Below are 126,244 nucleotides of genomic sequence, written 5' to 3' on the forward strand. Positions count from 1 at the left end.
ACTCCATTCTGTGTGCGTGTTTAAATATGAGACAGACAAGGCGCTGTGTCCGCCACGACTAGTGTGCGCTGCAATATTTGACTGCGTTGTATTTTCGATGATTCATTGCGTGACTTGCAAAATTTGCAGGCGCGCCCCGCCACGCTGCTTTGTGTGTAGCTTATCCCTTACAGTGAAATAATTTATATTATTTCAACAACAATCCATAATTAATTAGCTCAAACAATGGTCTGATGAAAAATGGTGAATATTATTTTAAAAGGATAAATTATTAGGTAATATTACTATTTAAGAACAAAAGTATTTCTCATTATCGTATAGTTAATTTATTAATATAGTCTTCCCAGTGAATGTACATAAATCACATTTGCCCAAAATATAATATAAAATCGCAGCCGCACTTCATAACTTGATGTACAGTAGTCACACGTCAATGTGATAAAAATGTTCCATGGTTCATCTGTGTTGTAAGTATAAAATTTATATGCATGAATAGAGAAACATTGTTATTCTCCACCCTGTTTTGTGATTTTAGTGATAAGTATAGCAAAAAGAAATAATATTTCAATAGTTATAACAGAGTGATAGCCTCAAAACATTGGTTGGCGAGACTATAGGTGCGTAATTTTATTCATTTGACATTTAATGTCAGTTACTATTTTAAAAAAATACAAAATCAATAGGTTATTATTTTAACTACTAATGTCAATGTTTATTTCAATAACTTCCCAAATTCCTGTAGTCTCTGGAATTATAATTATCAAGTAAATATAAGAAAATATTTTCAGTTTAAGTTCAATAATCCAATATTTATTATACTATCGCAAAATGAATACAAAAATATATTAAACGAATGCAAATAACTGCATCAAACAAATTTAAATGTTTGTATTAGAAATCTTTTGTTTCGAATCAGAGATAATTTTTAAAAAATCTATAGAAATAAAATGTATGTATCATTTATTATATTGTACGAAGTGAAATAACACATTTTACGTCACATCTACGAATTATGTACCTACATTTATTTAATTAGAAATGGTGCCCGCACCTTAAGCCCCTTATGTACTATCGACTGGTCTCCGACAACCATGAGGCAGAAGAAAGGGTAAGTAACTAATTATTAGTGTTTATGCACGTGGTTGAGACTGAGGAAACAAGAGCAACTCACTCAGCGACCAGAGTGGAGGATAACTAATGGGATAGCTTGTTTCTTATCACGTGTTCCGCACTGCACGAGCAACCATCAATGAACTTACCTCAAAGTAAGCAATAATTTTTTTTCTGGCTTATGCACAGTCTCATATTCGTACCCCTGACCTGTGATTAACTGCCTCAATGCATTCAAAATCTCTCATCTTACTGCCATTCTAACGTAATTAAAAAATTTATCTTCATACTTTCTCAAATAATTGAAAAATACATTGAACATCCTTTTATTACGACGTTCTTGCAGTAAAAGATGCACCCAATATTTCTTTTTCTTTATTCCTTTTCCTCTGCTTCTTGAGGAACAAAGCTATTGCAACAATAATATTGTTAAGATATTATCTTCCACATCCATCTCGAGACTCAGCCGGCGTATTACTGACAAGACAACCACTATATGGTTGCCGGAGACTTGTCGACAGTGCGTAAAGGGCCTTAGAATTTTAAAAAATGCATAAATTTTAGTTACAAATGAAAATAGCGATTTATAATAACGTGACACATTTCGAAATACTTCATTTTATATCATAAAATATATTATGAGGTATAAGAAAATAAATATTATTAATTTTATTTCACATTCTTAATTAAATTTGTAATAAGTATATAAAAAAGAAATAATAATAGGTATTTCACCTCACATTTGTGAATAATAGTGGCAAATTGCCTGATAAGTACCTAATTTTATAGCAGTTAATAGACAAAAGATTATATGAATTTTACCATACATTCACAAATAATAGTGGCATATTTACAATAATTACTGAATAATTTAAAGAAAAGAAATATTATCATATATTTTTATCTCACATCTTCGAATAATACACATTTAAAAATACTTGATTATCATAATATGTCGTAGTTATCATATATCAATATTTTAAATAAATATAGCATTTAAACCACTTCGCGACATATATATTTAACTTGGATGAATAATGTCTATTTAATTGTCAATTGTTGAAACTGTACCAACGACAGAAAAGTACAGGAGATATAGATAGCTATGTCTTTTACAAATACCATCTTATAATGCATTGACACATAGTTCACCCGTATTGCAAAGGCTACAAAATTTAATTTCCTAACATGGTATAGTGCGACAAACAAAATTCATGTGAGAGCGAACAAAGAAAGTTGTCACGAGCATAGCCTACAATAAGTTAAAGAAAGATAAAAGATTGATTCATAGAATAGGGCATACTGGTGCAATATTACGAGGCCGTATTCGAGATAAATATAAATAGAACGCATATTGAGTCAAGTGTGCTGACATTAAAACGGTTAGTGTCGCCACTGGGCTGAGTTACTGAAAATCAGTGGTCATTTTAAGCTCCATAAAATTCATCTAAGTTACATATTATATCAATCTTTGGGGATATTAGAAATCCACATTACATTAACTATTAACTATTGAAAATTATCTCATTTTACTTTTACATAAAGATTATGAAACCAATTCATCATTGAAAAACAGGTAGTAAACAGTAAAGATACAATAAATAACATCACTATTTAATTTAATGTAAATAAATAATTATTATATAATTTTAAAATGTTGAATTGTGTTAATTATATCAACTGGCACACGGAATTAAATATATAGGTAACATTAATAGGTTTAAAAAGAAAAAAAGATTTTGTTAGACTGCTAAAAGAATAAAGATGGTAAGTATATCAAAAAACGTAACTGAAATGAGTTGGAGCATATTGGTTTTAATTAATGTTCCATATGCATTGATAACATAGCATATTATTTATTTAATTTTAACCATAAATAACTATTTCTTTTATTCAACGAATAATTCACAAGATTTAAGAATATATCATTCCTTGATTTTTCATTCCTTGACTTTGATTTAAGAAACAAAAATCGATTGCCAAAGTAGCTTGATTTGGAAGAGCACTGATGAGTAAGTATTAAAATTGACCAATAGTTAATATTTGTCGCAATTAGTATGTCACCTCGTAGCATAGTGGTAATGCAACGGATCAGGGCGTAAACCTGGGAGATACGGAGTTCGATTCCCCGTCGGGTTGGCTTACTTTTTTTCAAAAAAGATTTTTTCTATTGGTTATAATATAATATACTCTCAGAAAGTGTTTTTCTAAATTATATATGTTTAATTTTAACCAGTTGGAATATTATTTAGTATACAATAATCTAGATATTGGGCTCAATAGGATTTTATAGGAAAATCATTATCATTCTCTTTGACAATTAAATACTTATAATAATTACTCTCATTTATAAAAATAAAATATACATTCTAAAAATACCAAAAAACAGTACTCATAAAACAATTTTTATAATATTGTATAAATATAATAATTATTCTCTTGCTATTGGCACATAAGTTAATATTTTAAATAATTGTTACACATACCACGTTTTCACATTAAAAAATACCTTGGTAATCCGTTGAATTTTACATCATGATGCGTTGAGACTAGGATTTGCAATCTCGGGATTGAAAAGACTGGAATACCTGGTTTTCAAAATTAGGTGCCATACAATACTTGTTTGTTTATTGTCTTTATAAAAAAAAAAATATTAAAAACTATGAAAAATATCATATAATATCACAAAATTTTCGTAGATTTCTTGGATTAACAAAAATTTAGTTAGGTACATATTATTTTACATAGAATCTTAAAAATAATGTGCTACAATTAGTGAATGTTAGTATTTTTTTATATTCGGCACTAGATGATTGATGCTGGGAAAAATTTCACTTAGTTTTGTTTAATTATGAGATCCTGCGATCCAAGAATTGAAAAACATTACAAATCACTCATTGCCCGGATTGGGACTTCCGTCCAGGATTGCAGTCCCTAGTCAACATCACCAGCATTGGTTTGACACAGATTCTGATATTCAATTAAATATAATATTCACAAAATATAATTTACTCAGATAGTTTACTAATGATTCGGTCAGAATAAATTTCAAGTAAGTGACATTTTTGCTGAGTTAAAGGTTTATACATATTTAATTAGTACCGTTATAATTATAAATTTAGGTTTGATACCTTAGCCTTTTCTATGCCTTACGATATTACTATGGCAGTATCTGACAGGCCTCAGATTTTTAACAACTAACGTTGAATGTAAGAGCAAAGCTCTTACTAAAATTGCTGTAATACCAATAATTTGTGGCTTAGTATTTCATAATTATTCAAATAGATGTCACTGTGTGTTTAAATTTTTAGATTATGCAAGTCAGTCGACAGTGACTAGTAATTTAAGTTTAAAGTCGGATGAGATAACTAGCGAAATTTGTATGTGCTATCTGTCGATCACGGCCTCATAGAATGAGAAAACTCGCTGAAGGCATAGAACCGTTTAAGAAAAGAAGTGAATAAATTGTATATAAAACATGTCACTATGGCGGTCTTTTTGTTTTTTTTCTTGTAAAAACAAAATCTGTCAATACAAACCTCCACTCTGTGGAGGCCCATATGATCTTATTAGGATCAGACATGGTCGGAAGAATGGTGGTCTTTTGGACACCTTTCTGCCTCATCACATTTATCGAGCAAATCTAATTGCGACCCAAACATCGCTTCAATATTCTAATACAAATACAAATAATACAATCGACAAATCAATTCATTCTCATCTTCAAATTAGTTTTATTTTACTTGTGCCGTATTTCGCGTTGATTTTTAACAATTATTTACTGCCCTATACACTTATTTTTTATCATTTTTACAAAAAAATGAATTTACTTATTATGGTAACTAAAAAATGATTTTTTTATAAATAAGTAATGCCATTTTATCTTCAATTTTAATGCACTTTATGACCTTACCTGATTTTTATTCCAACTCATTCAAACCAAATTAAATAACGCCCAACAGAAGCAAAGAAGGCTCTTGGTATTGGTAATCATTTACAATAGTTTTATAAAACTCATTCAAATGAGTTAAAATCATTATTTTCATTCATATATTTATGAACAATTTTCCTTAACAAAGATGTAGTTGCCTTGTTTGTATCACAATAACGGATGACAAAATAATTCAAATTGGCACATTTAATACATAATACTTAACAATATGTCTAAGGCTTAGACATCATGTTTGTTTGAAGGAACTGTTCTATTGAATGGTAGAGATGGTGTTTCACTCCATTTAATCCATGGTCTTCGTCTGGATAACTCTGAAAATTTAAATCAGTGTTCGATAAATACAATTTTCGATTGAATATTAAGAGTGACTTAGGAGCTATATAGAAGGGGTGCCTAAGTAAAATTTGTGGCGAATGTATATCATGTCAACAAAAATCATTTCAATTTGACGACTACGTATGCTGCTGAATCTAGACTTTTGATCTAGGACGTCAGCAAGTCTAGATTAGACGTGAAAATGCAATGTGTGTGCCTTATATAAAATGCTCAAATGCATCTCTCTCAAAACTATAATTAAGTAGGCACTTATATTCCTCTTTAATTTAATCTTCGATTCATTTAAAATTAAATATAATATAGAGAAAATTAAGTTAGAATACTAAGTTTGTTGTTACATAACAACAACACTCACAGGATTAAAACCATTGATTTATCATATATTATGTAGAATAGGCCAATAGATTCACATATATTATTTGATGCGCACACAACTTTTCATAGTTCGTAAAGCATTCATTGGTCAGCGTATTGGTATTAAACAGTATGCAGCCAATGAGGTATCGACTGATTAGTACGGAGTGGTTTTTGGTAATGCACGATGTTCGTTTGTAGAGGCGTCTACATTGAGCACAGCGAAAAAATAAAACTGCATTCATTAAAATCTACTGATATTATTATACATAACTTAAAGTTATCACGGTAATATTATGTGAGAAGGTTTTAGAAAATATCCTAGACCAAGTGGAATTATTCTAACTTACATCTTTCACTGTCTGGGTGAGTGCTCTTATCCTTTAAACTACTGATTCACCGATTCATGACTCCCATTTGATTTATTTTGTTTTGTTTACTGTCAATTCATGGTGGAACTGCATTGTATTGCTGTTTTTATTTAATAAAACGCAATTTTTTTTGTAGTACTTATTCCACTTTTAATCAATAGATTAGGACCGGTTTCGTCCGCCTCAGAGGGACATTTTCAACTGAATTTCTTGAGAACTCCCATTTGACACAACCTTTATCTCTCAACGACTTTTGCTTATAAGTATGTTTTCTGAAGCCTAGTCCAGACCAATAACATTTATACGTGAACATGTTTTCGATCTGCGGTGGAATACAAAAATGCATGGAGATTTGTATCAGGATATTATATTATTACGTACTCGTAAATGTATGTAAATGTTCGTAAACGTTAAAACAATTTGTATACAATGTTCACTTGTTCACGAACTGATAATTTTAGCCTGGACAGGTATCAGGTTATTCAAAATGATGTATTTTCGATAATAACAATCTACCATTCTTAAATTTTTTGTATATTCAGTACCTACAAAATTAAAAATAAATACCTAATCAAGGTTTTTTACTTACCAATTGTGTGAAAGGTACATCATTGAGTTGCAACACCCGAGAAAGCATCATGGATTGTTGAAAGTGTACATTATCATCCAATGTGCCATGAATAAGCATGAATTTCTTTTTACTGAGTGCCATAGCCTGGTAAAAGAAAATGGATAATTAAAAATAATATTAAATTAGCGGCATGTCCAACTTCAAGTAGGCTGTGGTCTATCTACCATTCAATATCAAAACCGGCAGTTATCTATAACACTATCTCATTATCATTCTTCAACTTGAATAAACGTATTATATTTACGTTAGGACACTAAGGCGTTACAAATTAAACAACAACACCAATTGCCATTCACCATCGCACTCATTTCATCAGTCATCATGAAAACGATAAGTTTTGGTCTACTTTTGGGCACTTGTTGCACTCATCAAAAAATTATTCCCCCTTTGTGCAATGAACCTACTGCGTTACAGTAAGGAGAAACTACCTATCTCATCCTAACTGGTTTTTGACTGACTGTTCTGAACTTCCAGGAAGATAATTTGGAGATATTCTCATGTTCTGAGAGAAATTAGGGTAATTGCAGCGATGTCCCAACTGGCTAGGAGGTCATGACGTGTTCCTTGGGGGTGACAAATTAAGGAAGGAAATGTAAAAAAATACAACTTTTGAGAATAGATTCTGTCAATTTTACAAAATTTTGCCTGCGGTGCTACTAATTTGCACATAATGTATAATCTTTAAAAAATCTAATTCCATTTTGAGATTTCAAGAGAATAACAAGGCTCATCCGTCTCACTTATAAGTGTTTTTTAAGACGCAATGGAAGAATCTTTAGACATGAAGGGCGCCACGAGACGAAAAAGTTTGAAAACCACTGGCTCAATCAATTAAAAATTATTTTCATATTTTTTTAAGAATGTTCGATCCTAAGAAGATCATAATACGGGGCTCAACAGAGTTGAGGTTTTATTATCAGATTTTTCTTTACGAGAAATGGATGTCAACCACTGGCTCAACCTATTAGGTCCACACTCTTGACTCCTAACACACACTGAAACACGACATTATAAGCCGATGCGTTACCCACTCAGACATCGTGGGTGTTTTTCCTCTCCTGTAAAATAATGTTCAAGTCAGTTCATTTGCCATCATGGTACCGAGTTCTTATAGTGTCATCATCATTAGTACCGCAACCAAATGCAAGTATGAACCGCCTCCAGTAAACATTTCTGGTCCCTTCTGTCTGCAGAAAAGAAGACTCTTGGATGGGTGTCTTCGATCCATAATACTTGGCCTACCCAATAAAATTGTTTTTATATATTTCAAATTTAATATATTTCCTGTTTGTACATTATTCACACACCACACGCCTTACTTATATATAATGGCTCCAAAGATCTGTCTCAATATATTCCTTTTAAATATGTTATAATAGATAAGTAGTTGGCATTCGTAAACTTACAGTTTCTGGAGTATTAAGTTGAGATGCTACATATCCTTTTTTGTTGTCAAGACTACTAGGGAGCCCCATGTACCTTTCAGTGTAAATTGAATCTGAAATTGTAATATATTATTGAAATAAATAAACATTTAATATTGCATGAATGTTTTACTTTTATTCGACCATGTACAGGTGACATTAATAAAAAATCAGAGTTTCCAACCTTAAACCTAACTGCTAAACCAGAGCTGTGTTCAAAACATTACTGAAATTATATCACAATTTTATAAGCTTTCCTATTAGATGTTAAAGGAAAACTTCCATGCAGATGGAGCTGTTATATATTAACTTATGACAGTTATGTTTATTTTATTGCGAGTCATTGCCCTTCTTTTTTCATGCAAGGTGGTAAGGGCACAGTGATGTTGATAAATGGGTATTAACAGTGACATCCCGTGGGGCTAGGCAGATTGACCGTCGCTTGGGGGTGGCAGTTGCTCGAAGGGCGGCAAATCGAAGAGAATCATTAGGTATATATAGAAATAGGTACATTAACTTAGATTTGCGAATTAAATTTTAATTATAGGTAGGTACATAATAACCTAATAAATTTATCCAAATATTTTTGGCAGTCACTCGCAAGTTTTGAAAGTTGTCAGATGTATTTTTCAATGTATTTGAAACCGTGGACCCGCAATAATATATACTGAAGTAGAGACGGCATTTAAATTAAATTTAGAGGTATATATTTTGTTACTACAATGTATCCATACAACACATTTCTTAGATATTGGAGTCATGAAAGGATGATAAAAAATACTGTATAAAAAAATGGGGCAGCATATTGGCGCTGCTTAGGGGCGGCATTTTGTCTAGGGACGTCACTGGGTATTAATGATTCCGAATTATGTACTTATATTCAATAAAAAATATTAAATTCTTAAATCTTGTGAAATAGGAAATAATAAAAATATTTGTATAGCAATACAAACATTTTGTACACATGATACCAATTCCTGCAGGCCTATTCTAACATATCACTTAACATAAAAAAAAAGCTAATTGTGATAAATATATCACATTTATCACTTACATTATGTAAAAATTTTAACCGTCTGAACTGTCAAAAGATGATATCCTTTAACAGCCCCTCTCTTGGTCACGCTCACTTTGAGAACGAGACAGAGTACGTCAATTTAACATATTGAGAATTGAGATACAAGACTGACTGTTTTGCTGTAATCGCAATGAGATGACTAATAAAATTGTAGGTTATGTTGACGTGTCTGACGTCAATACAAAATGTTTGTGTTCGTCTCATTACCAACTAGGTGGCGCTGGTTCGGCTTAATCCGCTAGTGTTCAGTCTTATCCGCTTGGGTTTGGCAGCACGAACATATCCGAATTTGACCAACATGTCTACCAACCTAAATTTTCGCCGTATTACGAATTAGAGATAGCAGCCGATACCCGTTTAGTGTATAGAATACCTTCCATGTTAATTTGAAACAATGATAATAAAGGAAATGTGTTAATCTGATAACCGTTAAGAATAGACTGTTAATCGAATATTTTTTTTTATGAATAAATTGAAAACAATCATAATTATTAATATTTTCTGCTTTGATAGCATCGGATACATTTCGTCGCTATAGGATTGGTTTCCCGAATATCCGTTTTTGTCGAAATCGACCTTTTAATGCAGAATGTTTTTTTGTATCTAATTGGACTAGAACCATCCCTTTCTTGAATGAATATATCCTTCATATGCTGTAAAAATATATCCATGTATTTAAATATAGGATTATGAAATTTGTTTTTCGTCTCCTGAACATTTGGTCTATTCGGTAAACCAATCCTACAACGACGATTTGTTTCTGAATTAAAAAAAATATGGTCGCCTAATATTAAAATTCCTTTAATTACGTACTTGAAATTGTACATGATTGGTTATCTAAATAAAGGTGGTTCAGTGTATAAAAAACTTCTATTAGGTTTGTAATACATGTAAATAATTAGTCACAAAACTCAAGTAGTGTGAAAACCTACTACAACTATTTCTACAATGCCAAATGTCTTGTCACCAATTAAATCATTAATCTTAGAAGTCTTTTTTCAACTTCAGTTTCATATATTAGGCTTCTAGAGTAGAGAGAGTAGTCAACCCTGCATCTATTACTACACAATCATACATAATATAAATTATACTACCATAATAAAGCCAATCTGTGACAGGTGCTACCGAAACAGCGCACCGGAAGGTGCTTCCTCCGCGAGACAGAGCGAGGGCCGATGCATAGCCTCCGTATGACCAGCCCCAAATGCATGTTCGTTCAGGGTCAATGTAGCCTAATGACTTCTGAAGGTGTCTGGAAAAAGAAAGTTTCAACTTAAGAGCGTACATAAGTGAAACGGCAAATAATTTTCAACTCTATGAGGAACGAAATTACACCCGCAATCCGCGCATCGCCTAGTCACGATCTTTTTAGACCATGCCTCAGCTGAGGTATAGCCTTAACCACAAATATAAAGTTGACGCCAACATAATATGTATTTAATACCTATACGGACAGTATTCGACAAATTTCACTAAAACATCGTTTATCCATAAATAATGTATAAAGTGATTCAATCATTGATGAAAATTATTTCATACCTGGTGACATTTATCTGATCGTTGATTTCCACTGTTCCCAAGTTCCGGTATCCCGCAAAAAGGTTGTTGTTCCCTTTCAAACCGGAACCTCTTCCGTCGATTAACGCAAGGGTGATGTTCCACCGAGCTACCAACGATGACCCCCAGTCAACATTCCATTTTTCCAGAACTTGGTATGAGTCTGGTCCTCCATATCTAGGAATAAATTAAATGTTATGAACTAGAGTGAATTTTGTAATATTTTTTATAAACCAGAAGCAACAATACCTATTTAGATAACATGGTATTAAAATACCACATATTGTATGTCATGCGTATTGCTAAGTATACACGCGCGTTTTTGCTTGATGATTTTACGCCCATTCGAACATGTCTCAATGTGTGTACCATCTCACTCGATATTTTTTTGTTCGATATCGAGCAAACGGCTCGATGCGAAAAAGATTCAAGGGCCGTAATTCTTGTTCGATGTTCGACAGAAATTCCATGGCTCGCTTTGGCTCAGCGTGTGGCTTGTGTTGAGCCGCTCGAGCATGTGGACGCAACGACAAGCATGCTTCCAAGTCAACATGTTCGATCGAACAAAACCGTCAAGCAAGAATGTACGTGTGTACTTAGGATATAAATCTGAACTGGGGCATTATTTATTTTTTTTCAATCAGTGTAATGTTATGTTTTTCTTACATTGTTTAACTAGAATTTTTTTTTTTACATAGATATTAATAATAAATACCGAATACATATAAACAAAAATGATTTTAAGTTAAACTTTTTTAAACTTTTCTAGAAAAATCAATCCACTTTTAAATAAAATAAAAAATAAGAAATAACCAATATTTTTTATTCAATTTAAAAAAATATTATTTTTTTCTTTCATAATTCTGCCACCAGATGTCTTTCATGTTGAATTTTAAATATTAAAATGGAATATGTAAAGATAATCTTACACATTAACGAGAAGTGGATATTTCACTGCTCCAGATAAGTCAGCATTGGGCGGAGTCAGCAGCATAACCTGAGCGGGTGGCAGCGAAGGGTCAGCAACTTGAACGGCGAGTCGCCTCACAACTGGTACCTCCTTGGATTCCAAGAGCTCCGCAATCTTCGCGTTAGTTTCCCAATCCTTCAATTTTGCCCCTGTCTAGATTTGAGATAAATAAAGAATGTTTTTAAATGTCTCAAGATGGTCGAGCTCCGTCAACTTGACTAAATAAATCTTACTGGTGCTTATGTGGTGAATCGCAGGCTAGGTCATTTGGTAGTGTCCCCATACATGGGTTGAAATAGTGAAGATAATTAAGTCGCCTAAGGAAGTTTTTCCTAGGGCGGTCTCTTGGCTAAAAACTTTATATGGAAATAGGCAGAACACAGCTAAGAAAAGATATACTTAATGTTATCCAAAAGAGATGTCGGATCAACAAGTACTGTGGAAGTACATGGCAAAATATAAGTAAGTAATTAGCATATGGGACCCTATTGAGTGGAGTTTATATTAACGTGTAGACTTTTATAGGAACTGGGTCCTTGCACAGGATTAAACACGGATTGACAAAACTATGTTTTTTGCTAGAGTTGTGTTATCAAACTCACGGTTTCAGAGACGGGCACTTTTCCAAGTATGAATGATTAAGAAATAAGTTCTTACCTTGCTGTGCAGATAAACTTCAGGAACTTGTGGCCCTAGGCAAGAAATTGCTATGTAGGATCCCATTTTGCTCATCACTACTTCGTTGTACAGGCACTGACTGCCCGACGTATGAGTTAGATTGCATGTAAAGCAATTATGTTTTCCATCCAGCGAAATCGAGAACAGATGCTGAACTGCTGAATCATCTTCGCTTGTTGCTGTATACCACCTGTAAAAAAATGACAAAATAAATGCGAATAAAAGCCGCTCATACAAAAATGACGTCTTTGGACGTACCGCTTTAAATAAGATTTATCAATTATTTTAAACATACAACGACATAATATATTGAACACACAACGACATATATTGGGAATATCGTCACATACTCAGAAATGAAACATAATTCTTTTTTACCACTTGAAACGTAAATTAATTTTTATTTTTGCAACAAAATTCGCAGCGTGCAAGGTACCGCCATACATACACTCACCGGCAGTAAAAAGGTTAATATTAGTTGACGCACTTACAAAGTTTTTGAATTCTCATTCCAGTGTACTATTTCTGTGACTGTATTTTTTACGCTCGTAAGGAATGTTGGTGTCCAAAGATCCGTACCATCAATAGAGCCTCTTTTAATTTGAGCGAGCTGTCTCCATGAATCACTGCCAATTTCCTAAAACAAAAGGAAGTATTTTTTAAATTTATTTATTGGCCATCTCTGAATAATATTTGTAACATCTAATATAATGGTGAAATAGTATACAATTCAAAATAAGAGATGGCAGTAGTACACTTATTACATTTGACATAATTATTAAATAATATTTCTGCCATGCCCTCTTTTTCATATTCACTACAGTATTTACCTACATTGTTGGAATTTTAAACTGTAATTTAATAATAAATATATGAAGATTAAACTGACTGCATGTTTCATAATATAATACTAAAATACATAGCTTAGTTGATAATTCATAGATGGTATTGTACGTTATAAAATAATCAATTTTATTATCTATTTGGTTTACCTTGGGTAGTATCGTGAAAAATGAGGAACCATCGGCTGTAAAAATCAGTGGCCTAAGCATATCCACCCAACCATTTGATTCATCATACAGGAAGATCTAAAAAATCCAAAAATATGTAATAATTAATTATGGCTTATAATTTTACAGGTTTATTTTTAGTATTTTATTTAGACATTGAGTTTTGAAAATTCCAACCTGTTTACAATTTAACGATGAGCATATCATAGTGACAGATTCATTTTGTACTCGATTTGTCCATACTACAGCGACGGAAGTATTTGTGGCGAATGACACTGATGCCAATATGGGTCTGAAAAAAGTAAAACATTAATTATACTAGGTCAGTTACGATAATATATATAGCTAACGGACATATCTAAAAATTATACATTATGAATGATGACTGCCTATCAAACTTTTAAAATAATAAATGAAAACTCTAATAGTCAAAAATATACATGCTGCGGCAATATATATTTAACCATTTAACCGTTAACCGTCTTAAGATGCTCTATATGTTCACGACCATACAAACATAGCGTGTTTGCGCTCTCGACTTTAAACTCGAACTACTAGTCAAAGTCGAGTTTTTGAATGATCTAAAATATTGAACACACACAAACATCTTTTGGAATGATGACAAAATATTAAGCCTTGACAAATTATGAAAATTATCGGAATTCAGTAATTTAAATAATAAGAACATGGTTACACGTTTAACATGTTCTGTTAGCGCATGGAAAAAGTCATAAAAAAGTCATAGCCTGTTAGGTATGGCCATAATAACCTTGCAGCAAAAATTTTTGACGTCTTAATGATTATTTCAATTTTTATAAATTGATACGAGAGTCTTGCTACAATGTTTATACTAATTAATTGATATTTTCTTATTGACTGTTATTTTACAAGTACCTTATAACTACAAGTAACTAATTATCAATTCTGCTGAAAGATGGAGCATATTTTACATATTTCTTTAGCAGAATTTCTATGAGAATTGGACATTAGCTATTCGCCCTAGGTCTGTTGATCTTGAACTGTACCTACACTCACATTATTATTATTAATTGGCTCTATGAAGAGGTTTTGTAACATAATTTTTTACAACCTATAAGGTCCATGCTCTGGATTCAAACACATATTGAAAAATAATATGTAAATGCTGCCAGGCTCGAGATTTGAACCCTCGACTTAGCAAGTGGATACGTTCCCACTCAGTCATCGCATAACTCACATTATACTAATTTTAAAAAACTTTATGTGGTTCGACCCAGTCATGTACATATTTCACACCATATTCACCCCCACTTTCAAGATTCACGGCCACCACTGCGTAATATGTTGATAAAAACAGTACTGAGAATTAGTTATTGATGTTTTTTTATATAATAGTTTTTTTTCCTCTTGCATATAAAATTGTTGTAAATATTATGTAGAATAAAAATCATATTTTTCCTTATTCATTCATTTTAATCTATTTTTAATAGCTCTCTATTCATAAATATAAAATAATATTTATTACGCTAGAAAATTTATAAATATTATTACTTGTTTTAATAAAATCATTATTGTAAGATGATTAAAATAACTCACTCGCTCAACGATTCAGGGACTGGTAATGAAGCTTTCTTCTCCGGTTCTAGGAGATTGACCAACGTCAGTCCAGCAGTAGGGTTTCTGGTACCTACCTGAGACAAATATTAAATGTATATAGCGGGAACAATAACCATTAGTTTGTGTATACATTGAAAAAATAATACGTGATATTGAATGTTATTTAGTTTCTTCAGCGTTCATAATGCACCGTGAGTGTAAAACCAAGGCATCTGCAAAAGACATATTTTGGATATATTAGGGTTGGAAGTCTTCGTTTTGTTAGGACAAATGTGTCGCTGAGTTTCAAAACCCGCTATAACACTTTTTTGAAATAATTAAGATATATATATCGTTGGATTCGTTATTAACTCTAAATGAAAATTTTATCGCCTCTTTCAAAAGCTGCTACGATTAACTGTCATTTATGAAACAAAATCAATGTGTCTATCAAATACCGCTATAACACTACTGAAACATTCAAAAACCTTTTTAGTTCAAAAAGTTTTTATTGATTTTCTCAACATAATGAAAAAGTGTTATAGGGGGTTTTAAAACTCAGCGACACAAATAGAGTTTCTAAAAAAAACATAATATTTGGTTTATACCTACATTATATTGCATGTTCTTTCAGTTACTTCATTTTTACATTAAGGCCATGCATTAGTTGAGGCACGGTCTAAAAAGATTGTTGCTAGGCAATGTGCGGATTGCGGGTCGCGGGTGCAAAAGACGCCTGTCAAACGAAATATTATTTCTCATATAAATCCAACATACGTCCATTTTATGTTCTGTTTATTATTCTATTAGTAACAATAATAATATATTCATTGACATGTTTTCTTTTTAAAGTAAATGGGTAACGTTTTTAGTCATCTTTACACGATTTTAGAATTAATTGGCCCGTCGCCATCACGCAGCAAAGTGACGTACGTCTGACTCGCCGTTCTCTCAATGAATGCGAAGCGAGTACAAAATTTCGTCGCACGTACAGTTGAAAATTATTTGGCGTTTCACTGATGCGTCACCTTAACAAGTTCACGACTTTTACAGTTGTTTTCAATGACATTATTAATGGACAACGCACTCAATACAGTAGCTAACAAGTAAATTCGTACATAGCGACATTCGCACATGTATAGGTAGACGTCACGCAATTTCCATTATGCAATATCACGCATCGGGAATTTATAGCAATATCACCTTTATTGTAATGGCATTAGAACAGTGTTTCTAGTGTCAATGTTCATTTGAGCGAACCCGTTCGAACCGAACCATTTGGCAGACCCGACAAAAAGCATCGGGAATTTATAGCAACATCACCTTTATTGTAATGGCGTTAGACCAGATTATGCCATTCGGCAGACCCGACAAATGTCATTGAGTTGTTTTGCATTTAATCTTGAAATTGAAAAATTTGTAGATGCCTTGGTTTTACACTCACGGTGCGATATATACTTACTACATATTATATACACCAGGGATTCTCAATATTTTCCATACTTCGCATCCCTAAGGATGTAGATTATTGATTTTAAAACTGTTCCTCAATGAATCAAATGGGTATAAAACATTGGTCCAACTACGTACCTTGGGATATCTTACGAAGATTCCTCTTGGATATTGAGATTCAGGTTCATTGGGTTGTCCATAAAACGGGATAGGCATGATCTGCGTGGCAGTGTCATTGTATGTCCCGTACGCCAAATGCAAGCCGTCTTCAGAAAACCACATTGCTTTATTGGAACCCAGGACTTCCTCTAAAATATAAATACACATTAACTTAAATTATTTTCCAACTCGTACCAATAGCCAGTTCATTATGCTGTCATGAAGTAGTTGTCTTTATTTATTTCCTAGCTATATTATTTTTTTTTGATAATAAATAATTACCAAAAGGTGTTTAAAAATGGTAGTCCGTTTAATAAATAAGTCATTGTCATAGACGTTGAATTTTTTTCCAGATGGAAACTTCTGTGTTAGGTTTACCTACCTACCTTTAAAAATCACTAAAGCAAGTTCGACATATTAAGAGTCATATTTGTATTCAACAAACAAACAACAAAGGATAAGTACTAGTGTCGAACAAGAACTTTTTGTCCACGTGTTAAAACTGTGAACTAACAATCCCCTCCAATGCAGCTAATCACACTTCCGTTTTCAAATGAGGAATTCCCCCAAATTTATCATTTCAATTTACGCTCCCATGGTGTACGGATCTGTCAATTTATGTAATTTTATAATAAAAATATGTCTAAAATGATCAGGAGTGATGTTAGAATTATTATTTGTAAACTTTTAATATATTGGGAAGAAGAAAAGGAGTCGCATCTAAAATGAGGGCCGATACATTATTTAAACACACCTCTAGCACGTGTTGCCACCATGTCAGGTACGTCACTGAGAAGTCTTCTACATGCGACTACAGCGACTTCATGTTATTACCGATTTTATTGTTGTCGGATAATATTTGAAAATTGGTGATTCTAGTGTTTCACATTATGTTTAGGCTCATAGTGGTATATTTTTTGTCTCCTTCTTTTGTTGTACAATGATGACACGAGGCTGATATGAAATATTTTTACTGCCGTTGCTACCTCTAAAAACAGAGCTTGAATTTAAAATTTCCTGAATCTGTCTAGTTTGATAATACCTTAAAAACGTGCTGGTGGTATGCTGTTTGGAAAAGATAATAATTCCATAGATTTGATAGATTTCTATGCTTTGGTAAATATTTTCTTCGGTGATAACCGAATTTAAACTTTTTTTCATTATCGCAGAAGGAGTAAAAGTCGGATATAACTCCACTTCTTTACGACCAATCACCGATCGACACCTTTCAAAAACTCTAAAAACAGTCTCGAAACTGAGTTAGAAGGAAAAAGATCAGAATTGTTTTGGGCACTGTAAAAGAATGTTTATACAGTTTGAAAACTACAGTCTTATGTTGTGTTTTTTTATGAATGTGTGTAAAATAGTAATAACCCAGCGTGATTATGATAGCATACTCAAAAAACCAGTTCGAATGACCTACCGTAACTTCTTGGCACCTCGATCACTAATCGATGAAAAATGTGGCAAGTTGCCAAATAGGTTCGTAATATGTATATCGTAAAATATTTTTTTTGTCTACATGACTAATATTATATATATATACTATAATAGTCTACTGCTAACAGTTCATTTTCCAGAGTGTAAAATAGATATACTTCATAAATGAATAACCATAGAGAACGAGTGGGACTATTTTGTTCTCTTGCCTCCTAACGAGTTGCTCTGAAGCTGTAAACTATATATCAAAACTGAATAATTAACAATCAGTTTCCTTTAATAATTATTCTTTAAGATACTACAGGTGGTCCTCGTTAACCGAGGGTATAGGGACTGAAAAAATACCTGTTAAAGTGAATCCACTTAAAACAGAGAGCAAAATTACTTAGTTAACGGGTTTAATTGGGACATGTTTAGAAAATAAAAAGACATGTGAGCACAACAGAAATAGCGTAGGAATGTGGAATTGAAGGATTGAAAGTGACAGCTGAGACTTAACTTGAGTTGATTTGTGTTTTTTATGTGTTTGTGTAGTTTTTTTGCATTCTCTCGTAAATTCGTAACAGATAGGTACTCGGATAATGAGGACCTCCTGTATATAGAAGACGATCTGCATTGATTTTATGCAATCATAGACTTTTAAGACAATCGACACCATTCATTGGTAGGTAGGATCATTAGGTTTTATATAACTATTTCGCAACTACTTTCAAAACTGTCACTGGACTCTGTACGATTTTTGTGAATATGGACAACTCCGTAATATTAAACATCCTTAAGACAATCACTTAATTTAATTTGAGTACTACACCGGACATGAATTTTACACTCTAACACCTAATATCAGCTCTGTCTATGGTCGATTGGATGACCTTTAATAAAAACAAAAAAAAACCTGTTGACCATCATAATGAGAAGTATTGTGATATATTATTTAGGTTTGTTTTTCATTTGTTAAAAATGTTTGAAACCTTGATAAGTATAATTGGTAATGTTCTTTTTCGTAAGTTATTTTCTTATCATGACAAGGTAAGTATTTTAAAAGCCTTCAGTAAAAATAATTAACCATGTGTTTGCATTTACTGACTCAATAATTTACTGTCAAATACAGTGGCATTAGAATTACAGGCCACTGATAAAAATACCATTGCGCTGTCAGTCAAAATACAATATCCTGTTAAGAGTTAACTATGATTCCATTCAACAGATGGCGGAGTAGTTTGTAATACACAAAGTGGCACTAATCATGTATTGAAGAGCTATTGAAATAAATTCAAGTGGCTATTGTTGAGTTTAGTCAGAAGAATCAATTGGTAATGTATATAGAAAGCAATGGACTAAGTGACATCATAGACAGCGATTGTTTGTTACTTGATTTATGACATTTCGTGGGATCTTTTATATCTGGTGGAATGAGAAGTGAGAACCATTTATTATCTACTTCTACGCTAATATTATATTCTCCGTAGCATTCTAATTAGCTTGCACTAACTATGACACATTGGTAAATTAGTATTAATTTAAGTAAAGTCACAATTTTATTACATTGAAAATCCCAATTATAAAATGGTAAGTTGAAAAACATTGAAAAATACTAATGAAACTTTTTATATTTCTGACAGAACATTTTTTTATATCGACCTACTGCTGCCATAGGCCTCAAAGTTGTAAAGGTTTCTATAATAATTGTATTTTTCAGTTATTAAATATATTTATAATAAAACATAATATAAAATATATTATGTTTTGTTGTAAAATACTTAATTTAATAACTTCAGAAACAGAATATCAAATAATTAGGTAGTTAAAAAGTTACCATATTTTTTACAAGTAACATCGATTAGCAGTTAGATAGCGAATACTTTAGATAAGTGATAAGCAACTTTTCTTTTTACAGGGAGCCAATTCAATAGCAATAACTTGTTGGGGGCCGCATTTATATACTTATATAAATATGTATATATACATATATTATGTAAATACCTTATTCATTCTTCGATGTATTTTTTAATCTTGCTTGACCACAGAAAATCATCAGACGCAAGGCCTGAACAAAACGAACCATAAATGCGAATGAGTAAACATTCGGCACGCTTATATCTCCGTACTATGCGTAAGATTAAGATAGAATTTCTACGGCTGAATTAAATATTTTTTGTAAGCGTCGCCGGTAAAAATGGATTTGACTGATTACATTCATTTAAAAACTGCGAGCATGCATTGCTGAAATTTATTGTTTTTGTGTTAAATATAAAGTTAATAGTAATTATTTTTATTAATTTTAGTAGAACATATTGTTAACCATGTTGTGTTAAAATGTGGCAGCCATACTGAGAAGCAACACGATGGTATAACGTTTCATAGTTAAGTTGATAATAATAAAATTGAGGTTCTACTGTGCGTGATACGCAAGAAACACGGCTTCATTTTGCCGAAAAATAGGCGCTCTCTATATATCATTACTCTGAGATCACACGGTTATCTTGCAGCCCGTGGGCCGCGGGTTGCTCATCACTGCTTTACATTATTACGCAATTCTAACTAAATAAGTGTTAAATTATTTTGGATTTTAAATAAATTTTATATACTCGTACCATGAACATGAATTTAAAGAACTAACAATATTGGTTGCCTCAGGCCTCGCATTTTATTTGAAAAGCCATGTACAATCGTATAGATGATTTTAGTTTTAAAACAAAATAATTCTTTGTCGCTGTCATCACGTAAGAGTATGAAACCCCAAAAGAGACCTCACATAGCGTCATTTATCCCAAAAACAAAATGAGGAAACATGGAGGATATTTTAACATATTCACCTTCGTAGACCCAATCAGGAGCTCCATTATAAATTCCTCCAGGGGTGCCATTGTCGGTTATTTGAACAGTCGGAGCAGAGATGGAGCTTCTGTAGAATATGTTGCCGTTCTGGACAAAGGCAATCGCGTTACCGACTGGGGCCCAAACCGCCAGTTCCAAAAATGACTCATTGTTGTTCAGAATAATCGGAATCTGCTCTTTGCTCTGGAGACCTAGCGCTATGTACTGAGCTGAATAGCTGTGCCGGTATAACTGAAACAGAATATTGCATTTTAAGTATTTATACATAAATATATATCTTTATTGGTTTCAACCACTGCCTCCTTGACAGAGGTAATCTCTATATCCAGTACTTCAACGCATGCGATCTATTGGTAGGTACGTACATTAAATTTAGTGCAGCTTTATAAAAATATGTTCAATCCCATACGAAACACAGCTGGATTTTATATACGAGGATTGATAATTATAATTAACTATTTCTTTTATTCAACGAATAATTCACAATTCACAAGACTATATCAGAAAGTGTTTTTTTCAAAATAATATATTGATAATTATAAATTTTGGAAGGCTTTAAATATAATGTTCAAATCAATGACCAATACTTTTTGGATTATTTTACATAATATGTAGGTACCTATATAAAAAAAAGAAAGATAGTATATATTATTATAAAATTGGATCGTGAATGAATATTGGGCAATATTTTCAATGAGAAACGTGTATAAAGAGTTTGAGATTCTAAAAATTGTAAGCTTATCTACCTAATTACAATCCTGTGGGTCTATTCTATACACAAGGCGGCTATCGACGGTAGTTTATCATATTATGTATGTATTGAGGTATGTATTATAATTGTTACAATGTCCCGTGGGGGTTCAGCCCTGGTTGAGTATCTCTGATTTTTGTATAGCCTCCGGCTGTTTTTAGATCTGCTTTCACATTTCTATCTATATGCCTTATGGTCAACACATGTTATACTGAAAATAGCTAAATGAATACAAATAAATGTTGAGGACTTCATCGAAGACAACATTTTTTTGAAATAAATCAATAGGTACACCTACCTAGCAGTAGCGAAGGGTGGAGGTAGGCTGTTAAGATCCGCCATAAAAAGTGCAAATTAAACTTTGTTAGTCATACGTATTTGTTTATATTGAACTAAAACTTCCATTTACAGATGGTATTGGTTAGTTTTTAAAAATAGTTTTGGTATATAATAGGCGATACGACAAAATTGTGCACAATTTTTCATTCATACTTTGTTTTCGTTGGATTGAATATACATTATTATTACATAATATATTGTTCATTTTTTTTTTTTAATTCTAAAAGAAACTTTTTAGATAAAAAAATATTATTGTGTTCTTTTGACCATGTTCGATCGTATTTGGACCATATGGGCCTCCACAAAGTGGAGGTTTGTATTAACAGATTTTTTCTTTTACGAGAAATGGATGTTAGCCACTTGCTCAACCTATTACGTCCATACTCTGACTCATACACAAATTGAAAAAACAATATGTGTACATGCCAGACCAAGGATTCGAACCTGGGACCCACGACGCTATAGGCCGACGCTTAAGCCGCGCGACCATCGTGGGTGTATATATTAATATTAATGGTTGGTGTGGTGGGTAAAATATTCATTCACATTCATATGTATGATTTAATTGCATAATTTTAGATATTTTATAGATAGACGAGTATTTTTTGACTATTATCTATTATGTTATGGATTTCGCAGGGTTTAATTGAATTTTTAAAACTAACCAACTCCATCTATAAATTGTAGTCTTTCAATAAAAAAAAATGGTACTGTTCGGTTATCAGGAATACAGAGGAAAACACATTTTGAAAATACCCGATACACTGGATTATTTGTTAGTTTGGGTTAGTTTAGGTTGGGTTAGGTTAGGTTAGGTTAGGTTTGGTTAGGTTAACCTAACAAATAATCCAGTTTATCGGCTATTTTCAAAATGTGTTTTCCGCTGTATTCCTGATAACCGAACAGTACCAAAAAAATACGTATGACTGACAAAGTTTAGTGTGCACTATTTATGGCGGAACTTAACCCTTCGTGACTGCTACCTAGTTCCTATTTTTAGGTAGCATTTTGTCTAGGGACGTCATTTGCAGCTTAGACTGTTTATTTATTGTTACAGTTAACCGCTCAATACATAAATATATTAAACTACCGTCGATAGCTACCGATAGCACCCTTGTGTATAGAATAGACCCACTGGTAGGTATGGAGTCTTCTTATTAGAAGCTTATCATAATATTATAATATTATGTTTCCCATTAAACATAATAATATTATAAAATTTTCACTATCTTCTTTCGGAATGAAATAGTTATAGTTGATGTCAGCTTGCTAGATCTTCAGTTTTTCAATCTAATTGAACTTTTTTTAAATAAATATTTGTGGTTTTCGTGCGGTTAAATTCAAAAATTGTCGCTAAATATAATATTGTAAAAATAGATTAAGATTATTTTTTACTTAGAAATAAAATTAGTGTATAAATTAAGGAATATTTATATTGTTCTAGAAGTATTCTTCCCCATTTTACAACTATACAAAATCATTATTTTTTAAATTTTAATTAAAATTAAAATCGCATTAAATTTTCGTAGATATTGTGAAAGTGTAAAATCTTACATTTTTTCGCATACTATAAAGATGATTTTTTAATGTAAATGAATATTAATTAGGTGTGCTTAAATTTAAAAATTACCATTCATTACTTTTAAAAAACTATCATTAAAGCAAAAGAAATCTATTTACATCTAGTATTTTTTGCGCTCACCTACTTCTCTAGCAAATAAATATTAGTTACAAAGTCAGTAACCTCCGATTTTTTACATTCATTTTTTGATTATATTATAAATAGGTACTTAAATGCTACCTAAATTAATTTATTTCATGAATTATCAATACCGCTTCTTCTGTTTGTAAAAATAGATTAAATTCAACAGTTCATTACAAAGTAGGTAAAATTCATTAGACATTATTCATATGATAATTTATACTTACCTATACTTGTGGTTTTCTATTTTTCGGTGATGGTATAATAAACCAAATCTTTCATTCAACGAATAATTCACAAAATTTGATAATGTACAGAGCATACCGTCAGCTGAATGCAGATCTATTCTAATTTATATTTGGAATATTTGAGGAGAGAGTTTTTTGAAACAACATACTGAAATTATTTAAGTATTATCTTTATGGATAAATGGATGCATCATATTATTTTAGTAGGATTATTGATGAAAAAAATGGTTCATACACTTGTCCGATATAAATAATAAATAACTGAAGTAGGCTGTTTCAAAAAACTCTTCTGCAAAATATTTCAAATGTGAGTTAGAATAGTTCTGCATTCAGCTGACGATGCATAACTTGAAAACACCTCAGATAATAAATACTTGGCAGAAAAAATCTCTTTTGAAAAAAATACGACACCCAACGGGTTTGAACCTGTATAACCATATTCACCTGCCATATTCACGGTACTTACCTATCTATAATTGTTTATATATTATTAATTGTCTATGTGATAAACTACTATTTATTGTAAAAATATACCAATAGTCATGTTTTTTTTGTTGTATAGAGATACGTATGAAAGCAAGCTGGGACCTCTAATTTTCATAAAAACTCTTAGTATTACAATGACTGTTTTTTCTTTCTTCCATAGAAAATGGCTCTGACGTCAAACTGGAACTTACTTACTTACTTACTTTAAAGATTAACATAGGACAGTGCTCGAAATGGAAAAGTTTACGAACCGGAGCGCTCGCCAATTTTCTGAAGATACTAACATAGTTATCAAATTCTATGTGTATTTTATAAAAATAAGTTTGTTAGATTTTTGTTATATGACCTATCTCGCTCAGACGGTAAAATTATTTTTTCCACGAGACGGAGCGATAATTTTATCAATTTTACGTACCGGAACGGCGCTCCGGTCCATTTCGAGCCCTGAGTCCAGAGAAGCTTCTATTTGAAAAAAATTTCAACATCTTTGTGTTACTGAGATTTTGAATATTTTAATTGATTTTTTACACTAATTTTGTGAAAAATACGCATTTTTCATATATTCATTCTTGCAGTCCTATGGTAGTCGGGTATAAATGAAGAATATTAATGTGGATAATTGACTAAGCAACTAATACCCACAAAATTATTAATTAGCCGCAAAAAATCTAAAAAATATTACTTTGAAGACCATGATAATACTCACAAATTTTGTGTTTGCTGACTATTGCGACACCCTTTCTATATATATTTTGATTGATTGGCATATATGACAGAATGAATTACCTATATGAGATAACAACTTTCGAAAAATGCAGTGTCCCTGTAGGTATGTCATAATATTGTTATAAGATTGATGAAATACTATTTTTTGTTAGTAATAACGTCATAATTTTTCTAGCGCATCTAACACCACCGTAAAACGCAGTTGAAATCGATGAATGTACGAGTATGTATAAATTTCTAAGTGTGAAGTAGTCTTTTATTATATAATCGCAAAATACCATAATATACCCGAGTGTACAACCCTTATGTGACCCTGTATGATTTTCATTGACCCAGAAAAGATTTTTTTATGATAATGTTGTCGGAAAATGAATAAAATGTTATTTTTTGTAAAATAATCGACTTGGATAAGTATGCTAAAAATATATAATATAAATATAAATGTGGCCCCCTAAATTTTTTTGGAAACCTACAATTAAACCTTCGTGAAAATAAAGGTTGCTCATCACTGAATAGCCGGATATTGATGAAGGGAAATAAATTATGTTACGGATAAATTTTGCGTATTTATTATTTTGTCATACTGGACAAGCGCAGTATTTTTGAAGGTTCATAAACAAAACACCAATTTGCACAATTTCATTGTATGGAACAGAGGCGTGTAAGAAAATCTAACTTCTTATGAGATATTACACCAGGGCTTCGAACCGTTATTTTTTCAATTCGGTTTTTTTCCGGTTCAAGTAAAAAAAATATATATCGGTTCGGTTCCGGTTTTCGTTCCGAAAATATAACGGTTTTTCCGGTTTTCGGTTCAACTCCGAGTTGATAGTAGTGAGTGACCCAATAGTGTAAGAGTACATGGGCCAAAACCAAAGACATAAGTCGTGTTACGCCTACGACAACTTAATTGGAGAGCAGTGTTGCCATCTTTTTCTATGCTGATTAGAGTACAAAGGCATAAAAATTATAGTATTTCTGTAAAAAATATAGTACAGGAACATTTTTCGGCTTATATCCATTAAAATTATAGTATTTTACATTTTTTGGAGAATCAAAATTATAGTATTGTACTATAATTAATAATTATAGTACGGTTGGCAACACTGGTGGAGAGTAAGATCATGTTAACGCATGTGTTTGAAAAAAATCGTCCTTGATTTTCATTCGTACAAAAATAACGGTTTTCCCAGTATTCGGTTTTCGGTTCTGTTCCGGGTCGAAGCCCTGTATTACATAATCCATATGAGATGCAACTGTAGTTTTCATATTATGCAATCAAATTTATCACTTGTATTGAACGGACTAAATGATAAATAATATGACTTAAACATACCTTTCTGTAACTGTAGGCCAGCAGCAAATACTTCTTGTCTAATGATAATTGCTGGTCAAATGAACTTGCAAGGATCTGGAAATAATATGACAATATATTATTATTAGTAAAATTGGTAGCAAAGATAATTAAAGTTATACAGAAAATTGTTTCTATAATATTTATTTTGAGTATTATTATAGAACATAACAGTAAGCATGATAGACAATTATTATTATCGTGTATGGTTTAATATGAATAGGGATAGACAACTTTAACTTGAGGCGCGGTTGAAGCGACGTGAGGTGAGAACTAGAAGAACTTAGAACGCCAATGGCACGACTCAAGTGATAGTTGTCAGTCTATATATACCTACCATATTGTACCAAACATAATGTTTTCGTTAATTACTGACAGCATGGCCCCCACAAGAGGGAGTCTGACAGGGCTCTAGCCTAGGGGCCTGGCGTGGCGGGTTAATCAGATATGTGAGATAAACACACATAACAAATGTGATCATCACACACTCAAATAGTAAAAAAAGTCGTCTGCGGTTACATTTAAAAAATGAGGTTGTAAAATGCAATTTTTGATTATTTTGTACACCACTCGACAACTCCATAATTCAAGTAGATTTATTAAAACTCCACTAAATCGCTAAAAATAAACTGAAAGCCCTTACTTTTATCTCTAACACAATTTTGAAATCGCTTATGTTGTGCATCACACATGCCATTAAACTTAGCGATAGGTAGGGGGCCTGCCAAAGATCCTGGCCGGGGGGCCCGCTTTAGGATGTAGGGGCCATGACTGACAGTATTAAAAAACACTTTGAAAATAGCCAATTTTTACGAAATACCGACAAAATGCATATGAACACACATTATATTCCCCCAGGAGCAGGGCTCGAAATGGACCGGAACGCACCGGAGCGCCGTTCCTGTTCGTAAAATCGGTAAAATTATCGCTCCGTCTCGTGGAAAAAATAATTTGACCGTCTGCGCTAGATAGGCCATATAATAGAAAATCTAACACACTTATTTTTATGAAATACACATAAAATTTGATAACTATGTCTTCTAACTATAATAACTATATATTCTTCAGAAAACTGTCGAGCGCTCCGGTTCGTAAACTTTTCCATTTCGAGCGCTGCCCAGGAGAAAAATATTTTTCATTTTGTTAATAAATAGATTACTTTAAATTATTACTCACAATTCAATATTTCACTGTAGAAATTGTGTATATGCGTGTGATCATTAATCGATTAAAAAATCCTAATTCGCCCTACTTCATACGCAGGTATATTATTCTTAGGTTGTGTTGTGTCAGAGTTAGGGTTTGTTTTATTTTTAACATGTTTAAAGTAAATGCTTTTCATGACGTTAGATATAATAGTTTATTGAGTTGGTAATTATTTCTACGTTTGAGAAACCAATTTAAGTGATGGAAATGAGTGAATTGTTATCTTATTTGTATTATAGTAGAAAGATTATGATTGGTATTCAGGGAACTCAGAAATAATGGGAACTGAAATACATAACGAGTAAGGCGATAGCAGGTAACCGACTCGAGTAAGGAAGAATCCGTGTTAAACTTACACAGTGTCTAGAATACGTTTTACGTCAAATACTGATAACTGCTCTCAGTTTATGCATTTACGCTCATTTAATGTTGGTGTATTACACACACTATTGCACGTGCATAATGCGTGCTTCATTTTCGTAGGACACTCACACATTCAAAATCCTGCATCAAGATGCGGCGTATTGAATATAGCCTATCGGTATTCTATTTATTATCTGTTCTGTGTTGGTATTATAAGCATAATATCACTGTAAAGAATAAATATAATATATGTGTGAAAAAATCACTCACCGATTAAGATAAATACCTAGGTAACTTCTATTAAATTATTCAAAACATACTGAACGGTGAGTTTTTTTTTAAAATTTAGTTGATCTTACTTACTTGGTTATCCTTCGGGAGAAGATTAATGTTTTCATCTGTTTGTACATTGTATAACATGAGATTTCCTTCCATGTCCGTAAAAAGAAGTTCAGTATCTGTAAATTAAAAAAAAATATATAATGTATAATGAATAAATTATTATTTTTTTATATCTACGACTTCACTCTGTTGTTCGATCACTTCACTTATCTGGGTTCTATTGTTACCGCTAACATTGATATGAAAACATAATTCAAAAGACAAATACAGATAGCCAACAAGTGTTACTTTGGAATATGTAAACATCTGAAATGCAAAAAGCTCTCTCGGAACACAAAAATCCAGATATATCTACTTACAAAAAACAGCTGTCTTCACATATGGATCAAAATATTGGGGCCACAGGAGTAAGTCTGAAAACGGAAGGTATTCTAATTTTCGAACGAAATATGCTGAGAGCGATATTTGAAGCAAATAATGAAGATGGAGTGTGGAGCATACGTCACAACCGTGAAGTCTGCTAGCAATTGGACGAACCCAAATATTCCAAACCATTACGATTTCCCGACTCCAATAGACTGGTCATGATCAACAAAATGGACCTAGGCCGATAAGTCCGGAAAGTTTTTGGTGCGTAGCTGGGCGAAGGATTTTAGGGAGATCCAAATTGCGGTGGTTACATGCCGTGGCCTGGAATACACGAGCTATCGGAATTCTAGATGCGAGGATTGCGTAAGATAGACCGGACTGGTAAAGACGACTTGTGGATGCCTGGACCCACTCCGGGCTGTTGCGCCATGAAATGATGACGCTATCTACCACCAGTATTCACCATCTGAAATAGACACTCCGGGAAATCTGAAATAGAGACTCCTGGGGAGGCACGGACTGTTGCAAAGGGAGACGCGAAAAGTTTAACACAATAATGTAGCCACAGATTTGCAGTTTGCAAGTGCATAGTTCATAAAACGGCAGCTAGTTATAAACTAGGTACATAAAAAACAGTCCTAAAAAGTTAGGTTTTTTGCAAACCTGTATGAAGATATGGAAACTAATTTTAATATACCTCATTTCTATACTATTGTGCATGGCCTCTACAAAAGGGGGCTGACAGAGGTCCAGCCTGAGGGCCCGGCGTTACGGATCGACCAGTTAAGTGAGATAAACACACACCACAAATTCGTTCTATTCATAAAAAAAAGTCTATAAATATATGTGTCTTGATGTGATTGTGTGATGTGTGTGATTGGTGATAATTCACGTGTAGAATTTTATTTTATAATTATTATTATTATATGTATATGAAAACAAAAACCTTTGTTCAATTTTGGTTGAATCGAACTGAAGAATAATAGTATAATACTTTGTCAAGAAAAGCAATGCAAGTAGGTACTGATACCGTTCGTAACATCATATTTATGCGAAATGGGATTTTCTGCATTAGATGCAATGAAATCCATATAATCGAGCCCGTTTCTTATAAAAAGCACTTTGTGTAAAAATGTATTTAATGAAATAAAGGATGGGCAGGCGCCAAAATTCGATTTTTTAAAAAGGGAGGCGTAGTAACGTAAAGTTTGGAAACCACTGCTCTACGGTAGACCACTGAATTTTACAGCGCATTTCAACCAAATAATATTGGGAGACTGCGCTGTCTGGGTTATGTTTACCGTATGAACGATAATGAGAGTAATAACGAGAGTCATGAAGTAAGCAAGTGACTTTTTTACTAAATCCAATTTATGGTGTGTGTTTATCTCACTTATCTGGTTAACCCGCCACGCCGGGCCCCCAGGCTGGAGCCCTGTCACCCCCCTCCCCTTTGTGGGGCCATGGAGCTACTATTTAAAGCCATATGCATATCGTAGCGAATTGAATGCGGACAGAATCAGTAACAAGTACATGTAAAAATAATATTATTGGAAATTATAGTTACCTGATATCCACGTTGCATTGAATCTGTTCGCTGATAGTTTTCCTAGCATCACATCTTCGAGACTGACGGGCAGCGGCTGCGGACAGCCATCTCCTCCGTCCGCCTTCCCTCCCGTCAGGAGAAGGATCGCGACTACAATCAGCACCAGTACAATCACCAACACTCCGATCACCGATATCCAGATTTTCCATTTCCGCCGGCCATGCTTTTCCATAAGTTCCTGAATAATATTCTGCTTTAAATAACACAATGTTACAATGAGTAAAAATAATAATTTAAAATATAACAATTTTATTTTTACAATACTTTTTTTTTTGGGAAACTCTGACTTTGTAATTAATGACAGATCGCGATCTATTATTGGCTACCAATAAGCAATTTCACAAGGATTACTATTGAGTTAAAATATTATTATATTACGGACAAGCATAGATATTATTATAAACCAAACAATATGAAAGCATCCTAGCACTTTTTAAAGAGCATTAGTTGTTATTAGTTTTTAAGACGGTACTTCAGTGAAACGGCAAATAATTTTCAACTATAGGTGCGACGAAATTTTGGAGTCGTTGGAATCGGAGAGCGAACGTCGAGCTGTGAACACGTCAATTGTTTCATGACGGTGACGGGGGTATTAATTCTTAAATCCTATAAAGATGACTAAAAAACGTTACCCATTTACTTGAAAAAGAAAACATGTCAATGAATATATTATTATTGTTACTAATATAACAATAAACAGAACATTAAATGGACGCATGTTGGATTTATATGACAAATTATATTTCGTTCGGCACACGTCATTTTCACAATCCGCGCATCGCCTAGCCACGATCTTTTTAGACCATGCCTCAACTGAGGTATAGCCTTAAATTCATCGAATTGATATTTTTGCTTTAAAAATATATTTTTTAATATTTTATAGACAGATATATTATTTTGTATACAAGATTTTCTAAATATCAACAGCTATCTGACTAAAATATAATAGTACACGATTTTTGCTAAATAGTAGTTGTTTTCTGAAAATATACCACAATAATTTTGAATTTATAATGGTGGTCTATGGAAGCAAACCGAAAAAAAATACCAACAAGATAGGTAACATGTAGTAATACATGAACTGAAAAAAAACAGAAGTACCTAATATCCTTTTTGAGGCAATGTTTTCATAAGATGTTTTCAGTATCTACTTGCTTTGGTCTAATGATGATTCATGATAATAATTTATACTCATTCTTGATAAAGCTAACCACGTGAGCTTTACATGTGTCATAAAGCAATTTTATGGTAAATATCAAGTGATAAACTCATTGTATAAATCAGAAATATTCATTTATAAACAATATAAGACGACAACAACGAAAGAAAAACAGCGGGAAGAATTCTTTGGTTTAAAAATGGTTAGTTCTGCGAGTAGATACGGCATGACACCAGCCCTGGATTTATGGATCCTGTGATGGATCAATTATGCGAAATAAGTAATCTTATTTCTAGATTTTTTTAAATTGGGTATGAGAATCTTTTTTGTATTAGAGGATAGATAATTTTTTTTCGACCATGTCCGATCCTAATAGGATCATATGGGCCTCCACAGAGTAGAGGTTTGTATTAACAGATTTTGTTTTTTACGAGAAATGGGTGTCAGCCACTTGCTCAAGTAGATTAGTCAAGTAGCTCAAGTAGTCAACAGACAAGTAGACTCATGTAGTAGAGTAGTCTCTAGATAATAATAGGTCGAGTTAAAACCTGAATTAATCTGAAAATTAATAATTACTAGATAAAAAGAACTTTTTTATATACCACGTTTTTAAATTTTCTGTTAAATCATATAAACTTGACAATTCTATGTATTAATAAAAACGTTTTTATTGTACTTGATAGAAATACTGAATAAATATTATAGAATACAGAAATGTCATTTTGACATTTCATATTGATTTCCATAGTAACGCACGTATATATTAATAATTTAGTTACTAGGACCCACTTAGCAACCAATACTAGTGAGTAGTAAATATTACCTTTAACGATTTTTTTTCCGAAACATAGAAAAACATAATTAACTGAAAATGAATTCAATTCTGCTTAAGTATTAAAAGAATGCATTGTTGTCGTGTTCTGATATATTCAAAAAGTTTCAAATGTCTAGCTAGTCGGGAAGTTAGTTAAAAATCTTGGACAAACAAGAAAAAATCTGTACCGGACAAACAAGAATACGAGCTGTTTGTTTCGAGCGATTGTTTGTTTGTGATAGTATGATTTGATAGTTTGTTGATACTTGTTAGCTAACCTCAAAATGGACATTCAGTTGAACTCAGAATTACAAAACCTAACCTAACCTAACTTAATAATAATAATATAATATTATGTCCAATTATGACTAATAAAACCATCCGTATTAAATTTACTTTTTCTACTGTCATGTTAACAGTTTAAGAATTCCATACCCTGGCGAATTCACGCACTCGGCAGATAATTTACCTAATTCATGAATAAGGCAACGGGCGTGACTATTACGTGAATCAGGCAAAATTTTGCCCATTTCATGTAATAGGCAATTTCGCACATTCGGCGTAACATATATAAGTACTGGAATCCCCGCTTTGGAACGGAAACATACATAGGTAAAAAGTGATTTTCCAGTCATGGTCAGTGAAACAAACTCAGTTCAAAGACGTGTGCAAATTCTAAACGTATACCGACTTTCATTGTTTTTTTGTATGTCACACGACAATGTAATAACTATTTATCTATTGTGTATTTTATTTTATAATAATAATGCGTGTGCCTACAATTATTATATATGTCACAGACGTTTGTATGCTGATTCTAAAATAAAAAATAGACACATAGGACTCACAGAAGAAGAATACAATTATGCAATACAATATGAAAGGAAAATTGTGTAATTTTTTTTATACAATATAACATTATTCTTGTATTAGAGTATTAAACCATGACTTTGTATACAATACAATATAATATTATACGTATACCTATCTATTAGAGTTATTAGACCATGAGTTTAAATATTATGACGTAATATATTAACTTTCTTTACCTTCATAATAAGAATGAAACAAAATATATAAATAATAATTTCATGAAAACTAAACACATGTAAAACATTTACTGGGTATAACTAAATATGTGTAATATAGGTAAGTATAAATATATATAACTCAGATGGGGTGGGTGGCTATTGACACAATTTTGGGGCTTAAAACATTAAATATATAGGTTTACAAATAAGTTTAGTGAAAAGCGTTGATTTAATCACATACCATTTCATGATAGGTATCTATATATTTAAATATTTCGTTATTTGTTATGTTAAAAACATAGTTCTTATTACTAACTGACTAAATTGTGGTGGGATGTTTTTGATGCATCGACTCAAAACAACTACCAAAGTAAGAACATCAAACCGATATAGTATCTAAGATATATATATGTGTCGCTAGATTTCAAAATCGGCCAAGTCCACCTTTAGGTATTTTTGACTTTTTGTGAATTGTCGAAGAACTACTGCTTTCTAACATTTCTCCATTATCGAAATGTGGAACTTATTAATTTTAAATATTCTATAATCGAAATAATATAAACTTTCACCATTGTGACTATGTACTTGCGAAAACAAAAAGCTGTTTTTCTCCTATTCATCCATTATGGACTTGGCTGATTTTGAAATCTAGCGACACATATAATATATTGTCAAAAACGAATAAAGATAACAAAAAAATATACTTCATATCTATATTACCTAAGTATACTAGATCAGCAGCAAAAATGGCGAAGAATATCACATTGAAAATAATGGTTTAAATATTTCTAATATTATAATATTACACATAATCGTAAATTAAGTAGAGAAAAAGTATCGAAAGAACCGATATTAACAAAAAAAGTATTGATGCGGAATCATATCAGAAGAAAAGAGTATCAAACAAAACCACAGACCGATTAGCCTGCTCCCCTCTATGAGCAAGATACTGGAAAGAGCTATAAATTCAAGACTTAAAAGCATTATCTTAGAGAAAGAACTCATCCCCGACATACAACACGGCTTCAGACAGGGACACTCTACCAACCATCAACTACTACGCACTTCAGAATTCATCATAGACGCCCTCAACCAGCATACATTCACAGTAGGATTATTTTTAGACATAGTCAAGGCCTTCAACAAAGTCTGGATCGAAGGCCTCATAGTCAAACTAGCCAGAGCAGAAATTGACCTCCCCATGATTAAAATTCTAAACTCATTCCTCACAGATAGACAATTTTCGGTCAAATACAACGGCATCAGATCAACAACACGTACTCCCACCGCCGGAGTTCCACAAGGCTCAGTACTAGCCCCTACTCTCTACAACCTATTCACCAGGGACATTCCCATCCCCCCTAACTCCACTTCAAAGTCATGTATAGTAGCTCAGTACGCCGATGATACTGCAATCCTAGCCAAATCCATCAACAGAAACCAAGCCACAATGATAGTACAACAAGCTACAGATAACATCTCGCTATGGTGTAAGAAATGGCGCATCAAAGTCAACGCTGAAAAAAGTGCGGCAATAGTATTCTCACACCGCTTCAACGTTCACAGCCCACACGCCAAACCCCTCCATATGAACAACACGGCCATCCCCTGGACTGACACAGTAAAATATCTAGGCCTCCACTTGGACAAACATCTAACCTTTTTTAAACATATTAACATCAAAGTCAGACAAGCTAGAATAGCCAAGGCAAGACTCAACCCAATGATAGGCAAACGTAGCAAACTATCCCTCAGAGGAAAACGTCTCCTATACACGGCAATCATAATACCAATCATGACGTACGCTTGCCCCATCTGGGCACACGGAAATCCCAACCTAATCAAAAAACTCCAGACTGTACAAAACGTAGCCCTACGCTCGATCACAGGCGCTCCATGCTACGTCAGAGGAACAACCCTCCATAACGACCTAGACATGGAGCCCCTAGCAGACCATATACAAAAACTAGCAATCAAATTCTACGACTCCATAGAAAACCACCCCAATCCCACAATCAGGAACTTAAATGACTACGACATAAACGACATTACTGAATTCAACAGACCAAGAACCATACTAAGACGCAACCCCCCGCAACCACCATAAAAGAGAGAAAGAAGGAGAAAGAAGGAAGGAAGGGGAAAGGAAAGAAAAATATATGTATATGCATTACAGATCCACAGGCCTGAAGCAGAAACAGAAGCAGCAGCAGAGAGCGACTACACCCAGGACCCCCCTATACTTCTGCTTAATTCTTTCAGATCCTCGGCTGACGTAGACGACAATTCCAACCAGGAAGCACCACAACCAGGACACACCAACATACCAATGCCAATACCAGAGCCAAACAGCCCATGACGCTCACTCACAACCAAGGACAACCACTAATAACAATTCCCTTACAGGAAAAATCACAGCGGTGGGGTTTTTGGCCGAGAGTATTGCACAAACCACTCTCGGAGTTTTTTACCCCATCGCGGTTCACTTTTTGATGAACGAACAGGTTTTACCTGATGGCCTGATAAAGTATATCCCTTTCTCGTTTCGTCGACTTCACTCGAGCTGGTGACTGGTGTACGCCTTACCCTGAAACTCGCTTCCCTCACAACCTTCTCAACCCGACGTCGAAGCCAATGGACCCAGATGTACCAAAAGGATCCCAGTCGGGCGGCTAACTGATCGGCACATGGATAACAAAGACGGCGAGGCGGTGGGTGCGGTGCGGATCGGGGCGGTGGCCCGAGGCCATGAGAGTTTTAGAGTTTTATTTTAAAGGAGGAAGAAGAGAAAAGAACTAATTAATTAAATTACTAGCTTCTAAAATCAAATTTTACAAAACAACACCCTAGTATTAAAGGTATAAACCTCTCCCGGAACTCCTCAAGAACCGGGAACTTGATATTGTAATTAAAAAATAAAATCGCACACGTAAAATCATACAATCCTATAATACAGATAACTATTACAGATGAAGGGGATGTGGGATTAGCTCGGGTGCCCCGAAACCGAGGAATATCAAAAGTAAAGTAAATACTTCAAAGTACCGATACTTTTTTGACAGCCCTAGCTGTAATCAATTTAAACGTGGATAGTTTGCATTATTTGTGGCACTAATTGTACAGAATTGTAATTAAATTATTCCTTTACAAATCAAAGGCAAACTTCAAATTATTGATCAGTATTGAATCTTCGTTCCTATTATGCATGTAGGTATATAACTACTTACTAACCTATTTAAGAAAATAAACCAACAATAAATGATTAACAATCGCTTTTCATTTCCGATTCAAATCATCAATAATAATTATATGAGAGTATTATATAATATGTGTGTAGATCAGTGTTTCCCAATATTTTTACAACTGAGGATCGGTGAAAATAGAAGAAGAGTATTAATTACGCGGATCGCTAACGCAAAATAAAAACGAGTATTATTGAGTAGGTACCAATTTTGTTTATTAGTTTTTAAAGTATTTTAACTGACGGATATAAATAGACATGTAACATGTAATGATTGTGAATACAAAAATCCATGCCTGCCATGAAAATTCTATTGTTAACTGAAATAATCAGAAACCGATCTGTAAATATTTTTTTAATAATGATGCGAAATCTGCAAACGCATTTTTTCTAGAATAGTTGATAACCGTGGCTCCAGTGTTGTTTCGGAAAACGAAGCACTGCACTGTCATCCATTCGATTTCTCTATTTAGTTTTTTATTAGGTACTGACATAGCCGAAAAGGTCTGCTCATGAGAGAAGCAACGTTTCCTCTAATTTTTCTATTGTGTGTGCGGATCATCAACGCATCTGAGCAGTTGGGCCGTCACCCGGTGCGGTAAATTTCAACCCCCCCCCCCCCCCCCCCACGAACACACACATAATTTTTTTTATTAAAACTTATATTTTTAAGGTATTTATTAATTTCAGTGATTTTATATAATAATAACACTAACAACGAAAAATAGTTTTGTAATTTATCGTATATGTAAATTAGCATTTTTTTACATATATCCGTACTTTCATCAAGAATTAATGTATGATACCGAGACTTCCGTAATTCGTCAAAAATTCTTTTTTTATGACTGCATTCGACAAATTCAAACTCATAATTTTTACTTCGCCAGCTTTCAGGAATATCTGTGTATTTAGATACATGAACGTGATTTTGAATATCTTATACAGAAAGCATAGGAGCATTTTTTTTTATAGCCAATAGTACATTATCAATCAACACTTTGATTAGATCGCAACCAGATTAGTTGCAAGTCCACCTTTTTTCAAATGTTTCAATTTCGTAACAGCATCCCGGTATACTTTTTGACTTAAATGCCTTTTTTAAATATACAACTTCCATTCAATCCACTTATTTCCAGACGTGAATTCTCCTTGCATATTTGCTGTGGAGCATATGATGAGTTTGAAACAATCATCTGTTTACGAATATACAAATATATCACCAATTCTTACTTTTTGCGAATGCATTGAAGATGGCATTTCTGTTTCGACGATTTCAGAGAGCCATTCCATTTTAAAATTATCCTTTTTGACATTTTATGAGTCTATAGGCTACTAGAATTGTGCATGTGATGGTTTCGTGCTTTCGAGCAAAACCAAAATCTGACAAAGGAAACTTTCTTTTACAATAATATGTTTGTGTGAGACTGTGCGGGAGATGAAAACATGTGTGCGGACACATTTTGGTAGGTGTGCGCGCACACACGCGCACACCTTACAGGGAACGTTGGAATGAAGATGTTTGAAAATCCGGACAATAACTTAAGTGATTTTAGTGATATCCACAACTGAGGTAATGTTTGTATTTTATGTCTGAATACCAAAGTGGCATTTTGTATATTAATTTTTTTGAATGACGATTTGCTTGGAATTTTTAGCATAATATGTCATTTTAAAATGCGCAACAATATCTACTATTTTGCGAGCCGGCGGTTAGGAAACACGGGTGTAGATAACAATTTGCATGTTCATGTGAAAAACATTGGCTGGGGCATTTATGTATCGAAACAATGAAAACGTAATGTGCACATCAATCTCTCACGAGTTTTTTCAATTGTTGATAATATCTTTTACTTTTAAACAATGAAATTCCTTGGAATATAAGCTGACAGTCCATGAAATCATTATTCTTTCCTACCATATGGAATGTAAGCAAATTGCAATTGATTAATATTCAAAGCAAATTAACTATGAATATAACATTTATATTCATTACCTATTTAAAATTCATTGCTGTATTATCATCTTATCGACAACAAAGAATCGCCATGTTTTCATCGTCATCGTCGGCAATTGAATCTAATGTGGGTCTTGGCCACCTCCAAGAAACGTCCTGACTTATCTACGTTCGTACCCCACTCACAGTCCAACTACCTCAGTATCTCCCAAGCCAGTCAGATGTGTCATGTGAGCCCTTTGGGTGGTTCAATGTTTTCTAGCCATGAGACATAGCTTATGATTTCTCCACATTTTTAGTTTTTAGAGATTCTGGATTGGTTATTCAAGAAATACAGGCGGACCTCGACTTACGAACGTTCGACTTTCGCACAATTCGCTATTTCGCACATTTAAAAAAAAACGTTTTTTTTTTAAACATCGCGCTGGCCGTGGGGTTAAGATATCCCCTTCTCGCTCGCTCACAAGCAAGTGCATTTCTTGCGTCACTTGCATCCTGCTCGCACCCGTCACTTTGCTTGTGAGCTAGCTAGGATAGGTTTAGTCTTGCGCAGGAGCGCATGCGGACGTTGTCGTGTTGCACGTTTTGCTAATTTTCTTCATTTGAAATATTTCACCCTAAAAATTTATAAACATGAGTGAGAAACGGAAAAACTGCAGTGTTGATACGAACAAAAAGAAATCAAGGACATATAAACTTCACATGACGTTCTGATTGCGGTGAATCTTTTGCTTCAATCGGACGTTCGTATGATACAAATAGGTCTACTACGATATGTTCAATTTTGAAAAATAAAAATGAACTTAAGGAATACGTTCAAAATTGTGGAAATATATTATCTTTAAAGGTTGTTTCCAAAAGACACGGCACAGTTATGGATGAAATGGAAAAATATTTGTCATCATGGATCGACGACCAACATCAAAAAGATGTCCCTCTGAATATTTCAATTATTCAAGCGAAGGCTCTTAGTTTGTACAAAGATTGGAAGGCTAGAAAAAGAAGATTCTAACACGATTTTTCAAGCAAGTAACCGTTGGTTTATATTAAATTCACTGGAGAATCGGCTGATGCGGATAAAGATGCTGCAAAATAATTTATTTCCTCATTATCCAAAAAGTATTGAAGATGGAGAATATTCCTCTAGCTAAATATTTAATGTAGATGACACAGGTTTATTTTGAAAAAAATCCCTAGTCGTACATTCTTATCTAAGGAAGAATCAGTTGCCCCAGGGCATAAACCTTCTAAAAACCGATTGACATTGCTTCTTTGTGGAAACTTGGCTGGTGATTTAAAATTGATGCCAATGTTAATTTATCAACCAGAAAATCCCAGAGCATTGAAAGGGAAGGATAAAGAATTGCTTCCAGTAATCAAATAAAAAAGCCTGGGTTTACTGCGTTAATATTAAAAGATTGGTTCACTTTACATTTCGTGCCAGCAGTTAAGCAATATTGTAAAGTTAATGATTTACCATTTAAAATATTTTATTTAAAATAAGAAAAAGAAGAGTGGCAAACAGTTAACTCTTGATAACTTTTTAAGGGAAACATCCGCATACCCCACTTAAACATGTCTCTTAAACATCTTATATTTACTTGATAAATAAATATTTCAAAATACACACAATTTAATTTTTTTTTACTTCCCTCTACTTTCGAACATTCAACATTCGCACACCTTTTCAGGAACCAATTATGTGCGAAAGTCGAGGTCCTCCTGTATCTTTATTTATTTGTTTAACTCATCCACCCTAAAATTACCGGTCGAATCCGTTTGAGATCAAATTTGAGAATTTATGAATTCCTGTACAAAGTCCAGAGCTTTTTTTGGTTCTGAAAGCATTAACCTTGTTATAATAAATTTAAGAATCAGTTTCCGTCAAGTACGAAAGAGTTTGAAAATGTTGTGTATTTTTAGTAAGTATGTATTACCTACTTGCTGGCGATTTTGCTGCGTTTAAAGTGTGGTCGAATTGGTAGCTGCAGACGAATTATAAATAAGTACGAGTACATTGGCATAATATGGAAACGTGGCGGCTATAAAGTGTTATTTATTAGTATTTCAGTATTATGTACGCTTGGTATACGTAATTTTTCTGAGTTTTCATCTAAATATTCTAAATAATGGTGGTTCAGTCGTTTAGTATATCTATGTAAATACTTGACACGGTATATTTTATCACATGCTATTATAATGTGAATGCTTTGGTTCCGGTGTACGGCAAATACGTTTGGTGTTAAAATGGTATAAAATATATAATAAATATAGTGATTAATAAAAAATAAATAATTTATCTTAAATAAATTTAATAGAAATTTCATTGTATTGCCTTGAAATATCTGTATAATATGATATAATAATTAACGGAATCAACTCATTACATGAATCTAAAATTATGTTAAAAAGATTGCAGTTTTTTAACAGATGCGTACGATAACAATGTGAAGTTTGCAATAAATTAATTTATAATGCGATATTACATATAGCTGATTTACCTACTAAGCGTAGTTAACGATCCTACTATCAATTTCTTTTATTTAAAAAAGGTTCCAATTTCATAAAAGAAAATTTGAATTAAAGGCCGCATAAAAAGACCTGTAAATGATGGTAGAATGTAAAATGAATGACGAATTGTATGATTTATACAATAATCTGCAACTCTATAATTTATTATATAAAAATGTCCCAACTAAGATTCGTGGGACATCTGCAACGGATAAGCGACTTCAACATTCAGAAGAAGATGCTCAATGGATTCTTATGGAGAATAGGGGAGAAGATCATTACTTCGACGGAGAGACAATGTGGGGAGAGACACCAGGGAGCTTTTTTGCTGGTGAACGTGTATGATATTGTAACGAAAGATTGAATATCGTAGAGGCAGAGGATTGAGAAGTTCAGGGCTCGGTTCAAGCCGTGAAACCATCTAAGAAAAAAGGGAATTTTCTTCTATAGAATAATCCGATCGTCTTTGTATACCTAAAAGGTCTGCGTGGGTGCCTGCCCATTGGTAAATATATTACAATTGCAGAAAAATTTACTGTTAATAATAGACGCCATCAATTTTTAATAAATTATTTACTTTAATTGCGTTCGCCGCGTCGCCTACTCAGACTGGATGAATATCAGACTCATTGTGGGAAGTAAATATTTGCTATTGATAATTAATTACTCACTATCTTTGAACGATATCCCGCAATCTCAAGTATTTAAACAAGACGTCAGGACTCATTGTGGTATTGATTACTTCTCCCGCAAGCCATTGTGTCAATATTAAAACCGATCATTACAATTTATATCATTGTAATAGACACGGCATTCTTATCTTTAGTAAAGTCATTTACATTTTGTTAATAAATTATTTGCTAATTTTAATTAATTATTTACAAAAATCTTAGCCAAGAAATAATATTGGTTATCATTATGATAGGCAAGAAATTCTTGAAATATGAAGGCTTTTATTATCGTTAGAGTAGCTAGGTAAATTGATACGGTTTTCTCTATTTCTGAGAATAATAATTAGTACACACAAAAGATAATATACCTACTTAGTGGTGTCTATCTAATTTTCTAATAACTGACAGGCACGTACATAGTTTAATATAATATTAATATAAGAGTAATATTTTCAACAAACCTCTACTCTGTGGAGGCCCATATATTAGGATCGGACATGGTCGAAAGAAAGAAGAATATTTTCAAAAGATTCGGCGTTTATTTGGTGGTAACTCATAATAATTTATAAAACCAGTTTATCATTTTGTATTCACTACATATCGTCACCTCAAATACTACAACTAGATAAATCTGATTTGGCCATTGCCGGGAAAATGAAATTTAAAGGGCCTAGGGCAGGCTATAATTGGTATTTAAAATAAAAATGAAAAAATGTGCTTGTCTAATTGAGAACAATTAAATAATGTTCAATTGTATGAAAAAAATATTGTAGATATATTATTTTATTTATTTAATGCATTTATGGTTTTAAAGTTATCTAATATTTTCGAACAAAAAAATTAATACAGTTCCCATTAACTTCTGACTTACATAGTTTTATCATTTTGTAGAGAAACACAAATGTAGAATCATATTTCAATAGCTATCTCAAAAACAGTGAAAATCAAGTTATTTAGTTGTAGTATTGAGGTGACGATATAAATATTGCTTTACAACACGTCTTTCGCTCATATAGTGAGCATTATCAAGTCTGAGGTCAGAAATACATACTATTACATATTATTATATGTTTGAGTTTATATTGTAACGTTTTAAGTATTACAGATGCTGGTAATGGAGATGGCAAAGAAGCTATATAACGAGGTAAAGAAATTGCTGACAAAACTATAATTAATAAAGTTAAAGGTGGCGATTTTTAAACGACAAAATACGCGTCGTAAAGCAATGTTCTCATGTAGTGAATACCAAGTGATAACTAATTTTATAAATTAAAATAAGACGGGTAAGTAGTTGGCAGTGGATTTTTTATATACAACATCTAAATAATATCAGTGGAGACGTATCATATTGGAACATGGACCTGGCGCAGAGCTAAGAAGTGATTTTAGCGATCTTTGAGAAGATGCAAAGGATCTTTGTTTTCAAAGGGTCATTGTTTTCTAAAGATGTTGATGAAAAAAATGTATGTAGATGGAGTTTTTATGTAGGTAGTATATATTATGAAAGTGACGTTGGAAAAAGGTTGCTAAGTCTAATGGTTAAATCAACTGTAAGTAAATAAAATTATATCACCGAAATTCTAACTCAATTCGTCATTCTACTTTTTTTTTTAATATAGCAAAAAGAAAATATAAAATATTTTCGCAAAAAAATGCCAATAAAATAACAAATCGTGTTTCTACTAATGCCTGCCGCGTCCAAATGCTATAATATAATTGCTTAAATTACAGTTTCGAGAAAACTCATTAGTAGCAATTAGTGCTCTTCATTTACGGTGATTTAGAAAATCAGGAATCTAGAACGATTAATCGAATATCGTGAGACTTAAGAAAAAGAATATTAGTAGTATACATTATAAGGAAACAATGTAGGTGGGGTAAACAATCATTCCCTAATATTAAAAGACTCCAAAAATATTGCAGAAAGTCTTATTATATGCAGATGAAGCTTTTATATAATATGCAAGTAAAGCATATAAAAGGTTATTGAGGTTAATCATTAAATTAGCAGCGAGTCATTTGGCGCTGCAGAATCAATTGTAGACTGTAGCAAACTTCACACTTCTCCTTTTTAAGATAGGTAATTTGACAATGAACAATGATATTAGTAACAAAAATTTAAATTTATACACATTTTAATTTTTTTTGCGGAAAATGAATGGTTTTATATTTAATATAAGTATCTACCTACTTAAAAAAGCCTTAAAACAAATAAATATTCAAAAACCTCTTTATGACAACTAAAAAAAATAATAATTACTACAAAGCACGAAATGTTACTATGAAGCTATTAATATAATTAATAATCTAATTTTCAAAATGATATTACAATATTGACATCTTCTGTCTATATAAATATGTGTATGATAATATAATCTGGATTAGATGAACTGTGCATATTTGAAATGTTTTAATTATTCTTTCACCAATTGATAGTGTCCATCAGGACTAAACCGGTTTATATAAAATTAAGAAATTAAGTATAAATAAAACTATAAATATTTAAACGGTGTTTGTTATTTCAAAAGATTTTGAAAGCGTATTCATAGGTTGCATTTTTTTTTTGTTAATTGACACTGAAAATTAAAACGTTAATTTATTTTTGTATTTTTTTAAAAACAGTGGGGAAATACCTGTTTATTTTGGGGATCCATGTGCTCCGTCTGGAACGGATATGGTGAAAATTACAGCATTAATAAAAATAAAGATGCAAACTTTTTTTAACGTAGAATAGATTGATTTTGTTAAAGAAGATCATTAAAAAATCTATCACATCGATTTTGGATGAGAAGCCTTGAATTCGATAGGTTGTTGCGCCTGATTTCTGTCTGTGTTAATTAATATTCAATTCACCTGAGTAAATTTAAAACTGATGCAAATTAAAAAAAAACATGTTGAATATTTAGTTACTAACAGGTGCAATTTACTTAGTTGACGGTTGAAAGTATTTTCAATAAATTTCAATTATTATGGAACATATTTGGCGCCAGTCTGGCAATTTTATGGTTCATGGAATTATTCTAATTAAACTTTCTTTATATAGAATATTCAAACTGATTGGAATGCACGATAAATAATTTGAAAGAGAAAGTATGTAGGTATGTACCACAAACTTCTTAATTATATTATGTGCAAATACGTTTTGTATACTTTTATTCTAAATACTTTGAAATTGAAGCATTTTTCTTTACAATCGTGTGAATAAAAAATACTCGATAATTATGTTCTATTATATTAGTATATTATACAAACGTATTGTTGGCCGTAGTGAAATAATAATCACAACCAGTTTAAAAGTTTCCCAAATAACACAGCTCTTGAATGTGATGTTATTTCGGATTCACTTTCTGAGTTTCTTACACATGAATTTTTATTGAAGGTTATAATAATAGGTATAGTATTCAAGAACGTAAAAATAATATTATTATTTCTTTGAAAACAATATGTTAGTTTTATTTTAATTATTTATGCACTTTTGAATGAAAACGGTGTAAAATTTTTTCTCCACCAAAATCATCGAAAATGTTTGAATTATGGAAAAGGTATCACATAATAATTGTATACCTACAGTAATACCCCGAACTCGGAGTTACAGGGTTATTTATACGACACTTCAGACCCAGTTCTACCAGAAAAGCATGTGGCAATTGCAAGCTTGACAGAAGGTATCAGATCAATTTTTCAAAATTTTAGAAAACACAGACTCCAACGAAAAACGCGTTATAGCTACAAAGCAAGGAATTAAAAATATTAGCTTACTATGAAGAAATTCTGCGTAAAAAAGGCATTGTGTCATCAGACAAATTTATTAGATTTTATGAAGCCATCGACATCGAAATAAGTTTTTTAGGCAACTCATTTCTTTTTAATAGTTTGTAGACAAAAATTAATATATTGTAAAAAGAACTGTAATTTTATTAAATATTTTTCTTCTAAACTAGTGTTTTTGTTAGTCCTTGGTCTTAATTAAACAAAATTTTATATGTATCTATATGCGTACTTTGTACCCCGACTTTCGCGAATTCGTCTAACCCACCTCTCGCGTAACTTCGGGGTATTACTGTTTATTAAAGAACTTGCTATTCCTTCTAAAATAAATATGACTACCTAATAAATTATTGAAATATATTCATATCCATAATAATAGGGATTCTTCTCACCTGGTTGCTGTTTCCAATCTCTAAGCTGGCCCGCACCATGGTTTATGAAGCAGCTTCCAGCAACCTGCTGGAACCCGATTTTTTTGAAAACCTGAAAAATATAATGTCATTTAGTATGCATCCTTAAGTATTATATAATATAGATCCTCGTAACCTTTTCATTTGACGTACAAAACGAAATATATATACGTCACAAAATCGCATGCGTTTTAAATGAGATAATTCTAACTAGGGATTGCAATTTCGAATGGATATATCAATACCGGTATTAATACCGATATTCACCAAAACATACCATAGACAAAAGAAGTAAGCATAAATCAATAAATATTAATATTAAAATCTATTTATAACACCATGCTATAGCAACTTAAAAAGCCTACCTACAGTTATTAAGTCGACCTTTGTAAATGTCTGTAAATCAAAATATTTTAGAACAGCTAATTTTTACAAATACCATAAGTTCGAGTACAGAAAAATCTCTCTGAAATTCAAAGTTTTTTGGATGTATTATCAACTTTGGATCAATAGAGTTATAGAATAATTGGAAAGATTTGCCACGAATGTTTTCTTTTTCGAAATAATTATGCTAATTTATCGCGACAATTCTATACGTATATTTGAAGGATTTTTTAAATATTATTTAACTTTTATTAGTTTCAGTAAATTTTAGTTTTGTCAGCATAAAACTTATACATTAATTTTATTTATTTGTATTTATTGTATATATTTAATATACAATATAGTAATCAATAATTAAAAATAGCATTAAATTCATGAAAAACATGTGTATGCTTTCTTATTACCGAAAATACCGGTATTTTGTGTTTTTTAAACTGGTATTTCGGCACTGGTTTTCAAATACCGATATTTGAAATCCCTAATTATAACGCTTGCCTCGAGCTTTGTATATCTTTTTAATTTCTTTTGCTCTATCATCAATGGTACTCAAACTTAATTTGAGTCCTGAACCACGCTGAAAATTTGTTTCTGTCTATAGTTAGTAGGCTCACTCTACTGCTTGATCTTCAATAATACTCTGTTTTTTTATACACATCCACCAAACACAGTCTAGATTATTACCGAACCTTCTTTTCTCTTTCAGTATGTAAAATTTAAAAAAAAAAACTTTGATTGGGTGTCTTGTAGCATTCGAACCCTGCCCCCACTTAAACATATAATACGACAGAGCAGAAGGCTCACAATTGGTTTTTAATCTAGAATATAGTATTTATGATTATGAAATAAGTGACAAGTCACCGCCATCTTTATATTAATAAAGCCTGAGCATAACTTTTTGCACAAGCAACGAGTGGTCCACTTTTCAGCTGTCAAAATCAGATCCCAGATTGCTTGACATATTGATTCGCCCTTTCTCGCTTCAAATTGAATTATAAGAACTCAAAACAAATATATTAAGTATTTAAATTAAATAATTAAAAAATAAGTAAATTATAACAGACACGTCAGTATGAGCACTATATAGAACAATGGTAGGCAATGACAGTTCACACATAGACGACAACGGGAGGGGCGGAAAGTAGGACCAGTCGTTGTGAATGTATCGGTTTTCTACTTGAGTCAGCAATGGAGGTTCATTTTTTTTAAATGAAGCTTTTACAAAGCAACACGTAAGACCACCATCTTAGTTTTTTTAATTTTTCCAGTTCAACATTGCTTGAACAAGTTTTGTAGTTGATTCAACTATTTCTGGTATTTCCGTCGTGTAAAGTAAATAAAGTTTTTGAAACCTAGAACATTTTTAGTGTATGAAACAAACGTGAAAAAAATTCAGATTTTTTTAAACTTAAGGAGAGACTGGATGAAATCTTATAAAGGTTTATTTTCCACGTCATTTGGTTTAACAAAGAAAATTTCAAACGCACTGACATCGTTGAGACATTTTTTTTAATCTGGGTAAACTTCAACGACTTTGATCGATTCGTTTACTGTACACACACAAAAGGCGATAAACCTTAATAATATATTACGAAAATATGCCAACACATAAATTCGCCTACTATTTTCTGATGGATTTTTTATTTGAAATTCAGATTTAAGGAAAAAATATTTTTCGTTTATCAATATTATTAACAGGAAGCATTCTTTTGATCATCTATTTTATTACTTATATCGCCAATAGGGCACCGGTTATTCTATTTGAGATCAGAAAACGTTAATAGTGAAGACTTTGATTTTTAAAAACCACCGAAGTAAGAAATTCAACGATGCTAAATCACACGATCTTGGAGACCAGTTAACGTTACCAAAACGGAAAATAACACGACCAGAAAACATGGTCTAGAATGGAGATTGACAAGAGAGGTAGAGAAATCTTAGAAATAAGAAAATGACAATCTCGAATCTCGAGAGAGTAATTTTCAAAATTTTGGAGAATTCTCATTTTTTGTGAAATCGAGAAATTATCACAAGGCTAAGATGCCCAAAAAAAATCATTTCTCGGTTAATGAACTGAACTAAAAAATCTAAAAAGAGCTAAAAAAGTAAGTGTTTATCGACTTTCTTTGTGAACGGAACTTGTTAAATTTCTTGAGAATCTCGAATTCTTGAGAAAACAAATTTTCTTGATTTATAGAATTCTCGAATCTCGAAAAATCAAAACCTCTAATCTACAACAATTCCCGTGTTTCGCACCCATTATGCCAAGTGGTGCCATCCTGCTCAAACCATGTATTTGTAGTTGAACCATTATTATGATAATATATATTTTATATTTTTTACGATTTGTATCCGTTTTTATACTGTATACTTTTACATACTTACTTACCAATTTTAATTAACTAATCTCTCATATTGTATATGGATAAGTACCTATATCAATTTTCAAATGACAAAATGACTCCAGTATAAAATGGTGGCATTTTTAATACTGTCAACTCTTATTGATACACACTATATAGTATATGTAGATGTATTTTAACGACTCATAATGTAACGCGGAAATACGACTACACGGCTGCGCGGCCTAGTCGGACGAGTAAAAGGTATTATTGTAAAACAAAATTATAATTTAATTTATTAATTTCACGTAAACATGCTCAAGTTTTAATTGCGCAATTCAATTTAATCTTAGACAAAAGCACTCTAATTAAATTTTAAATCTCCGTTAAGCGGATAATAATATTATTTTGAAAACAACAACAACTCTGTGCCCCGTTTATTTCGAGCAATTCTAAAGTACCGAAGATGCGAATAATTAGATACATTTTGCTGAATTTCACGAATGAATTAAAATTAGATGATTTTGTTTCCACTCTAGGTACGCAGTAGACCAGTCAGCATTGCTTCCGAACCTTTTTCGCTTCACAACGCACTATCTATTGAAACTATGAAACTTTCGCAGCACACTGACGTACCGATGGTTTCTTTCAAACGCTGAAATTTCATATTATTTAGGCCATCCATGGACTGAAACCGTATGCGGTTTAGAACCGTGTGCCTTACTAAGCTTATTTTTTCTGTTCTTGGAAATATATTTTCACAAACTATATATAAGCATCTGATCGTATCCGTTTATACCATACACTTACACTTACAAATTTAGTGAAAATATATTTTCATGAATAAAAATCATAAGTTTAGTATGGCACACGGATCTAAACCGCATACGGTTTCAGTCCATGGATGGCCTCTTCGCGTATTTTGCCTGAAAATATTTTAATCAGATAGGTTCAATTTCTTCATTGTGGATACACATATTATTTATTACTAGTTTTTAGAACGTATTGTTATTTATGCCACGGCCATTAAAAAAAATACAAAATTAAATTATAGCTAGGTAGGCAGGCTTCCATACGTAATATTATAATGTAATAGTTGTCGCAATTAGGGATACAGATGCGCTGCATCGTACATTTCGTTCGTTCAATGGCAGAGTGTTGACATTCAAAGGCTGTAATAATCTATTACGTTTTATATAGAATATCGTGACATCTTCTAAAAAAATTGTCGTAACAAATTGGCATATAATTTCAGATATTAAAAAAAAAGTTATAACTTATGGCTTTATGTTCAGGATTTGTTTAATTAAAAAAAATAGCTAACGCCATCTATTTTATAACTCTAAAGTCCCGTAACTATGCACTATGAGATATCATTATTATAGCCTACCTAAACATACTTCAATAAGTCACGTGCGGTCTACTGTCGTGTAATGGGTTGAACGAATATTATCAACACACGTTCCTCGTAAAAAAGTCTATTAAAATAACATTGACTTTGTAAAGATACATACCATATAATTTATAGTCTACTTCAGAGCGGTTATGATAATTTACCTAAGTTTAAATGCAGTGATTTATTTATAGTATATGTGTTACAGATATAATCGATTATAAAATACCACAATGCAGTTTATAATAATATGTAGCAATGTATTGAATCGTGTTTTGATGGCATAACAATGTTAAACTTGTTAAATCGAAGGTCAACTAGTAAACTAGTTCAGCGCCTTGTCCCACGATTATACCTGGACACGTAATAAGCCGTATTTTTTAAACAAATGATACATGATTGACCGAGAATTAATATTGGACAATTAATTAAATATTACTTATTGGCTTACTAATCCAGTGTTACTAACCGTACTCAAATTTTTAGATTCAACGAAAAATGTAAAATACTATAATTTTACGCCAAACATAATATACCTACTTTTGAATGATTGAAGACGAAAAATGTTCCTTTACTATAATTATTTCAGAAATACTATAATTTGTACACATTTGTACACATTTGTACTATAATCACAATCAATATAGAAAAAGATGGCAACGCTGTAACTGACCATAATATTATACTTAATCTATAATCTTGCTAGATTCTAGTGGTATCACAGAATAGATTATTCGTGTTCGGTGGTAGACAATTGTTTTAACCGCAGAACGGATTAATAAAATATGAATGCGAAACCCAATTACCATTTACTAAGATTTTTATGGCAGATTTGGTTAATGATTTAATGACGGTCGGTACATAAAACGCAAGAAATACTTACAAAGTCTGCTAAATCTAAATGTCATCAAATATAACTTTAATGCATATTATACAGACGAAAATATTGAAAATAAAATATTCTTTAATACGTGCTTAAGCCCATATTTCTCCACACGTGAGAACCGTACCTTCTTACAGCCACACCCATAAAATAACCTACTTTCCTTACAACAGTGTTCCCAGGTTTTTGTCTATCTTCTTAGTCAATAGATAATTCACTTGAATTAAGAATGTAGCATTCATTATTGAGCATTGGGAACACGTCAGAAACACTTAATTGGTAAAGCACGTTGACCGGAATTCAATAGATGCAGTTTCGCGTCGCTAATATTTTACCAAAAATATTTTCAGGTGAGTTCTAAATTATACATATTATATGTTTATACAATTGTCACAAATTTTGATATATGAACGTAGGAATGCACTTAAATATTGTATCTTATTATTGTAATTGTACAAACCACACGCACACAATGTCAAAAGTTGTGGCTATAGAAGCTTGATAATAAATGTTTACAGTGACGTATTTTTGTATATATATTATATATGAATTATTTTTTTCGAGTTGGGTTTGATACAAAATGGTTCCTTAAACAAAACGCTGAACCACCGAGACAGTAGAATTTTCGGTACAGTTCGGTAATGAGGAATACAGTGGAAAACACATTTTGAAAATACCCGATATACTAGATTTCTTGTTAGGTTAACCTAACCTAACCCAACCTAAACTAACCCAAACTAACAAATAATCCAGTGTATCGGGTATTTTCAAAATGTGTTTTCCGCTGTATTCCTCATTACCGAACAGTACCGAATTTTCTAGCCCGAGTTCAAATTGGGCATTACTTTATATATATATATGTTAAGTTAGAGCTGCTGTCTTTTTTCATGAAAAATATATATTATAAAGGGGTATAATATAATATATTTTGTTCAGTAAAATACTGAATGTGAACAAACTTCAAATATAAGTCCTGTAAATCCCGTGTCCAAGTAAATATGGCCGTCCTAGAACTTTATTTCATTTACCTACCTTCAACAAACACCATTTAGCACAGATATAAGCACAGATATATTATGTCCTGATATTATAACTAAGTGTGTTATACTTAAGTGTTATTTATTAACTAGAGATACTGTCTCAAAATTGTGTCATTTGGTGTAATAAATGTTAAAGGTTAACTGATTTTTTAAAGTTATTTTTCATATTGTACAGTAGACAAATAATGAATAATATTAGTAATTATTAAATACTTGTCTAGGCCTATTATTTATGCGAATGATTTATATTTATGACAGCAATTGTTGTGCGTATAGAATCTAGTTCGAACATAATTAAAATAATGTAATAATTTGATTAATGTTTGATTTATTGGATTGTTTTTGTTATTAAACACGCATCGCGAATTTTCTTATGCGATACAAGTATGTAGGTACGTTATAAACAAATAGGTTACTACCAGTACTCTAACGTAGCAAGCTTGACATGTTCTATATTTGAAAACTCGATTATTCCAAATTTCAAATATTCTGTCACGCATTTACAATTCAGCTAAAAGCCATCACATAAACTCATAAATAAATAGAATTTCCAATAGGTATTATTAACATATTGGCGCTTATAATCCTGGAATTCCCCAATATATAATAATGCATTAGGTATTATCAATAAACCATACAATAAATTAAATACGCACACATATAATGAAAAAAAATACATATTTTTAATTTCATATTGCCCTACAAGTGCGGATTGGTGGCTAAAGACCGGACCTAGAAATTTTATAGTAAATCGATAAAAAAAATTAACTTCTTATGTACAACTTTAAACTAAAATCCATATATTGAGTGGCTTGGAAGGGAATAAAAACGTACAAACACACCATGGTAAGGTATCATAAATTATTCTGTATGAACTCATGCAACAGATTCAAAAATATGTGATATTTCTACAAGATGTTCATTAGAGTACCTTACAATTTAATCACAATATACAATACGTATTAATATAGTCAAGGTAGGTATTGTAAAAAATCATTGATATTTTAAGGTTATACTACAGTATTTATTATATTTTCGAGATACGGTTTTGGAGAAATATAGGTATTGTATCTTTAAAAATTAGCAAAGTATCCGAAACTAGTACTTCGATAAAAAAAATGACCAGAAAATATTATGTTTTTCTCAAAGATAGACAAAGTCATTAGATTAAATTGTAAATACAAACACATTTTTAAGTAAGTAGGTAACCGTAGTTTATTTATAAATACAATCGACAAGCGTGTAGCAGAAAGACAAATTCTTCTGACAGAACAAACAGCCACGTCGAAATCACTTTGAAACGGTGTTGGTGTCATTTGAAAGTAACAACACCAACACATAAATGAGTCGCATACCCTGCTATAAAAATCTGAAATCTTCTTACAACCCGCTACCGCGAGCCGCATGCAGTTTCAGTTTCAAAAACATGGTTTTTTAAATTTTATTTTGAAAATCGTACTCATTGTAATAATAGTCTGGATTATTTTAGCTTTTTTCTAATTAAGTAGACAATTATTAGAGTATCATACTTACTTATTTAATTATGAAGTTTGAACAATCCGCACACTTTGCATAATGTGACTCATATCCCATCTAATTTTATCGCCATAGGAATAAAAATAGAATATCTTTTTATCATTATTTTAAATTTTTAAATATTTTTTAAGGATTATGCAATATTATATACCTAATATTTGGTAATACAATCTATATTCATACAATACTTTCTAAAAGGTTCTAGTAAGATCTAATATTTTATATTTTAAACGTTTTATAAATATTTAAATATTATTATTTATTATTTTCACTGTTAATTCTTTGTGAAACGAGATTTTATTAGAATATGACAAATGACGTTTTAATAAATTTGAGAAAAATGTAATTTCTAAAATTAAAACATTATATTTTTGAGTAAAATAAAAGTATATAAGTAGGTATATTAATTTTAAAGGGAGTGACTGTACTTATTTGGAAAGTAGAAGTAAAAATAAAAGGTTTTTGACTTTTGGACAGAAAATTTTTGGCATGAGAGTTAAAAAATGAAAATGTGCTCTTTATTCGGATTTTTGTCCGAAAGGAAGTCCCATGAGAATTCCTATTCGCTCAAGTTGGCCCGAAAGTCAAAAGGTTGGGCACACATGCACTAGACTAAACTGTCGACAGCTCAGTCTAAAATCGCAAGTACAATATCGTAAAACATAAAAAAAAATTACAAGATAATTAATGCGCATTTGGTTAATTCAATACGAATTTTATATATAAATAATTGTATTTACAGAAAAAAATTATTTTTGTCTAAAGTACCTACTAACGACTTACCTAGATGCTTATGCACTCTCTATTTCCTTATTTATTATAATAATACGAATTAATTCACACAATGTCAAAACGATCAAGTTCAGTTTCATTTGATTTAAATAAACATTTTCATATAATTCCCCGCCAAATGGAGTACCTAAGTAGGTTCCTATTGTATGATAGTAATATTAGTTGCATTAAAGTATGTCAATAATGGGTATATAAAATACATTAGAATTCGAATTGGAAATTTATTATTCAAATAACACTCACTGATAATTAAAAATATCATTGTTTTATGGAACAAAAATACTTATCACCGGATGAGATAGTTGTCCAATACTCAAGGCAGAGAGTGACTCACAATTAAATAATTACTACATTTATTATCATATAATATTTTTATAACATATTATTATAATTCCTGACTGATATTATAAAAAATGACACATCATTATACTATAACTTTTAACATGACAGATTCATAAGAGCTTTAAAATACTCACGTTGTTAATGGTCTGCTATTATAGTATGTAGAATTCCTAGTTTGACTAACTACTACTCCCATTTTTTCTTTGGTTGAGGCCGTCTAATAATACGACATTGCAAATTTACTAAACCATCAACATTATCATCATCTGGGGTCGATACACTCCTGGAAGAATGGAAGAAGGCCTCCCTTAGCTTCATCCACTAATTTCAGTACCTACTTCTTCGCCCCGTGTACAACTTTATGAGTTCGTCTATCAAACGGATTTTAGAACACCCTGTGATCGTTTATTGCACTTTGCGACATGTCCTTCCCACTTACTAAATATCACCTACCTAATTATTGTCTTGCTTCGGAACCAAGTCGCGCGGTCCAAATTCAAAATAAAGGGAAGGAATATAAAGGGCACAGATATGTGAAACTTTTAGAACAGATTTTTTCGGCAGATTCAGAGTGTCAGAAACTATGTATTAAAAAAGAGGAAAACTCCATGCTAGCGTTATGGAAAAATGCTACATAGCATCCGCAAGGTGAATTTAAAAAAAAATAGCATGACTTGAATATACAAGAAAACTGGCGAGCGAAAAACGAGTGGTGGAGGGAAAAGCAAGTGTACTTATCTTAAGAATATAATAAATTTGAACGTTCTTTTTAAAATATAAATTTATTCTTTATAAGCGATATTTGGAAATCGTGGCTCTTGGGTCAAATGTGACCTTTTTCGAGTGCAGGCAAAGTCAGGTTTATATATGTTTAATACCTATTTTAATTATAAACAAATGCAAGAAAAACCTAACACAGAGTTACTTATACATCTGAACTAGATTTATCTGACGAATTCATTCAAGGAATAAATTTCACGCTTTCATTGCCTGTAAGCATGCAAAGAATGCTTACGGGCCCTTTTAATTAATTTTGTGATTAACGTGTTAATTTGCATTTGAAAAGCAATTAGCAAAAACACAATTTTGTGCGGCCCGTAAGCATTGGGTTATTGAATTAATTATTCATCGATCTAATTTATACGTGAATCAAACATCTTAATAGTAGGTATATAATACCGGGTCCACACTGGCAACATGTCGCGCGACAACCTCGTTAAATTGTACGTTAAGTATGATAATTATCGTAAAATTTAACGAGGTTGTCGCGCGACATGTTACCAGTGTGGACCCGGCATAATATAATGGTATATTATATATATAAATGGTTTCATAGTGCTACGATATCGTATAGCAAGTGTAAAGAAACGTCATTATATTATAATGTCTATAGTGTTTTGGTGAAAATTTTCGATAACCAAACGGATATTCAAACAAAGTGTCTCAAAACTCTGCGATTTTTTGCATTTCATTCAAGCGTCCTCCTCTATGTCTAATTTATTTTTGTATGATACAACGAGCATAATGTAATATCTGTCATATATATAACAAGATCAAGACTATATAAATTAGACAACACGTGGCGTTATGCATTGAATAAATAAGAGATGTTTTCGCGTATCTGAGACAGGTAATTAATTAACTTTATAATTTTGGCCCATCGCCGCAATATCGAATGCATAACTCTTTCAATGTAACACATGATTTGTTTAAATGTGTATGTTTTAAATTGTAACACAATTCATAATATTATGGTTATAAAATTATAAGTAACATTGATAAATATTTAAATAATTTATAATAATTATACTTAACCGTTTTTCAAGTTTTGTTAACATTCATGTGTTTCGTTATACTAATTTATTTAGAATAACATTAATCAAGTACTTACCCAACTATTGAAATACCTATAGACCTTTTTATCTATCCCTGTACGTTGTATGTAAAGTTTGCGAAATATTACATTAATAAAACGAAAAACAATTTAGTTGCGGATGTCAATTATTTTGTCTTGGCATTTTTTATCGAAAGAACCACAGCATGTTAAAATTACAACACTTTCACAAAACTACAATGTTATATTTATATCACTATATCATGGTTAACAAAATTTATTCTCGGACGGACGGTTGACATTTCACTAAAACTTTCTATCGCTCGATTGCGGCGCGTCGTGTCCTTACGTCGTATCGCACCTGTTCCCGCCAAAATAAAACCGGTGCAAGACTGTCTGTCGGTGTGGCAACACTGCTTTGAGAACGATTTCCCGCGCACGACTCGCTTCTATGAATACTGGCAACACTCTGAACTTGTTACATGAAGTTTGACGACGTTGGTTACGACTAGAGATGTTCTATCCAAAGAAAATGTATCAATATCGGTATCGTATCGAAATATTTTACCTGCGAGACCACTAGCGAAGTTCACATAATAAAAATAAAATGTGAAGGAAACGAATATCGGTAACACATCGAAAATATCGATTTAGATTATACGTCACGCGTCTGGAAAATTGATATGTTGTTTTTTATAATATGTTTTTGGCGTAATAGGTTGAGCAAACAATTATCTTTATAGGTCTGTAACCGAAAGTTGAGGCGATCACAAATTCGAAAGATTGTGTATATTGGTGAATTTCTGAAGAATATAGTCTTTTTTACAGGCTGTTCCTTTTTTGATTAGTTCAACTTTTTCCTAAATCAAAACAAAGAATCTCTTTTTTTAAAAATCGATTTAAAAAATTTGAAACACTTGTTTGTAAACAATGCATCTGTGTGAGTATTCTGGTTGCCTCAACTCTGGTTGTGCTACCTATACCTTTATTTCTCGAAAAAATACATATTAATAAAACCTTTTAATTGAACTGAAAATAAAGTGGTGGAATACCTGTAAAATGATTTTAAAACAAAATAACAAACAACTTTACATTTTAATGAAACGTCGTAAAATGAGAAGCATCCAAACAAAACCTGTAACGGATTTAAAATCCAATATAAAACAATAGGTTAATGTATCGAGACCTACCCTCATCATTTTTATGAGTCATTATTAATTACCAATTGACGAAGAGGTCGTGGCCCTTAGTCGTGGGTCTGAATAGAAAATAACAGAGAGATATTTGGTAGCCATTATATCGGAACAAAAGTATTGATAGTTAAAAATGTCGATACTTTTTTACATCCCTAGTTACGACTTGGTGCGTCGTGAATCATGGCGTTGTGGTCGTGTCGTTGGGAAGACTTTTTCAACCAGAGATCGGAAATAATAATATAAAAATGACTAATTAGTACCTATAAGGAATATTATTATTTAGTATAGTAGTCGCTCTCTGAAGATCCAAATACCTACCTCATTTAGGACAAATTGGTAATTGGTGAGAAGAAAAATATATTTCCAATTTACAAACAAATAAATTATTATTAAACAGATCATAGCTGCTGATAAAACAATTGCAGTATCATTCGAATTAAGTAGTTAAAAAAGTTCAGGTGTTTTAGCTTGAACAAAAAAATGCTTCAGGCTAAAATAATAATAAGTAAATTAAGCTTTATAATCAATCCGCCGTTAGAAGTCATGTAGCTAAATCGGACATTCTGTCCCTGTCTTTTGACGTATATACCTTCATCTAAAAATCAGTGAAACACGTTATCTATGAATTCGAAACATTTTTCTTTTATAATTTATTTTTTTCTTATCATAAAATGTCATTATTAGAACACAGCTTAAGAGAACTGCAAATCAAAAATATAAACGTTTAAAATTAATATGCCACCGACGATTGGGAAACATTACATCGTATTGCCAAATATTGATATTATGTAGATACCACGTCGTACATACTATGCTAAATTCTGTCGGCCACTGCGTGAGAGAAATGTCAAAGCAGAACAATATGTAGGTATGTATATTCCAGTACACCCTACTTCGGACCAAATATAGCAATATTCATTTCTTTACGTGTGAGAAAAATTCTTTTCGTGGATATTAAAGTGCGGCCACACCGGCAACAAGTCGCGCGACAGCTCGTTAAATTTTACGATAATTATCATAATTGCTTAAGAAATTTTACGATAATTATCATGCTTATCGTAAAATTTAACGAGTTGTCGCGCGACTTGTTTTCGGTGTGGACCCGGAATTATTATCATCTAGAAGCAGAGCTCAAAATGGATCGGAGTGCACTGAAGCGCCATTCCGTTTCACAAAATTAAAAAAAAATATCGCTCCGTCTTGAGGAAAAATTAATTTGACCGTCTGAGGTAGATAAGCCATATATCAAAGAATCTAACACACTATTCTTTTTTTTTAATAATAATTAATAGTAATTTACTCCGGTTCGTAAAATTTTCCATTTCGAGCGCTGAACGTAATGCATCGTGTCGTAATTAATGAGAATGTCCGTAAACATCTGGTTCCAACACAAATGTAGAAATTAACGTTGTAAACATATCGTAGGTATAAATTTACTTCTTTTAATCTAAACAACATTCCACTAGACAGCGTTTTACTACGGCCGATGAAACGTTCAAAGTTTTTCCCAAACATAGACATACTTGTCAGTACATTTTCATACGTTTTCCATCCGCGACGGAATATATAATATTAAAAAAAAACATCGTCATTCATTATATACTACATACGTCATATTTGAAATGCATTTATAAAAATGACTGTGAACAGTTTCACGGACAGATGCATCTTCGTCTGGACTCCTGAGATGAGAATCGTAAGTAAGCGCTGATTGGTTATGGTGTTACGCCGTGTGTAAAATCAACTTGCCAATAGCGAGTACGACAAACTGCTTCGAAAATCGATAAAGTCCACTTGCGTGAGAGAATAAATCCATTAAAATTTCTTAAAATGACGTTTATTTGTGTACCGGTATGGTATGAACTTATGGATAGTTTTAGTTTCTTTGTCTATTGGGCTATTGCCACGGCGACAACGGGTAAAAAATAAATGCGAAAAGAAATTCCGAGTTTTTCACAACCAACTCAAAAAACAACGCTTTTCAGTATGGTTCGATATTATATTTATGGAGAATTCTGGAGGGCGATTTTAAAGATGCGACCCCAGGTTGGAGGTCACTGTCTGGTGAAGGTAGAATGAATATCACATCGAATGCTTGGCACGATCGCTTCCCACGAAAGAAATGCGATCGGTAAGGCGCGATGTAAATTTTTAATGTCATACCTACAAGTCTAGTTGTTTTTTCACTGACGACAGCACCTCCATAAGTAAGCTGATGTCGGTTATAAGAATAATATATATAATATAGAAAAAGTGCTAGATTTTTTCAAAATAAAAAATAAAAAATACAAGAACAAAGATTTGAAAAAATGTTTCTGATCTGAAAACGGGTCATAAAACTAAAATATATTTGTTCAATACCTTAATATTAGGTACTTATATGTAACATTAAGTTTAATAAGATATTATACACAAAAGGCTAGCATGTTGATTATCAAACAAATCTGCTGCAATATTCTAGCTTTCTTATGGGAAATTTGGAACTGTAATTTATTTATTATTATTTTTATTTCTTTCTTTATTAAACACCACAACAGGCCGTGAAGCCCAATAATAGTGGTAAAACTCCCAAGCTTGAGGAATAATTTACATATTAGATTAAATATATTTTAACCTCACCGGGGTCGAACCCAGAACTCCGGGATGCATTACGCACTGCACCACGAGAGCCGCCATTAAATTAATGTAATCCCATAATATGCCAGATGCGTAGTTTACAAAGTAAATGCATATTAAAATGCTAGATCTGCCAAATTAAATGCTTACCTAGTTGGCAATACTGCTCGCTGTCTATGTTTCCAGCATGAGTGAGAGATTAAGATTATCCTTGCAGTCATACATATACATAATATCACCCTACATCACAACCCCTTGGTAGAGTATATAAAGTCAAAGAATATCATATATTTTTAAAAACAAACACACGCGTTAACATCATTTTACTCCCTACTTTAATTATAGTTTGTCAATTTATGGTTACGGCCGTATGTTGTAGCTTAACCACTGGGGAATGCCAAAAGAAATGACGTATTTCAAAAAAACACTACCTTATTCTTAGGTCAATAATTATTATAAAGCAAGTATTATTCGTAGGATATAGATATTTATCACACTTGAATGGTCAAAGACATAGCTTATAATGAGTATCTTTAGAATTATCTTCAAATATGTTAATCTTGCCCATTTTTTGAGTAATAAAATGCCTAATTCTTGTCAAATTTGGGATCACAGAGATTATCAATATAATTTTTTATCGTAAATATTTCACTATAATAATGTCAACATAAATTATACTAATGGTTTTTTAAATGCGTTTAAAAATTAATAAACGTAAAAAATCATAACACCACTGCACATGTATGTACTGAAATATGACTATATTCTAAGACATTAGAGCGAGAGGTTTAAAATAATACTATTTTATGTAATAAAAATACTTTATGCAGTCATCAAATGTTTAAAATAAATATAAAGGATAATAAGGCTTCAAAAATATATAAAAAGATTATCTACAACGTTTAAGGAATGTCCAGGATCATGCTTTGAATATACAATAAAAGCTCCATTTTGACCAACGCTGAGCACGTCCGCCCTTAAGTTTTTTGAAAATTTTGTGAGTTTGGTAGATAATTAATGTTAACTATTTGTTACCGTAAAAAATCGATCACAACACAAAAGATGGCCAATAATTCTCAACCTTTTTATACACGAGGACCACTGTCAATAGGAGTAACGTTTTGCGGACCGCTAACGCAGAAATAAAAATATATTATTTATATTTTATATAGTAACGTATAATAACGTCTGATTGCGGTTGATTTTGTCACGTAAAACCATTAATCTATTTTAATAACAGAAACACAATCCACAAGTACCTCCTGGTGCACGGGTTCTGAAGATTTTATTGAACTTTTAGCATAGGCATTTGGACTACCAGAAAATTTCTGCGCACCACCGGTTAAGATGTTTAGTTTTTAGAAATTTATATGTAATTTTGTGCTCAATATCAGTTTTATAAGTCGTCCAGAATCTAGATTTGCAGATAAAACAGTATGACGGGAACTGGAATTTAAATTTCGTTCGAAAGAAAAAATATTGCAAGATAATATATTATTTTGATAGGATATTATATGGGTAGGTACGTATATTATCTGTGTGGTAATGTGGTTTCAAGTGACCACATATTATCAGGGATTGCAAATCCGAACAGAATTGTCATTCACGGTATTAGACAGAGCTTGAAGGCAAAACCACCATTCTTAAACTGAGAAATCCTATGGTCTGGAGACAATTTGGCTATCTCCATGCGCCAGTTTATATTTGAGACAATAATACTATTTAAATTTTATAAAGCACAAAGCAAGCTATAATACTACAATGTTTATATGAAATTTCACATTAAGGAGCACATTCCTGGTTGAGTTTTGTAGTACAGTGGAATTAAGGACATTTCTGTATATACATATTTATTATTAAATATTATGTAATCTACACATCTTTAGTTGACAAAGAGACGTTAGCAATAAGTACCTAGGTATATATTTCTTCTCAAAAATCTTATACCTGGTATATTCTCAAAATTCAGACAATTTTAATCGTGAAAATCAGGGCGGAGAAATCGAGTTGGATCTCGGGGAATGGGACAATTGGGCGCCGTACTGTCGAATGAAATAAATAGACGTTCTTTACGATTTTATACATAAAGTAGACGAGGAATTCTAATCAGTTTTCAACTACTAGGTAGGTACTTAGTAGTTTTAATTAATTTTGCTCTTAACATGATTAACATGGTTTTTATTGCGGATTGAGAATTATCATGCCAGAGACTTTATATAAAAATAAAAGAACTTTTTTCTTGTTGTAACTTAAACATAATATGCACAATTAAATCATTAGTGTTATTATTTATTTTCGAATTTCATTCGATTGCGTGGCGCCCAGTTGTCTCAGCGCCGAATCGTTCTAGACCCAGATCCCGGGATTGCCAACCATCGTATTTATGAAACTATTATTCACTCTGGTTTTTGGGCGTATAGCATTTTCTTACCGCAGAGGTGGTAAAACCGCACGCACTGCGGTAAACTAACAGACATGACAACTATTACATTAGTATAAAAACTAGTATCGCTAAATAATAAATTAACAATTATTGTTGTTTATCTTTGATAAATTTTATTGACAGATTTTCATTATCGCAATGCAATTTGCAAATACTTCGCGGTATATTAAAACCCTTATCAAATAATTGGACAAAGCTAAGTCATGCTTCGATGGATTGTTAAAACTCAAGACAAATAAATTGTAGTATTATGATAGCGTATTATCATGTATAGCTCATATTTACCGAATCAAAATATTCTAATAAAATAAGTAAAATATTGCCATATGAGTGGAAAAAGAAATTACACTTTCATTATTTTGATGTCCACCAATTAAACGAAATAAATGAGAGAGAATAAATTTGAATCCAAACGGCAACCATAATATAATATTATTTTTTATCTACGTTTTAATCATTTTTTTTCTCGTCAATGTCCGATTTTAATAAGATCATATTATGGGCCTCCACAGAGTGGAGGTTTTGTATTAACAGATTTTGCTTTTACGAGAAATGGATGTATGCTACTTGCTCCACCTATTAGGTCTATAAATAGTCTGACTCATACACAATTTGAAAAACAATATGTGTACCTACTTGCCAGATCCAGGATTCGAACCTGGGACCCACAACGCTATAGGCCAACGCTTAATCCTCACGGCCGTCATGGATATTGTTACCATAACATTAGCTATTTTCATTGTAGTAGGTACATATACAGGTTTTTAAAGCCGTCAAAACATTAAAAAAACTATAGTTGCCTACCCTCGAAAATTTCTTAAATAAGTCAAATATTATAATTCAATTCAATCATGAATAAAACCAGATGTAAATAAGATGCACCCACGGTGGTATAGTTGAAAGAGCGCCTGTCTCTGAAAACGTGGCTCATTTGATTGGGCGAAGAATTATTCCTCGTAAAAATACGTTAATAATAGAAATTACAGTCCATACAAAAGAGGGTGATAATTTTTTTACTTTTGTTTTTTAGTATGCTGAAACGATAAAATTCTTAATACTGTTCTTGGTTCATAGTCCCGATCTTATCCCACCAGTGGTGAAGAGAAGGTACCTCACCAGAAATCGAGTATGCAATGTATTAGGGCTCAACCATATGAAATGCACTTAATTGTGTTGTTAGTGAAGTTAATATTTTATAATATAATATATCAAAAACAATAATTATAATAATAAATCGCACGAATATATAAAACCATTTAATTGAAACACGCGAAACAATAATTATAAACTATTGCTTGCTATTGATGTTTCAACGTGACCATTTCATATTACCTTTGGGTCCAAATTGGTACCATGAATCCGTAACACGAAAGCGACGAAGAGTAAAATATTTAAAAATTAGTGACATAACGTATATTCTCTTATAACAAGATAAATAATTATTTATGTGTGTAAGCATATATAAATAACAAGGGTAAATGTGCCGCAGATGCCGTCATGAGATTTTATAACATTCTTTTTAGACCAAACCAAACCTAACCTAACCTAACCTATCCCAGCCTATATAATCTTAGTTTGTGATAATGATGCATTAAAATGTATGGAAATTTCAAATATTAAATTAACAATTATTGTATCGAAAATCATATGCGCCGACAGAAAACAGTATTTATTATAATTGTCTACATGAAATAAACTGTTTTCGTAAAAAAAATATATAAAATCTCATGACGGCATCTGCGGCACAATTACCATAACAACATTCGGGGGAAAAATTAAGGCATAACATTTTTAAAAACACTGAGGGGGCCTATGCGTGATTTTTGTTTCATAGGGGCCCGGCACAATATTTCCAGTTGCTCCATTCCACCCCAACACCCAGTGAACAAAATGTATCAAAATATATGGAATACGTAGTAGTTTCTTACAAAAATAAAAATACAGAGTAGGCTAATAAATGATGTGTCGAATTTTACGCGTTTAATTGCAAATGTCTTTCACACATCTTCTGAGGCATTTATTGTGAATCTACTTATGTAATTATGAGTTTATTTCATTGTCAAACAGTAATCTCTTTAAAAGTGCTTGTAAACAATACAGCCATTTATTTGGAAAAGAATTAATACTGTGTACCTATGCTTTTAATATTCTAGTCGACAAAAGATTCAAACACATTTAAACAGAATCATTTTTTTATAATTTTTAATGAACTCTTTATTTTTTTTAGACAAAACTGGTCTGCTTTATTCATCTACATAATTATATAGCCAACTTTAAACTGAACTAAAAAATGGGAATAGACACAGAATAGCCATCCTATGGAAGAGAAAATTTATGTATGCAAACTACGTACTAAACTAAAACTAAACTACTTAAGTCATATATTGCGACTTTGCGTACATTAGAATAATTTTATCAGAATCTGTGGGTCTATTCTATACTTATCGACAGCACCTATCTTGCTGCTGTTAAAATATCGTACTTATTGCAACAATAAAAGCCAACTTCGTGTAATTGTTACAATAAGTGGTAATATTTTGATACAAACCTACCCTAAGTTTGATACTATTTATCACTTTAGTGTTCGACGCCAAAAATTCTCGGATCAGATGAGCCACCTCTCACTACAACATTATAAAATGATTGTAAATCGATCAAAATCAGAGGTTCGCGCCTGATGAGGTCAGTGCTATAATATTATTATTTGTGACCCATAAAACCTAAGGAACTATATATGCAATTTAAATTAATTATAATGCTTATTCTTAAAGAGTATCAGCTGCCTGTTATTTTTTATACAAACTTAAATCTGTCATTTATGCATGAATTTCGTCCTTTCCGTTTGCGCATCGATTGATAAATAAATATTATTGGTAAAAATATTATTAAAAACCGGAGAAAATGAGCATTTTTAATATTATATAATACATATTTAGGTGTTTGTAAATCTTGTAAAAAAATATCTATTTTTTTTCTCTTCAACACAAAACATTCGCGTGCCATGCAAAATCATCTCGCGTGCCATAGGTTCGCCATCCCTGTACTAAACTAAACGAATTAAAACTACTACTGCGATCACAATAATATGATTGTAATCGTTTGTCGACAACTTCATTCGCTACTCTGATCACACAACTTAGCTCCCAACAGACGTAGCTCTACAAAAAAATCCAAAGGGTGTGACCGAGCACAGCTCGTTATTTTTTTTTCATTGAAATTGGGATATTACGGTTAGCAGGCTTGGGTAGACTTTTTGGATGAAGCACCACATTAGGAATATAAAATAAACGGCGGACCACAAGTAAAATACTATTTTTAGACTACATTATTTATTATCACGAAAATAAATGTCAATATAAAAAATTATTCTCTAATAGCCAGCAATTCAATGAGAAGAATGAAACTGTATTACATACATACATTTTTTAAATTACAGGTGCTAGTTTTGTAGCTGGTATTCTTAAAATTGATTGTAAATGTTCATCGGTGACCGCAAAGAGTTTTCATTGATATTCATAATTGAAAATGTTTGTTATGTTATTATAAATATAAGTTATTGTAAAAATAATCAACATTTTTCGAGTAGAACCTTTAAGTTGTTCGAATATGTCCGAATTAAGAATATTATAAAATTTTCAGATTTCTTCTCGACGATGCAATTCATGTATATTCAAATTTTATTTTAAAAAATGCGTTAAATGTAGAAAAAAGTAAAGTTTTTTAGAAATACGTTTGAAGCTCGCGGGACCCACAGAAATACTAGTTTTCCCAGGCCTACGTTAGAGTGTTGTCTTTCTTCAATAATATTATATTATAGACCAGAGGGGGGCAAACTGTGGCCCGCCGGGTATTTTTTTGCGGCCCACCATCATTAATTGTACTTCTGATTACGAATAACTTTTTTTATATATATTCTTTTAATATTGACAATAGATTAAAATTTGAAGAATTTGTTGTTTCGTAAATGTATTATCACAGTACGTCTTCCTTGCGTCTCGTCTCACACTATGTAATCACTAATTTCTACGTTGAAAATCGATTTCAATAGATATTCATAGTGTGCCGACAGAGCTGCAACTTGAGATTCTTGATCTGCAGTGTGACACTGATTTAAGAGAATTGCATCGTCGCGAAGAAATCTCTAAATTTTACAATGCCCTTAATTCAGACAAATTCGACCAACTTAAAGATTATGCAAGAAAAATGTTCGTTATTTTTGGATCAACCTATATATGTGAACAAACATTTTCGATCATGAACCTCAATAAAAATTCTTTACGATCAAATATCTCCGATGCTCATTTACAAGCAGTTTTGAGAATATCAACTACAAAATTAACACCTGAATTCAAGAAAAAAGTTCAAAAATGGTACAACAGTTTCATTCTTCTCATTATTTTTTTTTAATGTTTGTTTTTCGTGATAATAAATAGTGTATATCTAAAAATGGTATTTTACTTGCGGCCCGCCGCTCATTTTGAATTCTTTAATTTGGCCCGCCATCCAAAAAGTTTGCCCCCTCCTGTTATAGACTATCGACTCAAAAGCATACAAGGCATGTTACAGCTTCACATATTTATAAAAAAAATGTATTTTTAGGGCGCCACGAAACGATAAAGTTTAAAAGCACTGCCATAGCGTATATGTTATATCTCCATCATTAAAAGTAGATAGGTATGCTATAAACATAGTAATTATTAAATGTCTACAATTTCAAAGACAATAATATGTAGATTACCTATATATTTTATTTATAAGAATTTTTATTGCCAAAGACAAATAAATGCTATGTAAAGTGTATGCATTATATGATACATTTTTAAACCTAAGTCTAAGTAAAGTCAAATATAAAACAGTATGGCATAATAATATTATATTACAAACTCATAAAGTAGGTACGGTAATTTTGTGATACTTTACGAGAAGACCTAAAAGCATTTACTGAGTTTCTGCTTACTGAAGAATTCTAAAAGAATGTACATATACGAGATTCTCTCAAGATTTTTATAGAAATATTTTATGAAGGTTATACTTAAAAGTATTATGAAATATATAAGTACACAAACTTAAGACCAAGCTGCATGCTTATGCTATTATGTAACCATACATATCATAATACATAATAATAGTACAGTGAGTGAAAGCATCTTTATTATATATGAAAAATGACAAATTTTTGAATTAGTTGAGACATTGTCGTACAATTTTTCATCAAACAAGCACTGTCATACTATGTAATTACTTAAATACTAACACATATTAATTATTATTACCATTTATTCATTGCTCGAACCGGAGCGCTCGATAATTTTACGAAAATATTAATATAGTTATCTAAATGTATGTGAATTTTATAAAAATAAATGTGTTCTACGGTAGTTCAGACGGTCACATTATTATGTCCACGAGACCAAGTGATAATTTTTAGGATTTTTGGAAAAGCGTTCCGGTCCATTTAGAGTCCCGCATTTATTATTTCAATATGAAACAATCATCAGTTTCTACAAACAGTTTACCAATGCACTCAAAGTATGGGCAATATTTAGTACTACGATCGAAATTTACAGTTTCGTGTCACGCCAGTGATGCGTACTGTCTAACTAAACCATACCTGATAATAATCATTCAAATAACGTTATCATAACTTCATCTGATTATTATCTTCTCCGTGGTATTACAAATTCACATAAACATTTATTAAATGAATTTCGAAATAAATGACCGGTAAAACTTTTCACTTTGAGCGAAAATGTTGTAATAATGTTGAAAAACAAAGTTTTTAATCCGCTTACTTATTCATAAATTAAACTTTGATTTAATACCATGTTTATAAGTAAAAGCTTTGTTCATTATAATATTTGTGTTATTATGCCTATATATTATATACATGCAAATTACATTTAATCCATTAAAAGTTAGATACATTAAAAATTTTGTATTAAAATATTTTGTTTAATATTAAATATTTACGTTTTGGTATGGTAACTCAAATTCGACAAAACTGGACATACAACAATATTTTTATATCAAACTGACTGAACCAGGGTTAGCGAACCATTTTACGTACGTGTGCCAAAATTTCCCAAATATTATTTTTCAACTGTCTGACGAGCCGAGCAGTTTTGCATGGGGAAAAATAGTTTTTAAGAATTATATATACAAAATGATGATGTTCTAGATACCACTCATAGAACATAGCACACTATCGCCTTTTTCAATTACTCCATACATTTTGGTTCACCGATTTTAAAACAGTCTACCAGAATTACTACTAACTCCACCACTTTTTTGTTTCTTATATGATGCAGCCATTTGTGTTGGTAAAAAAATGTTTGTTAATGTATACATTATTTTGGGTCTTAACGCACAAATTCACACGAGAATTGCTCCGATCAGATGAGGCATTATCTCGCTACAGTGGTCTCAAGAATTGTAAATCGATCAAAATTAGAGGTTCGCGGAGCGGCATCCCCAGCCGCCTAATATGAGTAGTGCGATAATAATATATATGACACATAAAGCCTAAAGACCGACTTATGTAATTATATATATATACATTAAACGAAATGCTTATTGTTGAAGAGTATTTGCCTGCTATTTTTATATAATGCGATATGTAATTTATTATTATTACTAAAGGGAATTTTTTCTCTTCCAACGCGTGCCATGCAAAATAATCTTGCGTGCCATAGGTTCGCCACCACTGGACTAAACCATCAATTTCCATTGTATTGACTCGCCTGTTAGACACGCCGAGGGTCTGAAGGTATTTTTCCACTTCATCAGGCCACCATCCCACTATTATTTATCCTCAAATACAATAGCTTAAAATGGAAAACAGCTGTTAAGTGATGGGAAATATACTACGAAAGAAGCGTGGTTAAAAAGCTGCCACAATCTCTTAGAAAAATTTGAATCAAGGAAAAAATATTCAAAAAATAAAAAAACATGCCTTTGGCTAAAAAAACGGTGAAAGATAAAATCTCAAGATTTCAATTGTATTTTTTAAATCTTTTTAATAGAATTTTTAAAAACTGTTTTTTTTTTCATTTTTGTCACCACGAAAAACTGCTCGATATGTCATACAGTCGACAAATTTAATAATATTTGGGAAATTTTATCACGCACACGTAAAGAGGTTCGCCAACTCTGACGTAGGTAATCCATACATCTCGGAATAAAATTCTACCCAGCCAATACCATGTGAATAATAGTCAATAACATACCGAGATGTAGGAAGACGAATGGCTAGAAGAAGAAACAATTTTATTGGAGTCCATGGCTATCAATCTTCCTTCGCCTGTATCAACCACGTAATTCTACTAGTGGCGAACTCAGTATCTAGTAAATTCACTATCGAACACAAGTGAGTAAATATGCACTAATATCAACGCCAAATAATATCATTTTAATTGATATAATAAACAAATATAATTGAATCAATACCGTTTACAAATATTTAAATTTAATAATATGCATCATTGTTTGGTGTGCGGAAGTCGTCGGCAGGTATTCTGAAATGGCAATGAAGAATATACAAGGCCATTGAAGATCTTAAAACACAATATGTATTATTAATGTTAGTGTTGGTCCATTATAATTATACACTGTATATTATACAGACCAAGAGAGTTTGATAGCTACACAATGTATGTTCGTCTCTGTTCTGGCAGAACACACTAACTGGAGAATACTAGTTTTGAGTAATTTGACTTTGAAGTTGTTAAAATGTTTGAAATAATGGTCTATCGTGTGAGTTTATTAAGTAATCGTAACAATGATGACTTTAAAATAAAGACTGTTTATTTAGTAAGAAGGTTTCCAGACGTTAGAAATAAGGAACATTTTGGTACTAACTCAATATTTCATTTTTTCGAATTAGTGTCTTCTGCCAGAACAGTGACGGTATGATACTCCTTCTTCCTTTTGATCTGTTGAAGAAGTGCTTTTTTGGTGGTTGAATATCTTCCATCTGACATAGCCAGCTTAACAGGCTATATGTCACATTCCTTACACACGGTTTCAGTATCTTCATTTTAAATATGTCCTATTTCTGCTTATCATTTTTTGATTAGGCCGAGCATTCCTAGTTCCTTCCCACCGATCAATATGGCCATGATGACGGTTCCGTATAATTCGAATGCATCCTTTTTTTTTCATTGATAGAGGGTGATAATAAAAAAAAATATATAAATAGGTATAATAAGATACAAAATAGTGTTTACTTATCTCATTCGGTGTATATCCACGTACTTCATAATTGTTGTATTTACTCTTTTACCAATTTTGTTTATATTTCTCTGTTTTAATACTATTTCATTATTTCTCATGTCATGTTGTGAACGTCTTCAATTTGTAATTTTTATAGTAGGGACTCATAATCATCACACTCAGTATTGTCGAAGAGTTTAACAACCATACCACATAATTATTACCATAATCCATCTTCAAAGTTGCGATCTAATAGCCAGTATCAAAACTGGCAGTGACTCAACCACACTTTCCCATCGCTAATCTTTAACTTGCACAAACGATTAATATTTGTCTGAGGACACTAGAAAGAAATATTAAATTTCCAAATTTTGTCAAACTTATAAAGAGCCTAATGCACAAAAGTAAAAAAAAATACGCCTCAGTTTAAAGCGCAAGGATTCATATCTTCTCTTTCTCTTACTCCTGTGCCAGGCTGTGAGTGTATGCATACGAATAAACTAATAGACGTGATGTGAGTTTCCCTGTGGGTAATTTTAAAACGACTTTCACCTAATCTGGCTAAAGAAATACAAATACAATATAAATTCTCACTGAAGTTAAATTATATTACAACTAAATGGACGTGGTTTTCACATTTGAATTACTCAATTTCTATGGCCTATGGTACGATAGATCAAAATCCATACCGCGATCGACGCCTTGGATATGCCAGTATATTGTTACTTACTTATCCGTACTGCCCAAGTCCAAATTTTTTTCGCATTAAATTTTCCTATTTTGTTTAAAAACTGTTTTGATTATTCTGAATAAAACGTAAACCAATTAAATCACGAATTATAACTATAACTAGAAAGGAACTTTAAAAGTCAAGGTATAAAATTGTTAACATTGTGCGAGTCTAAAGAATACCACATTTTTTAAATAAAAAAATATATATAAGTCACGGACAAACTGCTGTATTGTGAATCACGATCAACGATTCCCAGCAATCAAACTTATTGAACGAAATTAATGCCTAGTTTTTAAAGGTTGAATTCATTCCGATACTCTTGTATTGTTAGAAGATAACAGTGATTTGAAATAAAAACAAAAAAAAACAATTCTCACGATTAGATGTCACTGAATTACATTATTTCTGCAACTTGGAGTTCGGATGATTTATATCCTAGGTACGCATTACTTTGAGGACAAAGTATATTTGACTATTAATTTAAAAAACACATGAGTCCTATTCAGATGAGTGCCCGAGACAGAAAATACTTATATTCGTCTAAAGAGACAATGCTGTCACTGCTTATTCAAGAGTTATTCGATATTCAGAGGAAAATAGGGTCTGTTTTATTTGACGGGTGGAGAAAAATAGACTTCGATAACTGCATTCCAGCAGCCATTTTACGTGCATTACTAAGTGAGATTTCAACCGAGCCGTCGGTTTTATGGAAATATTCCAGGTCATACTACTAATAATTGAATTTACGGTTAAAATACAAAAGCACATAAATTATATTTACAAATAAAATGGTAACAACGTAATGTATACCTACCGGCTATAAAATAATACACTGAACAAAAAGAATCTCGTTTTACAACTTTTCGTCTATATTTTTTGTGATGTAACATTTTTAAAATAAAATATTAGGCATACATATCAGTATTTATTTTGTAATGATTCAAAATAAAAAAAAAGTGAATATTCTATCGAAAAAATAAACATTGCCGTAGGTATTAGTTTAATAATATCTTACCTGTAGAACATGGTAATACAATATTATATAAATGCAGGTATTTGGTGTCTTTACACAAAATGTAAAAGATATTTTAACTGAAGATATATCCAAACACGAAATTTTATAGTATATCTACTTCTATCGAGTATTTTTGGGTTCTGAGTTACCTAAACAACATCGGCAGTGTTCTTCATTTTTTTTCTCGTGGAGAGAATCTCTTGTAATTGTAACACCAATTAATAATAAATATGTATCTCTTAAACGAAAATACCAATTTTTATCAATTTTACTGTCGACATTCATTTGCTAATTTGAGCTAATGGATAATAATTATTTCTAATAAAAACTATTATGATAATCTCAATTCTTTTTAGGCATATTCATCAATATTGCATTTTTACTATGCAACTATACTTATTAGAAATTTGTTAGAAGCATGATGTAAAAAATATAATAACAATAAAAATATAATATTAAGTCTGTGATTGATTATAGTGTATTCACAAATAAACAGTTCGATGACAAAACACCTTTCATCAAGGCCTGAACAAAAACGATGCATGAGTGCGAGTGAGAAAGTATTCGGCACCCTTATAATCTCTGCGACACGCGCTAGAGTAAGATAAAAGGTCTACATATTTTTGAATCAGTTTCCAAAAGTATCGCTGGCAAATCGTGGTGAATCGCTTCACGTAGCATCGATAATCTGCGAGTTCGTGTTGCTAAATTTGCTATTTTTTGTGTTAAACATAAAGTCAGTGGTATATATTTTTAGTTAATTAAGTAGGAAAGGTGGTTCTGCGTGTTGTATTAAAATATGGTAGCCGTACTGATAAGCAAGAAGATGGTATTGCGTTTCATAGGTAAGTTGATACATGTTCGTGACAATTTATTTGTATATTATTATTTATTTTAATATCAGTGACCTAGTGTTTCTTTAAAATAACTTAAATTATGAATATCTTTACCTAATGGTTGCATTTTGACCGCTTAAAAATACTATATAACGTAAAAAAATAGAAAATTATATTTTAATTCTGAGCGTCTAGTGCGAGCACTTTAGGCGAGCACTAGCAAAATGGTCTATGGCCTCGAACATTTGTAGGCGAATGCGTTCGCTCGCCCACAAACCAAACGCACGGCACATAGCTTTATTTAGCAATGTAACGGGTGGCGTCTAGATGTATCTATAGTATATGCCTTTTATTTACTGTACATTATTTACTGTGGAAGGATAAATATGTATTTTTATTCTAACTATAAAAAAATATGTTTATAAATGTGACATTTTACCAGTCAGACAGGTATTTAAAAAAATATAGTAGAATTAATAAATTTATAGATACAGAGTTCATAGACGATTTTAACCATTGAAGGTACAGAACTGGTTATTAATGCAAATTTTGCTTGGATTTTACTATTTATCATTTTTATAATAGTATTTTTTGAATATTCAATAGTTTTTATTGTTCACGTGATGTACATTATTTCTGAACTTCATACGTGTCAAGAAAATAATTTAATTACGTAAAAATCGTATTCAATAAAATCAAGATAACAACATCCGCCTTTGTAACTAATGAAAAACTATAGATATTTAATTACTACTCAAATCTATAATACATATTTAGATATTTGTTAGTAAGTATCATATAAAGCGCCTAGTTTCAAAAGCCCCTAAAACGATTTTAGGTAGTTCTGAGAAAAATGAGAAAAAGCATTTTAGGTAGTTTTGAGAAAACTGAGAAAAAATCATATCCATTAAATCTGTGAACTTAATGTATTTATTTTTTAATTCGTTACATTCTAAAGAGTAATTTGGCTTTCCATTTTAGGGGTATTTGAAAAGCACACCCAACCATTTTAGCGGGTTTTGAAATTTACCCTAATTTTTGATCATACATATTGATGGATTTAGGCGTTTTTTAAAGTTCAATCTTATATATCCATCAAAATATCCATCACAATACATATCTAACTCAAAAATTTTCAAAAACCGTTTTAGGGGCTTTTGAAACTAGGCGCTTCATATATTGGAAAGCTTGAAATCAGATCGTAGTATATTCTTGGGTTTTCACCGTGTCTCCTTCTTCCTTCTTTACTCGACGTTTCGGGCTCGTTGCAGAGGCCATTATCAAGAGAAACGTCGAGTAAAGAAGGAAGAAGGAGACACGGTGAAAACCCAAGAATATACTACGATAAAAAACAACCGTGAAAGCCTCAAACATTATTGAAATCAGATGTCTTCATACAGGTATTTTTTGCGTATTTGGAATAATTCGACACAGCTATTAATTTATAGTGCAACTTAAATCTTTCCGCTATTAACTATTATTCAAACTCCATACAGAATTACATAAAATTTTCTCTGGCTATAAAATGGTTTAGTAAATCGATTTTTTAATTTCAATAATCAAAAAACCGTTCGATACAATAAAGCAATAATGAAAAATGGGAAAATAATAAGATTCTGAGTCAGAAACAATCGGTGCGATTACGAATTCACTATAGAAAATTAAATGTAAATTATTGAATAATCCAATAGGTATTGTGTCCATCTATAATATTAACATGTCTCCCCTGGAACCTTTTTTCCAATTTTACCGTCTACCTAATAATATTAATTATCTAGAGAATTTTGGTATAAGCCTGTATGTGTTACACAAATTCTGTACATGAAGCTTATATTATATCATGTAGTACCCATCTTATCTGTTACCTACATTCACTTAGATAGGTACCTTCCTTTCTCTAGGCCAGACGTGTTCATCCAACCATAAAGCTAAACAATATTATCTATACAAACTAAATAAAATAATTATGTGTCCGCTTCGACGGAAATTTGTCCAAAACGCGTGTATTGAATTTATAAATTGTCTGTTTACCATTGTTTTAAAACTGAGCTCTGCGTTATGCACGAAGATTATAGTGCAGTTTTAATTGAGATTGGGTGACTGCGCTCTCACAGTCATGTGCACCATAATGAACGATAATAAACCGACAAAGAGAGTAATGTCGTGCAATCCCATAATACGTAGAAGTAAAGACCAAATTACGCTTGTTAGATAGAGCTACCAATGACTACCGTATACTTGGGGTATAGATCTGAAAAGCGGCCACTATCGATAGAGACATATTGTGGTGATAGTTTATTTATATAAGAAAACAAAATATCGTGGACATAACAAATCTAAATTCAAGATGTTCACAACATGAGATTTACATTATAACAAGTATTACCCTCACAAGAGAGAAGAATATAATAATATTATATAATAACAATAATAAAACCTAAGTACAGTTTTATACAGAAAAATAATATTTCGAATACAAAATATACAGCAAGTCACCGAAAATATCTAGGTCTTTGGGGAGCGCATTGACTAGTCTTGCACCCCTCGCTATTGGTGCCTAATAGGCTGGACACGAGGAAACGGTTCCGATCCAGAATAAATCATGGCTACGACCACGTAGGTTAATTAACAGGCACATGTAAATTCAAATTCTTTAGAACACCAGACTTGGAATCCATCCCTCGCGATAACAGGCAAAAATGTTTCGAGCGCAGAAGAAAACTACAAGATTCAAGAAAGAGTGAAAAGTAAGCATGCCTTAACGGCCCACGTGCTCGTCGTAGGTCAAAATTGAGTTTTTATTGTATTTTCAAACCATGATCCTGGACACTCCTTAAACGTTGTAGATAATCTATTTATATAATTTTGAAGTCTTATTATCCTTTATGGTTATTTAAAACATTTGATGACTGCATAAAGTATTTTTGTTACATTAAATAGTATTCTTTTAAACCTCTCGCTCTAATGTTTTAGAATATAGTCATATTTCGGTACATAACTGTGCAGTGGTGTTAAGATTTTTTACGTTTATTAATTTTTAAACGCATTTATGTTACCATTAGTATAATTTATTACGAGATAATTTTTGTAAAATATTCACAATAAAAAACTATATTGATAATCTCTGTGATCCCAAATTTGACAAGAATTAGGCATTTTATTATTCAAAAAATCGGCAAGATTAACACATTTGAAGATGATTCTAAATATACTTATTATAAGCTATGTCTTTGACCATTCAAGTGTGATAAACATCTTACGAATAATGATTGCTTTATAATAATTATTGACCTAAGAATAAGTTAGTGTTTTTTTGAAATACGCCATTTCTTTTGTCATTCCCCAGTGGTTAAGCTACAACATACGGCCGTAGCCATAAATTGACATACTATAATTGAAGTAGGGAGTAAAATGATATTGACGCGCGTGTTTGAACATGTACCGTTTAAAAAAAAATCGGCTAGTAAAATACAATAAAAACTCAATTTTGACCTTCGACGAGCATGTCCCCCCTTAAAATAAACACATTGAAGAAATTTATTCTAGACGCGTTCTAAAATAAGCTTACTTATAGGAAACCTCATAAGGACACCAGATAATCGACCCATATTCAAGAATGCTACGCACCAACGAGACGTAGAGTGTACGTATGACATTTGCATTCTTGAATGGTTTGACTTAACCTAGAAACTTACTCGCTTATAGTTGATGAAGGAAACTATAGATATGGAAATATTATATTACGATAGTTCACCTACCATCATTTTTGAGTTGTGTCCGAGTAGGAAGTGAATTGTGATAGTCCTCATATTGCTTCTTCACTCATTGCAACAGTAGCGACTTAACAATATAATATTCTAAAGTTGCATCATTTGTACTCAATTCCAAATGTATTTTTAAGCTTCTAAAAATACTACCTACCTATCATTTATGTTTCTTTTCCGCTTTACCTATGATATAATAGTATATTATTATACAATAAACTGGTGAATTCGTGTTTTGTAAGTACCTATTGTGATCTTACGCTTCTCCGCAAAGAAATGAGAAATGAAAGGTTGTATTTTGAAAGGTTATTCTGGCTGAAGATGCCAGTGAAATGTCATCATGCGAACGCACCAGTCTAACATAATAAAACGCAAAGATGATAGAGGCCCTTTAAAGAAACCGCCTCTAAAACTAGCTACTAAGTTACCGTATAGAATTTATTAATGTTATTCCAACAAAACGATTTCACTATTATAGGAGAGTGAGTGAATAAATTGTCCCACGAGTAAAATTTAATATATTATGTATGAATATTTAATTATGAATTTCTGAATAGATTGGTTGCATTAACGAATCTCTTGTATATACTCGTATTATATTTTTTTAAACATACCTATTTTCAATAAATTCACATTTTACCAATAATATTCACAACACATTATTACCCGTATTATTACACCTATATGTAACAATCTATATGACACGTCTTAACGTGCTTGATAGACAATAGTACAAGTACACTTTTCCATGATTAAATGCAGTGCAAGGTAAAAGTGTTATCATAGAAAAGCTTCATTTTATATTAGAGTAAGTGTCCCTAACCGTGTGCTTTAAACCAAGCGAAATTAATTATAATCTTTTTAGAATTTATCCTAGTATAAAGTACATACCTACTATCGATTTATCTTTAAGTTTATTATAATATAATATAAGCATATTATTTTCGTTCACTTTTCCCATAAACTTAAAATTCCATATATAAAATGTCGCCTTTGGAGCAATTTCGTTGAGTTTTGATTAGAATAACAACACAATAAGTATACATGCTCAGAACTTTAGATCTATGTTGTTGATAAGCTTACTATTTTTAGAGGTTTGTAAAGAAGGGAGTTACTGAGTTTTCTATGATCAAATTAAGTTTTCCCGCCAAATTGTAATTTAATATCACTCATGCTTTATATCGTACCATTGATATAATGATAGAATACAATATCACATATTTTTATGGACAATATTTTATTTTAATTTTTTTTTCTAATTATGACGGTAATAGTCTAAAACCAGTTTACAAATAATTAAATCTATAATGCACTTAACTTCAAAATACACCGTATTAGTAAGTTATTTTTATCAGTAATTAAGAAGCGTATTAATACAATTATAATGGTAGAAAAATCCACAATATATTTAATTCGTAATAGAAAATTTGATGCCCACTTAAACCATTATTGATATACACTAGTAAAATTGTGCAAACCTATTTAAAATATTTATTAGTATTTTTTTATAAATAATTAACCACATATTAAATAATAATTAATTTCGTCGTGATCAACGAGATTAAAAAACATTCGAAATCATTGTTATCAATAACAGGTTTCACAAGATGAAATCACAAAAACGTTAAGATATGTACCTACTGCTTTTTGTGTTATGAATTTTACTGTGTTTTAAGAATAATGATGATTTTCAATTTAAATAAAAATTCGGTATAAAAATTGGCACAATGAAAAAAGGACGAAAACGAATATACATAACGGCAGAAAGCAGAACATTTTCGCGAATGAGGCCTGCCTAAATGAAAAGGGTTGAAATTTTCCTTTCATCTCAAGTCCCTACCACCCTTAATTTATTTTTTATCGTTACTGAAGCGTTCCCTTCAGAGAAGCGTTTATCAAACTAGCATCCGTACAATTTTGAGAAACTTGAACATTATTTATAATTACATATAATAATAACAATCATAAAAAAATAAATATGAAACAATATGTCATTTCCAATATATGTATGCAGTTATAATAAAATCAAATGCGTGTTCAAGAAGTAAACACACACTTAAAAACATATCAATTTTATAATATATCAAGGTCAAGGACAGAGGAAAAATAATCAAGAAAATATCACAATGTCGTATTAAAATTTATAACTCACCTAAAGAAAAATATGTTTTTTAGTATTTTTGGAGATATTTGTTATTAAATGCAGCTATCATAAATATTTCCGGGCTTATTCGTAAGTGCTATGTCATTGTCATACTAACGTAGTAACTTTATTATAACCATTAAAAAGGTAGTTAGTTTCCATCAGGTTTGTCAAGTTGATATTTTCACGTCGGGGTCACCAGAAGCCAATAAGGTTATGGGTATTGAATCGAAACACAGGTAAGTTTTACCGTGTGTATTCTCCAACAATCTTACATCACAAGGAAGTGACTAGTGCGGCCGTTGTGTGGAGCGCGTGGCGTCGATTTATTCCCTAACGTGACATAAAGATAATATAATAAATTGATAAATAACAAAACAATGAAAAATATAGCATTCAGTTTATTTGTAATACATAAGCTTAAAAACAATTTTTTCTAGAATCATATCATATACCCAGTATTTTTTTTATTGTTATTATATTATCGATGTTAACTTATAAAAATATATCATTTTAAGTTTAAATTTAAATTGTATGTTGTTTTTTTTTAATTTACTAAGTGTACACGCCTTATGAAACGTTTACTAATTGAGACGCCTCCTTAGCAATCAAGACTTTAACCCAGGTATGAGACTGCGTATGGTACCTACGAGTACGTTGTTATGTTCTCTTAATTCTTTTCTATGGTATGGAAGTATGGACGCTAAACCAAGAGATGTCACGGAGAGTTGAAGTTTTCGATATGTGGCTGTATAGACGCTTCTTCAAAATTCATTGGACTAACCAGGTGACAAAAATGTTGAAGTTCCTAATCAAATGGGAAAGGACCGAGAAGTTCTGCATAGTATCAAAACCATGAAACTACAGTACCTCGGCCACATTAATAAAGCACAAAAGTACAGCATTCCTCAACTTATCTGTCAAGGTAAGATTAATGATAAGCGTAGCATAGGACGACGATGCATTTCGTGGCTTCTCGTTCAGTGCGCACACCGCGCCTGGCCCAAGGCCATTAGAGGTCATTAGCATGTTATCGAATTGGGGTAATTAGTAGCTCAGCAGTCAATATATTAAGAACATTCGTGATTAGTACGAGTGCTGCTCCACTGAACTGTTCCGGGTAGCAGATGACAAAGCTAAGATTGCCTTGATGATGTCCGACTTTGCTAGGGGATGGCACAATAAAAGAAGAACGACATATTTAATTCGGTGGAGTCTTTTTTGTTCTACATAAATACTACGTACCTATAGAAATTAAAAAAACTATTTGGTTTTTGGATAAAGTTTCATTTGTTTTAGGTACCCATACTTTTCCAGATTAAATAAATATTATTTCCGAGATTTCAAATTCAAGCCGGATTGCTATCCCAATTAAATAACCTGCTATCACCCCACGACGTACTCACGATCGTACCCAAAAGATATTAGCAAGTAGAGAGATATTTTCCAAGTTTACACCCTAAGGGATGCAGATACCGCTCGAGAAGTGAAAATAGATAAAAGTATACTTTTTACCACGTAATCTAAATTTATATTGCTTTTATAGAATACGTAAACTGTTATTAAAAATATTTATTTTATGTTATAAATTCAACAACAATGCTCTAAGCTATGTTTATCTAAACCTACCATTAAAAAGCGGTGAAAGTATTTATATTATTTAATACGCGGTATGTTTTTATACATTATATCAATAAAACTACGTTGAGCATTAAAATAACATGTAAAATATAGAAAGATCTGTTAGTCATACTCATCATCATCATCAGGGGAGCGACAACCCGGTGTGGGTCCTGGCCTCCTCCAACAGCTCCCTCCACCTGTCCCTATCCAGTGTGGCCGCTTTCCAATTTGGTACACCCAGAATACGGCAGTCACTGGCAGTTCCATCCAACCAGCGAATCTTTGGCCTCCCTCTTCTTCTACGTCCTATTGGATTGCTGGACATCACTCTCTTTGCCGGTTCATTGTCATTCATACGGTGCACATGACCTAGCCTTCGCAGTCTCCCAATCTGAATTGATTGAACTGCGCTGCAATCTTCGTACAGCCCGTAGAGCTCAGCATTATATCTTCTCCTCCAATTGGTGCCATCCCTGATCGGTCCATATATACGGCGGAGAATTTTTCTTTCAAAGATGTTCAGGGCTCGTTCATTTCGCAGAGTTTATATCTAGGTTTCCGATGCGTAGGTGAGCACTGGCTTTACAAGTAAGTGTCTTGTAAAGAGTGTTTTTAGTTCGGCGAGATAGTATGCGGGACTTAAAATGTATTAACAGGCCAAAGTAACATTTATTCGCAGACATGATTCTCTTGTTGATTTCTTCTGTAATATCATTATGTCGAGTTACAAGAGATCCGACCGTATCAGACTTGTATGCGCCAATATCTAACTTTGGTGCGACTTCTCGTGGTGTGACATACATAGACAGGCATGTATTTAGTTTTTACCTCGTTTATTTGTAAACCCATTCTTTTGGCAGAGGCTTCTAGTGCTGTGAATGCCTTTTTCAGCGCCAATATGGCAATGATATCGATATCATCAGCATACGCCAGCAGCTGCACAGGCTTAGTAAATATCGTGCCGCTGCCACGGGCATCAATCTTTGCATCCCGTATTGCCTTTTCTAGCGCAATATTGAAAAGAAGGCATGCCAGAGCGTCACCTTGCCTGAGACCATTTAGTGATATAAATGGCTCGGATATTTCCGCTTGAAGCTTCACCCGGCATTGTACTGGTGTCATTGTCATCTCTACAAGTTTAATTATTTTCGTCGGAATTTCAAATTCTCGCATTGCTTCGTATAACCGGTATCGAATAATGCTATCATAAGCTGCCTTAAAATCGATGAACAGGTGATACATGTTAATATTGAATTCAGTGGTCTTTTCTAGAATCTGCCTTAGAGTGAATATTTGAGTAACACATGATCTCCCTCGTCGAAAGCCTCCTTGGTAGTGCCCGAGTATTCCTTCTACAATGGGTTCCAGCCGCTGGAATATCAGAATCGACAACAGTTTATATGCAGAGTTAAGGAGTGTCACCCCTCTGTAGTTACTACATTCTAGTTGGTCTCCTTTCTTGTGCAGGGGACAAATCAACCCATCCTTCCACTCCTCTGGCATCTTTTCTGAAGTCCATACTTGGTGGATTAGGCTATGCAAATGTTTGAGCAGGCTTTCTCTCCCACATTTTATTAATTCACTCTGTAGGTTATCTATTCCAGGCGATTTGTTTGTTTTTAACCTTGACATGGCACCTTTTACCTCATTTAATGTCGGTGGTTCTTCGTTATCATCCATGCCACTTTTTACTGATTCCTGGTCATGAGTATTAATGTTAGTGTTGCCGGCATCAATATGGGGGGTATTTAAATGTTGCTCAAAGAAACCCACCCACCGGGCAAGAATACTGTGCTTTTCTGTGAGTATCATGCCATCGTCATCCTGTCACATTGTGATACGAGGCTTGAAACCCTTCCTAATATTATTTATCTTTCTATAGAACAGTCGACTTTCTTGGGCTTTATAGTGTTCTTGGAGTAGGATCATTTCCTTTTTTAAATAATCACGTTTCTTTTTCTTGTGTAGTTTCTTTTCGTCACGCCGGCGCTTTTTATACTCATCGTCTGATGCCCGTGTTTTCTTCTGTAGCATCATTAAGTAAGCCTCATTCTTTCTCGTAGTGACTTTGCGGCAATCTTCGTCAAACCATTCTGATCGTTTACCTCTTTTTCGGCGTCCTAAGGTATCATTAGCTGAGGATACTATGGCAGTCTTGCACTCTTCCCAGTGTTGATTCACCTCTTCATGGTCTCCAACCTCAACATTATCGCTCAGGTGTATGTTCAAGCTCTCCTGGTACCGAGCCAGTTCCTGTGGAATCTTCAGTGTACATGCCCCTACAGAGGATAAGTCGGATAAGGAAAAATATGAAAAACTACTAGGTACTAGAAAAATGTATACTTATATCGAACAATATATTGCAGGACCCCAGTATATTAATGCAGTACCTAGAGTTGGGTTTCGGGAATTCTCGAGAAATTGTCGAGATTTTAAATCCCGAATCTCGAGAATTGAAATTTTTAACATTTCGGGAAATCCCGGATCTCGAGAATCTTTTCTCAGGATTCGGGATTTCTTTATTATCAAATATTAATTGAAAAAACGATTTTCTATGTGAAAAAAGTGGACAGAAACACAAAACGTTCAAAGACTGATGTGAGCACTTATCACAACGTCGACTCAAAATAAGCGCAATTTTTTACAACATCAGGGAATTTCATGTCTCAAAAGCGTACGCGATTGTCCGTGTTTTTTGAAATTCCATTTTAATAAGTAATGTTTTTAATTATTTTTGTTTTCCTACTTCTATTTTGTTTGTCTTCTTACATAAATAAAAAAAATCATATTTTTGTTGGAATTTGTCTGTCTTTACACTGATTTTAGGATTTTTACAGGTTTTTTTTTAATTTCCCAATTTTTCGAGAATTCTTTTCTGGAAATCCTGAATCTCGAGAATTCAAAATTTCATCATTTCGGGAAATCCCGAATCTCGAAATTGATATTTTCTCGGGAAATACCCAACTCTAGCAGTACCTACATAATAATAATTAAGTACGCGCCAGACTGTAATTTGATAATAATGTTTGCAGGTGAGAACGCGAGTAGAGTTTCAAATGTTTCTTACATGCATTTTTGAAAGATATAAATTTACAAACAATTATATAACTTATTTGCGAGAGACGTGAGACGAGAGAAGTGGCAGCAGCTTGAAGAGGCCTTCATCCAGCAGTGGATAGATTCAGGCTGATGATGAATAATTATTATACCCTAGATTTATGTAAATCAAGTAAGTTTGAATTTCATTTTCCCAACAATACCAAATCAAAGTTATATTGAGGTGACGATATTATATAAGTCACTTATTTTTCTCACTTTACGTCTAAATTAAATAAGGACAAAATAATAATTCAATTTCTGTTATTTGTGGTATTAATAAATTGCATTGTATTGTGGTTAATATATTCCTGTAATTATTTTTTTCTTTACAGGTTATTATGCCTATCTACTTGACTTAACCAATTTTGACTGACGAAGGATGAAACTATCGTCATAAATACTCATTCGTGCAATAGATAAATTAAGGCACTCAGAATAAAAAAAATACTTTAGCATTCAGTAAATCAAATTTTCCCATTTACGCCAATTGAATTTTTCAGTAAGGATACGTTGAGGAACCGCTTCGAAATTACATTTAACGACGCCTATATTACGTTACTCTGTGATAGATTATTGAGGTCAAGTAAAAACTCTCTTCAGGGAGGGCGGAAAATCGATTAGCTGCGAAACAAGGATCTGTAATGAAGTTACTTGTATGTTTTGAATACACGCTGGGCCCTTTAATGGAATAATGGATACAACACAATATCATTAGATAGTTAAAACAGCGTGATCTTTTATGATAATGTGTTTCTGTTTGTTTTATTACATCCGTTAATCAATTTGCATTTTGATTATATCGTTAACCTTGTCAATAGAATCGTGCATCAATCCAAATATGGAATAATTTCTCAATTAATATGGATTAACTTCTCCACAGCCAGCGCTTGAAATTGAAAATTCTCGATATTTTTTTTAAAGTATTTAAAGGGTGCACGATTTTTTCGTTATATACAGTGGCGGCTCGTCCATATGCACTGCGGTACTGCAGCACCCCCAAGCAAATTGAGACAAATGTAATATTATAACATACATAAATTTATGTATATTGTATGAAAATATCAATATTATTAAGCGTGTAATCAGCTCGCCCGCGCATCGATACATCCGATGTCCAATAATATTAGCATACACCGCGGTAGGTACTTGATTTTGCACAGTACCGATTTCAATAGAGTATTCTCGAGTCGGTGAAGGAGAGCGCGGGCAGCGGTGCTAGCAAATGGAAGCCTAATCGGTACTGCGGATCAGACAGTCCGATTTCAGTATTTCTCCGTTTTTGCTTCGCGTGTGATAGTTAATATAATATATAACTACATAAAAATTTCACAATTATTATTATCTGTATATAATGCAACAATTATTAATATACTAAAATTCTAACTATTTTTAAATCAAATAAAGGACTTTGTTGCTAATATGATTTCTTGAAGTTACAAAAAAACAGAAATGAAGGTATACCTACATAAATATTGTATAAATTGTAATAACTAATAACAATACAATAACATTAAAATAACGTTTTTGTAAACACCATGAAAAGTATTGCACGTAGATACACAATAATACATATGTATTATTGTTATTTAAAAATATTAGGTATATTGTATATCAGTATGTTTATTTTAAAAATTCTTCAGTAGGTAGTTCAGTTTTATTTATATTGAGTCAATAAGTAACTAAAAATGTCATGTAAAACTACGAACTAATCTGCCATAGTATTTAGTTTAGTTTTTATTTTTACGTAATAAAATATATACTCCTACAATTCTATATAAATCAGAGTCGATGGCCATATATGGAAAAGTGACATTTAAAGTTATAGTACATAAATTATTATTAACATGAATGCTAATACTAAAAAGTGTTCAATCTATTTGTGTCACCGGAAGCAGTTCGATGTTTATTGTAAGAAATCTAATGATAATTCATGCAAACATATTTTGCGTAGGTATTTAAAGATACCTCAACAAGTACAATGAAATGTACTTTTACTGCTATAATCATCATCATCATCATTAGCCGGGGTTGATCCACTTCTGGATGAAGGCCTCCCAATAGCTGCCCTCCACTCTTCTCGGTCCCTAATTCTTTGCTGCCACGTACATCCACCGAACTTATGAGTCCATCTATCATGCTTTTAGTGTCCCTTGGATACCACTGTATAACGGCTGTGTACTCGCCGAGCGACATGTCCAGCTCATTGCCATTTCATCTACTTAGCGACCTCTACCACATCACGTACTCTTGTCTGTTTTATCGGTTGATTTCTTTTGCCATGTATATGCCCAACATGCCAGGTTGCGCTACTTGTAGTTTTTGGATTCTTCTTACATTAAAAGTCCATGCTTCACATGCATAAGTGAGAGCTGGTAGCATAATACTATGTTGGTTTAAGAGCGTACATAAGTGAAACGGCAAATATTTTTCAACTGTATGTGGAACGAAATTTCTTCCCTTCCTTCCTTTTTCTTTTTGAATTTCTTTCATCTCCTGTTTGCACGTCAATTTGTTTTGTGATGGCGTCGGAGGAATATATTCTTAAATCGTGTAAAGCTGACTAAAAAACGTTCCGCATGTACTTGAAAAAGAAAACATGTCAATGAATATACTATTATTATTACGAATATAATAATAAACATAACATAAAAAGGACGCATGTTGAATTTTTATGACAAATTATATTTCGTTCGGCCCGCGTCATTTGCACAATCCGCGCATTGCCTAGTCACGATCTTTTTAGACCATGCCTCAGCTGAGTTATAGCCTTAATCATATTATACAAATTTAATATAACTAATAGATACAAATATATCACATTTAGCACCAGCTATCTATATTCCAAATTGTTCTTAATCATAAACTTGTTGATATCTCATTAAATACTAATATTGTTTTACTTTTTCTGGTTTATCTTTCTTGCCTTTTTATGATTTCCTAATACGAACAGTTTCTTATCAAATTACTATTGCATTTTATTTAAATATAATATTATAATTAAATAGCATTTCTAAAATATATAACTTATAATATAACCGTTTTCATTGGTTTTCATATAATTTATTAAAATATTATATTCTGGCTGTGCCACCCCTAAATATTGCTGAAGTACCCCAAAAGTTTATATTTGGTCTGTTATGTCATTCCCGGCTATTATATAGTATATACTATAAAAATAGTGAATACAGTCGTAGTGTAGAGATAACTTAAAAATATTTTTTTTTTCAAGGATAGATCATTCGCCAACCACTCTACTTCTTTAGTTTGACACGTGGAATGAGGATTAAAAAACATTATTAATACTCATGACATGACATAATAAGTGTATACACACGTAGCGAAGGGTGGAGGTAGGATTTAAAGATCCACCATAAGCTTTGTTAGTAATACGTATTTGTTTGTATTTAACTAAGACTACAATTTACAGATGGTGTTAGTTTAAAAATCAATTAAACCCTGCCTAAAACAAACTATAATAGTTTTAGTATACTTTGGAAGATATGACAAAATTGTGCACACTTCTTCATTCATGCTTATTTATTTTTGTTGGATTAAGAATATATATTTACACATATTGTTGGTTCATTTTTTAAATTCATTATGCCCTGCCTAAGCCAAACTATAATAGATATAAAATATTATTCTATCTATAAAATATCCAAAGTTATGTATGATTTAATTGCATAATTTTAGATATTTTATAGATAGACGAATATTTTTTGAATATTATTTATTATGGCTTAGTTTCGCAGGGTTTAATTGAATTTTAAAAACCTTCTGTAAATTGTAGTATTATTATTTCAATGAAAACATATACGTATGACTGACAAAGCGAGGGCTTAGTGTCAAACAACACTATCTACAAGAGTGCAACTTTACAGGGGAGCCAAAAATCGTTATTTTAGATTCATGTATCTCAACAAGGGAAATGTTTATTTAAAACCTAGTGTTAATATTATATAATTTATTGTGTATTGTACATTTATCTTGCTTATGATGATGTTAAAATTTATAGGGATAGTTTTTAAAAAAATATGAAAATAAGGGTAACTTATGTAGTTAACGTTAAACTTTACTGACGATTTAATAAGAAATTAGAAGAGATTGACATAACGTTGTTTGACTATCATGTAGCCGTAAATGTAAAATAACGTTATCTCAAAAAAAAACACTTTTTTGTAGATAACGTTGTCTGACTTTAAGCACTCGAAAGTTTAGTGTGCACTATTTATGGCGGATATTAACAGCCTACCTCCACCCTTCGTCGCTGCTATATACATAGGTACACGTTCATATAAAATAAAACAAACACTTATATGTATTATATATTAGGCATATACCAACCGATTGGCTTAGAACCTGGATTCATCAATCACGAATGCAAAACACTAATCGGCGATTGCTTTGTGGTGGACGGCATTGTCGCATATTGACGCCATAAAATGTAAATTTTCTCCAACAGCTGTTTACGCGAGTGTGGGGTTTTCCAAAAGGCGATCATTCATCCAGAAACTCATGCATGGTTAAATTAATATAAATTAATCTTCATAAATTAAACACGTATGACGAAAATAACGCATGACGTCACGCTGACGAGAAAAACAACGTCGCTATAAATTAATGCATCAGAATAATATTAAAAATAATAGGTTTGATCACGTAGGCGGGAGATATAATTGACAACACATTTTGGACTCAGGTTGTAAAAGATTCAAAGTTGGTAATATTGCAGATGGTGCTGGTTAGTTTTTAAAATTCAATCAAACCCTGCCTAAACCAAACCATAATAAACATAATTTTTCAAAACACTTCTGAGAAATTATAATATAACCAATAGAAAAATCTTTTCTGAAAAAATACGACACCCAGCAGTGTATTGTATATATATTGAACGGCAAAATATTGAGTTTGTTAAAATGTATGCTGTGTCTACTTACTTTAGGAAGAAACTTCTTGAAATATTGCATCAGTTTCTACTTCAAAACATTAAATTTTTCTCTTACTTGCGGTCACGTTTTAAAAAACCAGATTATCAAAGAAAAAATCCGGAATGATGCGCATTTTATACACAAATTATTTTAATAATGTCTGATGCCAGATAACGTTAGTATAATTAATTAAATATTAAGAAGTAGTTTACCCATTACAAATAGAAATCGTCAAGGTGGTGACCTCACATTGAATACATTGTTTAAAGCACGAGCCCAGTAGCTGTAAAAGATATGAATAAGAACATTCTATAAGAATAATTTTAAATTGATCTAGTATCATATTCATATAGTAATTTTCAGCACTATCTGTATTCCTAAGAAATGAAAGTAGTACCTAATCCTATATTGTTAAACATACATGATTTTGAATACACTTCTGAGAAAATATATTATAGCCAATAGCAAAAATCTTTTCTGAAAAAGTGACGTCGGTTACTCGTACTTTGATTTAAAATACAAAAGCCGATCACTAATTTAGTAGCTCAATTTGGAAAGCGCTTAAGAGAGTACTTAGAGCAATTGATTAAAATTTATCCTTATTAAGTATGGCGCCTTTAGCATAGTGGGATATGTGCATGGGCGTGAAACCCGAGATATGCAGATCAATTATTCGATTCTTTCTTTTTCAAAAAAGATTTTTTCTCTTGGTGATCATATATTTTCTCATAAGTGATTTTAAAATTATGTATGTTCAATAAATAGAATGTTACATTCTTAAATCTTGTGAATTATTCACGGAATTGTTGACTGTATCGTATGATGAGATGTCGGTAAAGTAACCTGCAGCCTGGTTCAAAAAAAAGTAACGTATGCACTCTTGATCAAGTTTGGTTGTGTCATTATTATTTCTATGTAATGTTTTTCAGCTAATAGAATATACGTGGACTGAAAAACTGGAACGCCATGGAGGCAACGCGTCTCATGTATGTTTGATGATGCTGCCGAACCTCAGTACCACAAAATATAGTAACGAGAGCCTAGTAACGTGGTTCAGTAAAAATAATGTGAACCCGGCTTAAAATGCGATAATGCAGATGCGATCGTGTTGACTTCACTGAACTATATCAAGACACTTCTCATTTTCTGCAGGTACCATTGTACCTAAATCTTAATAAATTTATAATATTAGAATTGAGAGTTGCGCAACGTGGCATGGAAAGGTGCATATTGGGCATAACGCGAAAGGACCGCAGAAGGAACCAATGGATAAGAAAGTAAACAAGAGTGAGAGATGTGATAGAGGTCACCAAATTAATGAAATGGCAGTGGGCCAGACACATTGCACGGCGAATGGACGGCCGCTGGACGAATACAGTCATTCAGTGGTACCCTAGGGACACTAAGCGATCACAGGGGCGCCCCAAAACCTGCTGGATTGACGAACTTGTCAGGTTTGGTGGAAGTACGTGACAGAGAAAAACAAGGAACCGAGAAGAGTGGAGGAAACTGGGGGAGGCCTTCATCCAGCAGTGGATCGACCCCGGCTGAAAAAATATATATAATATTATGTTTTATTTACCCCCATGTTTATATTCAACTTCAAATTAATTTCGTTTTCGTTTAAAAAATATTATATTGTAATGAAGTAGGTACACATTATATGAAGTAAAACTGTTCTCTGATTTATCCATAAAACCTTCTAACGGAGTAGAATTTGAAGCTCCGCCGCTGGAACCAACAGAATAACTAATTGACGTGAGGATACATATTCTATCAAATAATATAGAAATACCTGCCGAAACAGTATAAAATTATCGAACATAAGCGATCTGATACAATCTTGAGATGCCAAAATAATTATCAATTTGGTTTCTGTAAAGTTTGAACGGTAGGTATCTAATATCGCACCTAAACAGTAAATCAATACTGACGAAATATAATTGCGCTAGTATTTATACCCAAATTTGTTGAATGCATTCCTGTTGAAAATATGAATTTTATTATTTTTAAGTATTTTTTATTAAAAATGCTTTGTTATTATTGATACTTGAGTGGCTTGTAACACCTGCATGTCTGTCCATTGAATGATAACATAGGTATTCGGTATAATATATTTTGTATGATAAGAAAAAAACCTAAACTAGCACAAAAAGAAGAAAATAGTCTTGTGGCCTAGTTTAGTAAATTATAGGAAAAGCATCGAACTAAGCAACAAGCAAGATGTTATCAGATGGACCATGCAAGGTGCAATTATCAGGCAATGTGATAATAATGTCAGATAGTTCAGCCATCCAATATTATGACCAAGTGAATTTGTAGGATTGGAACTGCATTGGATGGCATGAGCACTGAAAGCGAACAATGGAGACATGTGCACTGGTAATAGCGGTGTAAGATACGTGGAGGCTCCAGGCAATGTCTGATTTCAAACAATTTTATTATTTTTCATGAAAATTGAAGGTTCAGGTACAAAAGAATCGTTTCAAAAGGCACTATTACTATATACATCTGATGTAGGTACCGACATATGATTTTATTCTTAAATTCAAACACCAACATTGACCGTTTTATGGTAATACTATTGTATTTTAAATGATCATGAAAGAATATTGATATCTATGTATGATGACTAAAGAGAAGGCATAATCCTGGAATGTAAATATTACCTACAAAACCCAACATATTCTTTTCAGGCTTAGTTCTCAAAGATACCCAAAATTCTTAGACCTTTACAGGGCATATTAACCCATAGATAAACAGCTAGCGGTAGAGGAGGCCAATAATGTATTTATGCATAGCAAAATACATATATAAAAGGACAAAAAATATAAATGTCTGAGATATTAAATATTCATTGCACCCCTATTTATTTTTTTGAATATGAGTCCATTACCCTTTACACGCATTGACTGATATGCAAATAATTCCAGTTTAATCAAAAATACAATTTAATTTTACTATCAGTCTTGCCACCGATAAAGACTCTTTTAGAAGTGAGGAAGTGAGATGGAATAAGGAACAGGCAGGGTAGGTTGGATTGACTCCAATAATAAGAAGATTGATGCATGAATGAAATGAACCCTGGTTTTATTATCTCCTTCCAAATAAATATTAATTTAATTATTACAGGTACGTTCACAGATTATAATTTAGATGTGTGAAATCACGGTTATGCGTTCTGACGATTTGCGAAGTCGATCGGGTGGAGCGACACGATAACCCTGCGGTTAAATCTTTGATAACTGACTGACATATTGTTTTCATGTACTTAGTGTTTTTATAATGATTCGATACAATAGAAAATGCTGCTATCACTACTTGAATATTTTGATAATCATGCTTTGTTGTGTAATGCATGGCTCGTTTATAAATAATTAATTTTAATTTGAACAATTAAGCAGTTTTTAATAATTAGGCAAGATTGATTTTCATATAAACAATTTTTGTGCATATCATGATAAATCGTTTTGTAAATTATAAATAATTGATTAATATAAGCATTGAATTATTTTTGCTAAATTAGCTTTCTGTTAAAAATTGATTGATTTACTTAAATCGCTTGTTTTGCTATTTCAACAATATTATGTTGCAAGATACATTGTAATTATAAATTAAGTCATGCGGATGGCAGGGTATTGACCTTCCCTACAGAAGAATGTAATATATTGGTTTCACTGTAGTTCATAAATTTACGCGTAGATCCCAACAAAAACTAATGAGAAAAGTTCCAATAAACGTCACCCAAAAACCATTCATTTTAGAGTGACCGGATGTTTGAAAGCCTTTGGGACATACTTCCGGGAAAACGCTACAAATCTGTGAAAATCCAAGGAATTTTAGCCCATATTCACCAAAGTATAATATGTAAGTAACCATCGTAACCATTGATTGTACATACTGATGTAAATCTTGGCTGACTACCTAAAAAGTTTATAAATATTACCTACCTACGCACTAAAAAAAATCAAGATATGAATTTTCCAGCCATTTCCATTTTCCAGAATTTAAACTAAACCGACTACTTCATCAACCAACAGTCATTCGATACTCGTTGTTTAAGTATTTTATATGTACAGAATAAAAATAAAATATTACACCAATTAAAAGTTTGGCATACTATTTTCATACTTGCTTTTCCTGCCGTACAAATTGCCAATCATCATTCTTTTTAATATATTTTAATTATTGACAAACCCTTCGTCGTAAAAAGGTGTACAAAATTACATAAGTACCTAGTGTTTAGTTTATTGATAAAAAGAATATCAAAACATGTAATTTATTATAAAAATAGAAATTATTGTTTCATATATTTGCATATTTTTAATGAAAAAATATTAGACAAGTGATAATAAAAAATAAGAAATAAAAATGTGTTTAGCAAAAATCCATTTTACCACACCTGGTGCATAAAATGACATACCACATAAATATTTGTTAAAATTTAAAAAAAAAGGTAATTTTAAATAAAACAGTCACGTTTTATGAAGAAAAAACTTCGCAGGAAAATATTTTTTAATATGATTCCGACTGATAATAATTAGGGTACATGTACTTTTAGTCATCATTGTCAGTCAGGTTCAATTAGTATAAATAGTATATTAGTCTATGTGTTCAATCCACTGCAGGGTGATTGAACCTAACCAAACCAAACTCCTTCAACTCTCTGCGTTCCCATTTTTTTCGCTACTACGTACTTGCTTTTCCCTCCATCGCCCACCAAGTCACCACGTCCGCTATATGGGAGTATACCGTGGCATAATAAACGTGATGCTCCCTTCAAAGATATATTGATTATATCTTAAGAATAACCTATCATGACCTTGTTTGGTGTGCACCATAATTTGCGACTATTCTGATGTAATCTAGTATGGTCAAGCTTTGACGGAAAGACGCTCGCCGTAAGACGCCGAAAACTTTTTAAAAGTCGAGAATTTGTATTTTCCAGAAATCGGTCCAATTGAGAGTCGGACCGACTTGACAAGTCGTGCGACATGTTGATACCGTTGCCATTTCATCGGTTTGGTGAATTGACATGTTATTATATAGACAAAGTGTCTGAAAAACAAAATTCAGTAGGTACTATAACAGTTTAGTCCAGAAGAATCATTCAATATTTTTTCCTTCGTAATATACGGATATATACCTACAGACGAAAGTGCCGGAAAAATGAACTCTACTTGCATTGTAATAATTAAATAATGGCTAATTTTCAAACTGCGTTAACTTTCATACGTCAATTTTATTATAATGTTACATTAATTCACAAAAAAAGAAAATAAATCATTTTTTTGGATAATTTTTAAGAGAACTATTTATAATTTAATACACACCGTACGTACTTAGAAACTTAACTCCACCTATATTGCTATAATGGCAGGGCTCGAAATGGAACGGAACGTACTGGAGCGCCGTTCCGGCTCGTGAAATTTGTAAAATTATCGCTCCGTCTCGTGGAAAAAAATATGTTGACCATCTGAGCTAGATAGGCCATAGAATAGAAAATCTGGCACACTTATTTTTATAAAATACACATACGATTTGATGACTATGTAAATATCTTCAGAAAATTTGTCGAGGGCTCCGGTTCGTAAACTTTTCCATTTCGAGCGCTGTAATGGTGATTCTTACAGTTTTTTTTGTCAGATGTCTATAACTTTTTCTAGAAAAATGTATCTACCCATTTTTCTTTTCAAATATCGAATGGAAACGTGTATCCTGTCAATATTAATAGTTTGGCGGGACCTATCAAATCGCGCAATACACCTGCTGACCTGCATCCTTATAAATTAATTAATATTGTGATCTTTCTGCGTTATGCCCAAGATGCCCCTTTTCATGGCACGTTACTTTTAATAATTTCTGTGTCACTTACATTAAGATTCCATATTTCACATGTATTTTATGTAATGTTGGCGTTACATTTTAAAATAGTTTCGATATTAAATAATTAGTCAAAGTCGTCACAATTGATGCGATATAGTTACATCTAATTATTAACAATGATACTACTATTTGTACAGTATTATTAATTTACTTCGTCTTTGTTTGAGTTGTTTAAGTGTGTTTATACCTGATTATAACGACGAACGTTCATTAATCAAAACGCATCTGTTCAAACATTTACGAATAAATAATAACTTATTATGTATATTGTAGAAACACTGTGTACCTATTAGAGTTAGCAATACTGGTATACCGAATTCCATAATCCTGCTCAATTCATTTATCTTAAGTCCCACGAAAAATATATCAGAAAAATAAGATTAATCTCTTAACTGTCACTGGATTACGGGATAATAAAAAATATACATTCAAGTATATTTAAATGTAAAATTTCTTGAATATATTTTTTTGTTATTATAAATTCGCGTAATGGCGGTATCTAAAGCTCCGTTTACATGATTCACTTTTGACGATCATCGCGGAGGTATCATCACCAGTGACCCGTGTAAACGCACAGTCGTCAATGAATCATCGAAAGTGATCATCCGGAATCAAAAGTGAATGAAGTTCAACTGGTTCTACATTTTGAGCATTTTTTGATCACTACGGATGATTCCAAAAATACTGCCCGCTACCACAGTACTGTCATCATATTGCCCATGATATTACGTCGCATTACCCATGTTTTTATCCACTAACGCTTCTTTTCCCTATTCCTCTTTCTCTCGATGAAATTTCTGCATTCAAATAACAAACAATCACTAATTGTTTGAATTCTAACGTGCATCGCAATTTCACTTGATGCCATTTGGAATGAATTGAGTATTTCACTCTCGGTGACACGTGTAAACAAAAGGTGAATGCCTGCATTCAGATGATTATCCGCAGTGACTCGACTAAATGAGCCTTAAAGTATCTTCTCTTCTCCATCCGTTACATCATTACTGAGGATGGCGATCAAATAAATTACAGACTTCGCTTACAATCTTCTTAGATGTTTAAAATAAAAATTAAATTATTTTATCGACTCCTTGGATTTAACATATATTATTCTCCTAATCCCGAAGACTGATTTTATGTATGATTGCAATGCCTTCTTTTTTATTCTTTCATTGTATCTTCAACCGAAGTTAATCTTGGCTAGCGCATGAAAAGATTTCCTAACGGATTTGTTTTACGAAAAATGTGTGTTAGCCGCCTGCTTAATCTATTAGTTTTATGTTATGGCTCCAAACACACATTAATTCGAACCCGGGATCCCGAAAGTGACGCGTATGTTACCACGAGTCCATAACAGGCGCAATGTACCAAACAAGTTTAAAGTGATACAAAAAAATCCTTTGTTTTTATTTAAGATTAAATATATGACGCTCATGATAGCAGAATAGATGACGTATCGGCTTATAATGTGTATAAATATATGTGTCCTGGGTTCAAATCTAGGGTCTGGTAACAAAAAATCACATGCTGTTTTTTTAATGTGTGTTTGGAGTCAGAGTATGGTGGCGTATGTGGCTAATATCCATTTCTCGTAAAAACATAAATCCGTTAATACAACCTCCACCCTGTTGAGGCCCATAATATGATCTTAGGATCGAACATGGTAAAACATATATATACATAAATAAATAAATAAAAAGCCTTTTTATTTCTTACAAACAAAAGTAAATGACAGTTAATTGACTATATCTAATGAATATATTATATATAACCTATGAATATAATATTCTATGATAATGTTTATAAATTAAACAGTAATATGTTATTAGTTTGTTTGGTTTGTAAGAACCCCTCTACGGGTGAAGGCCTCCTCCAAAGAGTCCCACTGGACTCTGTTTTTGGCTATTTGTAGCCAATTTGGGCCCGCTATCTTTATGATGTCGTCTTGCCATCTCGCATGGGGTCTTCCTCTATAGCGTTTCCCTTTTGGGCCGTTCTATGAAGTAATTATTTTTGTCCATCTCTCATCTTGTAGTCGCGCTACATGACCCGCCCATTTCCATTTAAGTCTTTGAGCATGAATTAGAGCGTCTGTGGCTTTTGAAATATTTCTTATTTTTGTGTGTCTTATTTTTTGTCTTTTGTTGATATTTAGCATACTACGTTCCATACCGCGTTGGCAGCTGGTGATTTTGTTCGCTAGAGTATCTCCAGGTCTGACAGGCATAATATGAACATATTGGGAGACATGAGTTCATCACACTAGTTTTTATCTTTGCTGTCATATCGCCTTTAAATATTTCCTTTAAGCTCCAGTATTTATTCCAAGAACTTTGTATTCTTCTTTCTAATTCCAGCTCATTGTTTTTCCTGTCAAAACAAATTTGTTTCCCCAGGTAGGTGTAATTTTCTATGTAGGTAAGTACATCGTTGTCGACTGAAATTTTTGATTCTGTGCTGTTCGTCATTAGCATTGTTTTTGATAGGTTCATTTTTAAACCGACTTGTTTGCTGACTTCGTTCAGTGAATGGATCATATGAAATATATATATATATATATATATATATATATATATATATATATATATATATATATAAGTAGGTATATATATTGTATTTTAACGAAAATAATACGCAGCCAGTTTTATAGTAGTCAAGTTTATGAAATAAGGAAAAAAATACTAAAATAAATAGCAATGACATTTAACTATATATTTTGTTTTTGTATGTAATATATTCATTATTAAAAATTGACACACCAATTGGCCCAAAAGTTTGAGAATCTACCATAGTATGTGTTCTAATAAACATTAATAATCGTAAGTAGTTCAGCAGATGTATCTACAAATTGTTATTCAAATCCGTACAACTTTGAAAAATGTTGTTAATTGGAATGTACATATACGATAATTGTTGTATTAAAGGTATTAACATGTGTTGTAGGTACCTTTAAAACGAAGTAAAACTGCTCAAAACGACAAATAATATAGGTACATCGCTAAATGAATAATTTATTATATTATAGTGATAATACTAATTACTCAATTATATGTATATGTGCCTGTCTATTAGCATTTTCTCACGAATGCGATATGTAAAACAAGTTGGCCTAGTGTAGGCATTCATGTGGCAATAGGAAAGGAAGTTTCTATACTGAAACCGACACTGTGGAAACACATCTTGATTGACAACTTTAGCCACTACATTCTACAAGAATAAGACGTAACCACGTAATATCAAGTTTACTATAATAACGACAAGTTTATCATAGATAATTAGTAAGTTATAATATTACATTAGTTCTGTTATTCAGTGACAAGAATACAGCGGAAATAGGGATTGCAATACCGGTACTAAATTATTTATCGATACCGAAATACCGGTTTTAAAAATCCAAAATACCGGTGTTTTCGGTATTAAGAAAGCATGCACGTAGGTATATTTTTTCTAAAAATTAATTTAATGTTATTTTTGCATAAGTTACTACTGTATTCTACATTAAAACATAGTGTATAAGTATTATGCTACCAAAACGCAAATATATCGACTAAAACCAAAAAAAGTTAAATAATAGTAAAACAAAATCCCTCAAAATAATATAGAATGGTCGTGATGAATTATTAACATATTTCGAAAAAGAAAACATTCGTGGCGAATATTTCCAATAATTATTCTTTTCTTTTTCTGTACCCGGACATATACCTAGTATTTTGTAAAAATTAGCAGTTCTAAAATATTATGATCTATAGTCTATACATATTATTTACTTTACATAATAAATGTAGGTAGGTACTTAAGGTTGTTATATTATAGTGTTTTAGATAGTTTTTAAAAGTTATATTTATTGATATGTACTTTTTCTATAATTTGTTTTGACGAATACCGGTATCAATACTGGCATTCAATAAGAAATACCGGTACATATTCACTCGGTATTGCAATCCCTAACCGGAATGACCAAGTACGACGTCTATGTAAATTTTCGGAACCGGAATTCATATTTAACAAACTATTACATCATATCTTTTATTCTCCAAGTTTTTGATAATTTTTAATATTTTTAGAATCTTAGACAAGATTGACATGGAGTTTTCGTTGTCGATTGATCTTTCCATATTATAATTGGTACAAGTCGGTTTAAGCCGTGTTGACACGGTCCAAGTACGATCGAAGTACACTTGGATCGAGTGCCATCCAAGTGACAGCTTCATACTAATTATTCCTATCCAAGTAAACTTGGATGAGTAGGACGCGGTCCAAGTATCTTGGGTAGGAATAATTAGTATGAAGATGTCTCATACGAGTGTACTTGGATCGTACTTGGACCGCGTCAACGCGGCTTTACGGGAAGCCAGGCGGGAGCCGCGCTAAATTGACAAAATTCATGAATTCGAGAATGAAAACCTAAGCTAACCTAACCTAACAAATAATCCAGTATATCGGCTATTTTCAAAATTTGTTGACCGCTGGCTTCCTTAAAACAACCTTATAATCTTTCGATGATGGACTGTGACAATTTCGAAAAATCAAAAGAGAAAGAAGATAACACGTAGTTTACTCGTGATTACCCAATTCCTAGAGGATACAAAATATAATTTCCGGTTCGTTTTTTTAGCACAACAGCACTGCAAAACACTTCGATTACTCTAGAAGTCTGCAGTGACTGCCCTGTGAGAGTATTAGCAGACGAGGCATAATAAATTTCACTTTCTCTTTGAAGCAATGACCGATGGACAAATGAACTGTTTTTTGACGTAACAATATTATAATAAACCAAACTCGTAAGTCGACTTGCGGTAATATTATTTTGGCTTACAAGTTTTTTGCTCAACGGTAGCGAACATTCGACAGGTACTAGAATAAACGACTAATAACATAATTTATATAACGTTTATCTTTAATTGTAAAATATGTATATATATATAATATTATAATGACCATAATTTAGTAGGTACATTTTAACTTATTCCCTCATCCGTATATATTGAAAAATAACAGGACAAACTATCAACAAATTATATAAATTAACAGGTCGAATGTATAAAATCACTAACGACACCCTATGGTGAAATATAAAAAAATATCTAAATAACAATAATATTTATAATATCCTACACGTACACAGTAACAATATAACCAACTTATTGTAATTGTTACAATAAGTGCTAATACTTTGACACAAACCTACCCTCAGTTTGATAATATTTATCACTTTATCACTTTAGCGGTCGATAAGTATAGAATAAACCTACTGGGGTAACAAACCTTTTCCTGTCGGAAGGCCGCATTCATTTATTTTAATCAAATAAGGCCGCATTTAAGAAACATACATAAAAATTCATTTACAGTCATTCCTCAATTTGCGCGACAGTTGGGTTCCAACCAATGACATTAATATGGACGAAGCATCTGGAAAAAAAGAACACTTTTTCATCGGGTCTGCCGAGTGGCATAATCTGTTCTAACGCCATTACAATAAAGGTGATATTGATATAAATTCCCGATGCTTTTTGTCGGGTCTGGCAAATGGTTCGGTTCGAACGGGTTCGCTCAAATGAACATTGACACTAGAAACACTGTTCTAACGCCATTGCAATAAAGGTCATATTGCTATAAATTCCCGATGCGTGATATCACATAATGGAAATTGCGTGACGTCTACCTACACATGTGTGAATGTCGCTATGCACAAATTTACTTTCTAGCTACAGTATTGAGTGCGTTGTCCATTAATAATGTCATTGGTTCCATCGGAATTTTTAAGAAAAGAAAAATTGCGTTTTTTTTTGTTTGTTCTCGACCGCGTAAAAGTGATTTCTTTTTGATCTTTGAGATCTTTCTTAGCATCAAACAATGACTTGAAAATGTCATCTACTGAGAGCTCAATCAATTCCATATATAACTCTTTATGTGCCTTGATGACATCAACTAGGTGAGGCTCAAATGCTAATTTCAGTGCGATTTTATGAATCTCAAAATCGATAAACCTTACATTGTATTCTACAATATTAATACATCAATAACAGCTACGTATTCTTCAAATTACTCGAATATATAATTATTCTACTCATCAATGATCTTCACTAACTAGTTGAAATGTTCAACCGAAATTTCTTTTTGAAGAAGTGTTTTTAAAAAAAGATAGCTTTTTACGAAATGCCTGGATTTATTCCACATATTATATAGACTTACTATCAGCTGTAGCAGAGGCAATAGTTTGGCTACCACCTGTCCCTGCGATAGCCAACGCACTTTAAAATGATACGGCAAACCTGCATAAAAACGCACTAAAATGATATAAAAATAATCATACATTTTTTTATACCTTATTAGCTAATTTCTTTTATTTTGATAACTCTCAATTCATGGTGGAACTGCATTGTATTGTTGTTTTTATTAGCTAACCTTAATTTATTTTGTAAAATTTTTGATACAGTCAAAAGACCGCACTTGAGACCCCAAAAGGCCGCAGGTTCGTCACCCCTGCCCTACACTGTAAAGGAAAAAATATTTATTATTCGTTTACCTTCGTAAAACAGGCATACTTCACCATTTTGTATTACTAATAAGATCATCTTTCTAATGTGTAATGCAGACTATTCAGCACGTGAGTGCTCCACGTGGTTAGCATGGTTGTACTTTATCAGAGTCCAGAGATCTCGACATGTCGATCGATGCCTCCGTCGAATCTCAGGGGTACGATGGTACGGTCTTAAGTTGATGAGCTAGTCCGTGGACCGTGACTAACTTAATCACGGAGAGACAGCATTTCATGTGGTTTGGACGCGTGTTCCGAATACCGCCAGAGAGAGTGACACTTCGTTGCCTCAAGGATTCCTTCGCCGTGGCCGATCCTCGTTCACCCTAATGAGATTAAGGGAGGCGCGAGACGTGCCGATGTAGTAAGGGAAGTGGCTCGATCATAAGCTTTTTTGTTTTAATATAAATATACAAATATATATATTTACATATATTACATTCTTATTTACACTACAACAGGCCTAGATGCCCAATAGCAGTACCTAGTGTAATTTAACAGTAGTGTATTTAGCAGTGGCGAAGGGTGAAGATAGGCTGTTAAGATCCGCCGCAAATGGTGCAAACTAAACTTTGTCAGTCATACATATTTGATTATATTGATATTTTAATACAGTTTACAGATGGTGCTGGTAAGCTTTGAAAAAAACCAAGCCATAAGTAATAAATAATAGTAAAAAAAATACTCGTCTATCTATAAAATATCTAAAAGTATGCAATTAAATCATACATAACTTTGAATATTTTATGGATAGAATAATATTTTTTTCTATTATAGTCTGGTTTAGTCATGGTTTAATGAATTACAAATAGTTAACCAACAATATGTGTAATAAATTCAACGAAAACAAATAAGTATGAATGAAAAAATGTGCACAATTTTGTCGTATCGCCCAAAATATACCAAAACTATTAAGGTTTGGTTGAGGCAGAGTTTAATTGATTTTTAAAAACTAACCAATACCATCTGTAAATTGTAGTCAATTAGTTCAATAAAAACAAATACGTATGACTAACAAAGTGTATGTGCACTATTTATGGCGGATCTTAATAGTCTACCTCCACCCTTCGCTACCGATATAAGTGAAACAATCACAAACACCTTAGCTTTTGAGAAAATCACATAAATAAGTTTTGTCCTCACCGGAAATCGAGCCCGGAGCTCCCGGATGAAAGGCCAGCGCTGACCTTTCCTTATGCTCCGATGCTGGAGCGTAATATGGTTCAGTAATTAAGTACCTAAATGTAATATAGACTAACCAGAAAAATGTACATATCGGTCACTGCACAGTACATTTGGGAGATAATCGTCGTTATACCTAATGTTGAAATTGTTGATATATTAATTATGAATAAAAATATATAAAAACTATGCATTAGGTTGGGTACAAATATAGAAGTAAATAATATTTTATATTTTTTATTTTAAACTTACTATATGTGACTAAAATTTTCTTCCATATACTTATTGCTAAGTAGTATAAATTTTAAATGTTAACATAATAATGTAGGTATACATTTATATGACATCGACATAATATTCACGCCATACATCGGTGCAGTTATATTAACGTGGCAGATATAAGCACCTACTGTCCAACAAGAAAGTCGCTGTCGTTAACTAAATAGGAGGAGCTTGTTAGTTCACAGTTTTAACACGTAGCCGTAAGAAGACCTTGTTGTACTAGTACAGGTGGATATTAAAACATGCGGAAAAAGCGCACTTTTAAGAATACGATTATATTATGTTATAATTATATTTCCTATCATAGGAATATAGGAATGTAAAATATGTACGTTGGCATGTACGGATACGTATTTTTTACGCAGTGACAATTTTCTTTGACGCAAATGGTGCAATTGGTCCCTCAAAAGATTTAAAAAGAGTCATCTAAAAAGTTCAAACCAGTGATATAATTACTATTAAATTAAACCAATATGTTCAAATCAAATCAAATTTATTTATTTTACATATAATGAACATAACAAATTATAAATTCAAAGCGTTCACGACATGACATAAAATAAGTGTTAATAAATTTAAAAATAAAAATACAGAGAATAAGTTATAAAATAAGAAATAAAATAAGTAACAAAATAAAAGTAGATGGAAGCACACATAGTGAACTTTGATAGACCCTATCTTAAAAACTTAAAAAACAACGTCCACCAAAATTCACCCTCACGTAAGTGGAATATATCAATATCCGAAGCGATTTCATTAAACATGGTTACTGCCCTCCTAATTGGCATTACTAATGGCAGGTTAGTTCTGCGCCGTGGGAGAACAAACAACGGATGCCCTCGATTCCTAAGGTAATTATCAGAGACACACAAGCCAACATCACCAAGAATGGCAGAGTTCACATTTACGCCGCGTATAAGTCTGAAAAAATATGTAGCTAAATAAAGATCCCTTCTAAATTTTAAGCTACAGTATGTAAGCATCCCTAAGAGAAAATCAGTCGGATAGAGCCACGGATAATATCCATACAGCCGAAAGTAAAGGAGTCTTAAAATTTTCTTTTGGACTCTCTCCACCATAAGGCCGTACTTCAACTGATGCGGGGCCCAAACAATAGACCCACTCTCAAGTCTGCTTCTAACTAAGGAGTTATAGAGAACTTTTAGTAAAAAGTTTCTTACAAATAATTGTGTATAAATTATTACGCAAAGCATAACTCCTGCAATTAACATCAAAGTAGCTTATAATATAACCACTCAAACAGATGTTCATTCTCATTATTTTTAATACAAATTATTTTAGTTTACAAGATGTGATTCCAGGAAAGTTTTATTTGTTGTGGGGCCTCAAAAATAGGCTGAGCCTCAAGCCTCCACGTCCCTAAACCTGTTAGTACGTACCTACTGAATAAATATACTCGGAAATATCTTTATATTGATTTCCACGTGTAATGTAGGTATGTAAATACGAGGGTGGGTCAATAAGTCCTTAGAAAAGCCGACAGGTGGCGCGACTAGTACTGTAAGCGGTTTGTTTTCATGCAGCGGCACTACCGATTCAGTATGCTGCGGAGTTTCAATCAGATTGGTCGGGTTGTTGTGTGTTTCTCGTACATTTTAAAAAAAAATTGCTTGTGGAAAATGGAAAAATGGAAAATGGAGAAAATTGAGTTTAGAGCTGTTATTAAACATTTTAATATAAAAGGGTTAACAGCAAAGGAAATAAAAAATGAGTTGGATTTAGTTCACGGCATATCTGCTCCTTCACTTGCAACTATTTATAACTGGTTAAATGAATTTAAACGTGGTCGTACATCAACAAAGGATGAACCACGCTCAGGACGTCCTGTAGAGGTGACTACACCAGAAATGATCAATAAAATCCACGATATGGTGTTAAGTGACCGAAGATTAAAGTTGAGTGAGATAATTGAGGTTACAGGGATCTCAAAAGGTAGCGTCATTTCTATTTTACATGACAAATTGGGCATGAAAAATATTTCTGCAAGATGGGTGCCGCGTTTGCTCACAGTCGACAATAAACGCAATAGGGTGGTGGCCTCTAAAGCCCTGTTGTCGCTCATGCAACGCAATCCGGATGAATTTTTTCGTCGCTTTGTGACTGTAGATGAAACATGGATACACCACTATACTCCCGAGACGAAAGAACAGTCAAAGCAGTGGATTGCGAAAGGCGAACCATGTCCAAAGAAGGCGAAAACCGTAAAATCAGCTGGTAAGGTTATGGCTACTGTATTTTGGGATGCACGTGAAATTATTTTCGTTGACTATTTGGAAAAAGGAAAAAAATTAACAGGGGATTATTATGCATCTTTATTGGACCAGCTTGAAAACAAAATTGAAGAAAAACGGCCTCATTTAAACAGGAAAAAAATCCTCTTTCATCAGGACAATGCCCGTGTTCACACATGTTTACGATCAATGGCTAAAATTGAAGAATTGAAGTTCGAATTGGTCGACCACCCACCGTATTCGCCAGATTTAGCCCCCAGTGACTTTTTCCTTTTCCCAAACTTAAAAAAATGGCTAAGTGGACAACGTTTTTTTTCAAATGAAGAAGTCATCGATCGGACAAATGCTTATTTTGAGGACCTTCCGAAAACTTATTTTTCTGACGGTTTAAAAAATATTGAGAAACGTCTAACCAAGTGTATTGAGCTCCAAGGAGATTATGTTGAGAAATAAAAAAAAAATACAAAAATAAAAACTGTTTTAATGCTTTTTTCTAAGGAATTATTGACCCACCCTCGTAGATAATAGTGTCGAATAGAATGTATCAAAAATTGATAGTGTGATTTTAAATATTACTGTAAGTTATCTAATTAAAATAAGTACTTATAGGAACAAACAGTGTTTTGTGTAATAGCTGTTAATCTATGTAGTCATTAATTAGTGACTCTGCAGAATTTCTAAAAGTATTGATTTCAGCGATCAGCGTAAAATAGAATAATAGGTAGGTACCTCTTGCCCAAAAACTTTTCAAAACTAATTCTAGGGCAATGAATGTGGGATATGATAATAATATTATGAACCTACAAACACCCCCACATATTGAAACAGTAGTTTTAACCCTGGGTAGAGAAGGCATGGCAACTTAATCCTACCCAATCCTCCCAGACGGACCACAAGCAGCCACAAAAGTGTGACTAGGCTGTGGTTCCAGACCAATGACCGTCGGCATTACAATCGCACGCCCTAACAATGCCGTTTGGGCTTGGTGCCTCACACTATACCTATATTTAATATATATTATCCACAGATATTGTAAGAAATAATGTAGGGTTTGGCCATCTTAGCTTTACGTTTCCATTTGTCTTTGACTGTCACAAGCTGTTTGCATGATTGTATAATTTAAAACGATAATGTATTTATTTTATCTAAAAATGCATGCTAAATAGTACCCATGATGTATCTATAGTCTATGGTACCCATAGTATTCTTGTTCTTTCTGGACTATTAATTGGAGATGAGTTTCTCGGATGATTTGGCATCTTCCATCGGGCTTGGTTCAGCACACGCTCAATTCTCTAGTAAATGATAATATCGTTCAGGATTGAAACTTCCTCTTCAAAACCAATATTTAAAGTCCCCTTTGAATAGCCTTCTCCAATATCTTTCGATAAAATATATCAAGCGTCGTCTGATATTATTTTATTTGTATAGTTATATTTAAATTTTCTCTCAAAAGAACCTTACTATGAATAATTATTAATAAATACCTATGTTTCTGTAGTAGTTTCATTTTGTTGCTTCATTGTTGTGGAAAATGGTAAATATTCACAATAAGTATACACGTTATATCTAAGCATTGCCTTGATATTATATTCACATATTATGAAGGTATATTTTATATAACTATCAGTACATATTATATTATGTATGTAAGTTTGCTGGATACAAACCAGTTTGGATGAATAATATTGTGGCATTTTTTTTAGATAAACGAATAATTATTTATGCTTAGAACGATGCAAATTATAACAACTTTGTAAGAGCGATATGACTTCCATATTATCATTCTTCATATTTATATACATATTCCTTGTACAATTATAAAAATCTACAATTATAAAAAAAAAATTACAGAAGGTTTCACAATCCCCGGAGTTAGGTACCTATAGATTTTGTATACAGCCAAAATAAATGTGACATATTATCTGGTGTTTATGTTGGAGATGAATCGTAATGGAACGTAATCGTATGCTAACAAGAAACCGCCTTTTTGTTCTTACTATCCTATAATTCCAGCCATATTCTCTATGATCATAATATTATCATGTCAAAGACCAACAACTAAGTTAGTACCGACTTATGAATCATTATTACAACGTTTATCTTAGCTCGTATTCTTATTTGTCCGGTACAAATCTTGCAATCGATTTTTAACTAACTTCCCGACTAGCTAGATATTCGAAACTTTTAGAATATATCAGAACACGATGCCAATGCATTTTTAATGCTTTTAGCCATCTTTAAGTAGAATTGAATTCATTTTCAGTTAATTCTGCTTTGTATGAATAGTTATTTCGACACCATTATTGGTTGCTAGGGGTCTGGGGTCCTAGCAACTAAATTATTAATATATACGTGCATTACTATGGAAAGCAATATGAAATGTCAAAATGACATTTCAGTATTATTTCTATCAAGTACAAATTTATTTGATCGTTTAAGCTAGTCAAGTCAAGTTTATATGATTCAACAGAAAATTTAAAAACGTTGTATGTAAAAAGTTCTTTTTATCTTGTAATTATTTGTTCTAACTATCCCATAATTCCAGCCATATTTATTCTCTATGATAATTATATCATGTCAAAGACCAACAACTAAGTTAGTATCGATTTGTGAAGCATTATTTATAAATTTAAAATAAGTGAATGCGACAATTAATATTACATCTTCTTATAGGCGACGAATTATATAACAGGTTGAATTTTCATGACAAGCAGACATCTGAAAAAAATTGTTGTTGTTTTAGATTTAGAGACAAATAAAATATTGAATTTATTCTACGTAATGCAACACTAATTATTAGTTATCGAAAATCGCGTTCCCGTAAAAGTTCTATCACACTGTTTACCAGTTTGGTTAGAAATGCTGGAATAAACCTTTTATTTTTTTTAAAGGTGGCACTCCGCACATTTTGCAATATAGTAGTAAATTTTCATGGTGTCTGTTCGATCTTTAATTTCCATTTCCGTTGAACACACCTGAAAATAAATTTAATTAATTTCAGATTTACTGTGTTATTTACTTACAGACAACATATTTTGTGAATTAATAAGATTTCCCAATTACCTACTAAAGTAAGTAAAAAATAAAGTATTGAAATTCTTAAAACTGTAATCATCCATTGGTGACATGAATCAGAATATAATATGCCAACGCCAAAAATACATTTTCCAGCTATGAAGATTCCCGTACGTAGGTAAATACGTATACTGAAAGACATTGTTCTACGCACAGTATTGTAAATATAATTTGTCAGGAATTTTGGAATGTTTCAAAAGGGGAAACCCCGTTGTAGTGACATTAAACAACGCATATCTCCAAATAGTTTGAAATAAGGAAAATATAAACAAACGCGGGGAATAAAATTTATATCAACTATTTCATATAAAATGAATTTCCATCTGTGGCGAATATAATATATGTTAATAACTTACTTTGTGGTTTTTCATATGAGTAATGAAATCTATTCCTAAAATAAATCAAAGTCTTCACTGAACTGTATATTGACATTCTCTACGATAATGATATTAGCATAATAATAGTATGCACATATTCTATCGAGTTACAATAATAATATATGGAAAAGTAACACGCTTCTAGTTTTTCTGTTTCTTCTTCCACGGCGCTACATCACGGGGTGGGATTTGGCCACCTCCACAACCACTCTTCACTCACTATGGTCTCTCGCCACACTTCTCCAGTTACCGGGTCTTCCTATATGAAGCCAGTCCACTTCTACGGCGTCAGATCATCTCCTTCTTGGACGGCCTCTGGGTCTCTTCCGTTGGGGTAGCCACTTCGTCATGATCCTTGGCGCTCTAACTTTAGGCATTCTCTCCAGATGTCCCGCCCATCGTAGTCTTTGGGACTTACAGTATCTTATGATTGTTTGCTGTTCAATCAGCTCTTTCAACTCGTGGTTCATTTTTATTCTGTAGTTCCCATTTTCCAACGTGGGTCCAAAGATTTTGCGGAGTATTTTGCGCTCGAAGACAGCCAATTTGTTTTCCTCGTTTTGAGTTAAGCACCAAGTCTCTGCCCACTGGCCTTATAATTGTTTTATATATTAAAAGTTTACTTCTTCGGCCTAGAAATTTCGACCCCATCAGTCGCTTGCAGGCATTCCAGCATTTATTCCCGGAGATAAGGCGGATTTTTATCTCCTCTGCTGTCTTATTTTGGGTATTTAAGCTGGATCCGAGATACGTGAACTTGTCCACCCCTTCATATGCATGCTGTCCTATGTCTATATTCTGCAGCGGTACCTGATCGCGTGTGCTGACCATATACTTAGTTTTTGACTGGTTTATTTGCAGCCCAGCGTTTTCTGCTTTTATTTTCATAGTGCCACCATGGTCGATCATCCTCTGTTTGGATCTGCCTGTAATTACTTTTCGGCTTACATAACTATATCTTATGTACAGGGGCGGGTCCAGGTGTTGAGTGTTGCGTAGCACCCGGGCGTCATGTTTCAGGCAGCGGGAAAACACCCGAAAGACACAACAATATCAATTATTATTATTAAATAATATTACATTCAATTACATACCTTATATTAAAATACCTATATGAAATACATAAGTACCTAACTTACATACGGCCAATGGGCGTAGCAAAGGTTGAAAATCTAAGGATTAGCGGAAAATATATATTTAAATATGTACCTAATAAACATTCCAATTTAAGGGTTTAAGATCTCTAAGCTATGACTAATGCATAGAATTATAAAAAAAATAGACACATACTTTCTCAGTCTCAATGGAAAGGGTCAGTACCCTAACCAATGATATAAAATATATAGGTGGATAGTAAAAAAGTCACAAGCGGCGCAATTTTCCTATATGTTACTGAAGGCTGTTATTTGCAATTTAAAAAATATGAGACAATGTTAATTGATATACCTACCTACTTCTTGTATAAATACATATTTAAATGGAAAAAAAAATATTTTAACTTTTCTACAATTCTTCTATTTATTGCCAGTGACGTCTCGTGAGAGTAGGCAGATTGAGCGTCGCTTGGGGGCGGCATTTGGTATATATAGAAATAGCTACCTACTTAAACTTAGTAATAACGAAAATATCTTTCCATTAAAAATTCAGCTCACTGGTTGGAAACAAAATGCATTAATTAACATAAAAGGTTTAACAGGACTACGTTCAAGTGCCCACCACCACCCGTCATATATGCACAACCGTGGATATGCGTTGCCGCTTTCTATGACGCTTTAAACGTGTCTGAAAGAAGTGATTTTAAGTGCTCATTCCGTCCCGAGACGGAGCCGCACGGGACTGATGCTGCAACCATGCACCGTAGTGCTTAAAGAAGAAAGTTAAGAGAGAAAATGTTTGTTTTTTGGACTGGCTCTGCTGTCCGCTGACGTTAAGCGCTTTATGTACCCGCATACTGAGTGTCACGAATTGAAATGGATGAGTCTACAGAAGAGTCGGGACTATCCCGCTCCCCATACGACGCTGAAAATTTTTCAAATGCCGCAAAGTTGGCCTCGGTTGCTACCAGATCTCCATGACCAATTGGGCCCGTGTGAGGACGGACCCTGACAAACAGCTCCGCTCGTTCGAATTCCATAAGCGGGCAATCCCAGAGGATGTAGGTTTAACAGGACTGTATTTTTTTGTCGGGTTCGCGATGTCTAGTTTACTTCCGTTGCCTTTCGACGTTCTTGGTGACCAGAAACGAATCCGAAGTTCGCGGATGATGAAAAATATTGTATAAAAAATGTGGCGGCATTTTGGCGCTGTCCAGAGACGGCATTTTGTCTAGGGACGTTACTGTTTATTGCCATTAAAAGTATATCATTAATCGATCCAGTAGCAGGAACCGAAAAAGAGGACTTACCATGCAAAAGGTACGGTTGTTCTGATTTTTGGATATGTTTTATATTGGGTCCTAATATAAAATCCGAGTTTTCGACCTTATCGCACCCCGGATAACGCCGCCATCTTGGAGAAATGGCGCACAAAAACGGGTTTTTCACAATATCTCTTCACCAGTAGGTATACCGATAAAAATAGTGATTATTAGTTATTAGTTGTCTACAACTTTTGCCTGAAATATTTTTCTATATTTTAATGGATAGCGCGCTACAGCGCTGCAAAGTGGAGTAAAATATTTTAAAAATATTGGACGCTCTGTTTTGCGCATTTTTCATGATAATTATTGTTTATTTATAATTATGAATTTAAATAAAAGGCAATGTATACTATTTATTCCACAGATTTTTCAAATTGCTAGGATAGGTTTCGTCCGTTTCAATGTGATATTTTCAACTGATACAGCATAATATACAACCTTACAGTTGGGGGCGGCAATTTCGGTTGGCACCCGGGCAATAATTAACATGCATGGCCCTGCTTTTATTTATATAGCTACCAGTAGTGAATACTCATCATTAATACATAGTTATTTGGGTTTAAAGTTTGTATGGAAATGAATGACACCGCCTAATGGAAACCAAAATATCAAAGCCGACAGTCAATGTTCGTCCATTGTAAGTGAGAATCCCGAAGCACAGAGAGGGGTTAAAAGCAAAAGGGTTAATATCCAGTGACGTCCCTAGACAAAATGCCGCCCCTAGGCAGCGTCAAAATGCCGCCCCATTTTTTTTTAAAGTATATAGTATTTTTATCATCCTTTCATGACTCCAATATCTAAGAGATGTGTTGTATGGATACATTACTATCAAAATGTATACCTACCACTAACACATTCAAAATTAAATCTAGACCAGAGTCTGAGGTCACATGAGGTGACGGTGACACATTTGGTTTGTACTATTTAGCAATACACAGAGTTATTATTTTGATTCCATGTTTACTGTGCTATTAGGTATTGTACAACATGTAAACAAAATAATCTTAGCTATTTATAAATATAAGTATCATATTTCTATATAATCCAAATGATTCTCCTCGATTTGACGCCTTTCGAGTAACTGCCGCCCCCAAGCGACGCTCAACCTGCCTACCCCCACGGGACGTCACTGTTAATATCCATTGGTTTATTGTGAAATTCACGACAGCCACTCTTTATAATGTTCAAATTAAACCAAATAACGTGATTATTTTTTATTTAAATAATGGTTAAAGTACCCATCTCAGTATAAGTAGGTATTACTATTTATATAATTTAATATCATAATGTACCTATTTAAAAATAATTACAAGATAAAAAGAACTTTTTATCTTGTAACGTTTTTAAATCTTCTGTTGAATCATATAAACTTGACTTGACTAGCTTAAACGATCAAAAAAAATTGTACTTGATAGAAATAATACTGAAATGTCATTTTGACATTCATATTGATTTCCATAGTAACGCACGTATATATTGATAATTTAGTTGCTAGGACCATCCGCTTAGCAACCAATTTTGGTGTCGAAATAACTGTTCATACAAAACAGAATTAACTGAAAATAAATTCAATTCTACTTAAAGATGGCTAAAAGTATTAAAAAATGCATTGGCATCGTGTTCTGATATATTCTAAAAGTTTCAAATGTCTAGCTACTCTGGAAGTCAGTTAAAAATCGATTGCAAGATTTGGATCGGACAAATAAGAATACGACCTAAGAAAAACGTTGTAAAAACGATGAAAATACGTAAGTAATTAGTCTTATCTCTATATATCTCAGTTGACAGGTGATGGAGAGAAACTTTTTTTTGCTTTAAACACCCTCGGAATTTGAATTTCCAAATTAACAAATATAAATTAGTCAGGCTGCCCTGTCTACTGAAACTTGACTATTAATTCTACCAAATATGAAAATTGATATTAATAACGCAGAAAAAGTCACTTATAAGTGGTACTTACCCATAATGAATAATATATGTATTTTAATGTAATATAATCATTAATCTTGTATAAATTGAATGTAACAAATGTATATAAATGGGATGTCACGATAGTTTATAAAATTAATAGATAAATAAACCTCACCTGAGATCTCGTAGCTTAAATGATAAAAAAGTGATATCTATTACATGCATGTATGGCTCGTACACCTGGAGCATGGTTACAACCAGGGGCGGCTCTACCTTAAGGGTTCATAGGGACCATCCCCACATCGTTATCATGGGGAGAGTGCGTAAAAAACGTCCAAAATTTTTATCATTGTCATAATATACCTACTTAATTAAATGATTAAATGAATTATTTAATTTATTTCCATGTATCAGCCAGAAAGCAGATCATCACAAAAGATCTGTGCCTGGCATCATACGTATAATTGCCCCCCCCCCCCCAATATCCACGTCCACCAATCAATTACAGTACATTATGAAAAGCGCAACCATTAACAATTTATGAAATTATATCATTCAATAATTACAAGACAAAAATAACTTTTTATATGCCTACAACGTTTTTAAATTTTCTGTTGAATCATATAAACTTGACTTGACTAGCATAAACGATCAAAACAAATGTATTTGATAGAAATAATACTAAAATGTCATTTTGACACTCGTATTGATTTCCGTAGCAACGCACGTATATATTAATAATTTAGTTGTTAGGACCCACTTAGCAACCAATAATAGTTTTACTTTTTACGGATTTCTTCCGAAATAACTTTTCATACAACACAGAATTAACTGTTTTTGTCTTGTCTTCTTGTTTGTCCGGTGGTTGTTTGTCCAGTACAAATCTTGCAATCGATTTTTAACCAACTTCCCGACTAGTTAGACATTTGAAACGTTTAGAATATATCAGAACACGATGCCAATGCATTATTTTGTATATAATAGTAATACAAGTAATAATATATATAATATATAATAGTAATATAAGTAATACTTTTAGCCATCTTTAAGCAGAATTGAATTCATTTTCAGTCAATTCTGTTTTGTATGGAAAGTTATTTCAGAAAAATCCGTAAAAAGTAAAAGACTGTTATTGGTTGCTAAGAGGGTGGTCCTAGCAACTAAATTATTAATAATAATAATAATAACGTGCGTTACTGTGGAAATCAAAATGAAATGTCAAAATAACATTTCGGTATTCTATATTTGTTTGTTTGATTGTTTTTTATTTACTTCATATCAAGTACAAGTTTGAGCATATTGAGCATAATAATTCAACAGAAAATTTAAAAACGTTGTAAGTATATAAAAAGTTCTTTTTATCTTGTAATTATTTATTATTCAGAATGTTATATTATTTAATGGGTACAATTTGTCATATTTTTTGTTGAGGAGACGACATAATGCTTACTATTATAGTGTATAATTCTTCTACGTAGTTATTATCCTCACTGCTGAGAATCGCGACATCCATTGACCAGAACTGGTCTTAAACTTGAGAGAAAACTTTGACATCCTTTATTATCTCACTCCAGCGAGTCGGAAGACTCTTACGTCTTTTGATTTCCCCGGTGAATCGTGGTGTAATATCGAGAGCCTATCTTGGATATCGAGGGACTTCAGAATAGAGTCGTTCGCAAACTTCTTCGGAACATCTTTCCCCAACACCACAATTCAAAAATGTCCAGCCGTTTCTTGACGTTAGACTGTACCATGGTATTTAATTTTAAAGTATAGAAAAAGGTTATAGGATTTCCTGAAATTTCGTTAAAATCACATGCCATATAGGTGCGCATTACCAGCTACACTCTAAGTGACAAAATATCTCATAATCTTTAATACCGATGTATTCATTTTTGTATTTATATACTTATACTAACCTGCCTATATCGTCGTGGGTCCCAGGTTCGAATCCTGGGTGTGACAAGTACACACATATTGTTTTTCAATTTGTGTATGAGTCAGAGTATGTACCTAATAGGTTGAGCAAGTGGCTAACATCCGTTTCTCGTAAAAACTGAATCTGTTAATACCTCCACTCTGTGGAGGCCCATATGGTCTTATTAGGATCGTACATAGTCGGAAGAATTTATATATATATATAGGCAATTAGGTACCTACCTAGTTACCAATAATAATTCTGTGTTGTATTTCGCTCAGAAAACGTCAATAATGATTATAAAAAGGGCCGCTGCAATTGCAACAATTAGAGGTGCTCCGACAAACCAATAACAATATTAACAGATCCATTTAGGTTATAAAAATGCTTAGATATGATGACCTTTAGGGGTGCCGCACACGGAATGTTGACGTCGTGGAGAATTAATTGACCGCAGACAAAAACAAAATTCATTGTCTTATTATTATTATACCAGATTTTTACCATTTGTGCATTTAATTAGTAAATCCGACTTTTCTGATACATAATTTTACATTTTTCAAATTTTGAAAGCTGAAATGCGCGCGCATCTTCTGCGCAATTACAATTTCAAAAACATTATTTTGAAGTCAAATGACTAAATTACAGATGAACAAAAAAATGCAAAATATCGTTGTTATAATTCGTATTACGCAACAAAAAAGTTTTTAATTAAATTATACGTGCATATTACATTATATTGTGGTGGTTCCTTATAATAATGGGGACCATTAAATTTGGAAAAACATGCAAAAGATTTCATTGGAAAGGTTTTAGAAGACATTCTCGACATTTGGATGTATAAGTTTTACGCATGCAAGACATATTATTTGTAAACAATCTTTTTTTGTTATTTTACATCAGGCAGTAGCGAAGGGTGGAGATAGGCTGTTAAGATCCGCCATAAATAGTGCACATTAAACTTCGTCAGTCATACAAATTTGTTTTTATTGAACTAAGACTACAATAAAATTTACAGACGGTGTTGATTAGTTTTTAAAAATCATTTAAACCCTGCCTAAACCAAACCATTATAGTTTTGGTTTATTTTGGGTAATACGACAAAATTGCACACACATTTTCATTCATACTTATTTGTTTTCGTTGGATTAAAAATACATATTACGCATATTGTTGGTTTATTTTTTTAAATCCATTACGCCCTGCCTAAACCAAACTATACCAGATACAAAATATTATTCTGTCTATTAATTTTTAAAGTTATGTATGATTTAATTACATCATTTTAGATATTCTGTTGCAGGGTGCAATTGAATTTAAAAAAACTAACCATCACCATCTGTAAAAGTGTAGTATAATTTCAATGAAAATAAATAGGTGTAACTGTCAAAGTTTAATGTGCGCTATTTATGGCGGATCTTAACAGCCTACCTCCACCCTTCGCCACCAAAATGAGGCATGTTGAAAAATCATAGATGCACCCATAAATCTCATACATCCTTGGATGTGCTTGCCACTTAATTAAAAAAAAATGTAAAACACAAAGTGAAGAATACAGAATTAACATTATTGTGTAGTAATGCCATCGTCAACAAATGAGAATCTGTTCTCGCGTACTCTTTGGGATTGATCAGTCTTCAATGGCTCCGGGTCCAGGGTGTATCTTCAGAAGTTGGCAAATGCAACACAATTTTCTCAGCTTGTAGGAAGGATCTCGTTGAAATTGCTTATCATTTCGCAGCATTTGCATCCACCATTTCAGCATTGTCTTTTGCAAGACTGAGTGTACTATAATATCTTTTTATTCAAATATTTATTATAATAGCATTATCTTTGCAAAGTAAAACATTATAAATTAAAATATATTATACGTACATATTGTGTTTAATCAGTTTTGTGTGTATATCTGCGATGTTTAGTTGTAAGATACAACATTAAATTTGTCATTTACGCTTCATTGTAAATATTATAATATTATTATCTAATCTGTTGAAAATGTCAAACAAATGCCAATCTCTCAAATTGTATGGTGTAATAAAATTTATTATACATGATTTCATATCAAAATAATCATGTTAACGAGAGTTGTAAGTCATTTTTCATGCCTACTTTGACGCATATGTGTTAATAATTAAAGAATTATTTATTTTAATTTAAAAAATTACAATTTAATTAATATAAAAAATGAATGAACATTTTTTTATTACGGGTCAGTGTTTTTTATTTAATCAGATTTTTTGAAATGTATTTATAACAAGTTTTATCTCTAGAACAACTAAATTATATTGAATAAATTCATCATTAAATTCGTGTGAGATATATTGTATTATTTGATATTCTACTTTACACGCATATTATTGCGTTAAGCCTCAATTACATTGAGCTTCTTTACGAGTTGTTTATTGGCGAATTTAAAAGCGGGCGATTCAGCTACTGCGATTTGATGATTACACACAAAACTTTCCATTCGCTGAGAAGCCACAAGCCAGCGACTATTTTGACGGAACGTAGTTCGTTTTTTTAACGGGAGGTTGGTACTGCGCTCTACTGCGCAGACACAGTAGGCCCACACGCCGGCGTGTAGCGTGTAAAGTTGACCGGCTTTCAACTTTTCTCGGTAGAGTGTTTACAACCTGCTTATTAGCATATTCGATGATTACACTGGGCGACTTTACAGGCAGATTGTAAATTCGCCAATAAACAGCTCGTAAAGAAGCTCAATGTAATTGAGGCTTTAATGTGTTAATAACGATTCTATAGATAACACTGTGAACCCATCCCTTGGCAAACCGCCACCCTTAGGCAGAGTTAGAATGCTATTCCCTTTCACTTTAGACTCAAATTGTATGCAAAATTATTAGGTACATACTTACCTATTTTTAAACAGAGAAATACTACTATCTACTGACGATTAGAACATTTATACGAAGCCGACTATCAAACTTCGGTTGTTTAGGTACGTGGCGGTTTGAGGCACTGATAGTTGTAAAGGCCCATTGTATTTTTTAAACCAAGATGTCGGTACTTTTTATCGAAGAGGCCACATCATCCGTTTAGTGAAAACCCGCCACCGCTTTCAAATGATGTGATAATTCATTATTTAATTTGTCGCCATTTATAATCTGCCTTTCTTACGCAACGCATGGCCTGCCTACCCCCACGGGACGTCACTGGAACCTACATTATGCCAATGAAATTAATTTTAATATAACGATTATTTTATGTTAATTTAAATACATTTCAATTTAAGTGGTAGGGAACTAATGTATTTTTTTTTTAATTTAAATATTTTATCATTCATTTCTTAACTTACTTACCATATCTATTCCGATGTTAGGATTTACAATAGCAAGTAATTTCGATTAAAATCACAATATCTAGGTAGTAGGTACTAGGTACATAATTTTATGACGTAGTGTTTTATTTGGACAATAAGACAGACAACTCCTAACATAAATTATTCACGGATAGAGTGCAAAGGTGCTTAGTATTCTGAAATAAAAAAATGACCATCAATTCAGAACCCATTTTTCTAACTCTATAATATTGTGTAATATTTATTTACCAATAAAATAACATGCATTTATTTCTTTCCAAGAGTCAGACAATCTTAAGTCAAAAACACAACATTTTTCAGGATAGCGAAATATAAGCATGTTTATGCTCTTCGTGTTGTACCTACATACGGTTTTGTTAATTATATACATACGTTGGCTGAGGTATAGATTTAATATTACATTATACAAAACTTCGTTTTATCCGTCAGCTTATCCACACTCGTCTGTTAGCCTCATATCTTGACCTAGGCTATAGGTAAATCATTCTACAGTGGCACCATAGGCGATTCGCGCGTGTATTGAATTGCTTGCGACAATGCCTGTTTCAATGATAGCAAACAATACCACTACAACTGCAAGCCGCGTTTGCCGTACCCATGGTGCCACTGTAAAACGATTTACCTATACATAACTATAAAAACTAAAACATAGAAAGAATATATCGTGAGAACAATTAATATTAATCCCGTTTTAATGTAGTTTAGTCAAAAAAAGTTTTTTTGTAAATTTTCGTGTATAAGCAAGGCATGACAGGTCTTTGTTGAATTTTATTATTTATGGCGTATGTAGGCAATTATAACTTTATACAAAATGCATTTAAAATGTGTGTAAACATTATTTTGAAAACTGTCTAAAAACTAACAATGTTAAGTATTCAAGTTCAGAGCACAGAACAATTATTTATTGACAATGCGGTAAAGTCTAATTCAAACAAAGAACATTCGTATATTATCTCCAATGTTTCCCATCCGCGTCGGGAAACAAAAATCTATGGTCATTTATCAGTGGCGAAGACTCCATACTAGGCGATTATTTAAAGCCTACAATTGCATATTGACTTCATTATTTTATGTTATATAAAAATAATTTATTTTGCCAACGAGAGATGTCGTATACGTAGGAATGTATTACAGTATTACACAGTTTACAAAACAACTGCAAAGGTATTAAAAAATATACCACAGCGCGCCGTAAATAAATAATAAACGCCGCGACGTCTCGACGTAAATAAATCTCCGATTATGTGTGAAATAATTCTGATTTTTTTCCGTATGGACTTTACGTCTCGTAACCTCAGCAAGTCTGCTAATTTGTACGAAATAAGGTAAGCTCCTATCGCAGAGCCTAAAACATTCGCGCATAATAATGTTATCACGACTGTGCACTTTGTCCAAAATCATTAATAATTAGATAATTAAAAAAATAATTTCAACGGCGTTTAATCGAATATTAATAAATAAGTAAGTATAGATTGTTTTTATAAATAAAAATAAATTTATCTAATGATTTTTGATGGGTATACATGTTTTGAAAAATACGTAATTTAAACACATCGCTCATTTTTATGTCGTCAATGAGTTTTTGAAGTTCCATTGAATTAGTGTGTCGTTGTCATTTACTAGTGTGTACCTATTCATTAGTAGTAAATATCGTACTATTCTCGTAAGTATACCTGACAAGTGTGCTCTTTTTATCAGATCTCCACAGCCTACCTCTTTCCAAAAGTCACCCTTCGCCACTGTCATTTATATCATATATCTAATCGTTTGAAAAAAAAATCGATAAACCTCTCAAGTTTGTATACAATGTTCAATACTATACCGATGCATGGACTAGGCATAACTTTTAGTATGCCATTGGTATGAAAAATGCACAACGGGTTCAGTATTGTCGATTCTTTGAATTGGCTTAAATTTCCCGGAAAACTATTTAGTAATAGTATACTCCAGTATAGGTATACACTATATTTGTTTATTTATTTCAGCTACATATCTATCTATAGCTATATTTAATTCGGGAAAGGATAGAAAAGGTCCAATGAGATAACTCATTCAATTAACTTTAAACTCGAATTATTAAAAATCTAAACGAGACAAACCAATTTACACTAGTATACCTTATCAAGACATTATATTCGTGGTAAATTTCCGATGTAAGTACACATGAATACAATTTTCTTTCTTTGATATTATATTATATCATTTTTACTCGTATCTACATTTATTAAATTTTGTTGTTTAGTTTAATTAACTGCATTCATAACTCATTTGTGTGTAATTAATTGTCTTTTAATAAGTTAGTGCACACCACTTTCTAGTAAATGCTATACGTAATTTTGGACTTTTAATACATTAATTGAGAAAATCTGAAAATCAGAAAATCACAGCACTACAAACTCCAAGGCAATGAAAATATAATAGGTACTTAGTACATATTTACATAAAAACTTACTATATCTAATAGTAGGTATTATTTTAGTTAACCTAGCGAACAAAATATATCGTTTAAATTAAATTTTCTTTCCCTAAATCCTACTTTCAGTAAGTTATTTTTAAAAATTGTTTATTAATAACATAAGTATAGGTAAGTATATAAACATTTAACCGTCGCAAATTTACCAGTCTATGTAGGTCCTTATGTGAAAATAAATTAAAGTAACACATACATAACTGCATTTAATTTCGTATTGGGTATATACGCAGTAAATTATTATGTGTCGAAATTGTCCACCAATAAGAATTCAGTCAATATCAAGGTAAAATAAAAATATATTTACCTTTTCAGAATTCGATTAGAATAACTCAGTTTTCTTTGCAACTTTCCGGATGTTTCGCCCGGAAAACTCTACCGGAAGGAGCACAGATTTAGTTATCAAACGAATGAAAGTTATAACGCAAAACCACACTGGATAACTTTTATCATATTCGGCCGACTGGCGAAAACATTTTGGTTTTTTTGCTAAAACTCTGCACACAGAGTTTGATAAAGATAAATGTTTTTATTCGCGGAAGATGTTCAGTTTCGCTTGATTCTGTGAGCGCAACCTTCCGGAACAACCGACGCAATACGACTAAATTGCGTTTTTCGAATTACTTGTTCAGAAGAGGAAGCAAGTCGCTCTTCACCTTTCACTGACACAAATTGGAAGGCAGAAGGGGAATTCTGTACTCAACAAGCATCATGATGTACACTCCAGAAATGATGAGTGTTTTATCAGGACCTGTTCCCGTGCAGTATAGAAACAACAACAACGAATACACTATATTATTTGGTATTGTACCTACGTTTTGAATACGCAACTAGGTATTAACTACTACCGTTAAGAGCTTTGACAACAGAGTGTTACGGTAACCCAGTGGCGCACCCAGGGGGTGGGCCAAGGGGCCCTGGCACCCCCCAAACATGAAAATTATCAGAATGATTTCAAACATTGAAATTTAAAACCAATAAACTATACCTTTGGGCCTAAAAACACGGCAAAAAAATGATTTGTAATTCTCCAGCACCCCTTTTAGAAAAATTTCTTAGATTTTAATTTCTAACACAACACTAATCTCAGGTTTTTTAAAAACCCAATCCTTTAATGGAACTGTCAAAAAATTCTTGGTGTTTACCCGAATTCCGGAGTGATGTAGGTCATGGCTGGGGAGGGCTGACAGGGCTCTAGCCTGGGGGCCGGGGCTGTGGGGGGCGCGGTGTGTCGGGTTGACCAGATAAGTGAGATAAACACACACACCATAAATTAGCTTTAATAGTAAAAAAAGTCGCCTGCGGCGCTATTATGCTTCTTGATCATGAACATTTTCAATTACTTATATAATTGTGCAATATATTTTTTGATTATTATGTGTCGATACTCGACAGCTCCATTATTAAAGTAGATGTATTAAAAATCGCCAATAATTCACTGTATAAGTACCCTTAATTTGAACTAAAACACAATTTGAAAAACGTTAATGTAGTGTTTCACACTGCCTTTAATCTTAGCGGTAGGTAGGGGGCCACCAATCCTAGCCTGAGGGCCCGTTTCAGGATGTGGGGACCATGGTGTAGGTAATAGACAAAAGACCGATAAAGAGAAGAAGAAAAAGAGCCTATGAGACTAATTTACATTCTCCTCCTTGGCCCCCCCAATATTAAATCCTGGGTGCGCCACTGCGGTAACCATTCGACTTTCTGTCGGAGATTAGTCCTACATTTGAACATGGTGTCATTTAGATTTATTGATATAAAAAGAAGAGTTTTTTGTATAGAACAGCTAAAAAATGCTCTTGACTTTTGATCTGGACGAAAAGAGCAAACTTTATATGCATATGAAAAAATCAATAAAATCCTGTCTATTTACATCAACAATATAAGTATGGATGTTTTTGACCATGTCCGATCCTAATAAGATCATATTATGGGCCTCCATAGAGTGAAGGTTTGTATTAACAGATTTTTTTATTTTACGAGAAATTGATATTAGCCACTTGCCCAACCTATTAGGTCCATACTCTGACTCAAATACAATTTAAAAACAATATGTGTATTTGCCAGACCCAGGATTCGAACCTAGGCTAGGGCGCACGAAGTTATAGACCGACGCTTAAGCCGCTCGGCCGTCATGGTTACGTAGTTTTTTTTTTTTTAGAATTATTAATAACCATGTCCTTGCTTTTTCGTACAAGGTGGTTGTTAGTAGTTTTGAACAATCACAAACACCCAGGCATTGAGAAAAACACATAAATGAACCCAGAACTCTCGGGTGGAAGGCCAGCGCCTTACCCACTGCACCACGAGAGCAGCCATGGTTACGTAGTTATATTGAAAGCATAAGAAAGAATGTTTAAATCAGAGCAGGGAAGCAAACCTGGACCGAACCCAGGAAACCTGAGACTTGTAATCATCTTGCAGCCGGAACCGGAACCCCGTACACACGCTATGTTACAATTCCGCACAGGTAACACAAAATAATCGGAAATGGGTTACTTTCTGGGCGAAGTTGTAACAAGGTTTAAAATTTGAGTGTGGAAAAATATGGGATAAACATTGCGTACTTCAGTGAAACGGCAAATAATTTTCAACAGTAGGTGCAACGAAATTTTGCACTCGTCGCCAATCGGAGACCGACGATCGAGGTGTGCGCACGTCGATTTGTTTTTTCATGGCATCGGATGAATATATTCTTAAATAAACTATATATAACTAAAAAACTTTACGTATGTTTCAAGTACATATGTCAATGAATAATATACTATTATTATTAGTAAGATAATAATAAACATAACATCAAATGGACGCATGTTGAATTTTTATGAAAAATTATATTTCGTTCGGCACGCGTTATTTTCACAATCCGCGCATCGCCTAGCCACGGTCTTTTTAGATCATGCCTCAACTGAAGTATAGCCTTAAAGAATGTTGTTTTCAAGTTTGTATCATAATGCAGTGTTCACACTGGCAAAAAGTTGCTGGCAACCTCATTAAATTTCGATTAAAATAATTTTTGGTAAAACAAATTTTGATAATTATAGTGAAATTTAATGAGGTTGCCAGTGTGGACACGGCATTATATGCATTATAGTTATCGTAAACGAAACGTGCTTTCAATATGTATTAGTATTATTTGTTGACATTCGGCGGGCTTTGTGTATTATGGTATGACTGTCATTAAGTAATAAACCAAATCTGGCTTCAAGCCCTTAGTCCAAGGCGACTAGCTTTCGCATTTCTATTTTATTACTGTTATGTGGTTCCGCATCATCGTTTTAACGTACCTACTATTAAATATGCAACCAAAACTGGTAGATATTTTAACTAGTTTAGGTAGATACCTATATTGAGTATTTTTATGTAGATCAATGATGCATAAACCGCGGCCCGTGGGCAGACGCGGCCCAAAATAACAAGTACCTACTTCATTACCAAATTTTTCAATGAATAAGACAAAATTCTATTTTCCTATATACTAAGTTCTATCATGCAAATACGTATTATGTACGTAATGCCGAGTGGAGAGTGATTGGAGTATTAAATTTAAAATAATGAAATGTACATCTCGTCTAGTATATATTACATCATTATTTTTTAACACTTTTACAATTAGAAAAATTAGAAAATGAACAAATTGGCCCTTCTTTCATATAGGTTGTGCACCACTGATGTAGATCGTAGTTTTTCCAGAAAATTTACCGTGATCCAAAATTATAAAGGTTGATTTTTTTGTTGCACTCAGTAGACCCACTTATTTATATTATTTCTTAGATTTTTATGCAGTCTATCAGTATGTGAATAATTTATTATATCTAATCAATTATCATCATTTTATATTATAAGTAGGTATCTCACCTATGTTCTTCACATTTCTTATGAATTGCCATTTCCATTTTTAACTTGAGCATATGGATACTTCACCAATTGAAGGTTGTATTAACATATTAATTACGAATAAAAATTGTTAGCCATTCGCCCAACTCATTCGGCCATTACGCTGAAGCAAACAAAGAATAAGAAAACAATACCTACGCTTTTCTTTGTCCATCTTCAGCTTCATAGACAGCCGCTCTAATAAGTCAGCTACCGTGCTTGGCTTATTATTCTTTTTCTTCTTTGACCATGTCCACCCCTTAGTTGTTACACCACAGACTACACAGCGCCTTCAGCACACCACTACATCATGCCAGCATCCAGTAGCTCCACCATATACTAGTGGCGAGGGGTGAAGGTAGGCTGTTAAGATTCGACATAAATAGTGCACACTAAACATTGTCAGTCATGCTTATTTGTTTTTATTGGAATACAAATTGCAGATGCTGCTGGTTAGTTTTTAAAATTCAATTGAACTCTGCCTAAACCAAACCATAATAGTTTAGGTATTCTATGTGCGATCTGACAAAAATAGTGCACACTTTTTCAGTCATATTTATTTGTTTTCGTCGAACTAAGAATACACAATTATTACAGATGGTGTAAGTTAGTTTTTTAAAATTCATTAAGGTCTTTAAGGTCTAACCAAACCATAATCGATAAAAACTTCTACTGTGGCTTGGAGGGTTTAAAAAGTATCCAGCACCATCTACACAACAGTGGCGCACCCAGGGGGGGAGGCCTGGCACCCCCCAAACATGAAAATTATCAGAATGATTTTAAACATTGAAATTGAAAGCCAAAAATCGGGTTTTTTTAGAAACCCAATCCTTAATGGAACTGTCAAAAAAATCTCGGTGTCCACCCGAATTCCGGAGTGGTGTAGGTCATGGCTGGGGAGGGCTGACAGGGCTCTAGCCTGGGGGCCCGGCGTGTAGGGTTGACCAGATAAGTGAGATGAACACACATCATAAATTAGCTTTAATAGTAAAAAAAAGTCACCTGCGGCACTATTATACTTCATGGCCATGAACATTTTTGATTATATAATTGTGCAATATATTTTCTGATTATTATGTGTCGATACTTGACAGCTCCATTATTAAAGTAGATGTATTAAAAATCACCTATAATTCACTGTATAAGTACCCTTAATTTGAACTAAAACACAATTTGAAAAACGTTAATGTAGTATTTCACACTGCCTTTAATCTTAGCGGTAGGTAGGGGGACCGCCAAATATCCTAGCCTGAGGGCCCATTTCAGGATGTGGGGGCCATGGTGTAGGTACACCGAGTGCAATAGACAAAAGACCGATAAACGAGAAATTAGGCTCTGTTGTATTGAGTAGGTTTGAGTATAAGTTAAATGCAAATTTTTGCACTTTTTCATTATGTTGAGAAAATCAATAAAAACTTTTTGAACTAAATAGGTTTTTGAATGTTTCAGTAGTGTTATAAAGCGGGATTTGATAGACACATTGATTTTGTTTCATAAATGACAGTTAATCGTAGCGGCTTTTGAAAGAGGCGATAAAATTATCATGTAGAGATTTTAATAACGAATCCAACGATAT

General features: G+C 32.6%; 1 protein-coding gene across 11 annotated transcripts; it reads right to left on the reverse strand.

Moving 5' to 3' along the window:
* Positions 1-4,419: 4,419 nt before the first annotated feature.
* Positions 4,420-121,392, reverse strand: ome (dipeptidyl peptidase 4 omega). Of its 11 annotated transcripts, none has more exons than XM_085959037.1 (18): positions 121,097-121,392; positions 45,972-46,062; positions 30,389-30,608; positions 28,474-28,568; positions 26,524-26,598; positions 20,914-21,166; positions 16,637-16,806; positions 15,047-15,141; positions 13,649-13,763; positions 13,454-13,549; positions 12,953-13,098; positions 12,441-12,651; positions 11,743-11,936; positions 10,796-10,990; positions 10,351-10,508; positions 8,161-8,252; positions 6,713-6,838; positions 4,420-5,373 (listed from the first exon to the last, which is right to left on the reverse strand). In XM_085959037.1, exons 2-18 carry the CDS (start codon positions 46,008-46,010, stop codon positions 5,275-5,277), a joined length of 2,379 nt encoding a protein of 792 aa, XP_085815163.1. In that variant the 5' UTR covers positions 46,011-46,062; positions 121,097-121,392; the 3' UTR covers positions 4,420-5,274. The 11 variants fall into 11 exon arrangements, with proteins under 11 accessions (XP_085815163.1, XP_085815159.1, XP_085815156.1 ...); XM_085959033.1 differs by having other exon boundaries at positions 30,389-30,620; XM_085959030.1 differs by having other exon boundaries at positions 30,389-30,623.
* Positions 121,393-126,244: the final 4,852 nt, after the last annotated feature.

The sequence above is a fragment of the Rhyacophila brunnea genome, unplaced genomic scaffold, assembly GCF_057557595.1.
Source record: "Rhyacophila brunnea isolate RB1 unplaced genomic scaffold, BYU_Rbru_1.0 scaffold_8, whole genome shotgun sequence".
In the NCBI taxonomy this organism is placed as follows: Eukaryota; Metazoa; Arthropoda; class Insecta; order Trichoptera; family Rhyacophilidae; genus Rhyacophila; species Rhyacophila brunnea.

What these genes read in the sequence shown, in the direction of transcription:
- ome (XM_085959030.1), bottom strand. Translation starts at nt 46,010, where the DNA reads ATGGTGCGGGCCAGCTTAGAGATTGGAAACAGCAACCAG. An exon ending in TCCTGATTGGGTCTACGAAG is followed by an intron (nt 16,807 to 20,913) that starts GTGAATATGTTA and finishes TTTATATTTTAG; the next exon opens with AGGAAGTCCTGGGTTCCAAT. An exon ending in AATGAGAATTCAAAAACTTT is followed by an intron (nt 12,652 to 12,952) that starts GTAAGTGCGTCA and finishes ATTTTTTTACAG; the next exon opens with GTGGTATACAGCAACAAGCG.